This window comes from Microtus pennsylvanicus, chromosome 2 (assembly GCF_037038515.1).
Source record: "Microtus pennsylvanicus isolate mMicPen1 chromosome 2, mMicPen1.hap1, whole genome shotgun sequence".
Lineage (NCBI taxonomy): Eukaryota > Metazoa > Chordata > Mammalia > Rodentia > Cricetidae > Microtus > Microtus pennsylvanicus.
The window spans coordinates 66,223,774-66,367,952 of NC_134580.1; the positions used below are offsets into that span (position 1 = coordinate 66,223,774).

The 144,179-nt window shown below is 39.6% G+C and overlaps 3 protein-coding genes across 5 annotated transcripts; 1 reads left to right on the plus strand and 2 right to left on the minus strand.

Annotated features, from left to right (window-relative positions):
* Positions 1-22,335: 22,335 nt before the first annotated feature.
* On the minus strand, positions 22,336-76,017 carry Ptdss1 (phosphatidylserine synthase 1). 2 transcript variants are annotated; one of them, XM_075961237.1, is made up of 13 exons: positions 75,468-76,017; positions 65,778-65,869; positions 60,704-60,748; positions 56,831-56,955; positions 51,290-51,448; positions 48,653-48,804; positions 45,086-45,227; positions 43,195-43,307; positions 41,110-41,175; positions 35,940-36,039; positions 28,474-28,542; positions 27,398-27,467; positions 22,336-26,159 (listed from the first exon to the last, which is right to left on the minus strand). In XM_075961237.1, the coding sequence occupies exons 1-13, from the start codon at positions 75,644-75,646 to the stop codon at positions 26,050-26,052; spliced, it is 1,422 nt and encodes a 473-aa protein (XP_075817352.1). In that variant the 5' UTR covers positions 75,647-76,017; the 3' UTR covers positions 22,336-26,049. The 2 variants fall into 2 exon arrangements, with proteins under 2 accessions (XP_075817352.1, XP_075817353.1); XM_075961238.1 differs by having other exon boundaries at positions 75,463-75,593.
* Positions 75,927-97,047, plus strand: Mterf3 (mitochondrial transcription termination factor 3). Of its 2 annotated transcripts, none has more exons than XM_075961239.1 (9): positions 75,927-76,233; positions 77,817-77,947; positions 78,632-78,969; positions 80,883-81,035; positions 85,752-85,941; positions 92,225-92,372; positions 92,877-92,948; positions 93,885-94,046; positions 96,507-97,047. In XM_075961239.1, the coding sequence occupies exons 3-9, from the start codon at positions 78,645-78,647 to the stop codon at positions 96,699-96,701; spliced, it is 1,245 nt and encodes a 414-aa protein (XP_075817354.1). In that variant the 5' UTR covers positions 75,927-76,233; positions 77,817-77,947; positions 78,632-78,644; the 3' UTR covers positions 96,702-97,047. The 2 variants fall into 2 exon arrangements, 1 of the variants encoding a protein (XP_075817354.1); XR_012909667.1 differs by having other exon boundaries at positions 76,042-76,233; positions 93,885-96,226; positions 96,507-96,801.
* Positions 97,048-111,224: 14,177 nt separating this feature from the next.
* On the minus strand, positions 111,225-112,154 carry LOC142844832 (olfactory receptor 4K3-like). Its single transcript, XM_075963635.1, has one exon. It carries the CDS (start codon positions 112,149-112,151, stop codon positions 111,225-111,227), a length of 927 nt encoding a protein of 308 aa, XP_075819750.1. The 5' UTR covers positions 112,152-112,154.
* Between the last annotated feature and the right edge of the window lie 32,025 nt (positions 112,155-144,179).

The following is a 144,179-nucleotide window of genomic DNA, read 5'->3' on the forward strand; positions in this document are numbered from 1 at the left end:
GAAAAAGGATGATTGGGATAAAGGAAGGTTGGATAGGGGAGCACGGAAACACAATTCTTAGTTAAGGGAGCCACCTTAGGGTTGGCAAGAGACTTGAACCTAGAGTGGCTCCCAGGAGCCCAAGCCGAGGTCCCCAGTTAGTTCCTTGGGCAGCTGAGGATAGGGAACCTGAAATGACCCTAGCCTATAGCAATACTGACGAATATCTTGCATATCATCATAGAACCTTCATCTGGTGATGGATGGAGATAGAGACAGAGACCCACACTGGAGCACTGGACTGAGCTCCCAAGGTCCCAATGAGGAGCAGAAGGAGGGAGAACATGAGCAAAGAAGTCGGGACCACGAGGGGTGCACCCATCCACTGAGACAGTGGAGCTGATCTACTGGGAGCTCACCAAGGCCAGCTGGACTGTGACTGAAAAAGCATGGGATAAAACTGGACTCTCGGAACATGGCGAACAATGAGGGCTGATGAGACGCCAAGGACAATGACATGGGGTTTTGATCCTACTTCATGTTCTGGCTTTATGGGAGCCTAGCCAGTTTGGATGTTCACCTTCCTAGATATGGACAGAGGGGGGAGGACCTAGGACTTACCACAGGGCAGGGAACCCTTACTGCTCTTTGGACTGGAGAGGGAGGGGAAGAGGAGTGGGAGGAGGGGAAGAAGGGTGGGAGGAGGGGGACGGAAATGGGAGGCTGGGAGGAGGTGGAAACTTGTTTTTTTTTTTCTTCCTTTTCTCAATAAAAAAATAAAAAAAAAGAATGTTCTAGGCTGTGGATTTGGGGTGGATTGACTTCAGACTGGCATTGCTTGAATTTATAAAGTCATATGTTCCTGACATTTAGAAGGTCTCTATAAAGAACTAAGTCTTTCCTCCTGGTAAAAATGCAAATGAGGCAGATACTCACACTTCGTGCTGGCAATAATCCAGATGTGTCCATAAACAGGAATTGAGAAGAGCTTAGAACCTGGCTCAAGGTCAGGTGTGGACAGAAACACCACAACCTCAGGTGCCTTTCCATGGCTGGCAGGTCCTCACACCAGGCAGATGGGAAGACACCAGCATATTGATTTCCCATAGAACAAAAGACAGGCTGTGTGTCTGAAAAAACCAGAGATCCCTTCCTGACAGCACATCCTTCTAAAAAAGAAAGGAAAAACGTAAAAGATCCTGGGCAATAGAGAGACATAAATGCTGTAAGGGAAGGAGGAAGGAAAGGAGGTTTGAAGGGATGAGGAGCTCTTTGTTTTCTCTATGATTTGGTTTGAAGTTTGTATTCCTTGTCCTAGTCACAAGGTTAGAAAGATCTTATGATTAACTTTCCTTGCCATTGTCACAGGGAAAAATTAAAAACAAAGAGGGTTCAGTTGGACAATGACAAAATGCTTTGTGGAGTAATTTAAATTCTTAAATAGAAAATTTATCACTCAGGATCTGAACTTGAAGTGGGGATTAGGATCAATTTTCAGAAAGGATTAACTTTCCCCGGTACTTAGGCTGTGAGACAACAAAAAATATTTCTCAATGTTAATTTTCACTTTGTTACCTTGTTAAAAACTAGACTTTATTTTGAGGATTAGTTTTGATTTCCATAAAAACTGAGCAGAAGTTCAGAGTCCCCATGTATCCTCTGCCTTCAAATATTCATGGCTTCCCTATCTAAGTTACTGTTCTATTGCTGTGAAGAGAGACCATGACCAAAGCAGTTTAGAGATTTAGTCTGTTATCATTGCAGGGAGCATGGTGGCAAACAGGTAGACATGGTGCTGGAGAAGTAGCTCAAAGGGCATCCTGATCTGCAGGCAGCAAGAAAAAAGAGGGCTTCTGGGCCTGGCCTGAGCTTTTGAAATCTCAAAGCCCACCTCCAGTGACACACTTGCTACAACAAGGCCACACCTCCTCATGCTTATAATCTTTCAAAAAGTTCCACTCTTTGGGGACTGAACATTGTTGTAATTAATATAGTTTCTGTTTGATTGTTTGAGTTTGAGCGGCTGGGAAATGAATAAGTAGCCTCCACTCTCAAAGCATGAATCTGTAAGCAGGTCCCAATTAAATGCTTTAATTTATAAGAAATGCGATGGCCATGGTGTCTCTTCACAGCAACAGAACATTGACTAAGACAACAAATTAGACTAGTAAAAATCATGAACACTGAGAATATCAAAATCCAACAAGAATAAAAAAAATCTCACTCATTGTTATGTGGAATACATGATGATACAGTCACTGGGGAGGTAGTTTGACAGTGTGTTAGAGAAATTTCATCACATGAGCACAGCAATCATATTCACTGATTAGCTGCCTAAAGGCAGTAGAAGCATTGCTTTGAAAAAGTCCCCTCATGATGTTTGTAACAATGTTAGTGTAATTGCCCAAACTTAGAAGAAAATATTATATCCTTCTGAGAGTCAGTGAATACATCGACTGTGATTTCTTAGATTATAAAATACGATTCAGCAGTGAAAGGAAACAAGCAATGGAAAGACTCTGAGGAGAGCTAAACAAGTATTACCAAGTGAAAGAAGCCAATCTGAGAAAGTTCCACACTGTACAATTCTAAGTGCATGAAAAGGCAAACTACAGAGGCAGTTAGAGGATTAGTGTTTGCCAGGGTTGGGAAACGGTAGAGTAAGGGTTTTATTTAAGTTAGTAAAGTTCCTCTGCATGGCTATGTAACAGTGACACATGTATATTGAGCCTTGCATTCTCGCCGGCTGATATGTTTTTAGACCAGAAAGATCAGTGCAATATTAAGGATTAAGTAACTAATTTTGTGGCACATACCCACATCTGTGAGACAGGGCATACCTTTATATAAACTTAAAAGCCAAGGCACATTATATTTTTCTTTTACTTCAGCATTCAAGTTGCTTTCTTGCAGTTGTTCACAAATGGAACATGCTGGGCTTGTTTCTGAAAACCAAGAATCCTGAAGTGTAATTCATGACTTCAGAACCAATTTTCAAGGTTAAAGGATTTAGGTGTTTTCAAAGAACATATGGATAACCCTGAGAGAAAGGAAGTTCAAAATGTCTCTGCCCCCTGGAGAGCCACCATCCCTTTCAAAAGTCCCTGCAGAAACTCTAGAGAATCTGAAATGACAGCAATGAGGAGAGAGCATTTGGAAGTCATCATTTGCTAGAAGCTGTTCCTGCCAGCCTGTGCATTTTCCCACATGAATGTGTTCTCCATTATGCTTCCCAAGCATTGCCTGTGGCATCCAGGTTTGTTATCCCCACTCCCTGTCCTTCCCCCTCCTCAGGGAATTATCCAAGATTCATAGTCAGCATTGACTACCACATTTTTCTCTCAGCCCTTATTTACACTCCCAAATATGGAAATTATTACCACATAGCTAGGATACATTTTAGAAAGTGTCTAGTGTATTGTGATGTGTCTAAGCTAAGTCATCCCTAAGGATGAAGTGGAAGCAACAAGCCTGTGTGTGTGTGTGTGTGTGTGTGTGTGTGTGTGCGCGCGCGCGTGTGCATGCATGTGTGAATGTGGCATGTGAGTGTATGCATGACTGTGAATAACTTTTAGAGTTGCACACTTGTTACTTGGCAAATTCAAAGTCATGGGTTTGTCCCTCTCAGTAGTTCTTAGACAGCAAACTAAAGCTCAGCTATTTAGAAAGGAACTTAACCGTCTACAAGGAAAGTTGCAAGTCATGATGGGACATTTTCCCTGCTTAAAAAGAAAGACTCAGTCACAAGAGCGGTGCAGCATGAATAAATGGAAACAAAGACAGTGCTTCAGACTGGTCTTTTAGCAGATGATATGCCTATGCAAGGAATGCCAGAGGACTACAGGAAACCCTAGGGAACGCTTAGATTTCTGCAGACACCTATGGATCAAATAATTGCCCATGTTTTTGTCCTCCTGTAACCTAATGTCTTTTATTAGAGTCCATACTGTGCTTGTCTTTCTGGGTCTGGATTAACTCACTCAGGATGATTATCTTTCTAGTTCCATCCATTTGCCTTCAAATTTCTGATGTCATTGTTTTTTAAACCTGAGTAATACTCCATTGTGTATTAAGTATCACATTTTCTTTATCCATTCTTCAGTTGAGCGGCATCTAGGTTGTTTCCAGGTTCTGGCTATTATGAATAATGTTGCTATGAACATAGTTGAGCAAGTGTCATTGTGGTATGATTGAGCATCCTCTGGGTATCTGCCCAAGAATGGCAATGCTGGTCTTGATTGATTCCCAATTTTCTGAGAAATCGGCATACTGATTTGTTGTTGGGTTTCTATTCTGCCTGGTTCCCACAATTTTTAAGTTCCAAAGAAATCTACATTAGTTATAAACTGATTGGCCCATTAGCTCAGGCTTCTTATTAACTCTTATAACTTATATTAGTCCATTATTCTTGTCTATGCCAGCCACCTGGCTTGGTACCTTATTCAGTGAGGCAGTCACATCTTACTTCTTCTGTGGCTGGGTCAGACTGCAGACCAAGCTTTTCCTCTTTCCAGAATTCTCCTGTTCTTGTCTCCCTGCCTCTACTTCACATCTGGTTGTCCCACCTATACTTCCGGCCTGGCTACTGGCCAACCAGTGTTTTATTAAAATACAATTGACAGGGTACAAACCATTGTCCCACAGCACTGATTGTGCCAGTTTATAGTCCCAACAGCAGTGTAGGAGTGTTCCCCTTATTTTACATCCTCTCCAACATAAGCTATCATCAGTATTTTTGATCACAGGTCTAAGATGATATCTCAGAGTCATTTTGATTTGCATTCCCCTAATGACTAAGGATGCTGAGCAATCCCTTAAATGTCTTTCCGCCATTTGAGATTCTTCTGTAGAATATTCTCTGTTTAGATTAGTACCCAAGTTTTTAATTGGGTTATTTGGTGTTTTAATGTCTTGTTTCTTGAATTCTTTATATATTTTAGAGATCAGCCCTCTGTCAGATATGGTGAAGATCTTTTCCCATTCTGTAGGCTGCTGTTTTGTCTTATTTGCCATGTTCTTTGCCTTACAGAAACTTTTAAATTTTCAGGAGGTCCCATTTATTAATTGTTGCTCTCAGTGCTACTGGTGTTATATTTAGGAAGTGGTCTCCTGTGCCAGTGTGTTCAAGGTTACTTCCCACTTTCTCTTTCATCAGGTTCAGCAACTAAATTATGTTGCAGCCTTGATACACTTGGATTTGAGTTTTGTGCATATGAATCTATTTGCATTCTTCTAAATATTGGCATCCAGCTATGCCAGCACCATTTGTTGAAGATGCTTTCTCTCTTCCATTGTACAATTTTGGTTTCTTTGTCCAAGATCGGGTGCTTATAGGTGTGTAAATTAATGTGAGGGCCTTCAGATTGATTCCATTGTTCCATGTGTTTGTTTGTATGCCAGTACCAAGTTGTATTTATTACTATAGCACTTTGGTAGAAATAGTGATGCCTCTGGAAGTTTGTGTATTGTACAGGATTGTTTGAGCTATCCTGGATCTTCTGTTTTTCCATATGAAATTGTATTATATTGTTCTGTCAGGGTCTGTGAAGAACTTTGTTAAGATTTTGATAGGTATTGCATTGAATCTGTAGACTGCTTTTTTGTAAGATTGCCATTTTTATTAGATTGATCCTACCTCTCCAAGAGCACGGGAGAGATCTTTCTTCATTTTCTTTCTTCAAAGACTTATAGTTCTTATCATATACATCTCTCACTTGTTAGGTTAGAGTTACCCCAAGATACTTTATATTATTTGAGGCTATTATAAAAAGTGTCATGTTTCTTTGAATTTTTTCTTAGCCTGTTTATCATTTGTATATAAGAGTGCTCCTGATTTTTTCTGAGTCAGTCTTGTATCCCAGCACATTACTGAAGGTGTTTATCAGCTGTAGGAATTCCCTGGTAAAATTTTTGGGGTCACTTATGTATACTGTCATATCATCTGCAAATATCAATAGTATGACTTCCTCCTTTTCAATTTGTATCTCCTTGATCTCCTTTTGTTGTCTTATTGTTCTAGCTAGATCGTCAAGTACTATATTGAATAGATACGGTAAGAGTAGACAGCCTTTTTCCCATGATTTTAGTGAAATTGCTTTGAGTTTCTCACCATTTCATTTGATGTTGGCTGTCAGCTTGCTGTCAACTGCCTTTATTATGTTTATGTATGTTTCTTGTATTCCTGACCTTTCCAGGACCTTTATCATGAAGGGATGTTGGATTTTGTCAAAGGTGTTTTCAACATCTAGTGAGATGATCATGTTTCTTTTTTTCTTTCAGTTCATTTATATGATGGATTGATTATATTGACAGATTTCCATATGTTGAACCATCCCTGCATCTCTGGGATGAAGCCTACTTGGTCATGGTGGGAGAATTTTTTATGTGTTCTTGGATTTGGTTTGCCAGTATTTTATTGAATAGTTTTGCATCAATGTTCATGTGGGAGATTGGTCTGTAATTCTCTTTCTTTGTTGCATATTTTTGTGGTTTGGGTATCAGGGTAACTATAACCTTGTAAAGTAGTTTGGCAATATTCCATCTGTTTCTATTGTGTGGAACAATTTGAGGAGAATTGGTATTAGCTCTTCTTTGAAATTCTGATAGAATTCTGTGCTAAAATTATCTTACTCTGAGCTTTTTATTTGGTTGGGAGACTTTTAATGACTACTTCTATTTCCTTAGGGTTTATAGGTCTAGCTAAATTTTTATTTGTTCTTGATTTAACTTTGGTATGTAGTACCTATCTAAAGAAGTTCCCTTTTTTTTTTAAACATTTTCCAATTTTGTGGAGTGCATAGGTTTTTGAAGTATGGCCTATTGATTATCTGGATTTCCTCAGTGTCTGTTGTTATGTCCCCTTTTTCATTTCTGGTTTTTTAAATTTGAATAATCTGTCTCTGCCTTTGGATAGTTTGAATAAAGGTTTGTCTTATATATTGCTGATTTTCTCTAAGAACCAACTCTTTGTTTCATTGATTCTTTACATTATTCTCTTTGTTTCTATTTTATTGATTTCCGCCCTCAATTTGATTATTTTCTGGTGTCTACTCCTGTAGCTCAATTAAAAACCCAGAGACAGACATTGGTGTTCAACTTGAAGGTCAGAATAGCAAAACAGCCACTGGTTTTTACCTCTACCTCAATCTGAAATGGCCATTTTCCCTCCAAGAATCCTCAGAATGAGACTGTACGTGAGATCTGTCTCCTCCATTCTTATATTCTTCTCTAGTGCTGGGATTAAAGGCATGTGCCACATGGTTTCTATGGCAAACTAGTGTGACTACTGGCATTAAAGGTGTGTGCCACATGGTTTCTATGGCAAACTAGTGTGGCTGCTGGGATTAAAGGTGTGTGCCACATGGTTTCTATGGCAAACTAGTGTGACTACTGGGATTAAAGGTGTGTGTCACCACTGCCTGGTCTGTAAGGCTGATGAATGCAGCTGTTTCACTCTCTGAACTTCAGGCAAGCTTTATTTATTAGAATACAAATGAAATGTCACTACATACGCCTCCTGGGTGGGTTTGCATCTTTTTTGCTAGAGCTTTCAGATGTGCTGTTAAATCACTAGTATGAGATGTCTCCAAAATCTTTAGTAGTCACTTAGTACTATAAACTTTCCTCTTAGCACTATTTTCATAGTGTCCCACAAGTTTTGGTATGTTGTGGATTCACTTTCATTGAATTCTAGTAAGTCTTTAATTTCTTCCTTGACCAAGTGGTGATTCAATTGAGCATTATTGTTTTCCATGAATTTGTAGGCTCACTGCAATTTGTGTTTTTATATTATAACTTTAAGCCATGGTGATCTGATAAGATCCAGGGGGTATCTAGTGACACTTGCTTCGTGACTGAATGTGTGGTCAGTTTTAGAAAATGTTCAATGAGGTCCTGAGAAGAATGTATATTCTTTTGTGTTTGGGTGGAATGTTCTATTTGTGTCTGTTAGACCCATTTGAGTCATAACAAGAAATCAATTTTATGAGCAAATGGAATACCTTTGTCTGCTTGGCACTAAAGACAAAAACTAGAAGCAAAAATCACATGAAGGGGATAGACGAAAGGACTCTCAGAAATAAGGAGTTAATGCTATGTGAAGATGCTAAAGGGATTCATGAGAATGACATTCAACTTTACTTTGATGAGGGGAAAGATCAAGGAGGCTTCCTGGAAGAGGTGGTCATCATGCTAAGTTCTGGACCAAGTATGAGTATGAGTTATACAGGCATATGCATGAGAAGGGGATAGGGATATTGTATGCACAGAACAGCTTATACAAAAGTTCTGAATGTGACCAATACTACATGTCATTCATTTTATGAACTTCTACATGGGTCGAGGAATGTGCTTTAGCTTTAATTAGCACCATTAATTAATTAGGAGCAATTCATTAATTTATTAAGTACTCCAATGAGGAACACACACTCCAGAGTGTTTATTCAGGTTTTAAAGGCTCTTATTGGAAGCCCACACTCTAGAACTGGTCCTGCAACAAAGCAATCCTCATCATCTCCTTTCACCAATAGATGGCTTGTTCATTTGTATGATTAGTCTAGAAATTAGTTTTTGTTAGTGACAAAAATGGTATACAAACTATACAGATGCCTAGAAATATGATTTAGACTCTCCACGCTCATTTCAGCGGACTCTAAAAATTCTTTGCATCTAATGGCTTATACCCTTTCTAATGGCCTATTGAGCCTTAGATACCTAGTTGTGCGTGCCACAGCTAACACATGATTCTGTTGCCTGCTTCTGACCAGCAGATCTACTGAATTTCTTTCCTAGAATATTTCCTCATCATGCAAAGTATAAGTCAGACACAGAGGTAAGGTTTGGGGCCTGAATGAAAATCATACTTGATGTTTATTGGTAGTTTTAAGTGTATCAGAATTCAATACTTGGGATGGGGGCAGAAGTAGAGGGGATTTAGTACCTATATCTCCTTTTAACTATGATATCTAGATATCTTGCAGAAGAATTTACTGAGTAAACACAGCCAAATTGGCAGGAGCCCCTTTTCCGCAGCATGGTCCTATGTTTGTTTTTAACAGCGCTAGCCATCCTTCCTTTCCATTCCAGGAGGGAGCAGGCAAAGATGACCAGTTTCACTGAGCAGCAGGAAGAAGCAGATTCCATGGACAAGTGCCCATGTCCTAACAGGAAGTCAATTCCTGTCCTGTCAAATTTGCAGAGTGATTCAAAGACCAAAGATAAAAATAGTTAGCAACTGATCGTACTGGAAACAGGAAGAACCAGGTGTGAGGTACAGGTCAGAGAGAGTGGTCACGACTGAGGCTGTGAGGAGCAGGTGATGGCACAATTTACCCCCAGTCATAGTGTCAGACACACTGTGCTAGCTCTGTGGAGCTACCCCAGCTGGACCAGAGCTGTCTGCAATCAAGCTGAACACCGACTGTTGCCATGTGCAGCCTCGGAGTCTGCTCTGCCACCTGTGCCCTAGTCAGCTGCTGATATCATCATTTATCTCATTTTATTTCTTTTTTTGCTTGTTTGTTTTGAAAACAGGGGTTCGTGTAGCCCAGGCTGGCCTCAAACTTGTCATGTAACCAAGGATGGCCCTTTTACTGCAAATTGGCACTCCAACTAAATCCATTCACTAAATCACATAAAACCTGAGAGAGCTTGAAAAGGAATTCTAGACACGCACACACACACACACACACACACACACACACACACACACAGAGAGAGAGAGAGAGAGAGAGAGAGAGAGAGAGAGAGAGAGAGAGAGAGAGAGAGTTTCACACAGTTTCCTGCTGTTTGTTGGTGGTGTGCCACAACTTCTTTATGAGAGATCAACATAGCGCACTAACCTTCCCCTCTAGAATTTCCTGACGATTTAATTCCATTCTTAACTAACTTTCTCTAATAAGGAGTTCACCAGCTGTGTACTAGCTGTGTACTAGCCACTCCCATGGATCTCTCTCTCTCTCTCTCTCTCTCTCTCTCTCTCTGCGCGCGTGTGTATGTGAAACCCTTATCTAATTTTTCTATGGGGCAAAAGAATTCTGGCCCTGGAACCTGCTAGGGTTTGGGAATTGCTGAATTTAAGGATATATATGACTGGGAACATTTGTAATGGGTAGAATGAGAGACAGTGTAGAATGATATAGAAGAAAGAGCAAGAGAGAGCAAGGGGGAATTGATAGAAATGAGGAAGAAGAGAAGGAAGAATAAAGAAATATGGATGGACGATTCCTATTGTGAGTACATTTCTTACCCCTCAGATCTTTACCCTCAAATTTCTAGCCCCCCTTTAGCTATTCATGGCATCTCTAACTAGAAGGGAGTCTTAAAGGCGAAAACTTTTAAGGCTCTTTGTAGTCCTGGGTCTCCCCTAATGCTAATCAAGAGCCAGAACAAGAGAGCGAGTACGCTTCTTTTCACTTATCAGTCCACATGTAGCACCTCAGACCATTCCATAAGGGCCGGTACCCCAAAAGCTATTGGCTGAATAAACTCCCTCAGCATTGACTAGCAGATCCGCGTTGTGGGAAATGTAAGAGTTGCACTACCGGGGTTAATGGGAAACTCAAGTGCCATTGGAATTCTCGCTGTTGTTTTTATTTTTTGCTCTATTAACCTATAGCATGCCCTGGGTAGTCTGGGGATCACATTTATCTAGTTTCTTCCATCTATTTTTACTGGGTTCAATTTGAAAATTCTCAGGAAAGATCTGTTGTTCTGTCAGGGATAATGTATTTATGTCTATGGGTAGAGTGTGGTCACCATGGCTGAGTACATATACTCAGAGAGGAGTATGAGTATAATGTGCCATAAACACTGGTTGCAACGAATGTCCACATATAAACTACTAAAGTCTTAGACATGCAAACATAGCCCAGTATTTCCTTCCTCACCACTACCCTTGCTAAGATAGCAAAAGAACCAAGCCCTTAGGCTCTGGAGACAACTCTCCCCGTCACTAGTTACATATCCTTGTAAATGCACCTTGGTTTCCTGAACTATAAAATGGGGAGAGAAGTACAGTGATACCAACGTGAAAGCTTCGGGTGACCCTGGGCACTGCAACCTCTTAGAGTCCAACTGGGCTCATGTGTGCAGTATGCACTCATCACCTTCCTCCTCCCAGGTGCTCTGGCATTAGTAGGCAGCTTTTGGAAAGCAGCAGGGCATTGGCTACCGATTGCTGCCAACAGAATGAGATCAGGGTTAATCAGAGGAACAGACTGACCTGATTCCCAGCACTCCAGCAAAGTAACCCAGCTGACACCTCGGGGAAGACAGTGCCAGAAAGAGGAGCTCTTGGCATAGGCTTTTCTCCACTAGGCGGGACTGAGAGGTCTTCAAGTCCCTTGCTCCCTCTGTCAGAGGGTGACAACATCTGGGAGGAAGCATATCACTAGCTCTAAGATTATAATATTGCTAGCCTTGTGGGTCATAGCCTAGAATCATCACTTTATTAAATAATAATAAGGAGGCCTCTGTAAAGGGAATCTGGGTATACTCATATGATTCACTAAGCTGCACAGTTGAAACTGGGAGGTTGTTTTACTCTTGTGGTCCCATTTTCACACTTCTAAAACAAGGAATGTGGCCCAACTTTTGAGGGTAGTTTGGACTCAAGGTCATCTATTTATGTTTATCCATCACTCAGAAAAGCTCCAACCAAACACTACACCACAGGAGCATGCCCTTTCCTTTCCTGGGCAGCAGAATCAAAACAGAGAATACAAGGAAAGGTCAAGGGACCAGTCAAGCAAGGAATCAACTCATTAGGAGCCTCTATGGAAGTGCTGAAATTAAGCAAGTTAAAAGCATATTAGTTTAAATGAAACTTCTCATAAAGAAGGGGAAGCGTTTAGGTAGGAAGCAAATGTAATCATTTTGCAACATGGCATAGTTTGATAATTAATGGGGAAATTGTCAGAATAATCTTGAGGGAGCCCCAGGAAATGAAGAAATCTGTCTTGATTAAGGAATACTCAGGAGAAAAAGTTATTGGAATGTAGGCATTCCACCAGCAAAGTCCTCAAAACAAATCTTATTAGATGTGTGTCAGGACAGGATCTTTCGTTACAGCTGTGTTTTGTTCTGATTCACTAGGACCACTACCTTCCTAATGGAAACATGGAATAGAATAATGCAGGTGTGTGTGCATGCATGCACACGTTTGTATATGTGTGTGTGTGTGTGTGTGTGTGTGTGTGTGTGTGTGTGTGTGTGTGTGTGTAGCAAACACAAGTTTCTTTCTGCTGCTCATAAAACCCATCTAAAGAAACTTCTGGCAATATCCTATGAAGTTCAGACTCCAGATAGTAAGAAAAGCATCCTAGGGAAGAGTTTGACAAAGATTCCCACAGCACAATAGTTAAGGCTAAGCTCTGGATCCAGAATGCATGTGTCCAGCTCTCCACTTCACTGCTGTGTTCTTAACCTCAGACAAGCTCCTCGAGTTTGGGTGTCCTGAGGGTCCTTTGAAGATAAAAAGTCATTCTGTGTAAAGAACTCTCAACAGTGTCTGATGTTTGCTCTGTCAGTGTCGGCTGTTGATGCTTGTTTCACTATCTAATGATGCAGCTGATGATACGGCAGCACTAGGAATGACTGATATGCACTACAAGATGCATAGAGATTCCAGACTTTGTACAAGAAGAAACATAAAATTTCTTGTTGATACTTTTTCCACAAATGTTCTATGACCGAATGTTGCAATAACACCCAATCTAATAATTCATTTAAACAAAACCTTAGATGGTGGTAAAGACTTGACTAGTCCAAGAGAATTAACAAACATCAATTATTCCTCTCTGAGACTCCTTGCTGTTCAGAAAAGGTAGATCCTCCAAGAAGACAACTTGCCTAGTTTTGGTGAATGGGACAGGACAGAATGAGGGAGGCCCTAATGTAGTTTCATGGTATGACCATAATAGGCCAGTACAATTGAATGCAGAGATGTAAAGAGAAAATTACCAGGACAAATAGAGGCCAAAGCTTGACTTAGGAGACCTGGTGAGTATGGAACAGCCTGGGCATATAGCCTAGTTGGCTGAGCACTTTAGTAAATGGTGGGGGGGGGGGGGGCTTTTCTATCTTTAATTCAGGAAGACAAAGTAAAGGCCTAGTGCAATCATAGGGTCTGTAACAGGAAGATCCAGCATGCTAAACTTTTTCGCCAGAAATGGACACCCATTCTCCCTTCTCCTTTTTGTCCTTCACATCCATTTGAAAGCTTTACCTTTAGCACTTGTTTTTCAGTCTTTTCTCTTTTTGAAAATTGCATTTATCAAGTGGGGTGTGTGTGTATGTGCGTGCATATGCCATTCATGCCATGGAGCATGTTGCAGGGTCAGATAACTGAGAATTGGTTTGGTCCTACCATGTGGGTTCTGTCTTGGTGATGTGTGCCTTTACCTGCTGAGCCATCTTGTTGGCCCTCCTTGGAACTTTCTAAATACCACAGGTTGGTGTAGGAAGTCCTTCTGTCTTTGTGTTGCTTTCATTGGTTAATAAAGAAACTGCTTTGGGCCCTTGATAGGGCAGAACTTAGGTAGGTGGAGAAAACAGAACTGAATTCTGGGAGGAAGAAAGAAGAATCCAAGAGAAACCATGGATTCTCAGCCTGAGACAGATACTGCTTAAAATCTCCAATAAGCCACTACCACATGGTGATACACAGATTAATGGAGATGAATTAAACTAATATGTAAGAGTTAGCCAATAAGAAGTTAAAGCTAATGGCCAAGCAGTGTTTTAATTAATACAGTTTCTGTGGGGTTATTTTGGGTGTAAGCTAGTTGGGCAGCTGAGATGAACATGCAGCCTCTCCCTACAACAACAGGTCACCTCATATCTGGCCATCCAAAATGCTTCACTGGAAAGGGGTATCTGCCACTCTTCCGATCGTCAATCTTCATTTTCAATCTGACTGAACTGAGAATCATAAATCATGGAAACACACTTCTGGATGCTACTCTATGAGTTTCCAGAAAGGTTTAAGTGAGGAAGGAAGACTCATCTTAAATGTGGGCAGTACCATTGCATGGGTGGTGACCCAGACTGAATAAAAAGGAGAAAGTGAACTGAGTGCAAGTATTCATTTCTCCCTGACTCCTGACTGAGAGTACAATATGACCAGCCTTTGTAATTTTCTTGCCATGGTATACTGTACTCTCAAACACTGTACCAAAATAACCCCTCTTCTTTACATTGCTTCTTATCAGGACTTTGGTCACAGCAAGAATAAAGTAATTAACATTGTGCCCTCACCTGTGTAAACTTCTTTTTGCATATTACCTTTAAAGTTTGGAACCCTTGATCATAGAAGCCCTGATAGAATGGATCTGGGTCCTGGAGGTGAAAAATTTGCAAGTTGAGGAAGAATTCTGTTAGAAAGGGAGTGGCTCCCAATTCACAAGCAACAGAAGACTTTTGGCAACAGTAGGTAAAAACTACACAGAGGGCAGGAACCCAACGAGTTGGAATGGGAGGGAACCCTGGCTCTGGTAAGGCTAGTTTCAGGCTAGTGTTTTACCTACTTTGAGCCTCAGTGTCTTGACCTAGAAAATTTTGGAGTCCCCTCCTCCCTCAGACTTTTCCAATGGTTCTTCTTTGTTTCTATGCCTTTTTTGCACATGATTTTGCACAACCCAGGCTAACTCCTCCTTGAACTGTTTAGAACCAGAGACTGCACAACAGGCAAAGAAAGCATCTGGGAGCAACTTTCTTTGGGTGGGAAAGGGAGTGAAAATATATGATTCTGTTTTATTTCCTCAGCCTTCTTTTAATACAACCCAACCCTCTGGTTCCTATCAGCATAAGAAACTGGGGGTTGATTACAGGGTAGTAATCTTGCAGAATGAAGGGTTGGCTTCACCCTGATGCCCATGAGTGATTTGTCCTTGGCTCTGTTACTCCAGAGTCAGAGTAGTGTAAGTACTCTCTCATAAATGGATGTTGCATGTGAGAGTGGTTTCCTCTGGTAAACACATTTAAAGAAAAAACAACCCGCATTTTTATTCACATGAAAGCGTTTAATTCAGTGGCCAATTTTTGCTTATCTGGTAAACTTTTGGTAAATGAATGCAAGAAAAAGAACATTTGTGTTCAAAAGCAAAAACAGTTCATTCAACTAAACTGGTCCCAGCAGGAGAGTTAGCAAGATGAAAGATACATCAGTTTGGGTATAACCACCAGTGGAAGTGCCTTTTCTTGTGAGTTCTGTACTCATTAAAGCAATGAGCAGCTTTGCAAGACCAACACCTTTAGATACGTAGCAGATGCAGTCAACCTCCCAGATTCCACAGCTCAGATAGGTTCTAGAACCCCTACTATGGCTCCCATCTGAAGACCAGAGTGGATACTGGTCCCACCAGGAGGGAAGAGACTTCTATGGGAGCAGGGATGCTCCTGTACACTGACAGGTCTGATGGCCTTAGTACTGACAGCTCAAGGACAAGGAACAATAAAACTGGGAACTGGGAGACTTCAGCAGCAGAACACTTCAGTTCTGCTTTGTGTGCCTGGGAAGATACTTGTTAGCCACACTCCCTATCAGCAAGAAGCCCAGAAGGGAAGTAATGGATCTGCAGGCAGACCAATGGGAACAAAGGGACTAAGGGTTATACTTTTTAACTTTGGAAGCAGCACTTATAGGACTTTCTCGGATTGAGTAAATCCTGACAGTGTTGGGTACATATGAAGACCCCAAAGGAAGGTTACTCACAAAGAAAGAAGGTGCTTGGATGGAAGAGTTGGCTCCATAAGCAATAAGGGTTGAGTCTGGTCCAGGAGGAGGAGCAGACCATTTGTCTGATGGCTCCTGCTGTGCCAGCAATAGTAGCACCTCAGAGTGGGACTGTACTGACGGGACTAGACAGTTTGCTGACCTTGAGCAACAGATAATCAGACCCATATTCAGAAATTTTGGGTAGGTTAGAAGGCTCAGAGGTTAAGGGAATACTACATTTCCTGTAAATGATGACATCTTAGGATTTGAACAATTTATGAAACAAAATACAAGATATAACTTGTTTGAACTCTAAGCAGGTGAAATGAGTTATTCTGGTTGCTTAGAGGAGGGTTTTCTGTGATGTTAATGAAACCAATGCTTTCAGGTCCCTTCCTTTGGCAAGGGTTTTTTTTTCCACGACTTCCAGGGGTTGTCTAACAATGAGGCCACATGGCATTACTTTTTGTGAAACATTATGCCTAAGAACTTCTTGTGTTTATTTTTTCAAGGTTGCAAACCCCAAGTAGAGGGCCCACAAAGCCTGAATTTTTTAGTGATATGCATGAACCAGTCACTAAGGGAGAAACTCTGGGCCTTCTTTGGGGTCTGACAAAAATAATCAAACAGTTATGGGGGAAGGAAGTGTGCTCATGGCACGTGCCCTAGTCCAAGTCCTAAAGACTGACCAGTAGTTTTCAGTTATTTTCAAAGAATGGATACTTTGTGATATTTTCTTTTCTTTGATTTTTTTTAAGACAGGGTCTTATCATATAGACATGGCTGGCTTGGAACTTTGAGTTAGCCTCTCGGTTGCTGGGATTAAAGGCATGCGCCATCACACCCAGCTTAAGGTATTTTCTAATTAACACTAAGTAAAAGAAAGGCTTTCCCCCCCCATGGTTAATGTGCCTAGGCCAGAGGACCAAAAGCTTCTGTAGTAACAGGGGGAATGAGATCACTCTCTATTAGTGACTTTTCTTGTTACCTCAACAAAACACCTGACAAAACTACTGAGGAAAGGAAGGCTTATTTTGGCTCCTATTTTGAACATATACGTTGAACATCATGGAAGGGAATGCATGATAGCAGGGGTTCAAGGAATGAAAACAGAGAGAGATGCAGGATGGTGTTCAACTTGTTTTCATTTTCTTCAGTCCATGAACACATACAGCCTACCTCTAGAGTGGGTCTTCTCACTTTAATTAAACCTTTCTGGTAACACCCACATTCAGAGGTCTGTTTCCATTGTGATTCTAAATCCAGTCTGGAATTAGTTACAAGTTCTTCAAATCTAAGTCAGATGACCCACGGGAATCACTATGCATAGCTATTGGTGCATGGTTAGCCTAATGCATGGTTAGCCTAAGTATTAGCTTTAAATTTTTTATTGTTGTAGTACTGGGACTTAAACCCTGAATCTCATGCATGCTAGCTACCGTTGAGCTATATTCCCAGCTCAGCTGTTAGTTTTCATTTTTATTCATGTATTGCACAGTTTTATATAACCCAGGCTAGCCTCAAACTTGCCATGTAGCCAAGAATGGCCTTGAACTTCTGCTTGTCCTTTCAAGTGTTGAGATTGTGGGCATGCAGCACACTGTGAGTTATGTGGTGCAGGGGGGTTGAACCTATGCTTCGTGCATACTAGGCCAGCATTCTACCAACCAGGTCACATGCCTAGCCCAAATGTTAGTTTTTAATATTATTTTGGCAAAAAGCAGCACTTGCTAGTCACTTCAGCAACTCAACAATAAAATCTGACAACTTATTGATGCAACAAAATTTGCTTGGGAAATGGAAATATTCCCTTTCTTTCCCAATCTGACCAGCTAGCTGAACACTGAAGAATTTTCTTCATCTCTGTAACTGTTGGAGGAGGGAACCACTTCTTTGTCCCAGCTGCCCAGAACTGAAATAGCCACACAGAAATTGTATTAATTATATCACTGCTTGGCCCATTAGCTCTAACTTCTTATTGGCTAACTTTTACATCTTAATTTAACCCATTTCTATTAACCTGTGTGTCACCATAAGGTCGTGGCCTACCAGCAAAGTTCCAGCACGTCTATCTCTGATGGCGGATCCATGCCGTCCCTGATTCCGCCCTTCTTTCTCCCAGCATTCAGTTCTGTCTTCCCTGCCTACCTAAGTTCTGCCCTATCACCAGGCCAAGGCAGCTTCTTTATTCACTAATGGTAATGACAGCACACAGAGGGGACTCCCACATCAACTAACTTGGAAACTTTTTTTAAAATAAAAAACTCAAATCAAGGGCTGAAATAGGTGAAGTGGGAAAACAGAAGTAGTGAATGCTGTAGTTTTTTTTTTCCATTCTTGGACTTACTCTGTAACATTCATTTTGGGTAAGTGTCATGATACCAGTTGTGTAGCAGAGTACCAGAAATTATGCTTATGTGGTTGAACAAAACCTAAAAGGCAATTCTGCTGTTCACAGCATCATTATTTGAAAATCCAGGGGCAATGTGAGTTGATTCACATGGCAACACATTTTAAGGCAGTCATTTTCCCAGAAGTCCTGTGTGTGCCTGAAAGTGGAAGCCCAGAGGGCAACATCAAGTGAATTCCTCCATCACTTTCCACCTCTATTTTTTTTTAATTTTTTTTTTAATTTATTTATTTATTAAGGATTTCTGCCTCCTCCCCGCAACCGCCTCCCATTTCCCTCCCCCTCCCCCGATCAAGTCACCCTCCCTCATCTGCTCAAAGAGCAATCAGGGTTCCCTGACCTGTGGGAAGCCCAAGGACCGCCCACCTCTATCCAGGTCTCCTAAGGTGAGCATCCAAACTGCCTAGGCTCCCCCAAAGCCAGTACGTGCAGTAGGATCAAAAACCCACTGCGATTGTTCTTGAGTTCTCAGTATTCCTCATTGTCCTCTATGTTGAGACAAGGTTTCACACTGATCCTGTTGCTTACCAATTCAGTCAGACTGACTTGTGAGCTCCTGTCTCCATCCCTACATTTGCTAATCAAATTCATCACCACACCCAACTTTTACCAAACCTATGTCTTCATATACTTTACTGATAAAGCACTCTACTAACTGAGTTTTCTACCTAGTCCCAGGCCTCTGTTCATATCATTTCCCTCTATATTTTAAAGCTACTTTTAAAATTTTTATGTATATGAGTGTTTTTCCTGCATATTACATGTGCTCCTGGTAGCTAAAGCAGTCAGAAGGCACCTCATCTCCTGCAACTGGAGGTACAGATGGTTGTGAGTCACCATATGGGTGCTGAGTGAACACAGGTCCTCTGTAAGAGTAGCCAGTACTCTTAGCTGCTGAGCTATTATCTCCATGCCTCTCTATCATTTCCCTTTCAAATATGAGACTAACATACACATTCTCTGTTGTTACCATTATTAGACTTATCTCCTCCTCCTGTTGAAATTTTAGATGCACACAAATATAAATTTCTAGCAGAGACAGTACTAAGTAAGGGATCCTCAGCTGAGGTGATTTGAGTGGTCAACACTGACGCTGACATTTTGGGAAACCGCAATGGTCCTTCTCCTTCAAGCCCTATGTGAGTCTGGATACCTCACACTCCAGCCGAGGCTAACATTTTATGAACCAAATGTGGCTCACAGGAAATGTCAGGAAGGCAAAAGGGGTATGTGAGTGAACGGGTGTTTGTGAGGGTATTCTGCGAGTGGATATGCTTGTGATTTTAAGCAACACACACACACTATGCACTCTGCTCTGCTGTCAGAACTGTCCCTGACCACATCAAGAAAAACAGACGCATGTTGACTTTAATAGGTGCTTTGGCAGAGACAGGCTATTACGACAGAAGCCTGGGAAGTTTGAGCTCTGCATGTTTTTTCAGCTTTCACCCACCACTTTGAACTGGGAGGAGACTGGGTTGAATGGGAAAATGCTCAACACCAGGAAAATCAACACCACACAAGCTTCTGCGGTCTGATGATTCTAAAAGAAGGAATATACCCAGCAACAAGTGGCTCTCTCCCTTCTTGGTTGGTCAAGGGCCACTGCTGCCCAGCTTGTGAAAACAAAGCCTGAGCTGACCCACCATGCTTCAGGACAATTTTGTGGCTGTTTTTCCTGCTTACAGTAGCAGTATGAACCCTGAACAGAATCTCCACTGACAAAAGAACAAAGAAAACAAAACTATTCTAACCAAACCTTCTGGGAAATTTGGGAGCTGGGTGGGGGTGGGGTGGGGGAGACGGACACACACACACACACACACACACACACACACACACACACACACACACACACACACACGACGGATACCAGACAACTAATCCTACAAGTATTAGTATGTTGCTGCCACCTACTGTTCCATTCCCATCAGTGTGGAATGGGTACTTTGAAGGATTTAGTGAGTCATCCAAGAAGTGCTATTTTTCATTTTGGAAAAACACTATATCTCAGCAGGACATTGTACTGTTATCTGTTCTTTGTAGAAATATGGTGGGCCCATTAGAAATTAAAGCCATATGCTCCATTATTTAAAAAAATAATCCATCCCAGGCATCCTATTATTGCTGGCCATAGGAATTTGTTATATATAATTTACATTCTTTCCCATACTTACTGTTTTTCAGATGGGAAGGGTTAGATCTTTATGGCCTCTCCAGATTGTAAATCACATTCCTGCAGGCAGAAGGAGCTAGTATCAGGAACAAATTGCCTTGGAGGTTGACAGCATACACCAACCCTCCAGAAAAAGGATTCTAATGGAGAGGCAGAACCCTGTGTCTAGGGATGGCATCTTAGCTCGCTTCAGGTTATAGGTACAAAGGGACGGAAAAGTTGTGGACAGACCCTAATTGCCAGTACCAGTCATTTCCCTTGTGGCCAACATATGGAGAGTGGATTGGAAGATTGGTCACCTCAAATGAAGGCAACCACAGAGGCCCTGAGATCTGAAAGGAGGAGGGATACATAAAGAGTGTGATTCTCCAAAGATCTGACTGTCCACCAAATCTGTGAGCTGATGACGCTGTATAGGAGGGCCGTGGGTAGAGTCCTAAAGGCTCAGTCAGGTGATGGGGAAACAGGACAGAAACATAAGTCGTATGTCCAGACATCTGGAAGAAGAGTCTTGGGGCCCTGAACTGACTGAGAGCTCCTTCTTGGCCCACTGTCTGGGGCAAGTGCTCAACTGCTCCATGCCGTCTCACCGTAGAAAACAGGCAGATACCACTGAACTGACAGGACTCACAGAACACGCCTACATGTGAAGATCTGGGACAGCCTTTCCTCGGAATTGGGCTATTACTCAGGCACCTGGCAAGTGAAGCAAGCCCTGTGTTATAGAGGCTGCTGGGAAGATGGGGGTTCTAAGAGCCACATCCAGAGTTATTTCAGAGGTTCCTAGTGCCTTTGTCTTAAAGACCTGTTCTCTGTGGTGCTACAAAACTTCTCCTGCAGCTGATCTAGGTATTTTGGCCAAATTACAGGCAGGACGACAGAATGCTTCCATACTAGAAATGTGTACTGTACCCAGCTTGGCCCACTGCCTCTAACAAAGGGCGTTGGTCTCACCAATCTGATTGCTCTATGCCACAGGCCGATGAGGTTTTCTTTCTAGACAGGTACTATTGGGAAATACTAAGTTCTCTAGTTTGCCTTCTCTTAGAGTAGAAATACCTAGATCAGCTGCAGGAGCCCCACAGAGAACAAGTCTTCAAGACAAAGGCACTAGTATATTGTGTGTGCTATACATACAGCAATGTAATATTTTTGATTCTTTTGTTTGAGATTTTAAGAAATCGTGTTCTTTTAAAGACACACAAACCTCATTTCTTGTGATTTGTGAAGTCACAGAGACTCCTTTATTTAGCATGCAGGAAAGGGAGGGGGCTCTCTACCCTGGAACAGGAGTGTCTGACTACTAGGAGAGGGAGGGTGTAGCTATCTAGTAGAAAACCTTCCTATTGTCCCAGCATGCTACGTGAGTCCACAATATGCAGACCCTAATAATTTCAATAACATCATAACATTCCAGTACCAAAGAAAATGCAGTAATTAACACATGGTCATATTACAATATCTAAGCATGAGTCCAGATAGGTAGAGACCCCCAAGCTAGTTGACTCTGCTGGACAGCAATGCTCTTTAGCAAATTCCATTTTCTTCATGATGCTCCTGTCCTTATTAGGCTCTCGGGGGAAGGGAAGTGCTAAGACCTTCTCTGCCTTAAGAGAGCAATCACGCTGAGGCCCTGGAAGTCTTTGCTAGGACTGGGAGCAGGAGGCTGGCTCGACACCCACTTTTCTAGCTAGTAAGGGACACTGAACATAAAGACCAGCTTTCAACATGAATACTGAGATACCAGATTACAAAGAGTTGAAAGCTAAGCTGAGCCACATGATGTCTTGATAGGACCTGGACCATAGCAAACCTTTGAATAGTGTGAAAATGTGGCAAAATATGCCACCTCAGACAGCAGGAAGCTTTAAATTTCTACCAAGCTGGGTGAGGTGGTACCTGCCTATAATCACAGCACTCAGGAGGCTGGCATTGGAAGACTTCTGTGAATTCATGGCCAGCTTGGCTATATACAAAACTCGTGGGTTTTCTTTCCAATATAGCCAACCCATTGCAAGAAAAGTAACAGCAGGATAGACAAAGTCACCACTGAAATTTTTAAAGTAGACCAAAGGCATTTTTAGTGGACATCACAGACAAGAAAGATCTTTTACAATTCAGCATGCCTACAAACTAAACAAGACAAGTCCAGATTTTTTCTTCTTCTATTGCAGATAATAGTTCCTTTCAATTATTTAGGAAAAGACTATAGGCCATCTGGACAGGAGGGGAGGCAAAAGAGAGCAATGGGTAATATGATCAAAATACATTGTATACACATATGAAAATGTCATAATGAAACCAAGTATTTTGTACAATCAATATATGCTAACGAATTATGTTCACAGAAGGGCAAAATTAAAAATCCATTTTATTTATTGCATCAAATTCCAAGTCTAACAAAAAAAATATTGCAGCCTTTACCTGTGATCATCTTACCATAAGGTTTAGAATAAAAGTTACAAAAATCTAGTAATTAGGACGCGCAGTAAGATTGCGGCCCGTCAGTACCAGTCATTCCAATACTGACTGCAAAGAATCAGATCTCAAATGTAATCATAGAAACATGCATATGCATAAAGAAAAGAAGTGTTCCACTGGATGATGGGATGCAGGAGCCAGAGGTCTTTTTCCATCACAGAAATAAGAAATATGTAGGCACAAGAGTCTACCTGTGGACTTTCTCAATGCTTAAGTCACACTCACCTGGTAAACACTGTGGTCAGCCCAGTAGTCCTATGAGAGCCACTGAGCACAGCCAATGGATGTGAACACAGTGTTCAGAGGCTTGACTGCAGTGTGCTCCCGAAGGCCCCACTTATTTCCTATCTAGCAGTAAGGCTTCTCTCTGCCCAGCTTCCCTACTAGTCACTCTCGGTGAGGACCTCGAAGTGTACAGTTTACCCCATATATTCTAGAAATCCAATTCCAAATGCAGGCCTTAACAGAGCAGGTAACATTTCTCAAAATGCTCTGAGGCAAGTGCCTTCTGAGTGGGGACCAGGAAGGCAGGACTGATGTAACCAATTTTATTTTCTTGGGTGAGAACTTGAAGTCCAAGTTTACCACAGAGGCAACCCTAGAGAAGACTGTCATTTACCAGATGTTGGGTATCTTCGAAATGCTCAACAGGGCAGTAATATATCTGAGGATGGGTCAAGGCTTCTTTATGAGCGGTGAAAGGAACAAGAGGGAAGGAAGAGAAGTCTGTAGGGATCAAGGATGATAAAAATGAAAGAGGATCTGTCACTCAGTACAATGTTAATTAGGGTGAAAGACACAAAAATTTCCTCAACAGTGGTATCTTTAAAGACAGCAATCTGCCAAGCGGGTCATGAGGTGACGTAACAGTTACCACTCCCTGAAAGATGCCTCTGGAACATGTATTCTACTTTCATCAACCTGGGATCAATTTCCAGAGATGGGTGGAAATGTAGGCTAGGACCAGTGGTATGGTGTAGACAAGTAACAGTAACACAGTCATAGAAAGCGTTGGTTTGGTCAATACAGCAGCTAAGAGCACTTGCTCAAAGAGGAAAAAGAAACTTTGGACTCAATGTGCTTTCCTAGCTGTTTCCTACAAAACCAGAGAGGAAACACTGCCTCATATGTACTTTGGTTCTTGTGCATACCACAGCAATGTCAAATTCACCACCAACTAACTCCAGAGGCACTTGACTGTCTGGTTGTAAAAAAAGGGCATGTTCCCCTTTGGAGAAGCTAAGCCAACTACTAGATGAGTCCTACAATACCAGACCAAACTCTCCTGGAAAATGGACTTGGAAACTCAGATACAAATTTTTGGACTCATCAAAACTGCACAGAAACAAAACAAACTCACCTATTTGCAAAGCAAAGTAATGTTTTAAAGTCACCATGTTTACAAAAGTTTGTTAAACGAAATGCAAGAAAGCCAAAGCTCAGCAACAGAGCTTTTGTCTGGCACACAGGAGGCCCTGGGATCAATTCCAGAACTGTGAAAACAAGGGATGGGGAATGACAGGTAGTATATGCAGCATGCAATGCTTTGTCCCACTTTAAACACATTCATGGGACGCGGTGAGGAAGCTGAGAGTTATGGCCTGCCCTGGACTCCCAGTGTGGACCAGTTGCTGCTGATGCTCTTCTCAGGACATGTTTGGCTGAAGAGGTAAATCTGTGGGTAACTCTAAATCAAGTGGTCACCCAGAGCACTGACTGTGACCCTGCCTGTTCATGATTCATTTAACCCTCTCATCAGGGAATTCTTTTTTAGAAGAAGGAAACTCTCCTGGAAAATGGACTTGGAAACCCTTATAGATTCTATTACATGCCATAGAATCAGTAAGACAGATACAAATTTTTGGACCTGCTCCTCTAGCAGGTTCGCTTTTGTACACTTCGGCTGGACAAACAGTGTTTGGAATGGAACAGAACAGGTTCCAATCCGAAGCTCAGGTTCCAGTGCAAATAGTCTGCCTAACTTTTATAGTTCAAAATTTTCCTTTAAGAGGGGCAAAGACAAAAAAATCATTGTGCTCCAGGAAATAAGGGAAAGGGCTAGCAAGTCTGTATCTGTGCAGGCCACTTGTTGGAGAAAGAAAATCCAACTTAATAAGCATGACCATAGTGACAGACAATGGCTACACTGTGGATCACTCTGGAACATTCAGACTAGGACATATACTTATAAGCCCTTTTAAAATATTGTTTCTTTTTCTTTTCAACCTATAAAACACACACATATTTATTAACCCAAAGTCAACTGTAAAATATGAGGTTGCTTATAAACAGTTCAAAGATCAAAAAGGTATGAAATGTTAAAAGAAATGCCATTTTAACAGACAGATATTTGAGAAGTTTTTCATGTGAATTGATTTATTTAAAACAAGGATCCAGGGTGGGAGAATGTTCTAGGAGAGCATGGCACAGATGAAAGTTAATACTCACTAGCACCTCACATGAGACAGAAAGACAAAGTAGGCAACACACCACAGAAGGAACACCAAGCACATGGGAAAGGCACCTGGCAGGAGAGGAGCCACAATGCCCCAGCTCCTGCAGCAGGGTCGCTTTTGTACACTCGGGCTGGACAAACAGTATTTGGAATGGAACAGAACAGGTTCCAATCCGAAGCTCAGGCTCCAGTGCAAGCAGTCAGCCTCCTTCAAACTTAGACTGCTGGTCATCTGCCATGTGGCTAGGGACTGAGTTTGCTAAGTAGGGACACAAAAGCTCCCCCCACCCTTTCTCTAGAAGGAACCCCAATTTCAGCAGTGGATTCTGGAAGCTTTTAAATATTCTAACTTGAAACATGAAATAAAAGATAAAAAAAAGCAAAGTGAACTTAATAAGTCAAATGGAAAGGCAGATTCATAAAAATAAAACCCAGTGAGCAGTTCATTAACCAGTTGGTTAAGTCAGCATCTGAACGAAGTTATTTATACAGCGTCCACAAGACACATGAGCATGGAGCCATTGCTGGCAACCAGGAGCAAACAGCTCTCCTGTGCTCCCAGCACACTGTATAGAGATCAGCAACCACATGGCATGTGCTGAAGTTAGAAGACACCTCCTGTAGCCAAAATACCCCAAGCCATGGCCAATCTAACATGTGTTCAGGGCAATGGGAGACAAGACTTACACTCTCAAATCACGATCCCCAAAGTCCCTTCTGTTCCTTCTGTAAGTTCTGTACATTTTGATCTCCACATAGGAAGGTCTGAGTGTGTTTTGTTGCCCTCTCATGTCTAGGCACTCTCTGGAACATCTGAGATTAACTAGGTTCCTTCATTTCTTTCCAACTCCATTGGTGACTTTGGACTTGGAATGCCGGTTCCTTCTTCTGGAAGAATGGCTTTCATTGTTGCTTGAATGCTTGGGTGGGCTGTCTTCAGAACCTGTCCAAAGGAAGCCAACACACCATCACTAGGGACTTCTGCGTTTTGCTGCTGGTTCCTGAGATCTGTGGTTCTCCCTTTCTAGCTTTCCCTAGCCTGTTGTCTAGAAGCCAGCTCTTACCCAACACTTGCTCTCCCTCTAGTGGCCTCATCAGTAAATTAACTGCCTCCCCTCCCCCCCCCCACCCCCCCCAGACCTGGGTCCTGAGGAATTTTTATTCTGGCAGTATGTAAAATAGACTGGACACAGCACAGTCATGAGGACCAGAATTGAGAGTACAAATGAAAGCCCAAACAGGGACAATTATAAAAGTTCAGCAACATCAGTATTCATCTTATGCTTACAACAACAGTACAGATTCCCCCAAGTTGTACACATTGAATTGTTAAATAGGCTTTGTAAGCTCTCAGTCGGAAAAGATTCTTGACTTCCTTAAATTAAAATTATTAGCAGAGATATCAACATCTTTACAAGTCAGGTACCTGCTGCTTGTGAGTGACAGCCTGAGGTGACACTGTAACACGGAGTTGACTCTTTCCTCCGATAGAGCCTGTGGCCAGTCCCTACACCAGTGGCTAAGTCTAACTGCCCTTTGCCCTCTCCACCAGAGTTATGGTTTAGTTCCATGAGAAATATTTACCAAAGACTTACTCCATTCCCCAAAGGCCCAGAGTCCTGTCTGCATTTGTCACACTACAAACTTTTCTGAATCTGAACTGTTTTTCTTTTCTTTCTTTTTTCTTTTTAAAAGCCGTTCTTCATAAGCAGAATATCTTCCACTCATGAATTCTTTCTACTGGAGAAACAGACGTGCCCAGGGCTGATGTGTAATTGGATGGAACCAGATAAGGTCAGTCTGAAAGGCCCCCTCTCAGGGGCACATAGCCCTCTCTAAGCATTTTCACTTATTTTGAAAGCTGAGAGAGAGAGAGAGAGAGAGAGAGAGAGAGAGAGAGAGAGAGAGAGCGAGCGAGCTCCCATTATGGAGCTTGAAGTCGCCTGCCTTCCTGCCTGAGGAAAGCAGAACCCAATGTGGAAACTCATCTCACAAAGCAACCATCTGGACAGAGTCTGTGAAAACTGTGTTTCTTAGTAAATGGCAGGTGAGATTTGATAAGTAGATTTGAGACTTCTCACTGAAGTTCAGGAGATGAATACTGACCCCAAATCTCCACAGTAAGTCTGAGGGTATAGATGACTCAACAATGCTTTAAACAATGGGCAAGACAGTTGTTACCTTTTGAGCCTTTCCCATGATGCCAGGAGATCTCCGGACTGTAAGTACCATCTTCACACTCTGAGTAGGTCTAGAGAGAGACACAGGTTTAGTGAGTAAACTTTAGGTCAGTCCTGAGAGGAATGGCAGGATGAAAAAAAGTGAACCCTGGCTGACTGTGACAAAGATTCATCCTGTACTTCTCAGCTAGAAACCCACACAGAAGCAACCTTCTAGAGAGCATGAGCTCCGAGGCTGCGATACAGCACGGGCAAGGCCCTGGGTTTGAGCATGATAACACATACATACACAGATATCCAAGCTCAAAGTTATGAATAAAGAATGACTTTATCTTTATTTAAACAAAGAGAGAGCTGGAAAGATAGCTAAGTCAGGAAAGTGTTTTCTGTAAAAGTCTGACAACTAAGTTCAGTCTCTAGAACACAAATTAAAAAGCCTGGCAGAGTGTTTCATGCTTATTATAACTAGTGAAAGGGACTAAAAAAAGTGGACAAGTGCACAGAGAAAAATGACATCTGATGATGTCTGACGTTAGCCTGTGGCCTCCACAAAACATCTCCCCCACCCACATCCTCCTGGACACATAAATAAACCCACACACCAACAACCAACCAACACACGCACCCCACATACAATAATCCCCAGGACTACTCTAGTGTTAAAACTTACTCAAATCATTCTCTACTTTAACTGTAAGGGGCAGGCAGTGCAGGTGGGGAGCCTGGACTGGGACATATAAAAAGGCCTGAAGCGGCAAAAGAGCCAGAATATAAGACAACCTCGAGAACGGGTTCAGGGGTTTCTCATTTCTACATTTGTTTTAGCTAATTTTTAAAATTTGATTTAAATAACTAAGATTTAAACACCTTGCAATAGGAGGATAAAAAAAATACTGAACAGCCAGGGCAGCTACAAGCAAGCACAGCTGTGTAGCAAGGCCACATTCTGACATGTTAAGTTTCTATATGGCAGAACTGACATCAGTCCCTGAGGCTGCTATGCTATTTATTTCCTCCTGAGTGTCTGGGCCACCCGCTGGGTCTTTTAAATGAAGTCAAGTCTTTTTCCTCCTCTACCTTTTCCCGGTGGCCATAGTGCTCTGCATACCAAACCATGCCGTACAGACACAGGAACGTGGTGAAGGCCTGGAAGAGAGAAAAACGCAATGCCCCTTTATAAATAACAGTGCACATACTTCACTTCCCAGAAATTGGGTTTCTGGAAGAATCCAGAAGATAGCTCAGTGCCTTTCTGCCGTCTGTCTTCAGGTCAAGACTTCAAAATGGTTGGGTGTGGCAGAGATGAGGCTGAGAAGAACATGAACGGGCTTGGTGGCCTGGGGTGGGGCAGGCCGTATCTACTCCATTTGTAAGACGGGCTATGGTGAGACCAGACATGGGGTTCTACCCAGCGAGTCCAGAAACTCAGCTTAAGAAAGAAAACTTCTGGCTGGAAAAGCCTCATTCAGCCTCATCATAACAAGGCCTAGGAAGGCGTCCCTACTGACCGAGCAAGAGCAACAACGCTGCACTTACAGCCCTGGCTTTTGGGTGCCAGTTTCCTCGCTCTGACTCCTGTTGCTTTTGCTTTTGTAGATAGGAAAACAAAGAGACTGCAAATACTTTGAAAGAGCCTGAGTGAGATGAGTGGCTACCCAGAAGCCAGGCATCTCTACCTCAACCTTGACTGTTCACCAAGCCAGTGCTACACCTTAAATAAAACGCCAGTGAAAGAACGAAAGCACAGATAATTAGCCCTCTGCATGCAGAGTTTCCCATCCTCGGAGTCAACAAACTGGTTCAAAAATATTTTGAGAAAAGAAAATGTATTTGTACCAAACATAAACGTTTTTAAATACTCATCATCATTCCCTAAAAAACAAGTTATACAGCATTTATGTTTTATCTACGTATGATTTAAATGCTATAGGAGGACATGCATACACTTTGCAAACATTCAGAATGTAGGAATTAATAGCTACTGGATTTGTGTATCCCAAGGGTGAGGGCATGGAACCCATCTCTCACGGATATTGAGAATCCAAATTTTCAAAATGTGTCAAAAAAAACTAAGTTTAGGAAAAGTCATTGGCTGCCCAGACTGAGTAGCAAAGGGCAAAGGGAACAAGAGGGTCAGCAGAAAATGGGTATGAGGGGGACAAGGAGGGACCAGAAAGAGTAAGTGCAGAAAACAAAAGCAACCAAACAAAAAACAGCCTGCTCTCCAGAACACTTATACTCAGCCATTCCTAATGCCCAGAGAGCTCAAACTATTTCCTATGGACACTCGGGTATGTTGTTAGCTATCACCTCATCTCAACCAAGGGGACAGGTCTGAAATCATGGCAGGACCTTCTCTTCCTAGGAGAATAATTTTAGTTATTTCTGAGAATCAGAGCTTTAGATCTTGAAGGGCACTTCAGAGAGTCTTAATCTTCCCACATTAACAAAAAGGAAAAAAAAGCCCAGAGAGGTGAATGCCTTCCAGGGACTCTGGTGATGTGGGGAAAAGCTGGAGTCAGAACATGGGTTTCTTGATAGACCAAGTCCAAGTTTTAAAGATATAATTGATCTAATAAGATACTGTTTTTATGTTTTACATCTTTCTACTGAGATCCCTCCATAGATCGCCTCCATCCTCTGAGGAAACAAGGCATCAGAGAGTATCAGAAGCCAGCCTCACCCACCCTGAAAAGACACAGAATGGTAGGTGAAAAGCAGACAAGCAAGAGCAGCAGAATTGTAACCCTATCCCCTACCGACTGGAGCCTAAGTTCTAGCCCATTCCTTCATGCCGCAACATTTGCTAAGTCTCTGAAGTCAGTATTCTCCTACAAACCCAAAAGAAAGGCACCTCGGTGCTTCAGCTGGCTATGCGAGGCATGGTGACTGACAGCACAGAACCCAGGCCACATGCAAACTAGCAGATCTCTACATGACGAGTTTTAAAGAGAAGTTCACATTCCCTCACAACAAAAACTATGCCCTGAATACTGCAGTTATAAAATGTAAACGACTTCTAACCTCCAACATATTCTAATACTTGTCCAAATTTTCTAACATATACCAACATTAAATTTGCCATTTCTCATGGAAGGGAAAAAATAGCAACAAGCAGAAATGTACAACCACATGTGAACCTCCATTGTGTTAGGATTTTTTTTTTTAAGGGCACAACAGGATGTCCCAAGCTTCACACTGGGAGAGGGAGTTTAGGCAATTCTTCCCAAAGAACTGGCTGTAGAATGATCCTGGGAGGAGGACTGCAACACCTCCACTGGCCTGCTATTGCACATTCTGACCACCAGAGGGCAGGTGTGCAAGCTCTTGAATTTCTTATCTCCAAGCTTGTGCCTTCAGGCTGTAGCTGGGGCTTTCTCCAACCAGAAACAGCAGACAGAGCTGGTTCTGCAGAAGGACCAGGCAAAACCAGACAAGTGGCAAAGGAAAAGTGCCATTTTCATGGTCATCACACAGAGGGCCTAATGGGGTTGCCAAATCTACCACTTCACCTAGTACAAGAGGCCTATAGTCTACTTGGTTCAGGACACAAAAGCTTATAATTTATGGGTTTGCCTACCTGTAGAAATGTAGGCAAGTACCCTCTTAAAATGTCAAGATCCGGATTTAAAATAGTAATTGCATAGATTTTGTTTAAAGAGGGATGAGGGAGAATAGAAAACTGTGAGTCTGTGCCCATGGATGCAGCATTAGTGAGCATGCAGAATCCATCTTGGCTTTACAATATGGTAATGAACATTAAAATATATGATGATTATTCAACAGCTTCATTAGCCAGCACATGAGTTGCTGGCTTCCACATTAATCTCAAAATCTGTGTGTGGTGCCTTGCCAAGCAGAGGAAAGAATTAGGGCCTTTGTTTCTTGAGTACTATGGTAGCCACAGTGTAACCTACTGCTCTCTTATTGAATAACAATTGTCTCACTTCTGAGAGAAAGAAGTAAAGGCCTTGGTATTTGCGGAACTACAGCTCCCAGCATTCTCCTGGACTATGGACATATTCCCAGAAGCCTTTGAATTCCCCGTTAAAAAGCGAGGGCCGCCAGGAGCCCCCTCTCTTTCTCTTCTTCCCCGCCTCCCCTGTTGTGTTTGCACACCTTTTACCTGCCTGTTACTCCTCCCCCATTAAAGGTGCACCCACGTGGGACCGCCGAGTGTCTGTGTCTTCTTCCTCGCATAATGTCTTTACCCTCTAACCCGCAGACAAGAAAGCCAGCCAGAAATTAAGAACAACAGGTATGAAAAGTCTTGGAATCTTATTTCCATTTTTTTTTTTGGTTGTGAAACATGCAAGGCAGTGGAACTTGCTATGTTTTGGGTCTTGAATGTCCCTAGAGGTCCATGTTAGCCTTGGCTCACAGCTTGTTGAAACTGGGAAGTGGTAGAAACCTCTAAATGGCAGAGCACAGGAGGTCTTAGGTCACAGAGGGCTACTCTTAAAGGTGCTGATGAATCTCTCCTTCACATTCTTCAAAACTCTATCATGCATATGGATTAGGTTTCATATTTCTCTTGCTACCATGCTCTATTGCAACCTCCTTGGTAAAGAAGGGGCAGACGATTGGAGAACTGACTCCCTTATTTGAGATCTCAGAAGGGCACTGGCTTCAGAGGATACTCAGCAAATGTGGCTGACAAAGGAATAGGCCAGAGCCCTTTCTTACACATCTGGCTATGAGGCCAGATTTCTTTTTTCTTTGTTCTTACTGTGCTTACACCATGGGGATAAATGACGTAGATAGAAGCCCCCAAAAGACTAATAAACCTTTCTCTTTGAACTGATCTCAGATATTTGTTACAGGAATGGAAGCTGACTAGCTTATTGGTTGCTTTTCAAGCTGAATCCTCTTATTGCCTGCCATACTTGATCTTGTCAATCAGGGACTCTGCCTGTCTTCAGAGTCTCACTGTCATCTTATGGCTGTCATATAAGCTCTACTTGGCCTCTTAACTCCACCTGCTCCATGGAATCCCATCTTTAGGCAGCATCTCAAGTTCCTGTAGAGTGTCTTCTAACTCTTCCTATAATCTCATGGTGTCTCCTAGTCCTACATAGGTACAGCTTGGCTCAGCCCACCCCTGAGCAAGCCTTTTCCAATGTTACTGAGCAGATGAAAATTTCAGTGAGGCAGACAATGAGATAAGATACTTTCATCTGTAAATTTCACCTCAACTCAGAACTGTTGTTATAGGCTGCTCTCATGTGCCCTGGCCTGTTACTACCCAATCCAGAAACCCCAGGGGTAATTGATGGAGGAAGGTCATTGGTTAAAAAAATAAAGAAACTGCTTGGCTGGCCCTCATAGGTTAAAACAAAGGTGGGAGGAGTAAACAGAACAGAATGTTGGGAGGAAGAGGAAGTGAGCTCAGACTCCACAGCTCTCCTCTCAGGGGCAGACGCCCCAGAGAGACGCCATGATCCCGGCTCCTGGACAGACACACGTGATGAAGCTCTGACCCAGGATGGACGTAGGCTAGAATCTTCCCGGTAAGCGCACCTAGCTGTGCTACATAGAATATTAGAAATGGGCTAGTCCAGGTGCGAGAGTTAGCCTAGAAGAGGCTAGATAGAAATGGGCCAAGCAGTGTTTAAATGAATACAGTTTGTGTGTTGTTATTTCGGGCATAAGCTAGCAGGCGGATGGGGTGTTGGGGACACAGCCCCGCTGCTCCTATTACAACAGGTAATTACAGGGCAAGTGTCCTATGCAATTATCTCCAGGACAATTAACAAACCAACTAGTCCTTTCCTTGCTCTTAATGCCTCTGCTTAGCTTCCACCTGTCACTTTTCAAATAGGACCTAGCAACATACTCTAACATCCTTCCTCAAGACTCCATTCTGCAGTGTTTCTCTGTGACAAAAATCAAATCACATTTTTTTTTTTTTTTGGTTTTTCGAGACAGGGTTTCTCTGTGGCTTTGGAGCCTGTCCTGGAACTAGCTCTGTATACCAGGCTGGTCTCAAACTCACAGCGATCTGCCTGCCTCTGCCTCCCGAGTGCTGGGATTAAAGGTGTGCGCCACCATCGCCCGGCCAATCTTTTCTCATTTATAAATCCTAGAAGACCCAACTACAAGTATGGTGTAGGAGGTCTATATGTTGCTTTCATTGGTTAATGAATAAAGAAAACTGCCTTGGCCTATTTGATAGGGCAGAACTTAGGCAGGTGGAGAAAACAGAACTGAATGCTGGGAGGAAGAAAACCGGGTCAGAGAGAGCTGCCATGGAGCCGCCAGAGACAGACATGCTGAATCTTTCCTGGCAGGTCACTGCCATGTGGAGATATACAGATTAATAGAAATGGGTAAATCAAGATGTGAGAGTTAGCCAATAAGAGGCTAACTAATGGGCCAAGCAATGATTTGATTAATACAATTTCTGTGTGGTTATTTCAGGTGTAAGCTAGCCAGCAGCCGGGATGAGCAAGGCCCTCATCCATCAACACAAGTATGCATAGACCTTCCTATACATGAAACTCCTATCCTCTTCAGTGTTTGATGTGGGATTCCACTCTGTATGCTATGAATAAGTTTTTGTTTTGTTTTTTTTGTTTGTTTTTACCATTGGTTAATAAAGGAGCTGCTTTGGCCCATGGAATGGCAAAATATAGCTAGGCAGGAAAACTAAATTGAATGGAATAAGAAAGAAGGCAGAACCAGGGAGACACCACGTAGTCACCCAAGAAGCAAGATGTGAGGTAACAAACCAAGAGCCTCATGGTAAAATATAAAATAATAGAAATGGGTTAATTTAAGATGTAAGAGCTAGCTAGGAATAAGCCTGAGCCATTGGCCAAACAGTGTTGTAATTAATATAGATTTTGTGTGATTATTTGGTTCTTGGTGGCTGGGAAACGAAAGTGCACTCTTCATTTACAAATGTTCCTTCTTTCCTTTCCCAGTTCCATGTCTACTCAAGCTGATCCCTTGATCTGGATATGCCTAGTCTTTGCCGCTCCAAGTTTACATACTTTATATACTCATTCTTTACACACTAACTGAGATTCCTGAGAAACCTGATACCAGATTTGGTACTCATGACAGTGGTAGCAAAAGAATGATTAAGCTTATTTATACTCACAAAGAAAAATGTTGTGGATGCAGATATAAACAAATCAACTCCAATACATAGGTTAGGACTAGAATAGCCAGATATGACTTGCTGACTGGCTGGCCCCATGCACTGTGGTAAGAAGTATCCTCTACCACCTCTGGGGGGTACTCTGGCTTATCCTTGCTGTGGTCCCAGGGCTTTCCAGTAGAAGTTAAGGTGAGCAGCCCTCTACCCATGCAGGCAGGACATATTCCAATCCAAACCTGAAGCGACCATGTCAGAGAACAATCCAAAAAGATCAGAAACAAAACATTACATACACCTAATATCCCCAACTCACTCTTTCTTCTAATCTTACTAGGATAGAAAAATACAATTAATTCTGTACTTTAATCAATTAATTATTAATTCTGTATTTTAATTAAATTGGAGATACCCACTCCCTGTTACTGCTCAAGATCAAGAAGGGCAGAACAAGACATGCTAGTGTAGTTGGAATTTCTAACCTTCAACCCCAAAAACAGATATAGCGAAAGTAACAAACAAAACAAACAAAAACACCTTACAGAAAATCAAGGATGTATGCTAATTACAGGACAGGATGAAGGTGATAAGACAGTAAGAAATCTATAGGACAGAAGAGCTGCTTTCTCCCTCAAACTGCAAGGGAGGGTGCGCTAAAGACATAAGGAAATGCTACAGAGCAAGAGGCATGACAGGTATGACAGCGACTTGGGATGGGTGGATAACAATGGAAAGAAATTATAAAAATATGAAGTATAGGTCAGGGAAGCCTGGATGAAACAGTATCTTCTAGACACGATGAGACCACTGAACTCATGAATTCATGCCATCTGTGGTTTCTGCACAAGACCTGAATACAATTAAGCCACCTAAATTTCCAACACTTCGATTTCAAAGGTGAGAGTAAAGGACAGAAATAAACAGATGGAGCTCTGGGCTGACGCTCCGCTGGGCTCCTCTCTTCAGAGTGGGTCCCTCTCTGGGGTAGAAATGTGGCCTACAAAGCAGAACACTTGTGGTCTGATTGCTTCCAAAACCACTCTGCGATGCCACGTTGTATAAAACCCAAGTATAATGACATGTATGTTTTAGCCACAGTGACAGGATGAAGGAGAGGGCATGGAAACTGTCCTTATTGCTGCCTCAAAGTCCTCACAGGTTCACTTCATGTAGACACATTCCCAGAAGCAAAGTAATCACATAGGTGGTGTACCTGCTGAGGCATCTATTTGGAAATGGCCAAGGTGACCCACTCCAACTGCTATATGGCTGTATTTTAGTCAAACTTTAGACTAGTGTCCAATCTTAAGTTATTAAGAAAATGTCTATAAACCTCTAAGGAAACCTTGTGTGCAACAAAATCTAATTTTTTTATTTCAGTTTCCTTAGAGACAGCTAGAGAATTTAGTTAACAGTTTGGGATGTGAGAATAATAACTTACCACACAAAGAAGCCAAAATACAACGTAGAGTATCTGGGTCTTAGAGAAGAGATCTTGTCCAAATTTTATGCAAACAATAGCTTCCAAGAAACCAATGACCCTAAGCAGACAAGAAACAAGAAATTCTATGTTAGTTTGCCTTATTAGAACATATCCAGTGCCAGAAACGTGCAACAGATGAGTCACAAAGTCAATGGTCAAGCTTTCTGCTCCAGACACTGGTAGCAGTTACTGTACAAAATGACATAGTTCCTCCCCACCACACGTTTTTCTGAAAATATTTTTCCCCTCTTCTTTTCTCTAAAATCTTGACCCATTAGCTTTTAAAATCTACAAACACCCAGCATCACCTGAGAGGGGACCCTCTGAAGCACAGAAAATCTACTATCTTTGAGAGGGGGTTCAGTTTTTTGTCAGAGTTCAGCAGCTACAGAGTTGGTTGTTGTGGGCTAGAAACTGCCTTCTCTACCCTTCACCTGCTGTCTATACACAGGGAGCATGAGAGCCCTCCAATGGAATCTATTAATATTTGAAGGAATCAACCATATTCTCTCCTAGTCTTTCAAGAGTTTCACGATTAACTGTCCTTTGTTTTACTGACACTATAACCTTTTATCCTCTCTTAACTTAAGCAATTTTGCTAAGAACAAAAAAAAAATGTTAATACACACACTAATAATTCATGGTTTCTATTTAACTAAAACATTAAAGAAAAGTAATAGGCCTTTACTAAGGCTCAGAGGTTGAAGATAAGAATGGATGAGGTGAGAGTCACAAGTTGGGCTAGAAAGACGGCTGAAGAATACAGATGTTGAATAGCGCCACTTTAGAGAGTGTATGCTTGGAACAGAATCCAGACGATCAATTATTGGTGAGTGAGTACCTTGGTCTCCCTGTCCACTGGCAGACAAAAATCAAAGCCATCATCAAATACATGGCTGGTTCTAAGCAGACTGTTTGCAATTAGACTCATTTCAGAAAAGCAGAGAAAATGATACTAACTTCTAAAGTTTGGGACTCTCTCTTTTCCTATCTGTACCCAAAGTTAAATAGTTGCCATCTGGAAATATTGGAGACCACTTCTCCTTAATTACCACCACCATCAAAATCCCAAGCTTAAGAAGCATTTAAACTCATAAATTCTTACAAAATAGTTAGTACGCCCATCTTGAAGTCTTAGGCCATGATCTCACACTGGATGGCAGCTTGAGCCTGCAGTGCTAATAAGAGTCACTCTTTCGCTGGAACAATAAACAAGGCTGAGTCTAGGACCCAAGTATGAGTATCTTCACGTCAGTCATCCAAACTGAGTACAGCAGGAGAGTTCTGATTGTTCACTTAGATTTAAGTTTCTTTTCAAAAAGCACACTGTTATGGTTTATATGTAAAATGTCCCCCCTCAAGAAGCTCATGTTTACATATTAATACTTGGTCTCTAGATGGTAGTGCTGTTTTAGGAGAACATGGAACCATTAGGAGAACCTCACTAGAGGAAGTGGACCTCTAGGAGATAAGCCTTGAGGTTTACAGCTAGTTCCACTTCATGTCCTCTTTCTGCTTCCTGGTCCGCAGAGACATGAGCTCCTGCTGCCTTGATGGGCTCTACTATCTGCCTTTCCCACCATGATAGACTGCACCCTTAAAGTATGAGCCAGAGGAAACCTTTCTCCTTTAAGAAAACCACAGAGAAACACTGTTTCGAAAAACAAACAAAAACAAAAAAACAAAAAAAAAATTTTTTTTTTCGGTCACAGCCAATTAGTGCTGGCAACAAACCACTTCATTTTCACACACACACACACACACACACACACACACACACACACACACACACACTTAAACACAAGTCTCATAAAAATAACTGCAACCCTCATTAAACAAAAATTACAGGAGGCCTTTGTTTTCAACTAAGCTCTTGTCTCAGGTCCCAATAGAGCAGGTTAAAAGTCAGTCAAAGAAGTTTTCTGTAACCATGTAGAAACCAATGTATTTATCTGAGTTAAGAAACTGGAACTAGAGATTACAAAATTGTAAAATGTGCCAAACAGGCCAATTTCATAGGCATAAGGAAGCTCTTTCTACCTAACCATATAAGGAAGGCAAACTGAAGCAACCTAATGTCAACAGTAAATATTTGTTTGATTCTGTTTCCTTATCTTTATCTTAAAGGAGCATAATGCTATGAGATAATCATTCTTTGTTTCTGCTTTCTCCCCACCCTTTAATCTCCATTAAAATGAATCTACACTCCTCAATTTACTGTATTTGTTCTACTTTACAAAGTAAGTATTCCCCAATTCTAGAAAAAAAAAAAGAGCAATTAAGATCTTTAACTAAATTGTAATTTTCCTTTGACACCTACTTTGGTGGTTTTCCATTCTGCTTAATTTTTACTTTATTTTTCCTTCATTCTTATTTTATACATATAGGTGTTTTGCCTGTATGTATACCCATGCCTATGGAGACCAGAAAAGGACATCAAATTCCCCGGGGAATGGAGTTATAGTGGGTGTGGGTGATAAGAATCAAACCCAGGGGCCTAATTCAAAGAAGTCTTAGCCTCACTAATCTTCTATAACTATGATTGCCTTGGGTTTGGGGGAAACTGCCTGTTTCCAGCATGGGCATTCATTTTTCCAGTGATCCATTTCTTTGCAGTAGGCACATTGGTCCTTTTGTAAAGATCTCCTCTTTTTATCGTGGCATGCATGGGTAGAGTTTAAAATGGCTGGGGCTTGTCATGCAGCCACAGTGGGATACCCCATTTTCTTTATTAAAAGAACTTTGCTGTCTTTGCTATCAGACATCTTTAGAGCTATCTCTAATAGTTCTGACCTGTTCTTTCCTGCAAACCCATCCATTTTCTGTATCTTTCTATGCATGTCAGGGACCAACTGAGCAACAAAGGCCAAGATAATTGCCTTGATTTGCCAGGTCCTCTGGGTCTATAGGACTGGATAACTGACAGGTGTTCAGGACATCCAGGAAAGCTGAAAACAATTCATCGGGGTCCTGTTTCACATCTGCTACCCAGAAATATGGGTTTCTGTCTTGGCAGAGCATGGCCAATTGCCTTCCAGGGAGTACTTCAGCTGCTTTTGTGAGAACCTATTCCATTTCTTCAGGAGTGAAAAGGGTGTGGAGAATCTGCTGTTTGTCATCCCACATGGGGAGATCATTGAAAATATAGAATCAATTAGAGAAATTAATTGTAACCTTCACCATTCGAGTAACCTGTAAATTTTCTGATTGGACATGGAGGGTATGCATTCAGTATTATGGGAGCTTCTAGGTCCCCTTACCTACCAAACGACAGAAGTAAAAGGGGCAACAGAGGATACCAAAGAATATAAATGAACCACCAACTGGACTGTTAACCTAGGAGAAGGAACTGCGACTCATTCTTGTATTGTTATTTCTGAGTGTCCCTACCCTTTACAGGGGCAGGATCTCTTGAACAAGTTTCAGACAACAATGTCATTCTTAGGAGACTCTCCTAGATTGCAATTGAGAAACCCTACAGCTTTTAACTATAGCCTACCCGATAAGTGAGGAATATCTGCACCTACAAAATCCAAATCCCCTAGAAGGGAATGGAAAAAGTTGCAGATCCAGGAAATTCCTCCAGTTTGGGCAGAGGACAATCCTCATGGCCTGGCAAAATATGTGCCACCAATCTTAGCACAACTAAAATCTGGGTCAATGCTCATCTGAGTCAAGCAGTACCCCATCTGCTCTTAAATGATGAACTCTCTCTTCCTAATGCTGCAACTCTTTAATATAGTTCCAACCATAAAATTATTGCCACTGTAATTTTGCTACTGTTATGAATGGTAAATATCTGATATGCAGTAATCTGACTGCAAACCCTGTGAAAGGGTCATTTGCTCTTCCTAAAGGGGCTGTGATGGAAAGGTTGAGAACTACTGCTCTAGACCCTGGAACTCAATTTTAATCACCATCCAGTAAGGTACAACTTTCTATCACAGTGCTTTCTGCCATGGTTAGCCTTGTTGACTCTGCTGTTTCTCCTATTCACTTGGACTATATTTCTTGGATATGCAATTGTAAAGAAAATGTCACAGCACCACCTGTCTGACCCATGTCTCCTTTCCAGAACTAAACATGACCACATGACATCAGAGGACATCCTCTGTCGGTACACCAGAATCGTAGAAATGGGAATTCTCCTTCCTCCCACATAGCACTAAACAAAGGAAACTTAATCCGCCTGATCACTCTTGAAGCTGCAATCACCTGGGCAGAAAAATAGGCTTACCCACTGACTCAGAAGAAACGGGTGACAATGGCCCTTTGTCTCCTGGGATTAGGGGGCGGGGTGTGTGTGTGTGTGTAGAAGAACTTACTGAATTCTAACTTGAATATCTACATTTTTATTCTTTAAAACCACAGAGAATCTCCTAGTGCCATGTTTATACACACAAAGGAGAATTCGGCGGGGAGGGCAAAAATCAAAACAATCATCTCTGGATCATCTTCGCATGACAGCTTCTTTTATATTTTGCTCACCTATTTTAACCAAGTGTGCATTGATTTCTAACTCTGCCTGAAGTAATTTATTCTAAACTGTCACACTCAATTTAGAATGCAGATTAGATCTTGAACCTAGGCTACCTCCTACCTCAGGGACTCATCTTCCTATATAGATTTACCCAGATCCCTCTTGAACTCTGGATGTGAAAAAAGATCCTTGGTGTTTAAGCAGCAGAATGACTTACACAGAAAAGAGGCTCAACCATAAGAGGGTTTGAAGGGGAAATAGGAGTATGAAATAGTCAACAGTATATTAACTAACAACATTTGTACCCACAATTTGTAACCAGGTGGCTGTGTTAATTCTTGAAGCAATAAAATTATACTTTGGGATGCATTAAGTTCTTTCACAGAGACCTTCCAAGGTCGAAATAACATGAGGTGTGGCTCAGCCCAGGACAGATGTCCCAAACTCAAATATGTTCAGAGGAATTCAACTGATCCATACTGGATCTAATTCATTTTGTAAAGCAAGGACTATGAGTTCTTCAAGAAATAGTTTCTGAACTTGATCAACATCCTTGATGGGGAATTACACTAGAAGACTCTTAAGAAATATTCTACGAAATTTAGGGGTTCAAATGGTTTTGAGACCCCCACAATCACAGATACTCACCCAAACACCCAGCACTGTGTCCCTACGCGCTTGCACTGCGTGTCAGTGAGGTAAGCATAGTACTGTCTGAAAGAGCAGAGTTGGAATACATGAGAACCTCTATAGGTCAAGGTTCTACACAACAGCAGCACTTTCCAGAGGGGATTAAAAAAAAAAAAAAACCTGCCCTGCCTTGCTTGCCATATTACAGCTGCTTGGTCTAGTTCTACTCAAGTGAACAGCCAGGGCTATTCAAACATTCCTGTAAGAGATTCTAAATACAGGATCACAGTGTTGGCAAAGACAGCACTGGTCCAGCACCATTCCCACAGCCATAAGCAAGTCAGTCTGGGCCTGATCCAGCCTCTCTGGAGAGTGGAGACCACTTCAGAAGGTCAGCTCCAGGCTTCTTCAACTGTCTCTTATGGTATCTTCAGGGTTATGGGTGTTGATTGTACAGGTAAAAACGGAGACATCTTTCCCTTGCTGAAACTGGAAGGACCCTGGCTGCACTTCACTATCTGCATGACAGGGCTCTGAATGTTGCTGACAAGATTAGCAAAGAGTATTCAAGTGCTCGAAGCAGCACTGCTGACAGAACTACATATGGACACCTTTCAGATGTTTCAGGCTGTCACATGAAGATAAAGACAGATAAAAGTCACTTTAATAACTATACCAAAATACCAGAACGAGGTATTTTGTATTGCACTTGAGTTAATCCATGTAAAATGTGTGTTTACATGAACATGGCTGTATTTGGTGAGTGAATGTCAAATAAGGCAGTGTGGTTTGGAGCCTCACAAGTACTCCTGAACTCTGTCCATGCCTGCAGAAGGCAAGCGAACCAGGAACTCACCATTTTTAGGGGGTTCCCTTGAGGATTTGAGAGACTCTGTGGCAAAGAAATAATATATGTACACAAAATTTTACATTTAACTCTGTGGGACTCAAACACTTAATACTCATTAATGAACTATGACCTCATTACCTCAAAGTCCCCAGCAAAAAAATCTGAACATATGTTTTCTCATTTTATCCACATTTTTATTACCTTATTTGCCTTTACTAGATTGACATGGTACCCTCTAGAGAACAGTTTTTCTAATTGAGTTTGTTGATATTGGGGGTCATAAAGATGACCAGAGGCAATGACTGGGATAGTCTCTTTGAGCAAGGTGACTCTATCTCCTCTCCTTGTTAAAGTAGCCCCTCCACTTGTATGGTTCAAATGCAGATTAAAAGTGGTGATGGGCTAACAAGATGGCGCAGCAGGTAAAGATACCTTCCGCCAAGCCTGGCAATCTAGAGTTCCAGGAATCCACATGGTAAAGAAAGAAGACTGCAATCTGTCCTCTGGCCACAGGAGTGCATGGCACTCCACTTCTACCCCAACACAAATTTTAAAATGTGAAAAAGTGGTGGTGGCCTGGATAAGCTAAATAATTCTATTGTTTTTAAAAGTTCTAACTCCTTTAACTGCTTAGTTTCCATGTATGTGTTTCTTCAGCAGCAAAACAGTGTAAATGCGATTTCTAAATAGGAAACTAAGACAAAAGAAAAGGATTAGCTTTAACTGTCCCTTGTGGGTGTCCAAGAAGGACATGAATAATGTGCCTCTTCCAGTCCTATGAATGCAGAATAATATTGGCATAGACACTTACACTCAACATGGCTGTCCTGGAGAATTTTCAGAAGGAAATCAGTTTAACTGAATCTCTACAAAATCTCATTTAAAAAATAAAGTCGCTTGTGACTTCAACTCTATACAAACTTTTCTTCCTACCAATAATCTCATTTTAGGAAATCCAGTGTCACCTTTACTACTTTTAAACAGGATATAAGAAGACCATCAGGGGCAGACTATACAGGGACTGAAAACAAGAGTTCTAGGGGGTGCCACTACGTAATCACTTTCTTTTAAAAACTCTCACTGTTAGTACTGAGGTCTCAAATCAAAACATTTTCTTAATATTCTGGGCAAATATTTAGAATAACATTTTCACAGAAAATCTGTCAGTTGATGTGACGGCCCTTATACGAGGGAAGAAAACACAAAGCAAATATATGTCCTCAGCAAATGGCAGTGGGACTGGACAGAATTACCTCACGGTAGGAGCTGTAATGCAGCCGATGAAGAGAATTCTACACCAGCTTAAAGGATGGCTGGCTTGGAACACAAAGATGTGCTTCAAGAAGAAGGTATTCAACTCAGTCAGCTGAAGAGAAGAGAGATCAGTCACCCTGTGCTGGGCTACATCATGAGCATACATTCCTCAAACAGGTCTTCTAGAGCGAAACATAAGCAGGATGCCCAAAGCACTCTAAGAAAATACATGGGGTCTCCCAGAGATTGATACTTAAAGTAGTAACAGACAGTACATAACCACTGACTAATTAGGAGTAGGTCGCTCTGTGTGTGTGTATGTGTGTACATGTATGACTGAAGGAGTGTATGATCTCTGGCTATCAGCTATTTGAAACATTTTTTGTGCACTTCTGTCACTTGGCTCCTCTGCATGATCTGTTGGGGCAGTCAGGACAGACTTTGAGCCCAGGACAAATCGTGCAAATCAGTACTTCTATAGTCGTATGTAAATCATGCCACTCTAAAAACAGCCTAACTTTAGATAAATCAATATTTTCCTAAAGATGTTTGAGGTTCATCTGCGAGCTAACTACATGAGGCATGTAGTTTGTATGTTCAGAGTTGATGTAACTTTCGTTGGTGGTGTTCTGACACAAGGTCTTGCTACGCAGTGCTGGCTGACCTGGAACTATGTAGCCCAGGTTGGTATTGAACTTGCGTTAATCCTGTTGTCTCACTCTCCTGAATGCTAGGATTATAAGTGTGTGCCACCACTTCCACCTTGTAAGGATTTTTTAAATTATTTTTAATTGCAATTGGTTGAATCTTCAGATATGGATCTTGCAGATATGGAGGCAAACTTCTCCACAGTAATGATTTACTCATTTGCAATTCTGTAAAATAAACTCTATCAAGAAAGGAATTGTGTGAACAAGATTTTTCAGTCTTAAAATTCCCATTTACTTCTATACTTGTGTGTGTAGTTGTACATGTGCAACACAGTGCATGTATGAAAGTCCTGAAATTTTACATTTGATGATTCTGAAAAACCTTTAAAGCAAAATGTAGTTTCCCAGGGTGAGTCTCCAGAAGCTGTGAAAACCTCTAGGGACAGAAAGAAAGAAAAAAAGTCTGTCTCCAAAACGAGAGGCATGAGACTCTTTCCCCACTGGCTACTGAGATTTCTTCCACCTGGAATGTTTCTCTCCCCCAGTTCACTGCAAGATTCACACTATCCAAGTGTCCCATACCTACAGCTGAGACAGCTCTCTGAACATTATACAAACTGGGAAAGGCCGAAATACACTTTTGTACACCAAAGAGTAAATTAGGAATAAAAGAAAGGACTCAATGGTAGTAGGGTGCTTGCCTGGCACATGCAAGACCCCAGAAAAACCAGCTGTGCTTCCTTCTAATAAGGAAAAGACAAAACTTGACACCAATCCAATTACTGTCTCAATTTTTTAAACAACTGCCCCCAGTATCTATCGAGGTGGATTCCAGACATTCCTTGGATACTATGGATTCTATTCCTAGCACTGTAAAAACTAAAATTAACAATTAAATAAAAAAATTTTAAAAACTCTTCTTATAGTATCTTTGGTTTTGAAAATATTCTTCAAAACAGTGTTATACCCAATTCATTGGGTGATGGGTGCTAAATATGATCTTTTCCAGGAAATCAGTTCCTAATTTGTAATTCAGAGACTCCTATTTTTAAATGTCTCCACACTGAAGCAATTCCTCAAACAGTAACCTAGATTTTAATTACTCTATATGCCAGCTACAAAATCTCTTCTAGAGTATCCAGCTAACACAAAATATAATCTGCCATTAGTTATAGCCTCCAGGAAGATTCATGTTTTGTTTTTACACTCCCCCCCTTAGAACGGACATCTATAAGATTACCTGCCAGATGATCATGAATAGGTATATCCCAGCCACTCTCTGAAAAGAAGACTTAGGGTCAAACCACCTGACGTAAGTCCAGCTAGCAGGGGTGAACTGCAATACAGCACGTTTGATCTTCCCTGTGGTGGTATGGATGTCCCTGGAAGAAGAGAATGGAAACCATGAAATAAGAGGGGAAAATGTAAAGCTACACTGATGATATTCTAGTAGCTTCTCAGAACAGAGAGGAAACTTTCTATTTGGAAGGGTCTCAAGCATAGGTCACAGGAACACACTTAATGAGGTGCTTGGGGTTTCGTGGTAAGGGTACAGTGATGTCAACAAGATCAGAGATCTGGGTTCTGCTGAGCTAACTGAGGGTTAAGTTTGTGAAGTATTAACAGGAATTAAAGATACAACCTGGAAACAACCAGGAAGAATGTAGACAGAGAAAAGATACTATTCCCTCCCATTCTGTATTCCAAGGGCCAAGGGGGTGTTATGGTAAGGGGGCTCATGTTTCATGCTCTTGAGATCACCCCTTGTCCGTCCCCAGAGTTTGCAGTGACAATGATTTTTTTTTAACTTTTCATCAGTTTAATCCTGGGAATCTCTCATTCAAATGTCTCATGTTACAAAATGCATCTCACATGCAGGAAGATTTAGGTTTAAAGATTAGGTGGATGGTACAGACCAGCTTTGTTCACACAGAACAGGGTATGCTAACCTTTTGGTTAAGCCAAGAGGAGCCTAATTCAACAGAGGTCTATACTGAGGACTCTTGTGTTTGGACTGTATGCTCAGTGTCAATGACATAAATAACAATGTTCTAGACCTTTCCTTCCAGAGGGAGAGAGATGGAAGACAGGGGGAAAGCAGGTCAGGTTCTTCATCCACCTGCCTTATGTACCTTCCCAGCATAAGGATGTGCTGGGAAGACATCCCAGCACGGATACAGGTACAATAGCAACAAGAACAGAGACTGCCCAACTTAAGAAGGATGGCAAAGGGTCCTTTTCCTTATTTTCAAAATGTCGAACATAACAAAACAAATTGAAATACATTACAATCCAGAAGCAGATTATTTAATGTAATCAAGAGGTTAATTTAATTTAAAATAGTCTATATTCATTATATATTTAATGTGGCTTTCAAAATACTGAGCCTTTGTTTAGTGTGGGCTTATATTCTGGCATCTTGACAAAATGATTCTAAAGTTGAACTTGGGATGATAAATGCATAAATACAGAAGTACCGTGACTGTATTTGAGTCAACCTGGTATAAATTCACACTCAACTGCTTAGTGATCATGTATCTTTAGGAAAATTACTAATCCTGGGCTTCACTATTACCATCCTAAGAAAGGAGCACAGTCTATCCTCAGGAATGATGCAAGGCTTTCAAGTGGCACTTTGCTCCACTTGCTTGGAGCAGTGTCTGGCCCAGATACTGTTTACACAGTAGATCAGCTTTAAATAATTACAAAGGCCTCAAAGTCAATAGTCAAAGAAGGGATTGTTAGGAAGCTAAAGAGCACAAACTAGATAATTAAAAGGCAACAGGTACAAAACTTCTCCTTTGTACTGCATACCAATATAAATCTAACCTAGGCTAAACATTATTGTGTAGGTTTATAATCCCAGCATGCAGGAGGCTAAATCAGGGGGATGGAGTTCAAGGTCAGCCCAAGCTTTGTTAGTAGATTCCATCTAAAACACCAATAAGAAACAAAACAAAACAAAAAACCCAGACAGACAAACAAATAAGCAAAAACTTTTAAGATAGAGCAAATATATTATTTCTAATAAAAAACATATAATCAAAGAACTGAAAGAAGTGGTACTTGATGGACAGACCTATAATCCCAGCTACTAAAAGCTTGAGGCAGGAGGATTACAAATTCAAGATCTGCTTGGGCTACAGAGTAAGTTGAAGGCCACCACAGCAATTTAATGTGACTGGAGATGAAGAGAGGGCTGGGTATGACTTGGTGGCACAGAACTTGCTTAGCACATGCAGGCACTGGGCTCAATCCAAACACTGTGGGGGTGGAGTATATCAAAATGGAAAGCTAAAGTACCATTTATGGCAACATGCAAGAATTCTTGAACTATAAAAGGCAGTGAAAGACAAACTCCAGAAGAATTAGGCAGAAATCCTTTCAATATAATGTGGGATGAATCTGAAAGGTTTAAAAACAGATTCAAGGGAACAGTGAATGAATACATGTACATACTCAGGATGGGTGAGGCTACAAATCAGTGTACTCTAGTTGTAAGAAGCTTACCAGTTAAAAAGAGAGAAAGGACTGGAAATGCATATAGAGATACATAGATACATCATGATTTTCACTGTAGCCTTTAAAACAGCAAAACTTTAGAAACAACTAAATGACCATGGACTATTTTATGCCTTGTTTATATACTGAGATATATATATATATATATATATATATATATATATATATATATATATATATACACATGGAAAAGCCTTTGAAAATCATCTTTTGAAAGAATATTGGCTGATTTGGGGAAATGTTCATATTTTGTGATATAAACTTCCTAATGCAGTGAGAACATCTATTATCATACCTCAGGTCTTCACAAGTTGAGGAGCAATGAATGAAGTAATGGCAGTAACACAAACCGCCCTTCTATAAGCACAGAGTGGAGTGGGGAGGTTACACTCAAACTAGGTTCGGGGCAAACTTTCCTGATGAGATGACAATCAGGGTCAGCAAAGGAAAGTAGGTGTGGTCGTCTTGGAGTAGGTATGGCCTTGTTGGAGGAAGTATATCACTGGGGGGTGGCATTTGAGGTTTCAGAAGCTCCAGGCAGGCCCAGTATCACTTTCTCTTTCTGCTGCCAGCCAACCCAGATGTAGAACCTCTGGGCTCCTTCTCTAGCACTATGTATGCCTGCTCGCCTCCTTATTTTCTACCATGAGGATAATGGACTAAACCTCTGAATTCTGAGGCAGCCCCAATAAAAAGTCTTCATTATAAAAGTTGTGGTAGTCAGGTGTCTCTTTGCAGCAATAAATCCCTAAGACAGGGTGTGTGAAAGGATGAACCTAATGCTTTTTAAGAGCTCCCTCATGCAACAGTCTGATGAAAATTGGAAAGGCTAGCCCCAGGGGCAGACCACTTAATATATGGATGAGAGTTTAGATTCAGGCTGAGGAAATGAATTAAAGGAGTGGCCATGAGAATTACTTTGAACCAAAAGAGCGCTCAAAGATGAAATGGCAAATGATTTCACATTTCCTATACCTGTTTTTCATGTTTTCAGACAGGGTCTCACTATGCACCTCAAGCTGGCATGAAAGTCACTTCATAACCCACAGCTTTGAACTTGCATAATCCTCCTGTCTCAGCTTCCCAAGTGCTAGATGACATATGTAAATCACTATACCCAGCAGCATTTTCTAGATGAATGTTTGAAAATAGATTTATAATTATATGTACTTAAATTGCCAATGTAGCATTCACCTGTTATTGTGAGATTATACTAAAACCCATTTGCAATAAAGCCCAAACCATATACAACACTGTGACCAAGGTTCCAAAGAAGAGAACTCACTTGAAGCTTGCCCAGTGGTAAGTCCTCATCTCCAAAAATCGGCAAACAACCATGCCCAGCCAGATGCCACCACCATTACACAACAAGATGTCCAGAATGACCTGGTCCCACCAGCACTCAGCAAAGTTGGGCAGCAGATGCATGAAGAAAAGCTGAGGAACACAAGAGACAACAGTTGAGTAAATATTGTTAATGGGGCAGGGACCATGAATATAGATTCTTTATAACACATTGTTTCAGAAAATGTGTTTCCCTTTTCCCAAATGTATATAAAAATAACAATAACAAAGTCTGAAACATGCTTCTGCTTCTTTATATTGAAGTGTTTTTTTACAAATAACATTTATTCAAATAGCTCTCCTTTAAAAACAAACAGAAGAAAACAAAAACGTGGATTTCAAGCACTGGCAGCCCTGATGAGCCACACTGGTTGATGGTACACAGAGGTATCTTCAAGAGGAATAAAAAGAGGCTTCAAAGCCGACAACAAAGTGCTGCAAATCCTCAAAATGGGAAGCCTGAGAATGCAAGCTGTGTGTTTGGGGACAGTTCCAGAATGGTGGCCAATTTGTGAGTAGCTGTAAAAGCAGAGGTTGGCTGTTGATGCATAGTGAAGGAAACAGAGGTTCAATGGGACATTTAAAGTATTGGTGCCCAGCCATTCCATTTTCTAGCAGGCACCACTGTACGCATGCTGGCCAGATAACAGGGTGTCTAAAATGAGTATCCAGGGAGGTTGGATCTGAAAATACACCAGACTTGGGCAAGTGCTACAGTGGTGACGTCAATGGACTTTGGGGACAAGATGGGCTCATTCTGAATGAGGGCAACTGGGAATGGTTCCTGGAAGAAAAGAGATGCCTAGAAAAGGTCTAAAATATGAGAGGTATTTAGAGCTGCTTTCTGTGTCTAAACATGGGTCACTGGTGGCAAAAGGGTGAGAAAGACATTCCTTCAAGTACAGCCAGGGAAATAGCAGGCTAGTAGGTAAGGACATAGAAAGAGAAAAGGACTGGGCCTAGGTTCTGATGGAGGTCTTCAAAAATACAAAGACAGTTGCACCATAAGCTTACTGAGGAAGGTTGGGAGTCAGTAGTCAGTAGTCAGCTCCTCTTGGGACTCATAAGCTGATTCTAAACACTAAATCGTTTGTAGGAAGAAGCCTAGATATGATGAAGGACTGGAAAGGAACACTTTCACAACAGCGTAAAGAGAAAGACTGTAGCAAAAGATGAATCAGACGTTGAGCGGGAGAAGAAGAGACTTTAGCGTCTGTACAGGTATTCAGAATAGATTCCAGGACTTTGGGACCAAAGAATGCTGGGGAGCAGCAAAGCAGGGCAGAAGATGTCCCTGCCAGGTGAGGGAAAGCAAAGGAGGCTAAGAAAGGCCAGTTGCCTTATATAGTCACAGAACAACTGGGTAAGGAAGATGGTTACCCAGGCAGAATGTGATATAATGGAAGGGCAGCAGGCTTTACGTCTGCAGTGCAGGTGTGGCTTTCTACAAAGTCAGGCTGAACTCAGTTTCCTCCCTCTACAATGGGAATAGATACATACTGCTTCTCCCTGCTTATCAGGAGGATTCTTGATGGGATGTAAGGCACTGAGCAGTGCTATGGATGAGTGGAAGCCCATTCTCTCCGAATTCCTATATCTGGCCTCCAGTTCCTCAGAAAGCAAACTTACTTGGAACTGGAGTCATTACAAAGGTAGCAACTTAAGCAGAGATCACACTGAGTCAAGTAAGACCTGGTCCATTCATGACATCTGTCCTTATAAAAAGAAGCCCACAAAGGCTCAGACACACAGGGAGAAGGCTACCTGATGATGAGGTCAGAGATCAGGGTGCCGCATCTCTAAGTCAGGGAATGCTAACAACTGTATCAAGTGATACAGGCTTTTAAGCGGGAAGCCGGGAAAGGATGGCCTCAGCAGTGCTCAGAAAGAAGCAACCATGACCATAGCTTGATTACAGACTCTGACCTCTCAAACTGGGAGTACACTAATGAAGTCCACCTAACTGAAAGGCTTCTGTAAGTCAGCAATGGCTGGGATTGAGAAATACGCTATGCACATAGCCAAATACTGTGTACTGGAAATGATTAATAAATACAAAACTAATTAGAATAGCTCTCCAACTTTTGTTTTGTTAATAGTTTCTCAGGGTGTACCTCTCATTAATTAATGAACAGTAACTTTGGATCACAGGTCATCGGGGCTCTATTAGGAAATCATGATCAGAGACAAAATACCTGTTCTTGTAGTACAGCACACTCAATTCTACAGACCTCAAAAAGAAAGCTGGTGTGTGGACAAAGGAACTCACTTCTACACAGATTTCCTCTTTATATTGATTTGTCTCACTTTGGACACCAACTTCATTTGTTAACTTGGTTTCATTTGTCTTTCTTTAAGACTTATTACAAAGGAGCACAAATCCTTAAAGACATAGAGAGCTGTGTTTAGTTTTTGTTTATTAAACAAAAATATACAGAATTGTCATGGGATTGTATAAATCCAGTTTTGCACACCAGGGACTAGAGGATGAAATGTCTGAGTACCACCTGACAACTTATAACTTCCTCTACACACATTATGACTGCATGACCCTGGGGATACCCTGTCCATGGTTTACCTCTGTCAGCTCCCAGGTGATGCTGATTGTCCAGCACAGCCCATAACTACGGATCAACAAGGCCTTCATGGCCCAGCCCCAGAAATGCCCAAATGCAAATATATCAAAGTGACTGACGATCCTCTCCCAGGTGATCACGTGGCAGTTCACAGCATACTCCTGATTAACATAGAGTTCAAACATTATTAACTGTTTGCATAACAAATATAAGATTTAAAATTACTTAGAAATATACAATATATTCAAAGCTAAAATTAGAAGTGGAACCAACATTCTTAAACTCTTGAGAACTTTCATCTTTGAATTTATGTAATATTGAATACATTTTTGGGTGGGGACTCTTCCCTTTGAGCTCTTGTCCAGTAAAGAGTTTAGACTTTCCCTCTTCCTCAGAAGTTCCTCACCTGTATCTTCCAGTATTTTCATCGTCATAGAATATTTACAAATATTCAGCCATAATTTCTTCTTCAGCCCATGATTTTTAGAAAGTGTACTTAAATTACCAAGTCTACTGAATTCCTTATATTTCATTGCTAACTTTTATTCAGCTTCTCAGTGGCCAGGTACATGTGATGTTATCTTTTAAAGATACATTAAACCTTTGCAAAATTATTTTCTTTCTCATTTAGCAGTGTTGCATTGCCATTCAGAAACTACCAATTAGAAAGCCTCCTTACACTAACTCACTTACAAACTGACAAGTTACTGTAAGCCTCTTGCTATAAAAACCTTCCAAACTGAACAGGAAATGCAGTGCTAGAGTCCTATCAATCTCTTCATTCACTGCAGGAATCCTAGAGGCAAGTTCCCAGACCCTGAAACAATGTGATCTCATTATAGGGTATTCCTGGCTGACAGAGAAACAACCTGGGTCTAAAGCCACTTCTCTATTAATTTAAGGAGAGTGACAAGGTGCCATCAGCCTAGAATTCTTCAATCTCTCACCCTATGATTACTCAGGAATAGGTTGCGTAGGGCTCAATAAGGACCTAGGTTGGGCGTGTTTGTTTTCAGGGACCACTCTCAGCACAGTCACAAGCTGGAGGTGCTTCTGGGGGATTTGAATGTACATTTATTTATGCTTTCATTACAGGAAGACATTTAAAAAACTATAAAAGGCCAAGTTGCATATCCTAACACTAGAATTTTAAAGAGTAGATTAACCAATTAATCACCTCCAGAGGCCCCCAAGGTCCTTGCTGCAGGGTAGGCATAGCAGTTTGGCTGCCTCCTCTCTCCCAAGGGATAGGTCCCAGAATACATGGAGGATACCAAAATCCAAATGTTCACATCACTGATACAAAGTAACAGTTTTGCACACTATCTAAGCACATCCTCCTATATACTTTAAGTCATTTCTAAGTTACATGTCCTACCTAACAAAGTATAAATGTTCTGAATGGTTTGGAGAATAATGACAAAAAATAGTTTGTACATGTTTAGTAAAGTGGTAATTTTCCCTTCTGAATATTTTTGATCTAAAGTTAGTTGAAACAATGGATGGTAACAGAGATGGCACTAACTATGATATAGCACCAAAATAAGAATGAAGCAAGAGGGTGGCATCCCATCTGTCTTTGCTAGGGTTTCTACGGTTGTAAAGAGACAACATGACCATGGCAACTCTTACAAAGAACATTTAATTGGGGTGGCTTGCTTACAATTTCAGAAGTTCAGTTCATTATCATCATGGCGGGGAACATTGCAGCATGCAGGCAGATGTGGTGCTGGAGAAATAGCTAATAGTCCTACATCTTGTAGGCTTCTGGAAGCCAACTGAGACACTGGGTGGTATTCTGGCATAGGAAATCTCAAAGCCTGCCTCCAGAGTCACACACTTCCTCCAACAAGGCTTTAGTCACTTCAACAAAGCCATACCTCCAAAGAGTGTCACTCCCTCTAAAATCACATGGGCCAATTGTATTCAAACAACCACACCATTCCAGCCTTGTGCTGGTTAGGTTTTTGTCAGCTTGACACAAACTAGTCACCTGAGACGAGAAGACCTCAACTAAAAAATTGCCTTTATTAGATTGGTCTATGGAATATTTTCTATACTAGGAGGCCTAGTCCACTGTGAGAAGTGCTACTCCTGGACAGGTCCTGGGCAATATAAGAAGCAAGCTGAGCAAGTCAAAGGGAGCTAGCCAGTCAGTAACCAGCATTCCTTCATGGCTCACCTTTGCTGCTTCTTGAGTTCCTGCACTAACTTCCTTCAATGATCAACTGTGATTGGAATATGTAAGTCAAATGAACCCCTTCCTTTCCAAGCTATTTTTGGTCATGGCATTTTATCACAGAATAGAAAGCAAACTGGGACAAGCTCTATCCCTATTTCTAGTGTTTAAGAAATCTGGGCGGGGGTGAGCGGCAGGAAGTCAGATGACAATGTCTTGAAAGCAAGCTACAAAAATCTCTATGTGAGAAACTCTATGAGATAAATAAACTTCAAGGAAAAAGAAAACATGCATGGGGAAACTACTAATCAAGGGTCGCAGAATACCCTAAGATACAACCTAAAGATCTCATGCAACATAGGGACCTCATTATGACTGAAGTATAAAAAACATGTATCAGGCATGTACACTTATATGCTCTTAAAATTCATAAAAATATGCTGAAATTTCTATAAACTATGCTAAAATTGTTTTATGGTGCAATAGCCAACAACTTTTTCTTTAACTTTAGTTACCTGTAACTCTAACTCCCAGAAGACAGGAGGGAGCCTGCTCACCTGTTTCCCCATTACCACCAGCAAGCCCAGGAAAAGCTCAGTCAGTATCAAACAAAAGACAGCTACTTCAGACAGACTAATTTAAAAATGATTGGAAAAATAATTTTTAAAAGGGCTGTGCTCTTCAAATTTGTCTGACACTTAGGACACATATTTAATATTTTTTAAATCTTACTTTGGCCCATGTTGGGTGACATTTTGTATGCTTTCATTTCCCAGCCACTCAGACCAAAAAAATTACACAAAAACTATTATTAATTACAACATTGTTTGGCCAGTGGCTTAGGTGTGTTCCTAGCTAGCTCTTACATAATCTTAAATTAACCCATTTCTATTAATCTATGTATTGCCACAAGGCTGTTGGCTTACCAGTAATGTTCTGGCATCATTCTCCTTCGGTGGATACATGGTGTCTGCCTGACCCTGCTTTCTTTCTCCCTGCATTCAGTTTAGTTTTCCTGTCTAGCTATATTCTGCCCTGCTATAGGCCAAAGCAGTTTCTTTATTAACCAATGGTAATAAAATGTATTCATAGCATACAGAGGGGAATCCCCTATCAGTTTTAGGAACTGAACTCAGGATCTCATGCAATATTATCACTTTACTACTGAACTACAATCCCAGCCTAGAATCAATCACATTAAAAAGCAGCAAACTATCCACTATTAGATTTAAAAAAAAAAAATGACTCTAGGCGGGACCTATTGGTGCAATTCTATGGTACCTCATGGTATTTGGGAGGCAGAAGCAAGACAATCAATTCAAAGCTATCCATAGTTATATAGTAAGTTGGAGACTAACATAGGATATGCAATAGCCTGTCTTAAAAGGAAAACATGAATAAACAAACAAACAGAAAAGAAATTGCCTCTATTACGATTAATAACTCCATCCCTGCCCCCAATTTATAAAAAAATTCCTAAATGAAAATGTGAGTCTGAATTTCAACACACCAAAGTACATCAAGATCAGGAAAGGATGGGAGGAGAAGGCATGGCAAGAACAGTGACCCCAGGACCAGGGTGACTCACAGACCTGATTTACATGCAAGAACAACTTTTCCCCCCAGTACCAGGGCTTGAGGGATGCTGAGTGAGCACTCTCTTGCTCAGTCACATCTCAGTCTTCTTTTTACTTTTAGAGAAAGGGTCTTACTAAACTGTTCAAGTTACCTTGAACTTATCATTCTCTTGTTTCACCCTCCTGAATGGTGGTTTATATCCTCTCACAGCCCTTAAAGGAACTTCTTTCTATAAAATCTCACAAAAAAAAAAAACCACATTTCTCTACAATGAAAGAGTCCTTACAAAAGAGGAAGGTGTTTCTTTATACCCAGCATGATACCCTCAGTATCATGAAAGGCTGACTGAAGAAGTAAACATGATGAGGGATGTAAAAGAGGAAGCCACTTCCACATCACCTAGACCTCTGGAATCTGCAAACAGCTGCATACCTTGTCTGGTTTAGCAATAATTATCAGTTCTAGAAATAAGACTGTAAAAGCTAGTTGGCAGCTATTGTGATGACAGATTTCTAAAGAAGTTAAGGGTCACAAACATTGGATTCAATTTGCTCCCCAAAGCCATGAGGCCTGTGACAGAAACATCAGCACAACTTCCTTTGAGTCAGCTTTCTTTTGCTCAAGTCTAAAAGAGCTGCTTTAGAAAATGTTTTGCCTACAATACCTTTCTCCCTTTTCTAAGACTGCTGTGATCCTTACTATAATCATGCTACACCTGAAGAAAAGTATAGCTAGTTCCAGGACAAGCACCAAAAACTACAGAGAAACCCTGTCTCAAAAATCCAAAAAAAAAGTATAGGTTTTGAAGCAGAAAGAGCTTTGTGTTTTGAGCAAGACAGATAGCGTTAAAGTTTCTCTTTCCTCTACTATAAACTGGTATGAATAGCTATGTGTGAGGATTATATTGAATATAGATAATGTCCAGTATAGTGTCTGACAGAATAAACTACAATTATCGTTTGCATTATTGCTAATAGTAGGGTCTAGAATACTTCCTAAAGGTTCTTATATTAAAGGCTTGGTTCCCAAATTATGCTACTGGAAGGTGGTAGAAACTCTAAGAGGAACAGCCTAGTAAGAGGCTTTAGACCACAGGGGACATGCAACTCAAAGAGGATTATGGAAAGTCAGTCCCTCATTGTTCTCTGGTTACCATGAGCTAAGCAGTTGTCCTGCCATAGTGTTCTGCCTTGTCACACGCCCAAAGCAGCAGGGCCATCCAGCCAGACTGAAACCTCCAAAAGAGCAAAATAAATTATTTCTTCTTTTATACCAATTATTCCAGATGTTTTGGATTTTTTTTCAAGACAAGGTTTTACCACATAGCCCAGACTGTCCTAAGATCAGGCTGGCCTTTAACTCAGAGATCTGTCTGTCTCTGCCTCCTAAATGCTGGGATTAAAGGTTTGAGTCACTACACCCAGCTGTCCCAGATGTTTTGTTACCACAAAGGAGAGTGGTAGCCATCATCATCATTACAAACAAGTTATTATCCTTTATCATTCTTTTCCTTGAGAGTGAGAGATTCTAACTAGGCTTGTAAATAATTTTTGCTCCTGTTTTTCTTTCATTGTGTACCCAAGGAAAGTTAAGATAAACATTTAGAAGTTTTCATCCCAAGAAAGGTCTAGTCATTCTGTGATGGTGATTACTCGCTGATCTTTTAATCTCTTTATTATTTCTCAATTGCCAGAGCAAATATCTGTTCTTTCTCCAGAACACCACCAGCTTTTCCTTCAACCTGCAAAGCATTCAAAACACAACAGGGTCACTAACAAGTACATACCATGATGTCCGCTTCTCTTGTGGCATATCGAAGATTGGGATCTAGCCAATACATTAGGGATTTAACCTGCTCGAAGTTCAGGAAAAGGAGAAATACCAAGAAGAGGAAATACAGCACACTGAGGCCTGATGGAAACAAAACAAGGTCAAGTTTAGGAGAGACACATTAGACCCAGGGGCTTAGAGTTACATGAATATCACAAAACTATCACAAAAGTAGCCTTTTGAGAATCTATCATACCCAGGTATTTTCTTTGGTGAGAGGATCTGACACACAGTCCTAATTCATATTGAGAGGGATTCCTCTCTCTGAGGAAATGCTACTTAAGTTAAGCCTTGAAGGACCAGCAGTCAGATAATGTGTATGGTGGGCTTAGGGAAGCATGAAGTAGAGAAATACCATGAAAATACGTTCCTGAAGAGAGATACCTCATGGTGAGGATAGAGTGATGGGAGAGATGAGAATGGACTAAGGGGTGCTGAAGTGACAAGATTAGGGGACAAGGCAAGGCTTTCTGATTTTCTCCCAAGGTCAATGGGGAAAAAAGATAAACAAAACAGTGTTTTATGATGGTGAATGAGTAGACTACAAGTGGGTCACACATGCCTATTCATCTGAGACTTCTTCCAATTAGCCCTGACAAGTATTATTTTCTTGTCACACCTATCATAACTGCTATTCTAAATAACCAAACCCCACGTCATTTAAAAAAGTAAAGTCAGCTGGGCGATGGTGGTGAATGCCTTTAATCCCAGCTCTTGGGAGGCACAGTCAGGAGGATCTCTGTAAGTTTGAAGCCAGTCTGGTCTACAGAGTTCCAGGACAGCCAGGGCTACAAAGAGAAACACTGTTTTGAAAAAAAAAATCAACCAAACAACAAAAACAAAGCAAATAAACAAAAAAGAAAAACCACTAATACACTGGAAGGCCCCCCTGCATCCCCACCACCAGAGGCGGCTGTCATTTTTTCTGGTGAGCCTGCTGGAATCAGATCATATGTAGGGCATCCAGGCACTGTCATAATTATCGCCTTGAATCACAAACTTGGCTTGGTTCTGATCTCCAAATAGCTATACAGAGAAGAGGATGTGAGTAACGGGAATGAATATATAATGAGGGCTACAGTTCCGGGCCTTCTAGCTCAGCTGCTCTCCATTCACCAAGGGGAACACTGCTTGCAGTGAGGTCCCTTGTAGAGTAGGGCCACCACAGCCACACATCCCTGGACCAAGGAATATTAATTTTCTGATACATGAGAACTACCTTGGGTTTGCATTTATGTAGCAGTCTTATAAATTTTCATCTTTAATGACCACCTTACTATAACCTTTTAAAATCACAATCTTTGTGAAAAAAATTCTTTTGAGACAGAGAGAAATGACCCATGACACAGAAACGTTTAGATTAGAGTTTTGCTGGGGTTTGAGGACTACAAAACCCCAGCTACTAACAGCAAAAATCGTGTTTTTTGTTTTGTGTGGTGTGTGTATGTGTGTCTGCGTGTGTGTCTGCGTGTGTGTCTGTCTGTCTGTCTGTCTGTCTGTCTCTCTCTCTCTCTCTCTCTCTCTCTCTGTGTGTGTGTGTGTGCGCGCGCGCGCATGTGTGTGTCTGTTTCTGTCTGTCTGTCTGTCTGTCTGTCTGTCTCTCTCTCTCTCTCTCTCTCTCTCGTGTGTGTGTGTGTGTGTGTGTGTGTGTGTGTGTGTGTGTGTGTGTGAAGCACGCACGCTGGAGAAGGCTCAGGAATGCACACAGGTCTATAAGCCTGGGAAGCAAGCACTTTATCAACTGAGCTACCTCTGTAGCCCCAGGAATATCTTTTTCAAATAGTAAATAAAATCACGTCATCCTTCTGGAAAAATGCTCCCTACACCGTTTGCACCACACTCCTTCGCCTGCCTGCCCACAAGCCTGAATGTTTCTCTCTATGCTGGCTGTCTGCTCTTTTGCTCAATGTTCTTCCCTGCCCACCTGGGTCACCTCAACAGCCTCTTCAGCTAAGGTCCTACTCCCCGATTGTGTTACATGCACAGTTCCTTAGTTGCATCCAAATTTTAGACTGAGTCACTCCCTCAGCCTTTCCTCACTACCCCAGTGGAAGAAGCCACTCAGTCACCATCACTTCACCCAGTTTTAGCTACCTAATGTTTAGTAAAGGCTCATAATTTTTGACTACTGACTACTTTAAAAGCTCCCTGTTCTCTTGTCCTTGGCTGCAGGAGGGGTTCCCAAGGACAAGGTCCTATTTGTCTTATCTTCCTGGATAGCCTCAGGTCTTCAAATACTCAAATGCTCAGTGAATAAAGCTAGTAAAACTTCCTCAGTGTGTAGAATGGGGTGGGGAGTATGCCTTTAATGCCAGTCTCAGGAGGCAGACTTGGGCAGATCTCTGTGAGTTTGAGGACAGCCTGGTTGACAGCCAAGGCTGTTACGCAGAGAAACCGTCCAAAAAAACAAAAACTTCACCAGCAAACTTAAAAAGATGAAGAGTTGCTGGGTGTGGTGGTACACACCTTTAATCCCAGCACTCAGAGGACTCTCTACAGGTTCAAGGCCAGCCAAAGTAAGGTCCAGGACAGCCACAACTACACAAATCTGCTTAACAACAAAACAAAGTTACCTTTACTGCTGAAGGATATAACAAGAAGGGCAACTTAAGTAAAATATCCCCTTACGTTTCCAAGCATGGTTACATTGCCTTCACCTACAATAATTTATTGTGTGTCTTACTTAGGCATGATAAGGACAAATATTCTAAGAATTAAAAATTTATTTTACACTCATTCAGACCGTTTGACTTTCTGGATGAGAGAATCAAGTAAAAGTAAGACTCATTATTTATATACTTAATAATAAACTTCAACCAAATGAGGGCTATGTCTGCCAGAAGAGGTTTCTCTTTTCCAAATAACTAGAACTGCTGGGCTTCCACAGACACTAACAAGACAAATGTGACCTTAGCATGAACTTGAGCTCGTACTAGTAGGAAAGGAAAACAAGTCAGAAAATAGGGGCATTCCCCAAAGCCAGTGCATGCAGTAGGATCAAAAACCCACTGCCATTGTTCTTGAGTTCTCAGTATTCCTCATTGTCCGCTATGTTCAGCGAGTCCGGATTTATCCTATGCTTTTTCAGACCCAGGCCAGCTGGCCTTGGTGAGTTCCCGATAGAACATCCCCATTGTCTCAGTGTGTGGGTGCACCCCTCGCGGTCCTGAGTTCCTTGCTCATGTTCCTTCTCCTTCTTTGGATGCTCACCTTACTAGACCTGGATAGAGGTCGGCGGTCCTTGGACTTCCCACAGGTCAGGGAACCCTGATTGCTCTTCGAGCAGATGAAGGAGGGGGACTTGATCGGGGGAGGGAAATGGGAGGCGGTGGCGGGGAAGAGGCAGAAAAACTTAATAAATAAATAAATTTAAAAAAAAAAAAAGAAAGAAAATAGGGGCATTTGCTGAAGCCACTAAGAAACAAAAGCACTAGAAGCAGGCACATGGGACAGAAAGGGCACCTATATATGAGAATTTATGCTATCACTAGCCGTTTATTTTTTTGATCAAAGAATCTTAGTAACATTTTTGTATTAGGTAGACTAAAAAGTTGGGTTTTTATTTGTTTGTTTTTAAGCTATGATATAAAACCACTATCATGATACAGAGAAAAACGATGTTTGTTTTATTTCTGATTTTTGAGACAGAGTTTTTCCGTGTAGCCTTGGCTTTTCTGGAACTTGCTCTGTAGACCAAGCTAGCCTTGAACTCAGAGATCCATTTGCCTCTGCCTCCTGAGTGCTAGAACTAAAGGCATATGCCACCACTGCCAGGCAAGATTTTTTTTTTTAAGTAGAAAGAACTTTGTCATCTACCAATAGGACTCACCAAAAACCATTCTCCATAAGGCTGGATGAGGTCGAGTAAATGGACCTGCAAAGAGAGGACATGAAGTTAGAATAAACTGGATTTAGCCAGAAAAGAAAGCTCTGTTGATCTACATACAGCTATCTCTAATGCTAAATTTTATTTTCTCTTTTTTCTTTTCCCACACCTTTTGAAACAGCCTTCTTAATCTTGGAAAGCTGCAGAACTCCCAAATGCCAAGAGGGAGATGTCAGGCAGCCTGTTACAGCATAGGCTTGGTCTTCAGTAGCCCTGTGCCATAACTGACCTCAGGAGCTGGTGACAAAACAAGGAAGGATCACAGCTATCTTCTGTGTTTCTACAACTCCAGTCAGCAGGGGCAGTTAGTGGTCAGTGGCACCATCATCTGGGAACTGAGGGTCATGGCAATGATGGTTCCAGTAGGATTCAATGTAAAAATACCAGAGTACAACCTGGTTTTGTTTGTTTGCTTAATAGCCAATGTTCAAGACAATCATGTCAAGTATGTTTTGTGAGCAGGTTTGGGGAACAAGATGAGAAAACAGGCTTAGAATGATGAAGTAATCTGCCTCCATCCACAGTCTGCCAAAAGTATACTTAGACTCTGAAGCTTCTCAGCCATGCCTAGAGTCACTGAGATGCACAATTTTTCTGTATGCTGTGAATATGTATTTCTCTCATTGGTTAATAATAAAAACTGTTTGACCAGTAGTCAGGCAGGATAAGGTTAGGTGAACAATCAAACTGAGAACCCAGATGAGGAGGGGCAGAGTTGAGAGAGATGCCAGTCTGCTGCAGAACAAGCAGGACATGTAGAAAATGAGGTAACAAGCCATGAGCCTCATAGTAAAATGTAGATTAATAGAAATGGATTAATATAAAATGTAAGAGTTAGCTAGTAATAAGCCTGAGCTGAGGAGTTTGTGCTCTAACAAATAAAGCTTACCTGAAGATGAGAGGGTGGAGCTAGCCACTAGTTAATCCTAGAGGCCAGGCCTTTAATCCCAGCACTTGGGATCTCATGCCTTTGGTCCCAGGATCTGGGAGTCACACACCTTTAATCCCAGCACTAAGGAGGTAGAGACAGGAATATAAGGCAGGAGAAGTCGGGAGCTTAGCACCTTTAGTATGAGGATTAGGTAAAGGTAAGAACTCTCTAGTGACTTGCTCCTTTGTTTCTCTGATTTTACCCCAATATCTGGCTCTGGGTTTTTAGTATTCAGACCAATTAGAATTTGTGCTACACTGAACTATCGGTAGAGCATTAATAATTAATAGTAATATTAAGTCTCTAAGTGATTATTTGGAAGCGGCTGAGGGATGGGGTGGGACAGAGAAACTCCTATTTACACACAGTCATGGGAGGTCAAGGAAAGTCTTTATTATAGAATATACCCAGGGATAACAAAAGCTAGAAGAGCCCTTGGAAGGTCCTCTTCTGAGAAGCCTCATAACTAACTGCAGATTCAAATGGACTCCATCTCACCCCAGTAATGGGTTAAAATTAAACTTACTTAACGATCCTTAGCTATGTTGGAATAAAGGTAGAATTTAAAAGCTTCAAGATTTTTGTTGTTGTTTGTTTGTTAAAGGAAACAGAAGAATGAATAGTAAAGAAGGAGATAGCAAGGGATGTGAAATAGACATCATATCCGCTCCTTCTCTGGTCTCCCAAGGGCTCTTATACTCTACACCTCTTTATAGAACAATGCCTCCCCTTATAGGACTAGGAAGAAGCCTAAGAATGGAATCCTGCAACACCAACCCACTGACAGTCAAAGGGATTATGGTGAGGCCCACCCCTCTCCCGTTTAACTTGGGTATACTCTAAATCTCCAGAGGTAATCTAGTCCCCTGAAACTTTTCAGTCAGTATACACCTATTGGCATCTATATACACAATGGACTCTGGGTATTATAAATCCCTGTCCTCAGGACTGGGCAGGAGAAGAAGTACATGCCCCAATTCGAGCCTAAAAGACTTAAGAACTTAAGCATATTAAAGAGCTTCCAGCAATAAAAAAAAAAGAAAAAAGAAAAAGAAAAGAGCTTCCAGGAAACAAATTTTCAAGTTCAGTGTCATGGCACAAGACTACAGTCTAAAAGCACAGGAAGCTGAGGCAAGAGAATTAAGCCAACCTGGGCTACATAACTAGACCATGTGTCAAAAATCAAAAGCAGGAGGCTAGGGATGTGGCTCAGTAGGTAACCGTCTGTTAGGCAGATGTGAGAACCTAAGTTCAAATGTATCAGGGTTCCAATGCTGAGATGGGAGGCAGAGAGAAGAAGCTCCAGAAGTTCACAAGCCATATACCCTGACATATGTAGTGCAAAAAACAAAGAGCCAAGGTTATCACTGACCTCCACACGTGTCTTATGGCACATGTGCCTGCACCCACCCACATTAACAGGTTCACCTTCCCAAATCAAAACAAAAGCACAGTCTTATGCTGAGAGAGAGCATGATTGGAGGGCTTCGCTGGAAAATGGAGGAAAACCCAGAAGTCACACCAAATGTTACTTCAGATAGATTTAATCCCTTGACCTCCATGCCATTGGCATCTGTGAAAGAAACTGCAGGGCCCAGTTACTGAAGAAGCACCAGGAAAGATATACTTTCAAATCAGGGTGACTGAGACTCACCTCAAATTTTCAAAAAGCTCTGAACTCAAAATAATCAGAAAACAAATATGCCTTCAAGTCATGAAAAAGTGACCACTGGACAAGGCGCTGTATAATGAACAAAAGCTCCTTCTAAGCTTAAAATCTGAAGACCCTGAATGATGTTTATATGGAGGAAAAGGAAAGCACGTAAAGCCAAAAAGATATTTGACAGTGGGAGCTGTTATTAGCAAATTTTACAGCAAGGTCAATAATGTACATCTTGTCTTCCTATCCTACTAACTGTGAATAATGAAAACCATCAATCACTCTGACTGTTCTTTGGACTGGAGAGGGAGGGGGAGGAGTATGGGGGGGAGGGAAATGGGAGGTGGGAAGGAGACGTAAATTTTTAATTAAAAAATTAATAAAAATAAATAAATAAATAAAACCATCAATCATCAAGGAAAAGAAAATTTATTATATCTCTGTAATTTTTGTAGGTTTTTAAATAGTGCAAGATTTCCACTAAAGGTAAATTTAATTTAAAAACTCAAGTTGGGGCTTGAGAGATGGTTCAGGATATAATTAAGTTATCCGCACAGTGTGAGTTCTAATTCCCAACATCCATAACACTGCCTGGCAGGTACGATGGTCCATGTGTAATCCATCAGTGGTAGAGTAAGGGCATCTGTGGAAGAACTGGTGACCTCTGGGTTCAGTTAAGAGACCTGCCTCAATATATAAGATGAAAAGTGATCCTGGAAAACACCTGGTGTTGACCTCTGGCCTCCACTCCACACACATACAATTGTGAATGCATACACACAAGCACACAAAGCACACAAATGAAAACAAATACAGGCTAAAATGCTAGGGAAGTTAAACTCAGCTTCCAAATAACAAGGCCACTTAAAATTCCTTCTTGAAGAAACTCAGAGTTGTGGGTCTACTGTCTTGACTTCTATGCTACCAGCAAAAACTACTATATTTTTATAAACACAATGCTACACAGGAGAAGCAAAACAACAAAACAAAACTGAACTGCCAGCAGTTTGGGAAACCTGAGGCCTTTGCCATGGATCATCTCCAACAGATTCAGTAACATTCAGAGTGAGATTGCTATGCCATACATAGCAATCTACTGAAGCATGGGAGCCTACATGATGAATACATCTTAAAGGATGTCATTTAAAATTTGAGAAGATCCCTAGAACATAACCCATAAGAAAGACTGCAAAAAAATCTGAGGTGTGAGAAAAATAAAATATACTGAGCATTTAGAAATGGGTACAGAGAACAAGCACTGAATAATCTAGAAAGAAGACATAAAAGGGATTAAAGATATAGCAACTTATAAGGAACACTTCAGAGGAAAGGTATGAGTTAATTAGAAGCATGCAAGAAAGGTTTTTCTTCTTCCTTTCTCTAATCCTGACAGAGCGGGTCCATAATCATCAAATTTCTAATAGATACAAATATACAACAGCAAAGACAATTGTGATAGCAGATAGCAAATTGTTTTAAGTAAACACTCATTGGAGCTAGTTCTGTCTTTAGCAAAAAAAAAAAAAGTAACAGTAACTCAGTACTGTACAGCTGTTAATAATAAAAACATCCAGGGAAAAAACAGCTGAGCAGGGCATGACAGTATATGCCTGTAATCACTTGTGTGATCCCAGCACTCAGGAATCCAAGGCAGGAAGATCAAGCACTCAAGTATAGCCAATTCCAGACAGCCATGGAATATATATATAGGTAGAGCTTGTCGTCCCCTCCCCGCACGCCCAAAAAATTACTAACAAAAAAACAAAAAGAACAGTTACAGAGAGCTTAGCATTTGTCATAGTTTGCATGTGGTTTGACTCCTAAGGGCTCATATGTCAGGAACTTGATCCCAGTGTTGGGAAAAGGTAGTAGAAGCTGTCAGAGGCAGGATCTAGTGGGAGGTCACTGAGTGCTGCCCTTAAAATGAATACTGCAGTTCTCTAAGGACCCTGGTTTTCATCAAAGGGTTATTATAAAATATCAAATCCAGTCTTCCCAGGTGAGGCTCCCCACCCCATCCACCTCTTGTGCATAATTCCTTCATGAGACAATGCACCATGATGAAAAGATAACCCTCACCTAAAGGTCAATAATAAGTAGAATGGACTTTCAGGTTCCAAACTGAGTTTCAAAACCTCCATTTTTTATAAGGTATATAGCCCCATGTGTTTTGCTATAGCAATAAAAGAACAAGTCAAAACATGGGTTTAACATTATTAATTTAGTTAGCCCTCACAATTATCTTCCTGTTATCTCCATCACATAGTAAAAAAACGAACACATTTAAGGACGAGAAGGGGGACACGGAGCTGAGAGGAGGAGTCTGTGCCCACCTGCTACACAAAACCCATCTTGTAATCTGCACCTCAAAGAGTCAGAAGGATGTGATGCACAGGAGAACTACAACAGCTCAGGATATCACTCACCATTGGGGAACGCTAACACGCTGATGATGAGAAAGAAGAAAATAACCGAGAGGATGCCTCTCCAGATGTTGTCCTCTGGAACAGAGTCATCCCTGAAAATAGAAAACATTGAGAATTCATTCTCAGATCGAAACAGGAAACCAAAACGCAGGACACTTTCCATAATCTAACACCCAAAGACTGCAGATTTTCTTTTGCTGAGCAAAGTCGCTACACACAGTTTACTGCTTAGTATCACTTCCTAAAACCAACACTCTCCTAATACAGCTCAGCTCTTACAGGAAAGGCAGCCGGGGGCTAAAGGCACAGCTCAGTACGTTAGCACACACAATGCTCATCTCCACCACCAATATATAAAATAATATATAAATAAAACTGGTCATCTTAAACACTACCATTCTACTCAGGCATGCATTTGAGACCCACTGTTCTTAAACACACATATACAGAAAAAAAACCAACTTATCAAAACACAAGATTCATTTGTGAGAAATCTCTTTCGGTGATAAAATAACAAAAGATGTACTTGGTTGATACAGCAAGTGGTAAGAAAATGTCAGGAGCCAATTTCCTCCTAAAATCATTACAGGAACCATCACCCTGGGGAGTCTGCAGAGAACCCCACACCCCTAATTGTGTTAGGAATCAAAGCCTACCCCACACCCAAATTGGCTGTTAATGAGAGCTATCTGTTAACGGAACCCATCCCACATTCCAAACTATCTCGAGAACTAGGTGTGTCATCTCCTAGTTGCGACTTCTTGGCCTACAGTGACCTGACTGAAGGTAACCTGGCTACGTGATCAACGAGAACCATGTGACCAACGTGAACCACGCGGCAAGAGCCCAGAACCCTGTGCCCATCCCCCAACTCCTTACCCTATAAAAAGCTGTATCTCGTCCCTAATAAACAGAGGCTCTGACAAACTTTGCATGGCCTTCTTCCTGTCTCCTAGTCCATATCTTCCAGGTAGTGCCTCTCCGTGACCCTGGAATAACTGAACTGCCAGGCGGGCTACTAACCCTAGACTAAGTAGCCTGTCAAGGCAATCAACAAGAAAATTTTCAAAAAGTCAGAATGAAGAGATCACAGGAAGAGAGCAATGTAACAAGGTTACATCAGCCACTCTTGAAAATGGAAAGCTGGGGACCTAGAAGATGCAGGAAGAAGCATAGAAACAGGTAACAAGAAAGCAATCAGGAAAAAAAAATCAAGAGGGGAAAAATTATAAGATTTAAACTCAGAGCAGAAACAGAATAACTTTCCTCCCATGCATGGCTTGTCTATTGCCTCACCATTCCAGTAAACTGGACTAGTCCCTTTGTTGGCCGATGTGTTCCCTGTCTACCTTGCCAGAGCCTATTTCTGAAGTAGGGACTCATTCCCTTCTGTTCTTGGGGCCTGACACATGCTACACACTCAACAGGTATTGCGGACTGACAGTTTATAAGGAAGAGCTACTATGCAAACACTATGTTGGACACTTTATGTTGAAAGAGCGTGACAGTCTGATAGACACTGACTGATAACATGTGGGACTCAAGAAAAGCAAATGCAAATGGGGAAATAGAGGTTAATACTAAGGATATAAAATCAAAACTGGGTGTAGTAATCATACTAGTGAGCTCAGCACTTAGGAAACTGATGCAGGATGATTGGAAGTTTGAGGCCAACTTGGGTTACAGATCAGTTTCAAGTCAGTCTGAGCAACAAAGCAAGACAGACTATCTCAAAGGAATAATAATAATAGATCATAACCCTTGTAATTATTGTTATTAATAATTATGATGATGATTAATAATAAAAACAATCTGTAACCTCTAATTTTTGAGCGACATTATTAAGCAAAACCAAAAATGGTCTATTTAATGTCTGAGAGGGAAAAAAAAGAGTGATGAAACAATATTAGCTATGGAAGTTTTGTATTTGCCCAGTGAGAAAAAAATATATAAGGACTTTAATAAACTGGAAAAATACTGAACAGGAGAATCAAACCCAGTAGTGAGTTTGAGTAAGGGGACAGGTGAAGTTAGTAATCCAAGTCCTATCAGAACACAGTCCTACCTTCACAGTCTGGCATGCCCTGGGCACAGAGAGAATGTAGTGTCTATTGCACTTAGCATAGGTGTGCGTGCACAAAAGGAACGAAACACACTGCAGGGCTGCCCAGCTAGCCTCATGACAACATGAGCACACAAGGTCGCACACTTCAAAGACTGCTGTGAGTCCATCTTCTCTAAACTCCAAATCATTGAGAGATTTAGGTGCATAGACAGTTTCCAGTTATTCATAACAAGGAACTTGGCAGAAAGAGTCATGTAATGCCCACAATCCCACTCAGAGGCAAGAACCTGACTCTTATCTACTGCTATCAACTGTGTTCTGGGCTTCACTGAGCAAACTTCCTGCTCTGAGTAAACTACCTCCTCAGTCTTCCTCACACTCAAGGTGTGAGGTGATCATAGCTGTACCTCAGGACTGGTTCTAAGCTGTCTCCTGTGTAGGAGCCACACAGGGCAGTAATCAAGGATGTAGCCTCTAGCTGAAATGCCAGCTATAAGATCTTAGGCAGATTATTTAACTTCTCTGTGCCTGTTTCCTCCTCCATTAATAAAGACTAGACATAAACTCTACTTCATGAGATCCTTCTAAGGATTAAATGAACTTAGCAGCTACTTAGAAAAGGGCCCACACACGTCTCAACATTCTTCTGTTGTTTCCATTTGCTCCTTCATCCAATTCATGCTGTGTTGGGGGACTTTGGAATGCAGGTTCTAGGTCAAGGTTTCTCATCCACTGATATACAGGCTTGGGGACACAAAGTCCTCTTCTTTCTCTGCTAATCTTGACCTGTGCTGAAGAGTATTGGCCAGACAATGACAATGCAAAGATGCCAGCTGTGAACAAGATTTTCATTAAGTTCCCCAAGGCGCAGGTCCCATCTGGTTCTGTTAAGGGTCCTTCAGTGCTCACAGCAAGCATCTGCAATACAGTGGGAGTGGGGTAGGAGTGGTGGCAAGAATGCTCCAGACGATATGACAGAGTGGGTGGGATTTGGATAACATGAAGGGGATCCCAGCCTAACAGAAAGAGTCCACTGACAGACTTTCCTGTCCCCTGCAAAAGGTCACATGCAGGGGCCTGCTGAGATCACACAAGATATTAACAGCCTACTCAGGCTTCCAAACACCACTTGGTGAACATGGATCCAATAATGTAGAAACCACCCAGAAAGAGCACAACCAGAGTAGGGAAAGGAGAAGTCAGGAGAGCTTTGGGACTCAGATTCTGTGTCAGTTCCATTTCTGACATCTATGGGCAACTGGGTTATAGTCTTCAGGAGATTAGGCAACACCACTTATTCATGATCTTTAGACAGGGCTATTCTCTATGGAACCAGAAAGATGACAAGATCTACTCTTCACCATGACACAAAGGTCTCTAGGCTATGTGTCCCTACTCTCCTCTCGTTTCCTTTAATTTGAGTTCTTGAATTAGATAAACCATGTCACAACCAAGGATTTTTTCTCCCAGTGAAAAATGTAATCCTAAATTACAAGGTAGACCTATGTCATCCAGATGTCATAGTTTTAACAATGCACTCATTCAATCTTAAAGGAATTTGGGAGCTTGGTCAAGAATTATTTGCTTAAAAACCCATTCACTAAAGAACTTCTTTCAAGTTTGCATAGGACATCCTTCATCTTTTCAATGATAGAAGATGTTGGGCCTTCCAAAGATGAAAGATATTAGGCCTCAACAATTTGACAGGAAACACAACTATTGCAATGAGAAAAGCTATAATAAGAGGCATTGAGAACTATATTCACAAGTCATCCTTTGTGCTTCTTAGAACATCAAGAAAGGTGCTCATGAAAAGAACCATCCAAACGAGCTGTGAAGGATACTGGGAGCTTGAGAGGGCAAGAGGAGTCAGGAGAGAGAGACAGCAGCAGTACCAGGGTGAGCCAAGGAGTTGCCTGAGTCTAAAGGGTATGCTGTGTGCAGACACTGAGAAGCAAAAGTGGAAAAGACAACCGACACCACGAGATAGAGCCTCCATACCCAGTCTGCACTTTCTGCAGGTGGTAGGCACACAGCTACCCAACCAGCAGGGGGCAGGCAGGATCACAATTTGGGTTTAACAGGAAATAAGCCTGAAAGATAGGCCTGAGGGTATGCCATTCCAAGGGGTTGGTGATTTGCTGGGTTAAAGCTTAAAATAGTCAAAGAATAGTTAAGGCCCAAAAGATCTATTAAGGTTAAGCCAGGTGAACTCCAAGAAAGCAAAGAGCTAGGCTGAATGGAATAGGGATTGTTCAGCTGTTGAGTAGCACTGAACACAAGGCCAGAACCAGGAAAGCAGACCAAGCTGATTAGACCAGTCCTGGTTTTTTAACTAGCTGAAATTTAAAAACTGACTCCTGAACATAAATCTAGAGATACAAGAATACTATCAGAAGATAAACTGTGCTATGATTAAAACAACAAACAAGTATTTGAAAGTTCTGTTTACTTAAGAGGAACCCAAAAGGTAGTAACTCCTTGATGTATAATCTCTTTAGGGTAGGGCACCATCGAAACCAAATAAACATCTGAGTCACTAAGGGTCTATACAGATGACCTCAAAGAAACATAGCTTGTCCCTTTAATAAGTTTATGGTCTTATTAGGGGAAAAGAAAAAGAAAAAAAAAAGAGATAAGTTTTGAAAAATATAAAAAGATGTTTACTTAATTTAATTTAAAAATGATTCAAATAACTAGGAAAGAGAAGTGATGAGGATTAATGGTAACTGACCTTCAAATGCAACCTAACACAATGAGGCCTAACAGTACTGTCTACCTCTTGGGTTGGTCTGGCCTCAGTTATGTGCTTCTTGAGCTATTACTACAAACCATCAATTAACACTGCTGGTGCCAGAGACATCAAGGTTTCTCTTACATAGAGAAAAAAAGATATGATATAGAAAAGCAGGACCAAGACAACCGCGTTGGTAGTATTGGGAGGCATTTTCTATCGGGTCTTCATATGGTCTTGAGGGAAAAATCAGAAAGTCCGGGAGAAACTCCTAGAGAAGCATTGAGAGCCAGAAATAATGCTCCAAGTTAAAATGAAAAAGATGTAATTTCCAAATCTGGTAAGGGAAATTAAGTAAAAACCATTACTTAAAAACAAATCAAATATCTGTTCACCCCTTTGCCCCTTATCTATCCTCTATCTTCTTAGTTCCATATCCAGAGAAAACAAGAACAAATGAATTGATAATCACATAGGAATAGCCTCATCTAGACAGGGAATAATTCCTGTTGGCAAGGGCTAACAGGGCTACCAATTCCCTGCATCCCTTCAGATCATGGATAACAATGGCAGAATTGCGTGATTGCAATCTGGGGGTGGGGGGGGGGGTGTATGTGTTTTGTTTTTGAGACAGGATCTTACTATGTAGTCTTGGCTGCTGAAAAGTCACTATGTCAAATGACTGCATTTAAAGTAGTGGACCAGAGAACAGGGTTCCTCCATTTATAAGACTTTTCTAGTGAAGTTTTGGAATGGGGTATATTTAAAAGCAACCTTCCAAGAAAACGCCCTCAGTGACCATAAGAATCTATCAACAGGCACTATCTCTGAATATCTCCCAATATCAAACCCTGTACTTAACCTCCCATCAATAAGGATCTTTGAATGATTCTCAACCCAAAAGCACTCTTTAAAAGAACTGCTGGACAAACCCAACCTTACCACAGACTTTTGTTTGAGGTATCAAGTCCTTCCCATTCCAAAATTCTTGCAGGGTATCCATAGCACATTATCTCACCAGGCACTATTCTTATGTGCGGTAATACAAAACCCCCAAAGTATTCAATACTTTAGATAACTAGTCTTTGCAAAACAAACATTAAGCCATATTTTAAAAGTTTGATTGAGCCGGGTGGTGGTGGTGCACGCCTTTAATCCCAGCACTTGGGAGGCAGAGGCAGGCGGATCTCTGTGAGTTCGAGACCAGCCTGGTCTACAAGAGCTAGTTCCAGGACAGGCTCCAAAACCACAGAGAAACCCTGTCTCGAAAAAACAAAAAACAACAACAAAAAAAAGTTTGATTGAAAGAACTGCACTGAACATTACCTAACTGAAAGTTTATACAAGGTACTACAGTCATTACAAAAGGGCATACATGAAAATTTTTCATTTTAGAAGCCATTGCATTTGGGGCTGGAGATATGGCTCAGCAATTAAGAACACTCACTGGTCTTCCAGAGAACCTGGGTTCGATTCAGCACCCACATGGAAGCCCACAACTGTCTGTAACTCCAGTTTCAGAGCATCCGACACTCTCACACAGACACATGCAGGAAAAATACCAAAGGAAGAATAAAAATTTAAAAAAAAAATTACTTTCAATCTTCATGGAGTAAAATTGAGCTATCTCTATAATATCTCACTTATATGGATCATAAATTACTACAAAAAGACACTGATAACTCCTAATTCTATTAATTTTGCTTCTGAGTTTATGTTAAGGTAAAATGTGTGAGTAATTAGTTCCTTTATGTGTGATTTCTTTATGAAACAGAAGAAATAAAATTGTTATAACTTCTGGAAAGATCCATAACCTAAGGTTCAGATTGTTTTTTAAATTGTTTTTGACAAGCTGCTAAAATTCATACTCATTTTTCATACTTCACTGCCTGTAGGGATAAGTCCCGCCCCTTAGGGGGCGTGTTCGCCTCGGGCTAATGTCTGCCTATAAATTTGGCGAGCGTGCTCCGAGCTGTCTCTTCTACTTTCCTGGTCTCCGCGGGAACGGTGGCATGGCATCTCTGCTGAGGCGTCTGCTCCCGAGAAGGGAGCTGTGGAGTCTGACCTCACTTCCTCTTCCTCCCAGCGTTCTGTTCTGTTTACTCCACCCACCTAAGGGTGGGCCTATCCAATGGGCCTAGCAGTTTCTTTATTGCTTAGCCAATGAAATCAACAGATTGATATATGACACTCCCACATCAACTGCCTCAATGCATCAACTAGACAGAATATGGCATTAAAAAATCCAGAACATTACTTTCTGCCTTAGAAAAGAGAAAGATCTATTTTGAAAAGGCCTATAATAATATTAAGGACATATGGTTGATTCTGGCTTTTCACCATCTAATATAAAATAGTGTAATTGCTTTTCTCATTTCAAAAGAAGCCCCTCATCATTTAATCATTTATTTATTTATTTGTTTGTTTTTTGAGACAGGGTTTCTCTGTAGCTTTGGAGCTTGTCCTGGAACTAGCTCTTGTAGACCAGGCTGGTCTCGAACTCACAAAGATCCTCCTGCTTCTGCCTTCTGGGATTAAGGCATGTGCCACCACCGCCCACCTCATTCTATCACTTAAACCCACCTATTAGATGAAGTTGTGAAACAAGCAGGTATGTCATACTAAGTCCATATTCCAATGCCTCTACATTTTTCTCAATTCCAGAACAAACTATATTCAGTAACAAATATAACTTAGAAAATATTATCAAACAATGAAATCATGCTTTTTAACCACTTAACGCAATGTCATGCACTGAGCTAAACTATCAAAAAAGATTAATTCTCATGACAAGCCTATGATATGTTAATAGTGATATTTTCATTTTGTTTATAGATGAGGAAACTGGGGTTTAAAAAATTATGTGGGTGGGGCTGGAGAGATGACTCAGAGGTTAAGAGCATTGCCTGTTCTTCCAAAGGTCCTGAGTTCAATTCCCAGCAACCACATGGTGGCTCACAACCATCTGTAATGGGATCTGGTGTCCTCTTCTGGCCTGCAATCATACACACAGATAGAATGTTGTATACATAATAAATAAATAATATTTTTTAAAAAAATTATGTGGGCATATATATTTTATGTGGTAAAATCAGATGGCAAGATGAGTAGTTGAAGGTAACCATAATCAGTCTCAAAGTGACTTCTCTCGGAAGCTAGAACTATAGGAAGGCAGGTCTGATCTGCAAGATATTAGCAGACTTTACAATGATGGTCGTGGCACTCCTAAGAAAGAATAACTATTACCTACTATTTCTATCTTTGAAGTGATTCATAAAATAAACATTTGCAATTTTGTCTGCGTTGTACAATGCTGTCCTGTATGTAGCATTACATGCCTCTGTCTTCCCTTCTACTAGATACCAGAAGTTTCTTCAATACTTGTGACTGGTCAATTTACCTCTGCATATTTCCCCAGGCTTTGAATGACCATTGGAAAATATATCAGGAGAAGCAGGATATGGTGGCACAAGCTTATACTCACAACACCAGAATAAGGCAGGATTGAGAGAGGGGTCAAGGCTAGCCTAGGCTATACTGTCTAATCCTATCACAAAGAAAAAGAAGGGGTGGAAACTCAAGAAAGCTGCTATTAACAGGTATCATATATCAGGTACTCTATTCAAAAGGTGTGCACATTTTCATTTAGTCTTCATACCCTGAGGTGAATATAAAAATTTTATTCATTCTGCAGGCATGGACTCTCCTACTCAGAACAAAGTTAAGTAACTTCACTAAAAGCACAGCCAATTTTGAAACCAACAGTCTCTCGCAGTCATTCTTGGAAGTCATAATGGTCTGGTGGATAGGTTATGACTCTCCTCTCTTTAAAATATGTAATTCGGATAATACAAATCTAAATAAAAATGGGGTATGTGTGCTGTGGGATCCATTAGCTCCTTGGCTGTGGTCAAGAAGCCAGAGGAGCAGTACCCATGAAAAGTATGAATACGTGCACCTATTAGAAGTGCTTTGAACATATGCATATATTTTAGGGGAATAAGAGAGCTGTGTTGTGTTGTATACATTTTATGTGTTTTGTTTAGTATTGTTAGAGGTTAGTAATCTCCAGGTACTACACAATTGCTTGAAATGTCTCCTTTCAGCATGTCTATCAGGAGATGGATGACAGGGCAGGGTCTACCCCGTGTGATGTGTGATTAGCTGTAGCCTATGCAGTACAATGCATTAGAACTGCTGGATATTGGGCTGTGCTTGATGGGAGGTGTCCACTGGGATGTGTGTCAACAGCAACTGTTGATGCTGTGGCATAGAAGTGGTGTTTGAGACTGGGGGAAAGCTTATGTTAGATGACCGTATGCAATGCGTAAAAGAGGTGCTGTATTGGAAAAACAGTGTGGTGCACCTCACATATGCATGCGCACTTGCACTCCTGGCAATACTGCATACCAGAAGAGTTCCTTGGGAATCTAGTTGTATACCAGGCCTCCGTATGTGTTTTGTGTGTAGTTTGTTCTAAAAGCGGTGCAGTCATGAAATGATTCATGCGGTGTGCTAGGGACAGACCACGGATAAAGTGGTTGCGGAGCAGAACGTCCCGGTAGTGACGTGTGAGGAATGATGAAAAGCAAGGGATGTGGGTGACCAGGCTAGGTGACCTGCATGAGCTCCTGGTGTGGCGCGAGGCACCGAATGTGAGAGACGGGGTTTAGAGGTGAGGGGTAGCAGGTGGAAGAGTAGGCGGAGTGGACTGTAAGCCACGCGGTGGGCGGAGGAGCTGCGTGGGCCCAGTGTCTGCGAGCCTGCACGCGTGGAGCAGCTACTCGGTTTCTTGCCACCAGTCACACAGGGCCATCCTCCCCGCCACAGCTTCCCTGTCGCCTCTACCCTCTGGCCTCGGGCGCCCCGCGCGCGATCAGGCCTACCTCACCTGGTGAAGGCGAAGTACATGAGGCTGATGATGGTGAAGCTGAGCAGGGTGATAGTGTGCGGCCGATAGAAGAAGTCTATGGTGATGTCCTCCACTTGCTGCTCGTTGATCATGCGGAAATGCATCCTGTAGTTCACATCATCCTTGCTCAGAGTACGGCTCCCCACGCAGGACGCCATGGTCCTTCTCCCCGTCCTGCCGGGGCGGCGGAGGCCCCGGCCCGCGAAGGCTGGGACCTCCGCAGTGACAGACCACAGCGGTGTAGCTGCCTGACGCCGGGACCCGGTCTGGCGCCCCGCGAAGGGTGCTAGCTGAGGGAAGGGCCGACGCGCGAGGGCGTGGTCGCGGCGCCACCACTGCTGTACGGGGTGGGGGGACCTCGAGGCGGCGGGCCCTGGCAGGGAGACAATACGGAGAGCTCACCCTAACCCTAACCCTCCCCCGCAGAGCCGTGGAGTCAGTGAATTGGGGAATGTGTTGATCGGTAGCAGGGCCTCCAAGACTCCGGCAGGCCACCGAGTCCCCCTCCCAATCCGCCGCCGATGGTCTCGCCCACTCGGAGCGCTGCTCACGTAGGTGGCGGCGCGGGGCCCCGCACCGCGAATCGCTGGCTGGTTTGCTGGGCGACCGGGCAGTGCAGCCGGGCTCGTTCTGCGCCGCCGCGGACCTGGCCCAGGTGAATTGGGAGAGCAGGAGGCCTGGCGGTGTTGGAGCCCGATCTGCCTGCACTCAGCAAGAGCAGCAACTGGGAGCCTCGCGAGGGCTGGTAGGTTCTCAGTGACCCGGAGAGGGGGTTCGGGCTTGTTCTGTAGGTGGCAAAGCTGCCGGGCTTGTTTATCAGCACTAGAAGGGGGCCCGAGAGTGTAGCGGCTGCCTGCCGAAGTTCTGTTAGGGACTCTAAGGCATCCTACACTACGCAAGGTTAAAGAGTGTTGGTTAAATGACCTTAGGGAGGGAGGCTGCGCTGCCTAGAGGCCCTTTATTACGAAGTGTGCCTTTCATCTCTAGAGTGCCAGGGTTAGTTAAAAAGCAGAGATCTTGAACCTAGAAAAATCTGTTCACGCTCTTTTTCCTGTTCCTAACAAAATAGTGCAGGATACAGCTTGAGAGATGTTAAGAATTCTTTTTTCTTCTTAAATCTTCCTAATGTACACACCGCAGGGCATTATACACGAGTGCAAGTCTTTACTCGTTTCTGAGAGCTGTGTGTGTGTGTGCACTTGTCCTGTAATCGCTCCCACAAAACAAATCCGAACCCCCTGAGGTTCAAGGTCCTAACTTGGTGCAGGAGAGTTCCTGGGAAGGTGGGTTCAGGGAGGGGGCCGGCTTTTTTCTTCTGCATAGTGGGTTGTTCTGATGGCTTAGACTTTGAAGCGGTTTTGTGAGGGGAGTGTAGTTGCAAGTAAAAGTGGAAGGTAAAAATGAATGTTTAGCACTCAGATCTTTGAGTGGAAAAAGAATTTAACAGTGAGCCCACTAGATGTAGGAAGGTTTCCGGACAGACTCTGGGAATTGGTTTGGAAGTATCACAAAGTGCTGATACAAATCGTTCTGTTGTGTTCTCCACCTTTATAAAAAACATATGTTGGAGCTGAGAATGTAGCCCAGGATAAATTTTCACCAGCACAGCACACATAAAAGCATTATGTGGAGTTTTTGAGCCTCCATCACCATGAGCTAGAATAGCATGTCCAGTCTTGACATTGCCGCGAGTTCACATCAAGAACCTGGTTGTCACCAGGCGGTGGTGGTGCAGGCCTTTAATCCCAACACTTGGGAGGCAGAGGCTGGCAGATCTCAGTGAGTTCAAAGTTAGCCTGGTCCACAGAGCAAAGAGAAACCTTGTCTTGAAAAACAAAAAACAAACAAAAAAAGTTACAACCACCATGGGGAAAAAGTTTTAAGAAAGCTTATGATTTTGTGTTGAGTAACATTGTTCATACCTGTCCTTGACCATTTGTGGCTAGGACCATTCTGGCTGTGTGGAAGCTTCACTGAAAGTTTGGTCTTGTTTAGGTGACATAACTCAGTTTCCACTTTGATGTCACTATTATGAAGAACATAAGAAGTTTGAGGGAAATTTTGACAGGTTTGGAAGTTCCTAAAATTTAACAAAAGTTACCTATCCCACAAGGTTATTGCAAGCACACCCTTCCTCAGGTCACTTAAGAAGGAAAGAGATTTGCTCTTAGCCAACATCCCCAAACTACAGACCTTCAAGTGTTTGTGAGACTAGACCCTTGATTCAGGGCCTAAAACAAGCTGAATTCCACTGTGTAGAAAAACAAAATACAAAGGCATAAACAAGAGTTAATTGATAATTAACATTTTTTGTCTGTCTGTGTTAAGGTTTAAATACAAACGCTGCAGGTCCCTGAGTGGCGGCAAGAAACAGGTTTCAAGACCACGGCAGGCCACGAAGGCAGCCAGGTCCCAGGAAGGGAGCCCCCGAGTAGATGAAGGCTGTTTGCCTGGTATAGGTGAGTTATAACTACTCTGACTGGAGGGCTGAGTCTGAGCTTGACTGTACTGGCTCTCAACAGGTAGGGCAGCGTTGGATTAAATATATAGTATTTTATGTAAGAGACTTAAAAGTGCATACCAATTTAAAACATGAGACATTGCTTTGTAGTCTGGAATGAGATACAATGAACAGACAATTATAACATTTATGACTCATTTAAAACAGTGGGTTTCTTTTTTTAACTTTTGACTAATTTATAGGCATAAAATATATTTTAGTAACTCAGCATTATAATCACAATATATTTCCTAAACACACTTCAAACCAAGTTCTAAGAGCATTTCATTGCATTACTGTTATTCTTTCCTTTTGAAGATAAAATTAATAGTTGGTTTGGATCTGTTGTAATTTGAGCAATTACAGACTTTTTTGGTTTAAAGTCATTCTTTGTCTTGTTTTTAAATTGTAAGGCATATCTTTATTTTTCCAGTTCTGAAATTCCTGTTTTGGTTGGTAGCTGAGACTGCCTTTGTTTGTGGCTTTTCATATATAAGAAACATTTGACTACCCTGGACATATTTGTTTAAATCTTTTATTTTAGGAAGAAATTTATTATTATTTATTTGCTGTTTCACTACTGGTTTAAACATTTGAGTAAGTTAATCTATCTTCTTTTGATGGTTGTGTTTTTCCTTTGTAGACTGAGAAAAAAAATGGCCCTGTTAGTTGAGCAGATACCCAGATGGTTCAACTCAATTAAATTGAGTAATTTCATTAAAGCTGCGCAGCTCACAAAACGCTCTACAAGACCAGGAAAAACATTGTCAAATGGCTTCTCGTCTCAGACTCTGTTGTCCTCTGACAATTGTTTTCGCCTCTGGGGAATTAAGACTTACAAGACATCCTCCTTGTGGAATAGTTTCCAGACTGCCAACCCTAATGGGCAAGAGAACAGTTCTGAGCAAAACACTCTGTTCCCTTCAGTGAGTGAAAAGCCGGAGAGGATACCCAGCCTTGAATCTGAGCTGTTTCTTGAAGGTAATTCTGAACACTGAGAAGAGTCCCCTTTTCAGGGGTTGTTTTGATCATGCAACATTGAAGCATTAATCTAATTAATCTTAATAAAAAGCCAGGAGTCAGATATCAGGGTAAAAACCTAGGCGATCAGAGAAGCAGCCACTAGTGCTTCCTACCTGCTCCTTCAGTCCAGCCCCACAGTCACTTTCTCTCTCCACCTCCCTAGTGCTGTGATTAAAGGTGGAGCCATCACCACCAGGCTTCTATGGTTAACTAGTGGCTAGCTCCATCCTCTGATCTCAGGGCAAGCTTTATTTGTCATAACACAAACAGTATCACACAACACTACATATTTAGACAATCCTCGTCCATTCCATGTCCTGTTTCGTAGCAGGCAGGAAAAGGAACAGTATCGGTTCTATTCATTTAGTTTTATTAAACTGTTATTTTAGTAAGTTCCCAGGTTAATTTGTGGTTTTTTGTAGCTAAATATGTAATACATTTGCTTTTTAAATATTTGATTTTATAGCTTCTCTTGAAAAGTGTCTTTTTGGCATGTCTTTTTGGCATTTGTTAGACTTATTAGGGTTTAATTGATATTTATCTTTGGGGTATACAGTTTTGACATATATTTATAATTATATTTATTTTTAATTATTTATATATTTATATGTATATATGTTTGACATATGTATTGTATAATAGTTACCAAGTGGGAACAGTGAGTTTACACTTCAGGTTTCCCTTGAATTGCTTTATAGTCAACCCTCCCCTCTACATGCCTCTTGATATAGGAATATATTATTATGCCACAGGTAAAATATGTTCCATTAGTAGAATGTGAGTGAATTTAAAAGGGGAGGCAAGAAAGAGAAGCTGGCTGTGAAAAAAATGAGGATAGTTAAGAGAGTAAAACAGTAAGAGACCATAGTCTGGATTCCTTAAAGTCACAGCTTCAAATTTCTTTCATACCAAATCATATTAAAACAATAGCAAAGAATCCATATCAGGGCAAATTAGAGGACTGGCAAAGGTTTACAGATGGTAGAACATAGACATTCTCTTAAGAGAATTTAGAGAGGAGGGCACTGGATCAAAATGAATAAATTCAGAATAGCATAACTTTAGAATGTGAATTTGGGGTATTAAAAAAAGCCATACTTTTGACCAAGTTCACAAGCCATGTCTCTCAAAATGTTGCTGAAGAGCAGTTGATCTTTAACATTTTTACATGTTGATGAAAAGTGAAGAGAAATAGTTTTGTGTCTTACCCAGAGAAGATGACTCATACCTGTAATCCTAGCGTTTAAGAAGACGAGGCAGGATGATTGCCTGGGTTGTGTTCACTGTCTCAAAAATAGATTGAATGTCTTGAACTTTACCAGCAAACTTCATACCTTGAAGGGAGAATAGTTGGTCTCTTTGGGTACTCTTAAATCTTAGGATATTTTTGGACCTTTGTGACATGGAGGTCACCACTCTTAGGCCATGCTGGCTTCAGACTTGCTATAATTCTCCTGTCTCAGCATGCCCAGTGGAATGCTGGGATTACAGGTATGGACCATCACTTTAAACTTGCACTTCATAAACATCTAATTCTGAAATGATCTCAGTACTTAACCAATGAAAGACACAAACTAGGGAAGATAGACTATTTATAGAAGTAGATTTGGGGTTGTTTTCTTTTTTAAGGTGAATTTTATTTTTAATTATGCATATGTGTATGTGTGTGCACATATGAGTATAGATGCCCATGAAGCCCACAAGATGGTATTGGAGTTATAAGATTGTGAGCTTTCTGATGTAGGGATCCAAACTGCAAGAGCAGTACATACTCTTGACCACTGAACCATTTCTGTAGCCCCTTTATAGAATGTTCCGTATGTACATGACAGCTGACTGGCTTCTCTCTTCCCTCATGACTTGCTGCAAAGAATTGGATGACTTACCTTCGCTGTCTCCGATACAACCAATTTCAGAGGAGGAGGCTATTCAGATTGTTGCACACCCTCTGTTGCCCTTGTCCTCCTTCACACTTGGAGACTACGTAGATCATTCCGAGACTCTGCAGCAGCTAGTGCAGCTTGGTAAGTGTCTAACCTACAGTCAGCCTGTCGTGTGTTAGTTTGTTGACCCATGGGGAACTGTTTTCTGCATTGTTTTCCCCTGACCTTCCTCCTGGAGCCTACTGCCCTCATCTGGATTGTTCTTTCAGCCTGTACCATAACTTTCTTAATATGCTGGCTAGTAGGTTATCCTTGAATTAAAGGCAGCTAGAGCTATTCATTGCACACTTTCTTTTGGTCCTGTCTGAAATGTAGCAACCTTGTTGAATCTGTTTTCCTTGAGTCTGGTTTGATTTCTTGATTTCTCAGTAATGACCCTAAGGAGTTGAGAGGAATTGGATATTTAAGAGATTGAGGAATCAATGTTCCCACATAGTATCATGTTTTTACTTGGACCTCTTATTCTCTAAAGTCTCCAATTTCTGGTTGTTGTTGTTGTTGTTTAATGGGTGTTGAGTATTGTCTTAGGGTTTCTATTGCTGTGAAGAGACACCATCACCACTGCAATACTTATACAGGAAGACATTTAATTAGGGTGGACTAGAAGCATAGTGGCATGCAGGCAGACATGGTGCTGGAGAGGAGCTGAGAGTGCTGCATGATTCTGCAGGCATCAGGAAGAGTCACACAAGGCCTGGCTTAAACGTCAAACCTCAAAGTTCTCTGCTAGTGACTCACTTCCTTCAACAAGGCCACGCCTCCTAAGAGTGCCACTCCCTATCAGCCAATGGGGTCATTTTCATTCAAACAACCGCAAGTATTCCTTACCCAAAATGCCAAGAACCGAGAGTGTTTGAAATTTGAGGCTTTTTCATATTTTTTTGAATATCTGCATAGACTTTACCAATTGATCATCTAAAATCCAAAAAGTACAAATTCTAAAACTTTTAGTGTTTCACATACTGGCATCTTCCATTAGAATTCTTATTTGTGGGCCTTTCTGTGTCTTATTTTGATAATTCTGTTTTCATATGTTGTGTTTGGGGGATATAGATAAATCTTGTTTCACCAAAGAAGCTCCCTTTTTGTTTCTCATTCACCGTATCTTGGAGAGCTGTTTTGTTTATCAGAAATAGGAAAAAAAAAATACCTGCGCCAATGTAGGAGACTCTTAGGGATTGTCCTTGTTTCTTTCTTTTCTCCCTCCCTCCTTAACATCTTTTTAGAACCTAATCCTCCATATTCTATCTCTCTCAAGTTTGCTCTTATTCTGTAGTTACTATGTATGAGTTTGTGTGTGTGTGTGTGTGTGTGTGTGTGTGTGTGTGTGTGTGTGTGTATACATGTGGCCAAAAGATAGTTTTTATTTTCTTTTGATTGATTCCTTTTGTTTTGTTTTGTTTTGATTTGGGCCAGCTTCTTTCCTTGGTCTGGACTTGCAAATAGGCTGAACTGACTGGCCAATGAGCCTCAGGGATTTGTCTGTCTCCACTTACCCAGTGCTGGAATTAAAAGTGCACAGCACCCTGCCAGACTTTTTTTTTTTTAACATGGCTTCTGGAGAGCAAACTCAAGTCCTCATGTTTATAAGGCAAGCACTATACCTACTGAGCCAAACTCACAGACCCTAACTTGATAACTTCCTATTCAGCTATTTTGACCCTGAAAAATCTCTATGGTGTTAGTGTTCCTTCTAAATTGCTAATTGAAAGCACTGGTTAACTGCTTCAAATCTTTTTTTAAATTTTATTTTTTTTTAATTTATTTATTATGTACCAGATCTCATTATAGATGGGTGTGAGTCATCATGTGGTTGCTGGGAATTGAACTCAGGACCTCTGAAACGCCATCTCTCCAGCCCTGCTTCAGATCTGTGAAGCTTTCGAAGGTCTTCCTTCGAGTTCTCCCTGCTTCCCTCCTGCTCATCTTGTCAGTCTCTCCTCTTGCCTACATCACTCCTTTAGTTGGCTGGCAGTTGGAGAACTTATCTCAAGTTCAAATAGCTTCTGAAATGTGTTCTCTGGCCCTGGTATCTGAGTGACCCTTCTGGGTTCCACTTTGCCTGCTTTTATACATATTTTGTACTAATGACAAAATATGGTAATGTTTCACTCCTGTTTAGGACCTAGTTCGCCAGATGTTACCCAAATATGTAGGTACCTAAGGAATCTATGTTCTCAAAAAGCTTCATGTGAGGCTAGGCTTGGAATCTCTTTGTGAAGCAAGAGGTAGGTGGATCTCTGAGATCAAGGCTAGCCTGGTCTACATAGTGAGTTCTAGGCTAGTCAGGATAACAAATACCTATTTGAGAAGAACTGGAAGATGAAGATGGAAGTAAAATGAGAAGTCCAAAATTAGAAATACAAATAAAGCCTCTTTTATTAACCTATGTATCCATAAATTACTGAATTGTTAAAAGAAATGCGTTGCACAAATACACAATGGAATACTGGTCATCAATAGCAGACAGTGACGTGCCGTCATTTCCAACAAGACTTGGAGGACTTGCATGCAAAGACATGTCTCAGTAGAAGCAGGGAAAGAGAAGAATGGTGATTTGGGATAGGGGGCTATCGGGAGATGTTGGTGGGAGGGTACAAAGTTCCCATACTTAGTAAGTTCTGGAAATCTGTGATGTACTAAGTATGTTTTAAATATCCACAGAAAGATGTAGATATACCTAAAATATCTATTGAATTTCGGAATGTTCACAGCTTAAAAGATGTTCTGAAGTAAGTTCAAAGGTGAGAGATGACATCTGACACCTGCTACAAGTATGCAGGAGAGTAAGTTACCTTTTCTTGCAGAACAGCTTCCCTAGCCTACAGCAGGTACTCAGGGTGACGAAGGATCACCATGGTCCAGACCTATAAATAATTTGCAGTATACTTAGAGCTTTCAGATATGTTTCAGTCATTCTTTTTGTATATGCTAAGAAGCTCAGTAGCATGTCTTAGAAGTAACTGTAAATGGCAGTAACTTGGAGGATCCATTGTTGTTTGTCAGTATTTTTAGTGGTAAATTGTAGTACTCTTCTGTTTGTTTTCCTCCTTTCTCTGCTTGTTCGAGATCCTAGGCGGCCAGTCCTGTGCACAGGGCTCCTGTGCCAGCTGACTTCTAGGCAACTGCTGCCAGAGCAACATAAAGGCCGGAAGGTCCAGGTCAGGTCACTCTTCTTCAGGCCCTTTAACTGTTCGTCCCATGGCAACAGCTTCTGTCTTGCAACACTTCACTAATAGCTTACATTTCTCTCTGTGCTCTGGAAAAGGCTTGGCCTCCTTATCTCACTGCTAGATAGACATTGTGTGTCCATTTACTCTGCTCATGCCACTGTATTATATTTCTTTGTGTTTGAGCTCTGTAGGATAATGTTTCTTCTTTCCAGATCTGACTGATGACTAAATATATGTGACAGTAAGAGATGCAATGTCCACATCTTTTAGAGCATGTATTGCTCATTTTCATCCCAGTGCTTAGCAGAAGTGTCTGGTCCACAATAGGCAGTGTCCAGCTTTTCATTTTAGTAGAATTCTGAGTGAGCTGAGGACTTAAGCTCTCCTGATGGGATTCTGCACTCCCACTACTACTAAAAGCAGGTTTCCATTTCCTCACAGCCAGGGTGTGACAACTCAAACTGCGCAAGGCCCTCCAACCTGTGTAAAATCACTTGGAGTTCAAGTCTTTTAGGTTACTTTTAAAGCTTTGTTTCCCCATTTATCACAGATTTTTGAAACTGGCTTCCATCTCCTTTTTTTATTCATTCATTGATTAGACTTGATTTTGTGTGATTTTTAAGTTACAAAAGAATTATATGTAGTTGATAGAAGTTCAGCTATTCCAAGAGGTACCCTTGCTCCCAAGTATAAACACTATTATCAGTTTATTGGGTAGCTTTCCAAACCTTTCTCTTACAAAGTAAGTGGAAAGCTAGCCATGGACTTTTTTGTTTTTCCATAATTAATATTTGCTTACGTTCTTTGTTTTCTATGTGTAAAACTAGCATATATTTAGATTATCAATCAATCTGCAAATAAGACACAGAAACATTTTAGTGTAACTAGTGATCTCATTGTACTTTAATGACTAGTATTATCTTTCTTATTGAATTAAAATGCCATCACTAGTGTGTGATAAATTGCTTATGTTCATTCTGCGTCTGCTTCTGGTCTGTGTTCGGTGTGTGGTATGGGTGGGTGTGCACATACTCATAGCAAGAAATTTAGATTTGGAATTACATGTGTTTCTAAATTTGGTGAGTGAATATGATGATATTTTTGATTGTGGATGCTACTAGGGGATGTTATTTCATTGCTTTGTATAAAGGTGCCTCTAAAATCACTTTAGGAAATGGGTTTTGTTTTGTCCTATTGAGGATTGATCTTGTGGTCTTATGTATACTAAGCAAGCATTATATCACTGAACTATCTCTCTAGCCTTTGTGGATTTTATTTTATTTTTGTACTTTAAAGTATTCTCTTCAAGTTTCACCATTGACCATGAGTTCACTGTGTAACCCAAGCAGGCCTCAAACGTATGATTCTCCTGACTTAGCCTCCCAAGAAGCTGAGTGATTTAGTGACTTTCTCTTTGGGGAAAATTTACCTCTATGTTGACCTTGGATATAAACACTATAATTAATTTTAATCTATTTCTACAACCAGTTTCATTTAAAAATACTTTGTTACCATTTGTCATTTCTCCCTTAAATAGATTATTCGTCATCAGTAATTTTTCCTGTATGAAATTAATGACTGAATAAGAAATTGACTTTAAACCAATCCTTTCCTTTTGTTACAGGAGTGGATTTGTCAAAGATAGAAAGACATCTTGATGTAGCCAACTTCCTTCTAAGACTGGATTTTGAAAAAGACATTAAGCAAATACTCCTATTTCTTAAAGATTTGGGTTTAGAAGATAGCCACCTGGGACCATTCCTGACAAAAAATTATGCTATTTTCTCTGAAGATCTTGAAAATCTTAAGACAAGGTAAAGTTTGAAATGATTTCCACGTAACCTAGGAAGTGCTTATGGAAGAATTCCTTATGTATGTGTGAGAAATTTTCTAGTCTGCTATTCAAGGATCTGTTGAGTGAGTATGAGTGGTTCTTTCAGTTACGCACTTTTAATGTAAATAGAGTAAAACAGTTGTTTTGTCAACTGTCAGCTGTTTTTCTTTTTAACGTATTAATCAATTAGTATTGAGATACTTCTCTTCAGAACCTGGAAATGTCTCTCTAAAATCTCTATTAACAAATAGTAAATTATCTAAGTACACTTACAAGTTCATAGATTGTGGCTGTTGTGATTGTTTTCTTTACTTTTTCTTGTTTGGAGACATGGTCTCATTATGTACCCCTGACTGACCTTGAACTCATAACCCTCCTACTTTGGCCTTCTAAGTACTGGAGTTATAGATGTGTGCTGTCATATCTAGCATTTCTAATTTTTTTTTTGGTTTTTTGAGACAGGGTTTCTCTGTGGCTTTGGAGCCTGTCCTGGAACTCCCTTGGTAGACCAGGCTGGTCTCGAACTCACAGAGATCCGCCTGTCTCTGCCTCCCAAGTGCTGGGATTACAGGCGTGCGCCACCACCGCCCGGCTCTAATTTTTGATAGCAGATGTTTAGTATTCTTTGAGCAATTTGTTTATAATATAAATATAATATAATTTAATATATTTTTTTTTTTTTCTTTTATTCAGGGGGTTATGGAGGAGGAAGGGTGAAGGGGGGTACAGAGAGAGAGGGAGAGAGAGAGAGAGAGAGAGAGAGAGAGAGAGAGAGAGAGAGAGAAGAGGAGAAAGAGACAGAGAAGGGGGAAGCAGAGAAGTGGGGAGGGAGGCAGAAGCGAAGCTGCCTCTCCAAGAGGAAGATGGAAAAGAGACTATAATTTAATATATTATATAATATAATATAATAAAAGTTAAAACTTTTCCATAAGTTGAAAGGTTATTCCCTTTATCATAGTCATGGCTCTCTAAATAAGGAAACTGGTAGCCTTTTAATATATATTTATTAGAATGGATTACAGGCTGTGACTCACTAGTCCAACAATGACTGTCTCATGACCAAAAGGCCAAGGATGCTCTAGTTGTTTAGTCCATGAAGTTGGACATCTCAGCAGACCTAGACAGCTGCTGAATCATGAAGAATTCCTGGTGTGTAGGTGGAATCCCAAAGAAGTTGGTACTGATACCATCAAAGGAATGCCAAAAGCAACCAGATAAATTAATTTCCTGCTTGTCAGGTAGAGTGAGGGCAACACACAAAAAAGCAAAACCTTCCTCCTTCCACGCCTTTTTATGTGGGCTGCCATCAGATGGTGTGGCCAAATTTAAGGTTGGTCTTCCCCTATCAAATAACCTGATTAAGAAAAATCCCTCAAGTCTAGAAAGATGACTCAGAGGTTAGAAGCACTGGCTGTTCTTTCAGAGGTCCTGAGTACAATTCTCAGGACCACATTAGTGTGGGAAGCCCTTCTGTATATGTATTGGTTTTACTGGTTAATGAATAAAGCTGTTTTGACCAGTGGTTTAGCAGAACAGAGTAAGGTGGGAATTCAGAGGAAAAAATAGGCAGAGTCAGTGGGACACTGTGTAGCTGCTGGAGGAGACAGATGCCAGTACTGGTAAACCACGAGCCTTGTGGTAAAATATAAAATAATAGAAATGGGTTAATTTAAGATATAAGAGCTCTAGCTAGAAATACATTTAAGCTATTGGCCAAACAATATTCCAAGTAATATAGTTTCTGTGTCTGGGTGGCCTGGAAATGAACGATCAGTCTCCGCCTACAAATTGGGGTACCAGTGTGGTCTGAAACGTTTGGGGCTAGTGCCCACCACTCACTTCAGGTCCAAATGCTTATATGCCCATTTGGGGTCAGGAGAAAAGTAGCTGAGACCATTCCTGTGGCTCAGCACTCCCCACCTGGGCAGTTGGCAGGGTCGGGTCTGCTAGGAGTGTACAGGCAGGAGAACATGGCGGATTCCCACCACCACACACAGAGATATTTCCAGGTCACAAAGTACACTGCCTCACTGCCTGGCAGATTTAGTTGTTACTCAGATAATAAGTTTTTATGTGCTTCATGCTTCTTCTCAGAGTTAAGCTGGTGAACGTAGCTCCTACCCGGTGCTAATGGTACCTTCATATTGAGAGGCAGAGAGAGGCAGAGCCGCATCTAGAGCTGCTGCAATCAAGCTGCTTATCATTTTAAAAGTGTTCCTGGTCAGAAAAGGATTACAGATATGCAATAAAGACAAATTCAGATGGGAAAGACCTCTAAATGGGTCACAGTGTTGAATAACTGTACATAGACTTGAGAGAGAAGAAAAAGAATATAAAAAAATAAAGTCTTTAAAAAGATAGAATATAGGCAGTCATAGATTAAAAGAGTAAAGGTAATAAAATCAATATTAAACTTGTAGAAAAAGTAATAGAGTAAAGAAAACTAAGCCATGTAAAAATGAAATATACACAGAGAGTCTGGATTATGTATATTATTGTGTTTTCTTTAAATTTTTGGCTGTGAATGAGCTAAGTACAGAGAGACATTTCATTGTACAAGCTGCTAAGCTAAACCAATGTATATTAAAGGTATCTTGACTTCAAAATTTGAGTCTAAGGATATATCGTTTTGGAAGAGATTCTTCTTTTGTCTCTACAGAGGATAAGAACCTGTAGATTTCTTCCAGACTAATGTGGTTTGATGGATCAAGACCCTCTGAAAGATCTCCATAATCCACCCCCCCCCAATAAAATACTTTACCCAACAAAAAGCAGGAAGCATTTGGAGAGAACTACACCCAAATTCCCAAATATTGTTTATAGATGTTTATTTACATTTAAAGGAGGCTATGCTCTAGAGATAAATACAATGCATTGGTATGGATCTTGGTCTATTGATACAAATTTAAGGTCAATTTTGTTATATATATATATATATATATATATATTTCTGCTCTTGATTAAGGTATTGTGTTTGTGCAGCTCATTTAAAAATGTGACGTATAATTAAGAAATACAAGTTAATAGTCATCTATAATAGTCAGACTTGTAGTCATGTCAGTTAGGTTTTCTTGATATATAGAAATATATTTCAGTTAGATAGATAATCTTTCAATTTTTCATAAAGAATATGACATTTTAAATGCTTTAAGAACTTATGACTTTTCATGACAAAATGAGACGCATCTGCTCCTGTTGGCATTGAAAAGGCTTCTTATGGAGCTGTTCTTGCCTGGACTACTTAATGGTGTGCTGTATGAACTAGACATGCAGAAATAGAGGAAAACGTAGGTGGAGTCAGTGAGAAACCACGTAGCCACCAGAGGAGACAAATGCTGGTATCGGTAAATCATGAGCCTCGTGGTAAAATATAAAATAATAGAAATCGGTTAACTTAAGATGTAAGAGCTAGTTAGAAATTTGCTTAAGCTATCGGCCAAACAGTATTGTAAGTAATGTAGTTGCTGTTTGATTATTTGGGGTCTGGAAACGAATGAGCAGTCCTCTACCTACACCACATGGTGGCTCAACCATCTATAATGAGATCTGGTGCCCTCTTCTGGCATGCAGGCATATATGGAGGCAGAATACTGTATATATAATAAATAAATCTTAAAAAAAAAGAAGAAAAAGAAAAATCCCTCATAGGTATACCCAGCAACTTGGGGTTAGTTGATTCGGGTGTAGTCAGGTTGACAACCAAGATTAGTTGATGACCGTTAGAGCATTTATAAACAGTTTTGCACTTCATTCATCAGAGAGTTATTAATCTGTGAAAACATCTACAGTAAGTTGTTGATGTATTACACATTAATATACATAATACCACTCAGAACATGGCCCTGTTCTTAAGTTAACTCTGACTTCATCATGGAGTGTGTTCTCAGACACATTGAGTGGAAATACTATTCTGTTTGCCTTATTACCCAAATCACAACTATCACTCCTAACTTTTGGCATTCACCTCAGTGAAATGCCAGGACCCCTCAGTTCCACCTCAGCCATCTCTCACATCAGTTGGACATTTCTCTCAGTCTCTGCCTAGGGTAATTTTCCTCTGGTCCTGCCAAGATCACATTATCTCCTCTTGCTGCTCAGTAACAATCCCTGTAGATCAGTGGTTTTCAACCTTCCTAATGCCTTGACCATTTAGTACAGTTCCTTATGCTGTGGTCATCCCAACCATAAAATTATTTTCATTGCTACTTCATAACTATAATTGTGCTACTGTTAAGATTTGGAATGTAAGCATCTGATATGCCACCCCTGTGAAAGGGTTGGTTAACCCTCCCCTAAAGGGGTTTCCACTCACAGGTTGAAAACAAGTGCTCTAGATGGTTCTCCACATTGAGATTGAGCCAGTAAGGGTTTAGCAGTTTCTTGAGTTAATAATAAACTAATTCCTTTTCTGTGAGGTAAGAAAAAAATGAAACTCAAAACATCTGCATTTCTTACATTGAACATATTACATAGTTAAGGCACTGAACTAGGCATCAGACTTAAAAGACTGAGTCTTTCTTGTTATGGGACTTATCGGCTCCTGTGATACAAACTTTCATGTGGCGCAGGCAAAGGGTGGTTCTAAGAACTTCACACTCAGTATCCTGTCTTCAGGTAGAGATTCCTTCACCATTCAAAAGTCATTTTGCCTCATTGCTCCAGATTTATTCCAGGAAAGCATGAATATCAGGCAGTGGGAATCACTTGAGAGGTTTCACATAATTATTACATGAGGTATAGAAAGTTTAAGTAATTTTCCCAAGATTACACACATAGTATAGATGGCAGAGCTAGTATTCCAACCAAGATGGCCAAATTCCAGAATCTTGACTGCTTACTGTATAAAGCATCTCCCTACATTTAATTCTGTGAAAGAAACCTGTGTTAAGGAAGCAAGTTTCTTGCTCAAGTTGCCTGTCACATGTTCCTGACTGGGTAGAGAAATGTTTATTTGAATTTTTGTAGTATTTCATCTGTATATACTCAAAAATATGAATGATAAACAGTAAGTTTCTACTGAGTTGGCAGGGATATAAAATATTTAATTAAAACTTGATTTTTGGCTTTGCTAGATATAGCAGGCTTATTTTCTATACTATCCATAATAGCACCAATTTTATGTGCTTATTTTCTTTTCAGTGAAAATAATTTAGTGTCTAAAATTGCAGGTCCTTTGTAGAATTTCCAAATGAATCAACTGTATGTAGTTTATATAAATATATATTGTTTTATGTGAGGCATGTAATGCATGCTTGTAATCCCAGCACTTGGGAAACTAATTCCAGAAAATGAAAAGATCAAGGCTAACCTGGGCTAAGTAATAAGACTCTGTCTCAAAGCTAAAAATTTTGGCTGGAAATAGATGGCTCAGTGGATAAAGTGTTTGCCATCCAAGTGTGAGAGCCAGAATCCACAAAAAGCCAGGTGCTTTGCCACATATTTGTAATCTCGGCCAGCTTTTGGTGGTGGGAGGCAGGAAATAGAATCTTCTGGAGCTCACACCATAGCTAACCTGGCTTATGTGGCTGTGAGCAATGGGAGACCTTGTCTCAAAATAAGGTGGAAGGCTAAGGCCAACCCCTAAGATTGCCCTCTGACTTCCACTTGTGTCCCAAGGCATGTGTGTGCGCCCCTCCCCCATCATACACATATAATAATGGTTTGTTTAATTTAAAGATCTACCTGAAGTATATTAGAATTATTTTCTCATTTAAAGTAAATGAAACTAATAAAAAAATTGTCAGTGCTTCTCCTGAAAATGTGTCCATATTTGGGATATTACAGAGGGTTTTATTGGGGAGAAGGTGGTTTTCAAGACAGGGCTTCTCTGTGTAGCCCTGACTGTCCTGGAACTTGCTCTGTAGACTAGGCTGGCCTCAAACTTAGAGATCCACCTGTCTCTACTGGGATAAAGGAGTGTACCACCACCACACAGCTTACAGAGTACTTTTATTCATCTTTTTTTATGAGAAGTTATAGGGTCCTTAAAAAAAGAACCAATTTTGCGTTGAGTAGACTCAGAAGTTTCTATTTATATATACATATGTGTGAGTATATATATATATATATATATGTATATGTAAAAATAACTCATTAAAAAGATGAGGATGGGACAGAGGAGAGGTGGGGTAGAAATTATGTACAGTACTCCTGTTTGTACTCAAGGTCTCAAAACAAGTTTAGATATTACCTTAGAAATTAGCATAATTTATTTTTATAGGAAATGTTTATCATGCATATGTTTTTTATTATTATTTCTCCAGAGTAGCTTATCTACAGTCAAAACATTTCAGTAAGACAGATATTGCGCGGATGGTCAGAAATGCACCATTTCTGTTGAGCTTCTCCGTGGAAAGACTGGATAACAGACTGGGGTTTTTTCAGAAAGAGCTTGAACTGAGTGTGAAGAAGGTAAATAAATAATAAAGTAAATGGGTGGGTGGGTGGGTGGGTGGGTGGATGGATGGATGGATGGATGGATGGATGGATGGATGGATGGATAGATAGATAGATAGATAGATAGATAGATAGATAGATAGATAGATAGATAGATAGATAGATAGAGGAAATGTATTTTCTCTTTTAGTAACCTTTAAATGTCATGTTTCTAAGTGCCTGACCTACATAGATCTTATAAATGCATTATACTTTCTGTACAAAAGTGTGTTAGCCTGATAGATTAAAAAGGAGGCTCCATCACTTTATAGTATACCATCAATAGCTTCTTAAATTCTGATTCCATGTTAGATTTCTCATCTAATAATGTTAGGTTGATACATATTTCCAAACTTTTTGTCATTTCTTTGATTGGATCATATTTTAAATTTTAGCTTGACATTCCTTGTAATGTCTTAGTTTTCCAAACTAGTTAGATATTCATGTAAAGTGATGATAATTACTTTGTTTTAACTGTAGACTAGAGATCTGGTTGTTCGTCTTCCAAGGCTACTAACAGGAAGTCTGGAGCCTGTGAAAGAAAATATGAAGGTAACATCTTCAAGCTATGAGAAGCTAATTTCTTTACATTCCTGTTTTGTTTTATTATTGATATTTATTGAGCTCTACATTTTTCTCTGCTTCCCTCCCTGCCTCTCCCCTTCCCCTTTAATCCTTCCCCAAGGTCCCAATTTACTCAGGAGATCTAGTCTTTTTCTACTTTCTACTTCCCATATAGATTAGATCTATGTAAATCTCTCTTAGTGTCTGCATTGTTGTTAAATTCTCTGGGATTGTGGTTTGTAGGCTGGTTTTCACTCACACTGAGGCTGTTTCAGATTGGATCACTGTCTCACTGTTGTTCCCCAAAGTCAAGCCTCCAGTGTACCTCGGTTTCAAATAACATGTTATCTTTCAAGATTGCAGAGAATCTCCGCATACCAGAGTGCAAATGGACAATGTGAGATTCCTGTCCACCACTGGCCCAGGAATCACTGTCTCACCAAAACCTGTAGTGGGTTTTGAGGGCTATGTAGGCTGTAGGTGTGTCTTGAGGGTAGGAGTCTGGCTGTCTTGGTAATTGTTCATTTCCTCTCAGTCTCTTTGCAGTCAAGTCTGTTTTTTCTTCTTATGACTCTTCTCCATAACCTCACACGGGGGCTTCTAATCCAGTACCTTGTCTGGAAACCTAACACTAATGGCTTGTGCCAGTCCATACGGGCCTCCTTTCTTTATGTGTTATTCCATCTCATGTTTCTTTTTATATGGACCTCATGGCCATCAATGTAGAGGAGCTTTTGCTTGGGTGAGGGGTTTGAAATTTGGGTGACCCCAACCAGTGAGCTATAATCCCGTAAGGGGCAGTGATACAAATGCCCCCAAATTTTGAAAGGTCATTATTTTAACTTTAGAAGAATCAGTTTGCACTACAGCATAGTACCAAAAGACTATTTCTTCTCATGACTCCAAGTATTTACTTTCTTGCAGGTTTATCGCCTTGAACTTGGTTTTAAACATAATGAAATTCAACATATGGTCACCAGAGTCCCAAAGATGCTAACTGCAAACAAAAGGAAACTTACGGAAACTTTTGATTATGTACACAATGTGATGAATATTCCCCACCACATCATTGTCAAGTTCCCGCAGGTAACATATCTCCCAGCTCTCTCAGACAGCTGCCCTTGTTCTGCACTCAGGCTTCAGGTGTGGTGCTGTGTATTTGTAGCAGGTTCACAGCTGCTGGGGTCCTAAGAAGGCTCAATTTGTCTCTTCCCTTGTAACTTTTACCTACTCTTCCCTTTGCCTGTTGGAATCAGGAGAAAACTCAAGCATAGTCTCTTGGACTTTTCTCCATTAAATTAAAAAAAATATTGTTTTATTTGTTCATGATATAGAGATGTGAAAAGATATATAACCTTAATAACTCTCAGAACTAGATTGTATTTAGTCCACTTCCTTCACATAGAGGGATGTTTAATTGCCCATCTGAGTAGCCCTTAATATAGGATGATGTTGGCACATTATAAAAAAGTATAGGAGGCCTAGAATTGTTTGACTCCAGCTTATGGAATAATTATAAGTAATCTATGAAAAAGCAGTGACAGTTTCTTGTCTCCTGGGGCAATAGATTATTGAGAGTGGGTTATATGGAAACCTGACCTTGTCCTACCCAGTGGGTGTAACTATCTTTCTCATTAGACTTTCCTTGGGGCCACCAACTCCCTGATATTGACAGAGACTTATTATGAATTATAAAAGCTTGGCCTTTAGTAGCTTAGGCTTCTTCCCAACTAGTTCTTATAACTTAAATTAACCTATTTTTATTAATCTATGTTCTGCCACATGGCTTTTACTTATCCCCCATTCTGTACACCCAACTTGTTCTACATCTCACTGGCCTCTCATCTCTGCTTCTCTCTCTTCCCCAGTTCCTCTCTCTCCCCAGAAGTCCCTCCTATTCTCTCCTGACTAGCTGTTGGGTATTCAGCCCTTTATTAAATCAATCAAAAGTTACGTTAGCTAGAAACATATCTTTAGAGTGTACAGAAAGATCATCCCACAAGTGGGGTCCAGTCATTCATTATAGAATGGACCATCTGCCCTGGGCTAGAATGTGTGTGAGCACTAAGACTAAAGAACTCAATCATATGTGGCTTGTAAGAGAGGCAGAGATTTAAAATAAGCTTACACAGTAGTAGAGGGCTCATGGGGCAATTAATTCAGTAAATAGGAGAGAGAAAACCATAGAAATAATACCTATTGAGTTCATACTGCTTTGTGTGTATGGACTCTTAATAGTTACTCTTCCAGAAATCAACCCTATTTGACAAAAAAAGGAAAACAAAGGGACAATGTGAGATTCCTGTCCACCACTGGCCCAGGAATCACTGTCTCACCAAAACCTGTAGTGGGTTTTGAGGGCTGTGTAGGCTGTAGGTGTGTCTTGAGGGTAGAAGTCTGCCTGTCTTGGTAATTGTTCGTTTCCTCTCAGTCTCTTTGCAGTCAAGTCTGTTTTTTCTTCTTATGACTCTTCTCCATAACCTCACACGGGGGCTTCTAATCCAGTACCTTGTCTGCAAATCCACTGATGGCTTGTGCCAGTCCATACAGGTCTCCTTTTTCTATGTGTTATTCTATCTCATGTTTCTTTTTCTGTGAACCTCATGACCATCAATGCAGAAACACAAAGGGATGTTTTATTCTAGAAGCATACCAATGTCACATCATAGCAGCATATACTTTCTGTGGTCACTGTTCTCAAGTTAATTTTCAACACTTGTTTTCCTTCATGTCTCTCCTTGTGCACAATTATCACTTTGTACACTGGGAAAGAAATCTAAAAGTGTGTTCCCCATGGAGTGTCCCACAGCCAAAAATGTGCTTGAGACCACCCCTTAAGGAGCCCCAGTTCCTTATGCTGCAGACTGTCACTCCAGTGTGAGCCCTTCTCTTGTCCTCCCTTCACCTCTGTAGCAGCAGGCTTTAGGCACTTAGCTGTCTCATGATTCCTTTGTCAAATGGCTGTGCTTTCCTTAGTCCTTGGGGATTTTAACAGGAGAGGCATGCTTTCCCTCTTCGCCTCCCAAAGGGGCAGCGTCATTTTATTTTGATTCTTTTGGGGGGTAACAGAATTTAAAGATCAAAACAGAGACAATTCCCTTTTGCTGACAGAGATCTTGCTCTCTAATGTTGGTTCTAAAAAACTTGTTAAAACAGATTTCTGGGCCTTATTCCCAAGTTACAGATGAGATAGTTTTGGGGTAAAGCCTGAGGATTTGCTCTTCTGATGCTCTCCTGCCTTAGCTTACCAAGTGCTGTGATTGCAGGTGGGTATCACTATACTCAACTCCTAATTTCTTACCTAATAATACGTGTGTGCTGGGAATCAAACTCAGACCCTCTCCCATCCTACACATTTATCTTTAAACTGATCTACTCCCTTAGCCTCTTTAACTATAATTCTGAGCAGAAACCATATAACTTAAATCCTATAGCATTAATCATATTTATTGAACATACAGTCATCATAACTAACTTATTAAAGTAGGTAACCAAGAAAATTTGTTAGTATTTCAGCTTTTTATTGTAAATTTCTTTCTTTTCCAGGTATTTAATACAAGAATATTTAAAATTAAAGAAAGACATTTGTTTCTTGTTTACTTGGGAAAAGCACAGTATGATCCAGCAAAACCTAACTATGTCTCTTTGGACAAGGTCGTATCTATTCCTGATGAAGTATTCTGCAAAGAGATTGCCAAAACTTCAGTAAATGATTTTGAGAAATTCTTAAAAACACTTTAGTTTTTGATGAAAACTTAAATATATTGTTGTAAAGTAAATGTATACATGAATGAATCACTGTATTTTAAAAAATAAATGTCTCGGGTTTCAATATTGAAAACATTTTTTTCATAATTCTGATTTTTGGTACTTGTTTGGTTTGGTTGGCTTTTTGTATTTATTATTTATTTTATTAGAAGAATTACATCACTTTTTTGTTCCTTTTCCTCCCTCCAGACTCTTTCAGGTACCCTTTCTCCTACCCTTTTATACCCTCCCTCAATTTGATAACTTCTTTTTATTACTGCTAAATGCATATATACATGTATATATGTGCATGCACAAATATATAAGCACAGTCTTCTGAGTCTTTTGTTGCTTTTGTGTATATGGTTTCAGGGCTCATCATTCTGCATTGGCCAACTGCATTAGTCATTTTTCTGTTGCTGTAAAGAGACATCAGGACCAAGGCAACTTTTATAAAACAAAGCATTTCATTGGGTGGTGGTTTACAGTTTCAGAGGTTAGTCCTTACAATCATGGCAGGGAGCATGGCCGTACCCAGGCAGATATGGTGCTGGAGAAATAGCTGAGACCTCTACATCCTGATCCATAGGCAGAGAGGAAGAGATTGCGCCTGGCATGGATCAAAGCCCACTCCTGGTGACATACTTCCTCCAAAACATTCACACCTCCTAATCCTTCTCAAATAGTGCCACACCCTGGTAACTAATACTTAAACCACTACACTAATCAATACACAGGCTAATCCCAGAGTCATTAGTTACCTATAATTATTTGTCTAGGGATGGGACCCCTCGAAAGTTTCCCCTTCCATGTTGGCATATCTATTGATCCTGCCATTCATACCAGTCGTTTATGCTGCCATTTCTAGGAGATGCTCTATCATATGACAAAAGCATTTGTTCAACTATGTTCATAGCAGTATTATTTGTAATAGCCAGAACCTGGAAAAAACCTAGATGCCCTTCAATAGAAGAATGGATGAATAAAGTATGGAATTTATACACACTAGAGAACTACGCTGCGGTAAAAAAACAATGACTTCTCGAATTTTGCATGCAAATGGATGGAAATAGAAAACAGTATCCTAAGTGAGGTATCCCAGACCCAAAAAGATGATCATGGGATGTACTCACTCATAATTGGTTTCTAGCCATAAATAGGGGTCACGGAGTCTACAATAGGTGAACCTAAAGAAGGTAAGTAAGAAGGTGAACCCAAGGAAAAACATAATAGTTATCCTCTTGGCTAAGGGAAGTAGACAAAATTGCCGGGGAGAAAATTGAGATCTTGGGGGTGGGGTGGGATGGGGGTAAGGGGAGATGGGGATAAAAAAGGTAGAAGGGAAGGAGGGGGGGACTTGGGGAAACAGGAGGATCGGGATAAAGGAAGGTTGGATAGGGGAGTATGGAAGCACAATTCTTAGTTAAGGGAGCCACTTTAGGGTGGGCAAGAGACTTGACCCTAGAGGGGCGCCCAGGTGCCCAAGCTGAGGTCCCCAGTTAGTTCCTTGGGCAGCTGAGGATAGGGAACCTGAAATGACCCTATCCTAGAGCAATACTGACGAATATCTTGCATATCATCACAGAACCTTCATCTGGTGATGGATGGAGATAGAGACAGAGACCCACACTGGAGCAATGGACTGAGATCCCAAGGTCCCAATGAGGAGCAGAAGGAAGGAGAACATGAGCAAAGAAGTCGGGACCACGAGGGGTGCACCCACCCACTGAGACAGTGGAGCTGATCTACTGGGAGCTCACCAAGGCCAGCTGGACTATTACCAAAAAAAGCATGGGATAAAACTGGACTCTCTGAACATGGCGAACAATGAGGGCTGATGAGACGCCAAGGACAATGGCATGGGGTTTTGATCCTACTTAATGTGCTGGCTTGGTTGGAGCCTAGCCAGTTTGGATGTTCACCTTCCTTGATATGGGCGGTGGGGGGAGGACCTAGGACTTACCACTGGGCAGGGAACCCTGACTGCTCTTTGGACTGGAGAGGGAGGGGGAGAGGAGTGGGGGAGGGGGAGAAGGGTGGGAGGAGGGGGATAAGAGTGGGAGGAGGAGGAGGGAAAGGGGAGGCTCGGAGGAGATGGAAATTTTTTTTATTCTCCTTTTATCAATAAAAAAAAGAAAAAAGAATATATATATATATATATATATATATATATATATATATATATATATGTAGGCTTGAGAGAGAAAATTAAAAAAAAATAGAGAAAGTCCTCTTATAAAGCAATAAAGTAGCTGGGCATGGTGGTGCATGTCTTTAAGTCCATCTTTCAGGAGGCAGAGGCAGGTTGAACTCTATGAATTCAAAGCCAGCTTGCTATACAAAAACTAGCTCCAGGAGAGGCTCCAAAACAATAGAGAAATCATGTCTCTTAAAAATAATCTTTGATTTATACTCTGTATTGGTTGCAAAAATGTGCTTAAGCAATGGTGCCATAAAACTTATGGAAGTAGGGGCCGGAGAGATGACTCAGATGTTAAGAGCATTGCCTGCTCTTCCAAAGGTCCTGAGTTCAATTCTCAGCAACCACATGGTGGCTCACAACCATCTGTAATGAGGTTTGGTGCCCTCTTCTGGCCTGCAGGCATACACACACACAGAATATTGTATACATAATAAACAAATATTTTTTAAAAAACTTATGGAAGAAAACTATGAATATCTAATTTGACTTAAAGTTCTCTCCACAAGATGAAACTTATAATCAACAAAGAATTAAAGACCAGGAAACCAAGAGACCAAGACAAAACTAAGTGCAGATTAAAAAATGATAAAATGGTTGAATCCTAATGATATTCCTCTATTCTCAAAGATCATTGCCTTATTCAAACATAACTGGAAAAGCTTCATCATGCAGTAGATGGAACCAAATACAGGGACCCACAATCAGATGCTATACAAAGAGAGAGATTGTGAAATATACAGCTCTAAATGGAATATCTTCTTCATATCTTTTCCCTCAAAGCTCAAAAACTATAGAAAAATAAATGGAGAAATTGTGTAACAACCAGAGGGAACAGAGGATACTAGGGAAAAAAAGATTTTCTAAATCAACCAAGAAAAATCTTATATGAACTCACAAAGACTAAAACAGCAAGCACAAGGGTTTCATGAGTTTGTGCCAAGTCCGCTGCATATAAATATAGCTTTCAGCTCAGAAGTTTTATAGGACTCCTGAGTATGTGAATGAGAGGATCTCTGATTGTAGTGCCTTCTCTTAGGTCCCTTTTTCTTCTGTTGCTTTGCCGTGCACAACTTCAATGTAATGAATTTCATTTTATCTTATATTTTATTCTATTCTATTTTATTTTGTTGTTATTACTTAAAACTTGCTCTTTTCTAATGAGAGACAGAAAGACAGGAGATCCAGATAGGCAAGAAGTGAGAGAAAAACACAAGTAAAGAGAAAGAAAACTGTAATAAGTATATATTTGATATTTTCCAGCTAAGGAGAAGTAATTAAATATTACAAGAGCAAATATTTTAGGAAAATTCAAGTTCACCATTAGAAGTTATGATCATGAAAATAGAAAAACAATTAGTGAGCATGTGGTATAATACAGAATCATATTTAGGTAACAGTTACTAAGATTTTATTCCTAAGATAACAAATATATGGGCTTGATGAAAAATATTAAGCAAAAATTTTTGAAAACATAAAAGAATAATTTGATGGCATTACTATGTGAAAAATTTTCATATTTAGAATTTAAGATAAGGAATTCATAAAGTTCTGCTGATTGATGAATAAATTTCATACTTTTAAAAATGTTAATTTATAACTATATTTAAATGTTGGTATAAATTTTTAATATAAACCATATTTGTTGGTTTTAAATATATCTCATAGAGTCAATCTCATGGTGTTAAGCAATTAAAACAGGTTTCTAAATATTATGAAGATATTTTAGGAATATGCCTATGAAACTTTTTATAGCATTTTTTTGTCTCTTTATTTCTCAATGTATAAATGGCTGAGTTTAGCAGAAGTGTAAAAGCAGAGTAAAACAAAGCAAAATACTTGTCCAACCAGGTAATACCTAGAGGCCATACATGGATGAAGATGCAAGACAAAAGAAGATCATCACCACCATGATGTGGGCACTGCATGTGGACAGAGCCTTAGATGCACCAGATTTAGAGCTCTGACCAACAGAGATTAGGATATATGTGTAGGAAATGAACAACAGAGTGAAGCAGGTTACAGCCCTAACCCCACATTCAGCATTCATTAAAGTGTTTAAATCATGGTAATCCATGCAGGCTAGCTTGATAACCAATGGCATATTACAAAAGAAACTGTCTACTTCCTTGGGGCCACACAAAGGCATCCAAAACATCAAAAAGAGTGTGACCTGAAGATTCTTAGAGTTGGTAAGTCCCAAAAGCATAAATTCTCACATCACAGATTGATTGCCCCCATTCATTCACTCAATGCATCCTCACAAGTGGCCTACAAATTTAGAAAGATTAAATTTAGTCATAATAGGAAGATTACTTCTTTTGTAGAACTGTTTATTAACTTTGAAACTTACCTGGATGGAAAGACATAAATGTAAAGAGGAATCTAAGGCAAACAGGGGTGACACTGCTGCCCAAGAGAAAGCAAATGAGCCAAGAGCAACTCCCCACGAAGAGAAGCATCAGGTGCGACAGTTATCCACATGCTCAATCGGGAAATCCCTCTACGAGAGAGCAGCAAAAAGGCAGGACACCATGTAAAAAATAAAAGTGTGTGGTCTGAATTTATTACTAGCAATCATGATATTTTTTTAACAGAAATGGGGTTTAAATACAGAAATTGCATTCATGATCATTAAAAATGGTCAGACCCGATGTTACCATTTTTGGAAGCATGTATAATGATTTCACTGAGAATTTGTCATATAATATCAGTGACTTAAATAAATTAAAATTTCTGCTTAAAAGTCTGAAGTAGATAATTGGAAAGTCTCAGGACCTAAGGGAGGAAGCATACAGAATGCCATTTAAGATATACACAAATATCAGATAGAAATATTAAACCAGGTTCACATTTATTAATAAATTTATATCTTTGGTTTTAGTTATTCAACTAATCTGATAAACAAAATATCACTGAAAAATCCATAGGAGTGAAGTTACCAAAGAACAAGGCAACATGTACTCAAATCTGAACTCTGAAAGTCACGTTTAGTTCATTCTTAGCACTAGAGAAAAATGTTGATCTGAAGTTGCATCAACAGATACTATTTTAGTTTCTTTATATGAATAATAAGTCATATATTATCAATCTATCAACAATATATTTTCTCAATATATCACATATCTACCAATTATCTTTGTTGTTTTAAAGAAAAGAATAAATTACATAAACATATAAGCAGAGCTGTTCTTTGTCAGCCTTAGATGATTGTGACATTATACTTTCAGTGACCATCAATTTTCATCTCAAATCACAAACAGGGTGCTTATGCTGATGTAAGATAGTACTAAGCTGGATGATGGATTAAATTTCTTCCTTTTCTCCCACATTTAGTGATTCTCAACACGTGGGTGTTATCATCCTTTATCCTTTGAAATCTCTAGGAGGGAGGAATACATCAGGTGAACAATGCTATCATCAGAACTATTTGACAGTCCTGTTTTTTAAGGACCAGAAATGTGGAGTAAACATAAAAAACAACAAAATTTAGAAGACATGGGTAACAACTCATCTATTGTTATAGCAGCATGATAGCATAAAAGTAAACACATGTGCCTTGCAAAGATTTACCAAATATCTAAGGAAAATACACTGATATACAGCAAAGTGTTTCTGTTTCTTGATAATTTTGATTTTTTACATGGAAGCTTCTGATTAACCTGAAAATTTCCAGGAAAACTTTTTGTTTTATTTTATTTTAATTATTTCTTTGTTTTTTCAGATTATAATTCGGTTCCATTATTACCTCTTTCCTACTATTTCAGAAAAAAAAAATATAATAGACTATTTCATGCTCTCTTTCAAATTCATAGCCTCTGTTTTCAGTAGTTACTACTTTCTGAATATATGCATATACCTAAATATAACCTGCTTAGTCTGAACACTGTTACATATATATATATATATATATATATATATATATATATATATATATATATATATATATAAATATATTGTAAGAGTTGACCATTTGGTATTAGATAATATACTATGTGCTCCTCCGTGAGGAAGACACCATCTTCAGCTCTTAACATTTCTTAGTTCTGTTTTATCTTTGTATATGCTTGATTCAGCCTGGAGTCCCCTGTCTTCTTTAACATGATCTCACTTATTTTTTTTTTTTTGTTTCGTATACGTTCAGGAAGTCATGATAGAACTCTGCCACAAATGAAAGGAATTGACTTCTCAGAGAGCAAGGGCATTGCTCTTCAGAGCCGTTTCAGACTATCACTTTGACCTCTACTCCAAAATAGAACCAAGTATCATGTTGCAAGCAGGCCACTTGGTTGTTTCTGGCTGCCCTGCAGCTCTGAAATAATCACACAAAAATTGTGTTATTTAAATCGATGCTTGGCTCATTAGCTCAAGTTTCTTATTGCCTAACTCTTACATATTAATTTAACCCATCTCTATTAATCTGTGTATTGCCATAAGGCTGTGCCTTACCTGCCAAAGTTCTGCCATCTGTCTCTAGTGGGGTTACATGGATTCTCTCTCTCTCTCTCTCTCTCTCTCTCTCTCTCTCTCTCTCTCTCTCTCTCTCTTTCTCTCTCTCTCTCCCTGCCTTCCTTCTCCCAGCATTCATTTTAGTTTTTCCTGCCTACCTATGTTCTGCCCTATCAACAGCATTTTTTATTCACCAATGGTACTCACAGCATACAGAGGGGAATCCCACATCACCACCCCTTTTCTGTTTAAATAAAAAGGAAGGTTTAAACATTAACGTAGTAAAATAACATATTGCATATTACAGGTAACAAATAAAAATTATAGTTACAATATTAATATCTACTTTATCTTTTATCATAACTAAGGAAAACTATATTATTACTATCTATTCTTCAACTCCATCAAAGACTCCAGAAGGATATAATATTACTTAAATAAAAATGAAGTACATTGTAAGCAACTTCCAAAACTCTGGAATTGGCAGAAACATCTCACTTCCTGAACAGTCACCCAAAGTTCCTCTGTACCATTGGGGCATCCATCTTTACCCTACAGGCTCATAGTATCCAGCAGACTTCTCCATGAAGCAGAAAATTTCAAAGACAGTTCCAGCCTATATTGGCAGTTTGTCAGCCACATTTTTTCTGTATCCTGAAGAATGTCTAGCACACTCTTTCATGAAACAGGATATCCAAAGGACCATCTCACCTTTACACAAGTTCAGCAGTTATTTCTGTGTGGGTCCTTCATGTCTAGTTCACACAGTGTACCACCAAGCCGTCCAGACAAGAGTAGTTTTTTGCCTAAATGGCTAACAGATGAAGATCCTCTTTGATGCCCATCTTCCTCTTGATGTAATTGGTGCTGCCAGGAACAGATGTGTCTCACTGTCATAAAAGTCCTAACTTCTTGAAATATTCGTATGCTATATTCTGTGGGGCTTTGAAAGGTTTGAAGAACACCAATCTAATTGAAACAATTCTCTATATACCTAGAAAACCTAACAAGCATGACTAGAAGGTTGACTATTATAGATGATTACCTATCAACCTAATTTCTTAATTATACATTACATTTTTAAATGAGCTGGACAAACATAATTTAATCACAATCAGAAATACACATACACAGTACAACAAAATTAACCTTAAATTTGTATCAATAAATCAAGATCCATACCAATGCAAATCTCTATATCATGTCCCCCTTAAATGTAAACAAACATTTATATACAATATTTGGGAAGTGGGCATTTGTCTGTCCAAACTGCCTCCTGCCATTTGTTGTGTGAATTATTTTCTTTTGGAGGTGTTCACGGCAACCTTTCAGGGGGTCTTGGTCCAACAAACCACATTATCCTGAAATTAATCCACAGGTTCTCATCCTCTGTAGAAACAAAAGAAGAACCTCATTTCCAAAACAACATATCCTTAGATCCATATTCTGAAATTAAGATACCTTTATAATATACATGCTGGCTTAGCTTAGCAGCCCATACAATGAACTGTCTCTCTGTACTTAGCTCCTTCACATTCAAAAATTCAAAGAAAATACAATAATATACATAATCCAGACTCTATGTATATTCTATCTTTATATGGCTTTTCTTACTCTATTGCTTTTAATATTTATTTTATTGTCTTTACTCTAATTTATGAATTCTGTACTCTGTCTCTTTAAAAACTTTATTTTAATTTTTAAAATTATTTACTTCTTTTAAAATCTCTATACTCTTTTTCTTCTCTTTCTCAAACCTACATATATTTATCCAACACTACCGCACAATTAAAGGTCTTTTCCATCTGAATTTGTCTTGTTCTGTATTTGTAATTCATTACTGTCAAGGAGTACTTCTTAAAATGCTAAGTGCTTCTTAAAAACATAAGCTGTATTATTGCTAGGTCAAATTCAGTACTTCCAGCTTGCTCTGCAGTCTAGAATGGTTGAGCTCTTTGCTGTCTCTGAGAGCCATGTGCATTGCAGCATTTTTAGGCACACAGCCAGTCTATGTTGTCATTAAGCAAGTTGTAGCACAATTCTTTTAAATGCTCAGCCTCCTGAAAGTATCAGAGTTTGTGCTAATAGCACAGCCCACAGCCAGGAAGCCACTATTTTAAAATCGTGGCTTTTTTCTGCTACCACTGAATCAGAAAGACCTCTCTTGAAAGAGTTACAGCACAACTCCAGCAAGGTAGGCCCATTAGAGACAAAAAAAAAATGTAGCTAAACTCTGGTTTTTTGTGTGTGTGTGTCTAAAATTCCATTCCCAGGCCTCTCAGGTTTTATGTGGATTTTAGTTTGCCACATTGGCATCAATTTGTTGAAGGGGGGGCGGTGCTAGTTTGTTTCCCGTCATCTCAGACTCCCAAAACAGTCACACAGAAGTGTATTATTTAAATCACAGCTTTTCCCATTAGCTCTAGCTTTTTATTGGCTAACACTTACATATTAATTTAACCCATCTCTATTTATCTGTGTATTGCCATGAGGCTGTGGCTTACCAGCTAAAGTTCCAGCATCTGTCTCCAATGGGGCTACTTGGTTTCTCTCTCTCCACATTCCTTCTCCCAGCATTTGGTTTAGTTTCCCTGCCTACCTATCTTCCCTATCAACAGGCCAAGGCAATTTCTTTATTCACCAATGATATTCACAGCATCAAGAGGGGACTACCACATCATTAAGTAAGGTCATTTAAATTAACTTTTCTAGTATTACAGATGTATGACACTAATACATTATATATCTGTGGGTGTAAAATATCTTATATCTGATTTATGATACATTCTGCGGTGATGGTTCATCAAAACTCTTTTTAGATGTTACTCAGTATATTTTATTTCTAGATGATATATGAGATATTAGTAAAAATGCTGTCAGACACTACAATAACTTAAAAATACTACACACTCAATGTAACCTGTAGCCAACATGTAGAAGAAAATATACACATGGGAATCATTAAATATTTCTAGTCTGCAGAGTATGATGATACATGAATTGCCTCCCTTTATCATATTTTCTAGTGTATTTTTAAACAGCATCATTCATAAAGTTATTTCTTCATGAATTCTTTATTCAGTTCAGCTCTTTGTATAAAATATTCAAGCATACAAACATAAAATATATGTGTGACAAATATATATACATATTTATATATTACTTTAGGTAATACATACCTTTGCTATGAAATATGTGTGTATATGTGTGACTTTATTTAAGATACTTGCTACTTATACTTTCCTAAGGTCAAACAGACCTGTTCATTAACTATGAGATAAGCAGATATAAAAGACATTTGACAGGCTAATTTCCTTTCAGGAACATAACAACCATTTCACAATTCTCTTCTCTTGCCCAGGACCAATTAGTATTTTAGAAGACCCAATGACATACATTATTCTATTAAAGTGTAACTATAATTTTTTGTTTAACTCAAAGTCAATTCTAATGTTGGCTATTACATGAACAATATTTAATGAAGGGAGACAATCTTAATTATATTTTTTAGAGACCAGCAACAAGATATTTATTTTCTTCTATGTGCAAAGTTTTTCTATACTAATTGCCCTTCTATCAAAGTGCTAAACTTTGCAATAATCTCAATATTTATACTTCTTTAAGTATTATTGGATATAGTCATATTTATAGAACTTAATAGACACCAAGTGATAGATAATAAGGATTTAAAGGGTGATAATTTAGTAGCTTTAAGTTAGTTTTCCTAGCAGATTGTGTGCAATTGTGTTATTGTATGTCTGTTTTGTTTGTTAGTGTATAAGGTTAATTTTAATTTTTAATGCAAATACATAATATCACTTCCTTTCCTCCCTCAAATTTCTCCCAAATACCCTCACTAAACCCTTCCAGTACCACCGCTACAGTTGATAGCATTTTTTTGGTAATTTTATATATATATATATATATATATATATATATATATATATATATATATATACTTGTGTACACAAATATATACACATGACCTGCCCAATTTTATTATTGCATCCTAATATAGGGCTGAACACTCTACATTTGAAAACAAATTAAGGAGCTCATCTCTGGAAGCAGCTAACTCTCCTTCTTGGGGTCATTAATTTTCAGTATTTTGTTTTTCAATTTGGGTTCTCTAATGACCATGTATTACCTCTATTCTCATTTGATTTGTTGTCATCTTTACTATTTCTATGCTGAAAGTTATATATTCACTCTGATTTTAAAATGTTTGGTCTTGTTAAGTTGAAGGGAATAATCATACAATGGTAGTTGGATAAAGCTCTTATGGATTATCTGATAAAGAATGATGATCTTATGATGTAGACATAAATAGGAGAAAAACATGAGAGATGGGAAAAATCATATTAACTGGCCTCCAAAGATAACATAGAACAAAGAAACAGTTCTCAGTAAACACATTGGGTATTGGTAAAAAGGGATAACTAGAAGTAGATGGAGAACTTCGTAACAGAAGACTATCAGAGAGATGACTTACCAAAATTATAGTTTTCTCTTTGGTCACACTTTCTTCCCATCTGATGTGTGCTTATGAACACATTCATGTTGTGTAAAAACAGTCTTCCTTTGAGCCTGACCAATCTTCACTTCCTGACATTGTCCCATGGGTGAACCATGTCAGCTGTTTTGTATTCTGGATATAATGAGAACCTTGGAAATAATTATCTTGGACATCTCTGAGGGATTTCTCTGTTAATAGTAATACTTAGTGCAGAAAATTTGTGAAAATATAAAGACAAGGAAAACCCTTTGTTCGTTAGCCCAGCATTGATAGTGTTAGTCAACTTTTCAAAATTATTCACTTCACCAAAGAGAATGAAGAAGAAGCATGCTGTTGCCTAGTTTGTTATTGTCTTAATATAAACAAAGTAACTCAAATGCATAGTTAGGAGACAATTTGTAAATGTGTGAGATATGACTAGAACAAAATCCATGCTGGGAACATAATTTCCCAATGTATGAAAAATCTATTTCATTTCTTCATCACATAATTCATGGATTTCATTGTCCTCCATACTTGCATGTGATATTGCTACGTTTGAAATATCTGGCAACATACTTAGTCCCCATTATGTTTTTAAAAATAATTTAGCTATACTTATCTATGCTTGTGAGTTAGTGTGTGCTATGGTGGTATATGTGCATGTATAAATGTACATATATACATATATGTGTGTGCTCATGTGTGTACACATATGCAGCTCAGAGGGTCTCTCTGTCAATTCTGTTCTACCTTTATCAATTTTTTTAGGTGTTTTTCTCAGGGTGTTAGATTTGTAGTGGCATTTAAATTGTATTTTAATAACTAAATCTTGCCTGAGGATCAGAAAAGTAAAACAGCCACACTGGTCAGCATTACAGACTAGGCTGCAGTTACACACATTTTTAATCCCAGTAGTCACACTAAGTTGCCATAAAAAGCAGGTGGTAGTGGTATATGCCCTTAATCCTAGAACTAGAGAGGATTATAAATCAGGAGGAGATAGCTCTCAGTCTTAGTCTCATTCTGAGGTTTCTTGGAGGTAGGAAAACCAATTTTATACTGAGATAGAAGAAAAAGCCAGTGACTGGCTACTTTGCTGTTTTGGTCTTCATATTGAACACCATAATCAGTGTCTACATTTTTATTAATTGTGCTCCATTTGGCAATCAACATGAGGATCAAATCCATGATCCTGGGAACAGGAGTCCAATGTCCTACCAGATGAATTAGGTGGGTTCCTGCCAGTACCTTCACCATGAAGCTATACTCTTAAAATGTTAAGGAATGGAGCAAAGCCAGCCACTAAAGCCTCACTGTTATCCTAGCTATATATATCACTTAGCAATTTAAGACTCATGCAGTCAAGAAACCATGGAGATATATAGTAAAATCAGATTCAGAAGAAGAAGTTTCTAAACATTTTACAGTGTGTTTAAAAATATATGAAGGCTTGATAGAGAAAAGAATAAGTATAGGGAAAGTCCTTTTAAAAAGCAATAAAGTAGCTAGGCATGGTGATACATGTCTTTAGCTCATCTTTCAGGAAATAGAGGCAGGTAGAACTCTGTGAGTTTGAAGCCAGCCTGGTATACAACTAGTTCCAGAACAGGCTCCAAAGCTACAGAGAAACCCTGGCTTAAAACAAACAAACATGGAAATAAATAAATAAATAAATAAACTTTGTTTTATACTGTCTACTGTTTGCCAAATTATGCTAATGGTATGGTGCCACAAAACTTGTGGGAGAAAACAATGAATGTCTAAATTGACTTAAAGTTCTCCCCACAAGATGAAAACTCATATCTATAAAAGAACCAGAGACCAGACAGCTTAGAGAACAACACAAAAATGTGCATATTCAAAAAAAATTATAAAATGATTGAATCCTAATGACATTCCTCTAGTCTCATAGATTATTGCCTCATTCAAATATTACTGGGAAAGCTTCATCATGCATTAGATGGGAACAAATACAGAGACCCACAATCAGACATTATACAAAGAGATATTTTGAAATATAAAGCTCTAAATGGAATATCTCTATCAAACTTTTTCCCTCAGAGATCAAATATAAAAAAATGAGTGGTGAAACATTGTAGAACCAGAGGGAATGAAGGACACTAGGAGCACAAGGTCCTCTAAATAAATCGAGAAAAAACTTACATGAACTAACAAAGACTAAAGCAGCAAGCACAGGGCTTTCATGATTTAGTGCCATACCCTCTTCATATAAATGTAGCTTTCAGCTTAGAAGTTTTATGGGACTCCTGAGTGTGTGAATGAGGGGATCTCTGATGTTACTGCTTTCTCTTAGGTCTCTTTTTCTTCTGTTGCTTTGCAGTGTCCATCTTCAATATAATGAATTTTTTTATCTTCTATTTTATTTTATGTTATTGTTATCACTTAAAACCTGCTCTTTTCTAATGAAAGACAGACAGTGAGGGGAATCCCAATAGGCAAGAAGGTGAGAGGAACCAGAAGTAAAGAGAAAGGAAACTGTAATAAGTATATATTGCATGAGAAAATAATCAATTTTAATATGTAGCTTAAGTAAATATATAATCATCTCCCAGCTTATAAGTATATTTAAGTCTATAGAAAACTGACAACATGTTACTTTTAAATAATAATAATAAAATAAAGACTTTTCCTTTAAAAAATATTGTCCAGGGTGAGACTCACTAAGGTAATAATGACCATAATAAGTTGAAACATTACTACATTTAAACATTCACAAAATGGTTAAAATTTAAAAATGACACTTTCTTCTCTTTGGGTGGAAATACTAAACTTATTAACTATCTTAAAACTTCTTGTTTTTTTTCTACAAAATAACAAAACCAAAATATTATGTAATGTGATTATTAAAAAGGAAGACAGTATCAAGTATATATTCTTTGATATTTCCCGGCTAAGGAGAAATAGTTACATATTACAGGCGAAATATTTTAGGAAAATTCAAGTTCACCATTAGAATTTATAATCATGAAATTAGAAAAACATTTAACGGGCATATGGTGTTATACAGAATTATATTCAAGTAACATTTATTAAGATTTTATTTGTTTAGATAAATATATGGGGTTGCTCAAAAATGTTAAGCTAAAATTTATTAAAACCATAGAAGAATACTTTGATGGCTTTCCTGTGTGGAAAAGGTTTATATTTATAATTTAAGAAAAAGAATTAACAGTGTTCTGCTGATTGATGAATAAATGTCATATATTTTAAAATGTTAAATTGTATCCATATTAAAAGATTGGTATAAAATGTCAATATAAACTGTATTTGTTGGTTTTAAATATATTTCATAGAGTCAATCTCATGGTGTGAAGCAATTAGTGCATGTTTCTGAATATTGTGAATATCCTTAGAGTCCCAAGAATTTGCCTATGAATCTTTTCATAGCATTTTTCATCTCTTTATTTCTCAATGTATAAATGGCTGGGTTTAGTAGTGGTGTAAAAAAGGAGTAAAACACAGCAAGAAATTTGTCCAACCAGGTAATACTGAGGGGCCACACATAGATGAAGATGCAAGGCAGAAAGAAGATCATTACCACCGTGATGTGGGCACTGCATGTGGACAGAGCCTTAGATACACCAGATTTAGAGCTCTGGCCAACAGTGATTAGGATATATGTATATGAAATCAGCAATAGAATGAAGCAGGTTACAGCCACAATCCCACAGTCAGCATGCATTAAAGTATTTAAATCATGATAATCTATGCAGGCTAGCTTGATCACCAATGGCATATCACAAAAGAAACTGTCTACTTCCTTGGGACCACAAAAAGGTAGCTGCAAAACCACTGCCAAGTAACTTATGCCATGTATAAGGCCAGTAGTCCAAGAAATCAACACCAACCCAGTGCATCTTTTCAGGTTCATAATGGTGAAGTAGTGGAGTGGTTTACAGATGGCCACATAGCGGTCATAAGCCATTACCACCAACAGCACCATCTCCACTGCACCAACACAATGAGAAAAGAAAATCTGGAAAATGCAGCCTGCAAAGGAGATGGTCTTGTATTCTCTGAGAAAATCTGATATCATTTTAAGAGTGGTGTTTGAAGAAAGACATAAGTCAACAAAGGACAGGTTGGCCAAGAAGAAGTACATGGGAGAATGGAGATGGGGGTCAGTGGTGATTAAAACAAGGATGACGATATTTCCAAACAAGATGAGCAGATAAAGTATGAAAAATAGCACAAAGAGTATGACCTGAAGATTCTTAGAGTTGGTAAGTCCCAAAAGCATAAATTCTGACACCACAGACTGATTGCCCCCATCCATTTCACTCAGTGAGTCCTCAGAAGCGGCCTACAATTTAAGAAAAATTAAGATTTCGTCATAATAGGAAGATTACTTCTTTTGTAGAACTGTTTATTAACTTTGAAACTTACCTGGATGGAAAGACATAAATGTAAAGAGGAATCTAAGGCAAACAGGGGTGACACTGCTGCCCAAGAGAAAGCAAATGAGCCAAGAGCAACTCCCCACGAAGAGAAGCATCAGGTGCGACAGTTATCCACATGCTCAATCGGGAAATCCCTCTACGAGAGAGCAGCAAAAAGGCAGGATGACAATGTGAAGAAAAAGTGCGTGCTCTGAATTTATCACTAACAATCATGATATTCTATAACATAAATGGGGTTTAAACATAGAAACTGCATTTATGTTCAATACAAATGGTTAGACAGGATGTTACCGTTTTTGGAAGCATTATGATGATTGCTTTGAGCATTCAGAAGATAATATTAGTGACATAAATAAATTAAAATTTTGAGCTCAAACTCAGAAGTAGAGAATTGGAAACCTTCAAAATCTCAGAGAGGAAGCATTCAGAATGCCATATGACATATACACATTGATAGAAACACTGAACCAGATCCAGTGTTATTTATTATTAAATATATATCTTTGACTTTTGTTGTTGTTGTTGTTGTTGAAAAAAAATTCCGCCTCCTCCCCGTTTCCCATTTCCCTCCCCCTCCTCCCACACATTGCCCTCCCTCCCCACTCCTCCCTCCTTCTCCCCACTCCATTCCCCCTCCCTCTCAATACTGAAGAGCAGTCCAGGTTCCCTGCCCTGAGGGAAGTCCAAGGTCCTCCCGCTTCTATCCAGGTCCAGGAAGGTGAGCATTCCAACAGCCTAGGCTCCCACAAAGCCAGTTCATGCATTAGGAAACTGATTAACAAAATATCATTGCAAAATCCATCGGAGGTGATTTACCAAAGCACATGGCAACGTGCATTCAAATCTTAGCTCTGAAAGTCACATTTAGTTCAGTCTTAGCACTAGGAAAAAAATATTGATCTTAATTGCATCAAAAGATATTGAGAATTCTTATACGTTAAATATTATATTTTATTGATATCAAATAAGTTATCTACCATCAATCTAAAACGGTATATTTTCTCATTATGTCACATATCTACCAATTAACTTTGCTTTTTTAAAAGAAGAGAATAAATTACATAAACATGTAAGCATAGCTATTCTTTGTCAGCCTGGATGAGTGTGACATTACACTTTCAGTGACCATCAATTTTCATCTCAAATCACAGAAGGGTGCTTATACTGATCTAATAAATAATATTAAGCTGAATGATGGATAATATTTCTCCCTTTTCTCCCACATTTAGTGATTCTCAACATATGGGTCTTATCATCCTTTATCCTTTGAAGTCTCTAGGTGGGAGGAATCCAGCAGGTGAACAATGAGATCCCTGATGTTATCATCAGAACTATTTGACAGTCCTGTTTTCTGAGGACTCAGAAAGGTGGAGGAGTAAGAATAAAACAAACAAAAAAAATTGAAGACATGGGTAACAACACATCAATGAGCTATAGCACCATGATAGCATAAAAGTAAACACATGTGCCTTGCAAAGATTTATCAAGTATATAAGGAAAATACACTAATACACAGCATAGAGTTGGTGTTTCTTGATAATTTTGATTTTTCATAAGGAAGCTTCTGGTCAACCTAAATATTTCAGGACAACATTTTTGTTTTGCTTTATTCTAATTATTTCTTGAATTTTTAGATTATAATGTAGTTAAATCATTTTCCCCTTCCCTCTCTTTCCTATAAATCATATAATAGACCCACTCCATGCTCTTTCAAATTTATGGTTTCTTTTTTCAGTACCTACTACTTCGTGAATATATGCTTATACCTAAATATAACCTGCTCAGTCTGAATAGTGTTACTTGTATATATAAGCCGCAAGAGGTGACCATTTGGTATTAGATAATCTATAGATATGCTCCTCCCTGAGGATGATTGTTTCTCCAGATCTTAATATTTCTTAGTTGCCTTTTTTTCTTCGTGTGTGGTTGAGTCATTCTGGAGTTCCCTGTCCTCTTTAACATAGTCTCTGGTATTGTCTTTGTTCTGCACAAGTTCATGCAGCCATGATAACTTTGCCACAAATGAATTACCATCTAAGAGAGCAAGCACATTTCAGAGCTTTGTGAGATTTTCCTTTTGACCTCTACTACCAAATAGAACCAAGTATCAAGTAATGCCTTTTAAATTAACTCTTCTAGTATTATAAATGTACGACACTAGTACATAATATCTCTGTAGATATAAAATATCTTATATCTGATTTATGATACATTCTGGTGACCATGATTCATCAAAACTCTTTTAATGATATTATTCAGTTTGTTTTATTTCTAGATGATGAATGAGACATTAGTAAAAATGGTGCCTGATACTACAATAGCTTAAAAATATTACATACTCAATATAACTTGTTGCAAATATGTAGAAGGAAATATACACATGGGAATCATTAAGTCTTTCTAGTCTCCAGAGTATAATGATACACGAGTTGCTTCCCTTTATCATATTATCTAGTGTATTTTTAAACAGCATAGTTCTTAATGTTATAGACAATTATTTCTTTGTTCAAATGAGCTCTTTTTGTAAAATATGTAAGCATAGACACATATATACATATATATATATATACACATATTTATTCATTTAGTTCAGGTAACACTTACCTTTACTATGAAACGCATGTGTATGTGTGTGACCTTTCTTTAAAATACTTGCTACTTATACTTTCCTTAGGTCATGCATACCTGTTTAGTAACTATGAGATAAGCAGATACAAAAGACATTTGACATGTTAATTTTCTTTCGAGAACATAACAACCATTTCACCATTTTCTGTTCTTTCCCACAACATTTCAGTATTTTAAAAGAACCAATGACACGCAAAAGTCTATAAAAGTTTTGATGTAATTTTATGTTTAACTTAGTGACAGTTCTAACGTTGGCTTTTACATTAACAATCTTTAATGAAGGGAGACACACTTAATTATATTTTTAGAGTCTAGAAACAAGTTATTTATTTTCTTCTATGTGTAATGTTGTTCTGTATTGATTGCTCTTCTATCAAAGTGCTAAACTTAGTATCAATATTTATACTCATTTGAGTATTTTTGGATATCAACTTATTTACAGAACTTAATAGATATCAAATGACAGATAATAGAGATGTAAAGGATTATATTTTAGTAGCTTCTAAGTTTGTTTTGCTAGCAGATTTTTTTGCTATTGGTTTTTTGTCTCCTCTCTGTTTATTTTCTGTTTAGGGGTTGTAGGTTTATTTTAATTTTAAACATACTTTTAATTGAAATACAATTATATAACATCCTTACCTCCCTTTCTACCATCATATTCCTCCCTAAACACTTCCAGTACTACCACTATAGTTAATAGCCTTTTTCTTTGGTAATTATTCATATATATTTTTATTGATACACATATATATACACATAATCTGTTCAGTCCAAATTTATTATTGCATACTAATTCAAGGCTGACCACTCTGCAGCATTTGAGAACAAATTAAGGAGCTCATCTCTGGGAGCAGCTAACTCTCCTTCTCCTTGGAGTCACTAATTTTCAGAATTTTTTTTTCAATTTGGGTTCTATAAGGACCATATATTATCTCTAGTCTCATTTGATTTTTTGTCATCTTTACTATTTCTATGCTGAAAGTTATATATTCATTCTGAATTTAAAATGCTTGATATTGTTCAGTTGAAGGGAATAATCATACAATGGTAGTTGGATAAAGCTCTTATGGATTATCTGATAAAGAATGATGATCTTATGATGTAGACATGAATAGGAAAGAAATATGACAAATGAAAAAAATCACATTAACTGACCTCCAAGGATGACATAGAACAAAGAAACAGTTCTCAGTAAACACACTGGGTATTGGTAAAAAGGGATAACTAGAAGTAGATGGAGAACTTCGTAACAGAAGACTATCAGAGAGATGACTTACCAAAATTATAGTTTTCTCTTTGGTCACACTTTCTTCCCATCTGATGTGTGCTTATGAACACATTCATGTTGTGTAAAAACAGTCTTCCTTTGAGACTGACCAATCTTCACTTCCTGACATTGTCCCATGGGTGAACCATGTCAGTTGTTTTGTATTCTGGATATAATGAGAACCTTGGAAATAATTATCTTGGACATATCTGAGGGATTTCTCTGTTAAGAGTAATACTTAGTGCAGAAAATGTGTAAAAATAGAAAGACAAGGAAAACCCTTTGTTCATTAGCCCAGCATTGATAGTGTTAGTCAAAATTATTTACTTCACCAAAGAGGATGAAGAAGAAGCATGCTGGTGCCTAGTCTATTACTGTATCAGTATAAACAAAGTGCCTCAAAAATTTATAGTTATAAGAACGTTTGCTAAACGTGTAAGATATGACTAGAACAAAACCCATGCTGTGAACAAAATTTCTTAATGTATTGAAATCTGTTTCAAGTCTTTGTCACACACCTGATATATTTTTTGTGTTCTATATTTGTACCTGGTATTGCTAGGTTTGAAATGGCTGGCAAGTTATTTAGGCCCCATTATGATATTTAAATACCTGTGTGTGTATTTGTGCCATTATTCATTGTGTGTATATGTTGTGTGAATGTGTATGTGTTTGTGTGTGTGTGTGTATACACACACACACACACACACACACACATATATATATATATATATCAGAGTGTCACTCTATCAACTTAATTCTCTTCTTCTACGTTTCCAATTTTTCTAGGGATTGATCTCAGACTGTCAGACTTGGACAACAAACATCTTTATTCTTGGAGACTTCTTGGCTCCTCTTCTTTCAATATGTTTTAGAGAAAAGACATAGATGTACATTTCAAACATACTTATTTTCATCTTAGATTTAAAGAATCTAATCAATACAGCTAAAAGATTAGCCTGCATAGAGTGAGGTAAGTGGCAGAGCTCCAGTTCAAAGATTCCCAACATCATCCAATGTAATGATTTGCAAGAGAATGTCTCCCACGGTTTCATGTATTTGAATACTTCCTTCTTAGCTGGTGGAATTGTTTGCAAAGTTTATGGGAAGGTATGGATTTGCAGGAGGATGTATATCACTTGGAGTGGGTTTTAAGAGTTGAAAGCTGGAGTCACTACAAGTTCATTCTCTTGGCTTCATGCTGATTTTGAAGAACTAAGCTCTTCAATTTCCTGCTTCTGCTACATGAAGTCATGTTTCCTGCTATTAAGGGTTCTTATTTTTCTGGAACAGTGAGCTCAAATAAACCCTTCCTTCTAAACAATAAATAAATGAAGTATCTCTTCAATTCAATAGATAAGAAAAATCTGAAATTTAAAATGTAAAATTTAAGAAGTGTTGATACATGCATTTAACCATGAAGAAGTACCATCATAGCATAGACAGTGAATTAGCTCCTTAACCTGTGATGCTTCTTTTGTATTTTAATGAGGTGTATACATATGTACACATGTTACAAGCATGTGCATCTATCTAGCATGTAAGCTAAAAAAAGGTCAATGTTGTATATCTCCCTATATTATCCTCCACCTTATTTTAAAAATACTTATGTGCATATTATTATAGTGATTATATGATGAAAATATTTATAACAATTTAATTTCTTTTTCAAACTTTTAACACACAATCCCCTAACTACGCCCCCTCCTATATTTTTCCACCCATCTTTGACATTGCCTTTTTTCCTTCTTTCTCCACTGAAACCAGTTTACATTGCCTAGTTATTCTTGGGAATAAGGACTGCCCTGGGGTATGGGATGCCTACAATGATCATATCACTGAAGAAAAATGGCTGTACTATTCTACTGCTATCAAATGCCTATAACTCCTCAGGGAGTGATGGGATTTTGTAGCCACCTTCCCACCTATAAATGTACCTTATGAAAGCTTCATTGGTATGGGAGGTCCTTCTGTCTATGTGTTGCTTTTATTGGTTATTAAATAAAGAAACTGCCTTGGCCTGTTGATAGATTAGAACTTAGGTAAGTGGGGAAGATGGAACTGAAGGCTGGGAGAAAAAAGAGCAGAGTTGGGGAAAAGCCACCGAGCCACTGGAGACAGAAGCTGGGAATTTTACCCAGTAAACCACAGCCTGGTGGCAATACACAGATTAAAAGATATGGGTTAAATTAATATGTAAGAGTTAGTCAATAAAAAGCTAGGACTAATGGGCTAAGCAGTGATTTAATGAATAGAGTTTCTGTGTAATTATTTTGGAGCTGAGTTAGCCAGGTGGCCGGGCAGCCAGGAAGAGCAAGCAACCCATCTCCAACACTTCATGTATGCTGTAACAATTGCTCTGAGTTCCTATTGTATATGTCCTGTTGTGTTTGGAGAACAGTTCCTTCAATATTATCAACCACTTTGAACTTTATGCACTTATCCATGAATGATTAAATTGACAACTTTACTATGAGAAGTCATACTATAAAAAATAATCAACACCTTAATTTCAAAAACTTCGGATATATACTCAGAAACAACATAACTGGTTTACCTATTAGTTCTGTTTTTAAGGTGTGTGAAATCTACATATTATTTTCCATACTGGTTCTACTACTTTACATTCCCACCAGTGATGTAACGTCTATGTTTTTGCAACAGGCAAATATAATGTGGCATGAGAACTAAGATTTGGCTTTTCAAAGACAAAATTAAAAAGCTCTCAGCTAAGAAAAAAAAAAGTGAAGGGATTCAGATATGTGTAACCCAAAGGGAAGATGAGGCATTATGGCACTTAGAAATTCTAATCACTAGATTTCTATATATGCCTGTCAATAGACTGGGTGATATACAGGAAATTTGAAGCTCAAATCATGAAAGAATGTTTCTTTCTCAAAAAAACACAAAAGGGGGAAAAAGAAACTTATCAAAGGATATAAGAAAAATTATAAGCTGTACAGGAAATATAAGTAAACATTATTTGGTGTTGATTTTATTACGTTAATAAAAATAAGATGGTTGCATAAACAAATACAATGTTTTCTCATATCAATTATATGAGCTTCAATAACTAAAGCTATCCCTTAAACTGTTTGTTATTTCAATAAAATCATGAACTATGGTTTTTCCATATGTGTATCAGTCCTAGCATATCTATAAAGCCTTATTTGTGTTTTCTGTCTCAACTGGTGTCTATAATCTTTATGCCTCCGCTTCCTCATTGCCCTCTGAGTTATGAGGGGAGAGATTATATGGAGACATCTAGGACGGAATGTTCCTAGGTTTCTTGCTCTCCACACATTGTCCACTTCTGAACTTCTGTATTTGTTTCTGTCTGCTGTAGGAAGAAGCTTCTCTCGTGATGAATAAGCAAGACACTGATCTATGAGCATAGCATGTCATTAGGTGTCATTTTATCACTATATTCTTTTAGTTTTGGTTTTTCCCTAGGTCCTTGCTTTGTCTAGTCTCAGGTTCTTGGCTACATGAACAGTGCCCAACAGGGGTTCTATCTCAAAAAAAATAAGAAATGCAAGTGATAGTAACATACATCAAGAGAAACTTCAGCAATTATTTAATATTAGGCAAACTATCGTTTAGATGGAAGAATATTGCTGAAGAAAAAAAGATCATTTCAAACAGAAAAGTAGGTCAATTATTTATAATACAGCAGTTTCTAAGCTACATGTTTTAGCATGTTCTGAACTACAAAGTTTCAAATGTGTGACTATTGTGGTAGAATTGCAAGAATAAGTAATCACATACAGGAAAAGGTATAATGAAACAGTCAAAACCCTATAAGTATTGACATAAGTAGATACATTTATCAAAGGTGAACTGATTAAATAAATTTATATTTACATACAATTTTCACCAAAACATCACAATTCTGCTACCTCAAATACATATAATATATAATAATATGTTACACAATGATCAGGGTTATGAAACAAGTATCAATTTTCTTAAATTTTATTTTTAAAAGGTTCATATATGTATCTGAATCACATCCATTCATATTACCTCCTTCCAATTCCCACAAGGTTTCCTCTAATACATGTCTCTTCTAAGTCCATGTTCTCTTTTTAGTAGCCCAGTGAGTCCAATTAGTACTGCCCATGGGCACATAAGTGTTGGGTTATACACTGGACCATGGGAAAGCTACAAGTAGCCACGGCAGCTGCTACCCACTTTAAATAATTGCCTGACTGGAGATGAGCCCTTAGAAGTTCCTCTTCTCTACATGTTAGAATTTGTAGCTAATTTGATCTTGCTCTTGATTGCTCAACATAGTAAGATAGATAGAACCTCTATCAACAGGAACAAGCTAGAATCTTATACCAGACAAAAAAGGAATACAGTAAGTCCACAAGCTCAGATGAAACATCAAGATGATGAGAGTGTCCCACCATGATTACCAGTTCTGTAAAACAGGTCTTGAATGAAAAATACCCATAAGAATCTCAATGCTTAGCTAGGGAGCAGTGACAAATGCCTTTAATTCCAGCATTTAGGAGGCAGAAGCCAGAGGATCTCTGTTAGTTCGAGGCCAGCCTGGTCTACAAGAGCTAGTTCCAGAACAGGCACCAAAATTACACAGAGTAACCCTGTCTCAAAAAAAGAAAAAGAAAGAAAGAAAGAAAAAAGAATCTAAGTGATTGGAATTTAAAAGAACAATTATAAATATGATGAAAGAATAAAAGCACTTAAAGAGAACAAAAATAAACACATGAAATAATTTAGAAAATAAATTAAAGTAAAAAAATACACAACAAAGTTGAATGATAAAGTTAATTTAGGATTTGAAAAATAAATTTAGCAAAGAGAAAACATGAAAAATAACTCAACTTGAAATTGAGATGGAATTGAAATTTCAACATCCCAATTAGAAAACTCAGGAAGAAACATTACAAGTAGAATAGATTGAATAGAGGATATAGTATCAAGCTGGGCGGTGGTGGCATATACCTTTAATCCCAGCACAAGGGAGGCAAGTGGATCTTTGTGAGTTCAAGGCCAACCTGGTCTACAAGAGCTAGTTCCAGGACAGAGAAACCTTGTCTCGAAAAACAAAAAACAAACAAACAAAAAATAAAATGAAACAAAAAAGATGGAGTATCAAAATTGAAGATAAAATAGATAAATCTGACCACCAAACAAAGATCAAATTAAACACACACATATCCAAACACACAAATACACAGACAGACAGACAGACACAAACACAAAGAAAATATAGGAACGTTGGGACCCCATGAAAAGCCCAAATTTACAAATTACAGTCATAGAAGGAGAAAGATCCTTGGTCAAGAACACAGAATATATCTTCAATAGGATTATAGAAAAAACTTGCCCAAATTAAAGAATACAGATACAAGAAGCACATGGACCACCACGTAAGAACAGAGAAGAAACTCCCCATGTCATAAAATAGTTAAAACACTAAATATTCAGATCAAAAAAAGATATTAAAAGCTACAAAAGAAAATCAACAAATCATATATAAAGGCAAACCTATCAGAATAACATCTGCATTCTCACTGGAAGCCTTAAAAACCAGAACACCACAAAGCAATAGACTCCAAGTTCTATAAAAGTACAGATGATAGCCTAGAGCCCTTTATCTATCAAAACTGTCTACCATAGATAAAGGAAAAATTAAAAAAATCTAACATTGTAATATTAAAAAAAGGCTGAAAGAAATTCAAAACAACAACAACAAAAAAAACCAGGCGATGGTGGCTAATGCCTTTAATCCCAGTACACAGGAGGCAGAAGCAGGAGGATCTCTATGAGTTTGAGGCCAGCCTCATCTACAGAGCAACTTCTAGAACAAGCACCCAATCTATACAGAAACCTTGTCTCAAAAAACCAAAGAAAAAAATATAGGCTAAAAGAATTTTTGTCTCTCAAACTAGTCTAACAGAAAATATAAGAAGTAATAATTTGAACTGAGGTGAGGAATAAGCATACCCACAAAGCTACAATAAGAAAACAAATGAGGATATAATTGCTGAAGTACAAAATAGGGCTAATATTATGGACAGGAAAAAAATGGTTTGAAATCCACATAGACACTGCATGGTAGCTTTAAATATTAATGCTCTAAATGCCAAATCAAAAGATACAAATTAATAGATTAAGAAGAAAAGTAGAGAAAAGTCTTGATTTTGTTGTGTACAAGAAATTCATCGTACCTTCAAAAATAGGCATTAACTTAGAGGGAAAGGATAAGAATAATATATTTTAAAGGAAGTGAGACCTCCAAGTATACATGTGTGCCAATAGCTAACTGAAAAAAAGGGCTCATCCCTAAACTAATCATAAAGAAATACATACATACATACATACATACAGAAGTAAATTTCACTCTAATTAAAGAAATAATTGACCAAGAACATATTTCAATAATGTATGTGAATACAATTAATGAAAAGAGAGGGCATGTATTTGAAAAAGTACAAGAAGGAGTATATGAGATATTTGGGAGAAAGAAAAGGAAAGTGGGAAATGATTGAAATATAAAATAATATCAAAATTCATGTTCCTAGAGAAGCTAAATAAGAAGGTGAATCCAAAGACAAACACATAGGCATCCTCCTGAATATTAACCTTCATCAGGCGATGAAAGGAGACAGAGACCCACATTGGAGCACCGGACAGAAATCTCAAGGTCCAAATCAGGAGCAGAAGGAGACGGAGCACGAGCAAGGAACTCAGGACAGCGAGGGGTGCACCCACACACTGAGACAATGGGGATGTTCTATCGGGAACTCACCAAGGACAGCTGGCCTGGGTCTGAAAAAAGCCTGGGATAAAAACCGGACTCTCTGAACATAGCGGACAATGAGGAATACTGAGAACTCAAGAACAATCGCAGTGGGTTTTTGATCCTACTGCACATACTGGCTTTGGGGGAGCCTAGGCAGTTTGGATGCTCACCTTACTATACCTGGATGGAGGTGGGGGTTCCTTGGGCTTCCCACAGGTCAGGGAACCCTGATTGCTCTTTGAGCAGATGAAGGAGGGGGACTTGATCAGGGGAGGGGGAGGGAAATGGGAGGCGGTTGCGGGGAGGAGGCAGAAATCCTTAATAAATAAATAAATTTAAAAAAAACAAAAACAAAAACAAAAAATATCAAAATGAAGAGAAAAATTAAAATAGCACACATAAAACTGGACTACAGGACCCCATCTAACCACAACTCAGTAATAATAGGTAATTTCAACATCCCCTATGATTTAATAATCATGTCATAAAGACATAGAGAAATATCAAAATTGAATGACATCATACATCAAATAAACCTAACATATCTACAGAATATTCTACCCAATTCCTGAAGAATACATATTCTATTCAGTTGTTCATGGAAGTTTCTGTAAAATGTACCACATATTGGGACACAAAACAAATATGAACAAATACAGAAAAATTAAAATAGTTTTATATAACCTATCAAGTAAGAATGCAATAAAATTTGAAATCAATAAATAGCAGAAGGATCGCTGGAAAAAATGCATAAAGTCATGGCATTTAAACAATGTACTACTGGTTTAAGAGTGGGCTAAGAAGAAATAAAGAAGACAAATTAACTTCCAGGAACTAAATAAAATAAAAGTACAATATACTAAATGCTCTTGGACACATTTTAAGATTACTCCTAAGAGGAAATAAGTCACTAAGGATCAAAGAAACTGGCTATGCTTTCTCCAACCTCAGGCATTAGACAGAAAACCCCAACTGCTGGTGAGCAGGACAAAAAAGTTATAATAGCATTGCCTTGGAACTTATTACAAGGCTCTCTTTAGTGACATTTAACACCAGGGAAAAATCAAAGACCAAAATTGATTGTGGAGCCTCTAGACTTTTCCAAGCACGATGAGTAAGTTCACGCAGTAGTAGGAAGCTTCATACAGCAGTGGGTTTTGCTCCATTCAAGTGTTGGGTCATTATTTATGGATACAGGGGATTAAGGTAAATAAAGCGCAAATATTAAGAAAGATTTCTCCAAAACTGTATCTCCTGATAAGTGCTAGGATTAATGGCCTGCGCCACCACCACCCCGCCCCACCCCCTTCACCTCCGCGAAAATAGATTTTTTTGTTTTGTTTTTTCGAGCCAGGGTTTCTCTGTGGCTTTCGAGCCTGTCCTGGAACTAGCTCTGTAGACCAGGCTGGTCTCGAACTCACAGAGATCCGCCTGCCTCTGCCTCCCGAGTGCTGGGATTAGAGGCGTGCACCACCATGGCCCGGCGAAAATAGATTTTTGAACTGCGATCCAGGAGAGAACTCCAGGAACAGTTCCACCCCATGCCATGAGGCCAAATGTAGCAGGGGTTTCTAGCCCTGGCCAGCAAGAGGACTACAGCAACAGCTGGGTACAAATCAGGTGGGCAAGTGGGAGAGGAGGCCCCTGGCAATTCTGGAGAGCTCATCATGGTGGTGAGGATGAGGAAGAACTGGTGGGCTGAACAACCCTCAGCTACCCAGGCCCAGAATTGCTACACCCCAACATCACATCTTCTCTGATCTATGAGCGCAAATGAAGAGGCCTGTTCTGAAGCCCCAAAGCTGTAGAATCTCCACAACACAGGATAATCACAGGATATTCAGGAGGTGTCTCAGTGAGGGCCCACCGTGGATAGGATAGTAGAAACCAGAGGCCTCGAACCAGATCAATGATTATTTACAAGGAACACTTGCAAGTAAAGAAATATGGACAAACGGGTTTAGTGTGTGACTCACTGTTTCTTACTACAGCTCCCATGACCAGATTTTTCCTTTTCTTTTTTCTTTTGCTTCTTAAATGTTATTTTAATTGGGAGGAGAGGATTGGAAGGGCAGAGGGTAAATACAAAAAAGACGGGGAAATGAGTAAGATCAATATGCATGATGTAAAGGGCAGAAAGAATAAATGAAAAGAAAGTTAAAAAGAAGAGAATAGAGTCTTTTCTCGTGCAATATATCTTGATAATAGTTTCCTCTCCTTATACTCATCCCAGTTATTCCTTACTTCCCCCCTCCAGATCTACTCCTTTTAAGTCATTAGAAAACAAGCTTCTAAGAGATAACCAAACATAACAAAATAAAATATAATAATATGAAGCAAAAAGTGTCTATGCAAGTTGGACACAGCAACCCAACAGGAGGAAAAGAGTTTCAAAATTCAGGCACAAGAGTCAGAGACCCACTAGTGAGCACATCTTCCAACACTAAGATAAATGAACTTGAGACCAAGAGGTATTTGACCTCCTACCTGGCAATATGCCCTACTCTCTAGACCCACTATACAAGGGCAAAACCCTGTCTCCCACATGCCTCAGTTTCTTTAGCCAGGCAGCAGGTGAGTTTCCTGCAGGTAGGCTCCTCCAACACCCCCATCCCATCAATAGTACCTTGCAAGCTACAAGTCCCACTCTAACGCCAAACACCCTTACACCTCCACCCCTGGGGAACCTAGATGGAACCCTGAAACACAACCTGCTAATACACATAGAGGACCAAGAGGTATGTGACCCAGTAGGACAACCCACTCTCTAGGCCCTCTAAACTGGGGCAAAATCCCAGGCCCCAACCACCCCTGCATCAACTACTCTATCCAGCCAGCAGGTGAGTTTCCTACAGGTAGACTTCTCCAACACCCCACCCCATTCATCAGACTCTACAAGCTACACATCCTACTCTGCCCCCAAACCCTCCTATACCCCCCAGGAACCTCAGAGGAATGCTGAAACACAAGCTGCAACTACACAGATAGGACCAAAAGAGAGGACCATGAGAGGAACTCTGAAGCACAGTCTGTGACTCTACAGAATGGACCAAAAGAGCAAACCAAGAGATCAGGCCAAGAGAGACTTCAGTGGCTTTCTAAGACACAGACAGTGGCAGTACAGAGCAGACCATGAACAGTTCCCAAAGACACAAACAGCCACTACAAGGATTGGACAAAGAGACAAAGACACTGTTGGCACCAATTGATGGAAGAGATGGACAAGAATTCATCCATCAATCTGAAAAGCAACACGGTAACACCAAAACCCAGAGGTCACACAAGACATGATCATTCTAACTCAGAAGAAGCAGAAGAAAACAATTTTAAATGTGATTTTTGAGGATGATCTCCATAATTTCCTTTAAGGAGGAAATGAAAAATTCCCTTAAAAATGGAGGAGAAAACACAAAAATTGGAAGAAATAAATCCTTCAAAGTAAACCAAGAAAAATCAAACAGGTGAAGCAAACAGTTCAAGATTTGAAGACTGAAATAGACGTAAAAAAGGAAAGACAAACCAAGGGAATTCTGTATATGGAAAATCTGGGTAAGCAAAAAAGAACTACAGAGTAAATCATAACCAATAGAATGCAAGAGACAAGAGAGAGAATCTCATATGTGGAAGATACTATAGAGGAAAAAGAGTCATTGGTCAAAGAAAACATTATTTTCAACAAAGTCTTAACACAAAACATCTAGGAAATCTGTGACACCATGAAAAGACCAAACCTAAGAATAAGGACAGAAGAAGAGGAACTCCAGCTCAAAGGCATAGAAAATATATTCATCAAAATCTAGAAGAAAACTTCTCCAACCTAAAGAAGAACATGAAAGTATAAGAAGCTTACAGAACATCAAATGGACTGGACCAAAGAAATAGCAATTAATATATGCATATAATAATCAAAATGCAAAACATACAGAATAAAGAAAGAATATTAAGAGCTGTGAAGGTAAAAGATCAAATAACATATAAAGATAGACCTTTCAGAAATACACCTGACTTCTCAAAGGAAACCACGAAAGCCAGAAGGTCCTGGACAAACGTGATGCAAACACTAAAAGAACCTGGATACAAGTTCAGAGTACTATACCCAGCATAGCTTTTAATCACAACTGGTGGAGAAAACAAAATATTACACGACGGAACCAGATTTAATCAATAACTATCCACAAATTCATCTCTACAGAACATACTAGAAGAAAAACCCCAATCCAAGGAAGTTAACTGCACCAAAAAAAAAAAAAAAACCCACCAGCAACAGATAATCTCACATCAGCAAACCCCAGAGAAGGGAAACACACAAACACTACCACCAAATATAATAGAAATTAACAATCACTAGTCATTAATATTTCTTAATATCAATAGACTCAATTCACCTATAAAATGACACAGGTAATAGAATGGATATAAAAGCAGGATCCATCCTTCTTCTGTATACAAGAAACACACCTCAACCTCAAAGACAGACATTACCTCAATAAAAGGTTGAGAAAAGGTTTTCCAATATAATGGACCTAAGAAACAAACAGGTGTAGCTATGCAAATATCTGAAATAAATAGACCAAACTAAAATCAACCAGAAAAGATGGAGAAAGACCCTTTATACTCATCACAGGAACAATCCATTAAGATGAAATCTCAGTCTTGAACATCTATGCCTCAAGTACAAGAGCACCCACAAATGTAAAAAAAATATTACTAAAACTTAAATCGCACATCTAACCCCACACACTAATAGGAGACTTCAAGAACCTACTCTCCCCAATGGACAAGTCAACCAAACAGAAAATTGACAGAGAAATAAGAGAACTAATAGACATCATGACATAACTGGACTTAACAAACATCTACAGAACACTACACCCAAACAAAACAGAATGTACCTTCTTCTCAGCACCTCATGGAAGCTTCTCTAAAATTGAACGCATGCTCAGTTTAAAAAAAATTTCAACAAATACAAAAAAAATTAGTTGAACAAATGCTTTTGTCATATGATAGGGCATCTCTTGGGTATATTCCCAAGAGTGGTATTGCTGGGTCCATGGGTAGATTGATCCCGAATTTCCTGAAACACCGAAACACTGACTTCCACAGTGGTTGCACAAGATTGCATTCCCACCAGCAATGGATGAGTGTACCCCTTCCTCCACAGCCTCTCCAGCAAAGGCTATCCTTGGTGTTTTTGACTTTAGTCATTCTGACAGGTGTAAGATGATATCTCAAAGTTGTTTTAATTTGCATTTCCCTGATTGCTAAGGAGGTTGAGCATGACCTTAAGTGTCTTTTGGCCATTTGAACTTCTTCTGTTGAGAATTCTCTGTTCAGATCAGTGCCCCATTTTTAATTGGGTTAATTAGGATTTTAAAGTCTAGTTTCTTGAGTTCTCTATATATTTTGGAGATCAGACCTTTGTCTGTTGCAGGGTTGGTGAAGATCTTCTCCCAGTCAGTAGGTTGCCTTTGTGTCTTAGTGACAGTGTCCTTTGCTTTACAGAAGCTTCTCAGTTTTAGTAGGTCTCATTTATTCAATGTTGCCCTTAATGTCTGTGCTTCTGGGGTTATACCTAAGAAGCGATCGCCTGTGCCCATCTGTTGTAGGGTATTTCCCACTTTCTCTTCTATCAGATTCAGTGTTTTCAGGCTGATATTGAGGTCTTTAATCCATTTGGACTTGAGTTTTGTGCACGGTGATAGATATGGGTCTATTTTCATTCTTCTACAGGTTGACATCCAGTTGTGCCAGCACCATTTGTTGAAGATGCTTTCCTTCTTCCATTGTATACTTTTACCTCCTTTATCAAAAATGAGGTGTTCATAGGTTTGTGGGTTAAAATCCGGGTCTTCTATATGATTCCATTGGTCGACTTCTCTGTTTTTATGCCAGTACCACACTGTTTTCATTACTGTAGCTCTGTAATAGAGTTTGAAGTCAGGGATGGTCATAGCAGTATTATTTGTAATAGCCAGAACCTGGAAACAACCTAGATGCCCTTCAATGGAAGAATGGATGAAGAAAGTATGGAATATATTCACACTAGAGTACTACGCTGCGGTAAAAAACAATGACTTCTCGAATTTTGCATGCAAATGGATGGAAATAGAAAACACTATCCTGAGTGAGGTATCCCAGACCCAAAAAGATGAACATGGGATGTACTCACTCATAATTGGTTTGTAGCCATAAATAAGGGTCACGGAGTCTACAATAGGTGAATCTAAAGAAGTTAAGTAAGAAGGTGAACCCAAGGAAAAACATATAGTTATCCTCTTGGCTAAGGAAAGTAGACAAAATTGCCGGGGAGAAAATTGTGATCTTGGGGGTGGGGTGGGATGGGGGTAAGGGGAGATGGGGAGAGAAAAGTTAGAAGGGAAGGAGGGGTGGCCTTGGGGAAACAGGAGGATTGGGATAAAGGAAGGTTGGACAGGGGAGCACGGAAGCACAATTCTTAGTTAAGGGTGCCACCTTAGGGTTGGCAAGAGACCTGACCCTAGAGGGGCTCCCAGGTGCCCAAGCTGTGGTCCCCAGTTAGTTCCTTGGGCAGCTGAGGATAGGGAACCTGAAATGACCCTATCCTAGAGCAATACTGACGAATATCTTGCATATCATCATAGAACCTTCATCTGGATGGAGATAGAGACAGAAACCCACACTGGAGCACTGGACTGAGCTCCCAAGGTCCCAATGAGGAGCAGAAGGAGAACATGAGCAAAGAAGTCGGGACCATGAGGGGTGCACCCACCGACTGAGACAGTGGGGCTGATCTATTGGGAGCTCACCAAGGCCAGCTGGACTGTGACTGAAAAAGCATGGGAAAAAACTGGACTCTCTGAACATGGCAAACAATGAGGGCTGATGAGATGCAAAGGACAATGGCACGGGGTTTTGATCCTACGTAATATGCTGGCTTTGTGGGAGCCTAGCCAGTTTGGATGTTCACCTTTCTAGATATGGACGGAGGGGGGAGGACCTAGGACTTACCACAGGGCAGAAAACCCTGACTGCTCTTTGGACTGGAGAGGGAGGGGAAAAGGAGTGGGGGGAGGGGGAGAAGGGTGGGAGGAGGGGGAGAAGGGTGGGAGGAGGGGGAGGGAAATGGGAGGCTGGGAGGAGGTGGAAACTTGTTTTTTTTTCTCCTTTTCTCAATAAAATAAAAAAAATAGTGTAACCCTTTTTATTTTATTGATTACCATTGTTTAAAGCTAGAATTTAACAATAACACTAATTGCAGAAAGCTACAAACTCATTGAAATTGAACAGTGCTCAATTGAACCACCCCTGGATCAAGGAGGAAAAAAAGAAAGAAATTAAAGACTTCATGGAATTCAACAAAAATGAAAAGAATTCATAACCAAACCTATGGGACACTGTGAATGCAGTGCTAAGAGAAAAGTTCATGGCGCTAAGTGCCATCATAAAGAAAGTGGAGAAATCTCACAACAGTGACTTAATAGCACACCTGAAAGCTCTAGAACAAAAGATGCAGACTCACCCAGGAGGAGTAGATGAAAAGAAATAATCAAATGAAGGGCTGAACAAATAAAATAGAAATAAAGAAAACAATTCAAAGAATCCATAAAACAAAAAGCTTGTTCTTTGGAAAATCAACAAGATAGATAAACCCTTATCAAAACTAATCAAAAGACAGAGAGAGATCATCCAAATTAACAAAATCAGAAATAAAAAGGCAGACATAACACTAGACACTGAGGAAATCCAGAGAATCATTAGGTTATACGATAAAAACCTGTACGCCACAAATCGGAAAATGTAAAAGAAACAAATAATTTTCTGGATGGTACCACACACCAAAGTTAAATCAAGACCAGATAGATGAACAATTTTTTTTTGAGACAGGGTTTCCCTGTGGCTTTGGAGCCTGTCCTGGAACTAGCTCTGTAGACCAGGCTGGTCTCGAACTCACAGAGGTCCAGATGAACAATTTAAATAGACCTATAACCTGCAAGGAAATAGAAGTAGTCATCAAAAGCATCCCAAACAAAAGTGCCCAGGGACGAATGGTTTCAGTGCAGAATTCTACAAAAACTTCAAAGAAGAATTAATACCCATACTCCTCAATGTGTTCCACATAATAGAAACAAAAGGAACATTGCCAAATTCTTTTTATGAGGCTAAAATTACCCTGATACCAAAACCACACAAAGTCTCAACCAAGAGAGAGAATTACAGACCAATGAACATAGATGGAAAAAAGTTCAATAAAATACTGACAAACCGAATCCAAGAAGACATCAAAAGAATCATCCACGATGATCAAGTTGACTTCATTCCAGAGATGCAGGGATAGTTCAGCATATGAAAACCTATCAATGTAATCCACCAATAAGTCAACTGAGAGAAAAAAAATATGATCATCTCATTAGATCCTGAAAAAGCATTTGACAAAATCCAACACCACTTCATGATATACGTCTTGGAGAGATCAGGACTACAAACAACATATCTAAATGTATTAAAAGTAACACACAACAAGCCAACAGCCAACACCAATTAAATGGAGAGAAATTCAAAGTTCTCCCACTAAAACCAGAAACAAGACAATGCTCTCCACTCTCTCCATATATATTCCCATCTTTTAAAGTTCAGACAAGAACAAATGACAACAAAAGGAGCCCAGGGGATTCAAATTGGAAAGAAAAATGTTAAAATAACTATTTGCAGATGATACAACAGTATACATAAGTAACCCCAAAAACTTTAGCAGGGAACTCCTACAGCTGATAAATACCTTCAGTAATGTGTCAGGATACAAGATCAACAAAAAATCAATAGCCCTCCTATATACAAATGATAAAGAATTTGAAAAAGAAATCATAGAAACATCATCTTTTGTAATAGCTACAAATAAAATAAAATATCATGGGGTAACAGTAACCAAAGAAATAAAAGACGTGTTTGACAAAATCTCTGACTAACAAAGTCTTTGAAAAAAGAAATTGAAAAAGATACCTGAAAATGGAAGATCTCCCATGTTCTTGGATAGGTAGGATCAAATTAATAAAAATGTGATTCTACCAAAAGCAACATATAGATTCAGTGCAATCTATAGATTCAATGCAATCCCTATATAAATCCCAACACAATTATTCACAGACCTTGAAAGAACAATATTCATACAGAAAAACAAGCAATCCAGGTCAACTAAAACAATACACAGTAAAGGAACCTACAGAGGCATCACCATCTCTGACCTCAATCTCTATTATAGAGCTCCAGTAATGAAAACAGCTTGGTATTGGCATAAAAACAGATAGGTTGCCCAATAGAATTGAAACAAAGACCAGGATGTTAATTGACACACCAACCAACACCTGATTTTTGACAAAGTAGTTAAAATTATATAATGGAAAATGAAAGCATCTTCAACAAATGGTGCTGGCATAACTGGATGTCAACATATAGAAGAATGCAGATAGATCCATATCTATCCCCATGCACAAAACTCAAGTCCAAATGGATTAAAGACCTCAACATTAAGCTGACCACACTGAACCTGATAGAAGAGAAAGTGGGAAGTAGTCTACAACACATGGGCACAGGAAACCACTTCCTACGAAGAACCCTTGTAGCACAGACAATAAGAGCAACCATGAATAAACGGGACCTCCTGAAACTGAGAAGCTTCTGTAAAGCAGAGGACCTGCAATTTAGAGTGTCCACATAATGTCCACATGTAGGTCTATGCTCCTGCGCCCATCCGCTGCCAGAGTAAGCCTCTCTGATGATGACAATACACTGATCTAAAGGTATAGCAGAATATCATCAGGAATAATTCCATCGATTTTATTTTGCCAGTTGTATTTGGTTCTACCCTAGGTCTCTGGAAAATCCAGTCTCCAGTTCTTGGTCATGCAGACAGTCTAGGACACAGACTCCCTCTTTTGGCATGAGCCTCAAGTTAAACCAAACCTTGTTTGACCACGCCCTCAAATTTTGTACCTCATAGCCCCAGAACAACTTGCAAGAAGGAAGGATTATAAATCAAGTGTTTTGCACCTGCATTGCTGTACAGATTTCTCCGTTAGTAGCTTGCACTCTCCTCTGACTCTCTAGCACCGTGTCTGCCTGCATGCTACCTTGCTTCCTGACATAATGATAAAGTATTAATGACAGTCCCAATTAAATGTTTCCCTATATAAGAGTTTCCTTATATAGGGAACTTATTTCCTTAGGGGATGGGAACCTGAAGGATCAGGGTGGATGAGTTGGGGGCAGAAGTAAGTGGGAGAGTAATGAAAGAGATACCTTGATAGAGGAGACCATTTTGGGATGATGGAGAAACCAGGTGCCAGGGAACTCCAAGGAATCCACAAGGATGACTCCAGTTAAGACTCCTAGCAGTAGTGGAGAAGGTTCCTGAACTGGCCTTCCTTGTAATCAGATTGGTGACTACCCTAATTGTCAGTAGAGAGTCTCCATCCAATAGCTAATGGAAGCAGATGCAAATATGAAACAGCACTACACTACAACAACCCACAAGCTGACAGATTATTAGTACTGGGACACAGAGATGATGTGACAAAAAACTGCAAGAAAAATATTTTTGTTTCCAATACTATTCACACTAACTATTCAGCTCATCTAAGTGTCTGTGAACAAAGGATTTGATAAAGGAGTTGTGGGGTGTGCAAAACAGATCACTAAAACACAACTATTATCTGCCAAAAATGGAATCAAGCATGAGGTAATCAATCTTCTAGATTCAGGTGTCATTTCAATAAAATACAAAAGTGAATATAAATATTATGTTTAACTGAGTGTGCAAGGGCAAAAATTAGACTGGAAAGTGGGGGGAATATTCAACAAAGAACAAAGGCAGGAAGAAAATATATGTACTAGAAGAAGTTGTAAAATCATGACAAATAAACATATCAAGTAAGAATAAGTCATAGTGCTTTGGAATACACACTGGAGATGGAAAACTAACACAATCAAATATTTGGATACCAATACAGATCACATTTGTGTTTATGTTGAAAGGAGGATTTTCTGGACGTCTGGTAATTTCAATATCTTGACTTGGATAATGATTACTAGGGTGATCTGTAGTAATATGAGCAGCGGCAGGGCTGTGTCCCCAATATCCCAGCCACCCGGCTCGGCTAGCTTATGCCCCGAAATAATTACACAGACACTGTATTCATTTAAACACTGCTTGGCCCTTAGCTCTAGCCCTTACTGGCTAATTCTGATATCCCAATCAACCCATCTCTAACAATCTGTGAGCACCGGTCTTACCGGGAAGATTCTAGCCTAAGTCCATCCTGGGTCAGAGCTTCATAGCGTGCGTCTTCTCCGGAGCAGACGCAGGAGAGACGCCATGCTACCTGCTCCAGGGAAGACGCACGCTATGAAGCTCTGACCCAGGATGGACTTAGGCTAGAATCTTCCCGGTAAGACCGGTGCTCACAGATTGTTAGAGATGGGTTGATTGGGATATCAGAATTAGCCAGTAAGGGCTAGAGCTAAGGGCCAAGCAGTGTTTAAATGAATACAGTGTCTGTGTAATTATTTCGGGGCATAAGCTAGCCGAGCCGGGCGGCTGGGGTATTGGGGACACAGCCCTGCCGTTGCTCATATTACTACAAATGGCGCCCAACGTGGGGCTCGAACCCACGACCCTGAGATTAAGAGTCTCATGCTCTACCGACTGAGCTAGCCGGGCAGGGCAGGCGGCTGGGGTGTTTGGGGACGCAGCCCCGCCGCCGCCCCATATTACTACAGTGATCATTTTATAAAAATATTTTTTCTGGCAGTTGTACTGGCTAATTTTTTGTCAACCTAATACTAACTGGAGTCACTTTGAAAGAGGGAACCTCGATTGATAAAGTTGCTGCACCAACTTTGCAGATAGACATGCCTGTGGGATATTTTCCTTACTGATGACTGAGTTGGCAAGACCATGTTCACTGTGGGAGGTAGCATCCGGGCAAGTGGTCTAGGATTACAAAAAAAGCAGGATTGTACCTAGTCTTACTGTTGGTTGATATCTTGGGGAGACCTGCTGTTTTCTGAAGAGAATGGAGGAGTGGATCTGGGGGACAGAGGAATTAAAAGGGGGTCTGGGAGCAATGGAGAGAAGGGAAACTGATGTCAGAATGTAATGTATCAGAGAATAATCTTTTTTTTTCTTTTCTACAGTGTTTTTTTATATTTAAATTTATTTATTTATTAATGATTTCTGTCTCTTCCCCGCCACCGCCTCCCATTTCCCTCTCCCTCCCCCAATCAAGTCCCCCTCTCTCGTCACCCCAAAGAGCAATCAGGGTTCCCTGCCCTGTGGGAAGTCCAAGGAACCCCCACCTCCATCCAGGTCTAGTAAGGTGAGCATCCAAACTGCCTAGGCTCCCACAAAGCCAGTAAGTGCAGTAGGATCAGAAACCCATTGCCATTGTTCTTGAGTTCTCAGTAGTCCTCATTGTCTGCTATGTTCAGCTAGTCCGGATTTATCCCATGCTTTTTCAGACCCAGGCCAGCTGGCCTTGGTGAGTTCCCGATAGAACATCCCCATTGTCTCAATGTGTGGGTGCACCCCTCGCTGTCCTGAGTTCCTTGTTCATGCTCTCTCTCCTTCTGCTCCTGATTTGGACCTTGAGATTTTTGTCTGGTGCTCCAATGTGGGTCTCTGTCTCTGTCTCCTTTCATCGCCTGATGAAGGTTAATATTCAGGAGGATGCCTATATGTTTTTCTTTGGGTTCTTCTTATTTAGCTTCTCTAGGATCATTGTTTGTAATAGCCAGAACCTGGAAACAACCTAGATGCCCTTCAATGGAAGAATGGATGGAGAAAGTATGGAATATATACATATTAGAGTACTACTCAGCAGTAAAATCAAGGACTTCTTGAATTTTGCATGCAAATGGATGGAAATAGAAAACACTATCCTGAGTGTGGTAAGCAAGACCCAAAAAGAGGAGCATGGGATGTACTCACTCATAATTGGTTTCTAGCCATTAACAAAGGACATTGAGCCTATAGTTAGTGATCCTAGAGAATAATCTTTTTAAAAAGGTAACTAAGTGAGCCATGAGGAAGAAGCCTGTAGCACTCCTCAAAGTCTTTGTCCCAGTGCCCCACAGCCTTTCCCTAGGTCTCTACAATGAGCTCCTATCTTGACTTCTCTCAGTAATGGATTGTAATCTTCAGTGTGAAATAAGCCTTTTTCTCCCCAAGTTGATCATGGTATTTTGTCACAGAAAATTAAATCTTAACAAAGACAACCCTCTTTTATGTACTATAATTTATTTATAAATTTAATTTAAAAATAAAACTCAGTGCTTGGTGAATGAGTTGATACATATACCTCCATTCTGTAATCTCCCATATCTGCGAACAACATTTAACTATCCCTGCCAAAGGCAAATCCCATCAGTCCCTGTATTATTGTTATAAACAGAAGAAACTTTGGTTCTGTGACTACAGGGCATACGCAACTGCATCTTCGGGGAATCACAACAACACAGAAAGTTTCTGTCTGCTGCATGAGTCCCCTGTGTAAAGAGTGCTACAAAACCCTGCCATACTGAAAGCAGTTCATTAAGAGCCCTAATTGTGCTTGTGTAGTGACCAAGAGGACCTTCAGAGACCAGACATTGCCTGCCAAGATTATGTCTTGGGAGCTGTCTTCTGGAATCATATTAATTTTCCCAATGTTGTAAGAGGGAAAGTGGTTATAAAAGGGAAAATGATTAATGGGTCACTTGGGGATTGCATCTATTCCTGTAAATTGATGTTTATTTCTCCTTGTAATAAGTTATTGTCCAGGAAGCCAACTAACAAGCAAATTTAATTGAATGAAAAATAACAGAAGGAAAAATTGAAAGAACAATTTGTTCTTTAAAACTGGTTTTGTAAATGAGATCTTGATTAAGAATAGTAATATTGTTGTCAGAGACACTAAACCTTAAGTGAATGGGAAATATTTTCCTTTGTCTTATCTACTGATTAACATTTTTAAGGGAATTGGAAGCAAACCAATAGGATAATGATGTCTTAAGTCACAAATTCAAGATGGCAAAAACATTCATGGCTCATTTGTCCGTAAAAACCTTTAATTAAAATAGTGTAATGTATAAACACAGTGATTGCATCATTACATGTTTTATAAGTGTTTATTTATTCTGACTATAGTTATCCATAGCTTAAATTCCTATGAAAACAGTTTTAAAGAAAAATCTGAAATTCTAAAATACTCTAAAATTGTCCCTGAGAATAAAATGTGTGAAATATATTAGGAGTAAATAAGTATTAAAATGGAATTTCTAATATTCACACATACCATAGAGCAGAAGACACCTCCAAATTCACTGAAATCCATGATTAAAATAAATTCAAACATTTAGGATAGTCTTAATTAACTATGCCAAACTGCATGCGTTTTGTCTTTAGAACTGGTGGAGCTTTTATTGGAAAGCCTGAAATCTAGTCCAAGATTTGCTGATCCCTTATGTTTGTTCCATATGTGGTTTTTGGATGTTGTTTTATTATGTACATAAGTACCACACACACACACACACACACACACACATTCACACACACACTAATGCACACACAAGGACATGTGTACATGTTATGGTTAGAGTAAGGGTTAGGCAAATGAAAGTCTCAGATTCACATGTGAAAGGAAGAGTGTAGTATTTGTTTTCTTTGAGTTTGATGACTTCTTTGAGTCTAACAAATTCTATTTCCACCACCTGGAAGTGATGCCACACAACCTTTTTCCAAGAATGAGGAAAATGCCAGTGTTCATCAATACATTTATCTGCTGATGAACGTCTAGACTGATTCCATTTCCTGCGGGCTGAGAAAAGTGCTGCAATAGATGATGTTAAGGACTCCTTTGCAGTAAGAACTGATCCAGAAAAGAGGTACCTGAGTAACATGATAGTCATGCATGTCCTTAAATTTTTGAGACCCCTCCATACTGATTTCCATCGTGACTGTTCCAGCTTGCATTCCCACAAGCAGTGAATAAAGGTCACTCTTCTTCCTTTTCCTCACCAGCATTTATAGCCAAAAGCTTCCTTGTGATAGTCATCAGACTGGAGTGAGCTTGAACCTCGTAGCTGTTACTGCTGGCACTCAGATTATTATGACATCTACTTCTGTTGACATGTGTCTTCATGGCACAGAAGTCCTTATTACAAGATAGATTTGTACAAAGGAATTGAACAAATTGCAATGAATAATTTCTTTCTTTTACTGAGAGTTAACTTGAAAATTTATCTCTTCAATCCAGTCAATAGAGCAATATTCCTTGCATATCTATTTCTTCAGATAGCTTTAACTCAACATTGTTTTCAATTTTCTTTTGGGTGTGTTTAGCAAATCCTGAAGCAACATAGGACTATGCCAGAACTAGTTGACTCCTTACTCTTCCTGATTCTAAATCATAATGTAAGCTACAGGCAGTTAGAAAAAAATATTTCTATTTATCACAGAAGAGACTTTCCCAGAATTCATTTCCATTTCATTCCTCATCTTGCTCATACTCCTAAAGGTGAAAGCAGGTATTGCTCACTTCAATAGACTCACCACTTTTTCAAGATTGTCAATGTGAACATTTTTCTGTATTTTACCTTTATATGTTTAGTTTGACCATGTTCTAGTGAGTATATGGACAGAACAATTTTAAATTGGTACTTTTTTCTCTATTTTCTTCATCTTTTGTTTTGGGAGAAGTCATGAGGTGGAGTGGACCTGGGAGGACTGGGCCATGAATGTGATTGGGCTGCTTTATGTTGTAGTAATATGGAGTGGCAGGGCTGTGTCCCCAAAACCCCAGCCGCCTGCCCGGCTCGGCTAGCTTATGCCCCGAAATAATTACACGGAAACTGTATTCATTTAAACACTGCTCTGGCCCATTTCTAATCATCTGTGTAGCGCCCCTAGGTGCGCTTACCGGGAAGATTCTAGCCTAAGTCCATCCTGGGTCGGAGCTTCATAGCGTGCGTCTTCCCTGGAGCAGGTAGCATGGTGTCTCTCTTGCGTCTGCTCCGGAGAGGAGAGCTGTGGAGTCTGACCTCACTTCCTCTTCCTCCCGGCATTCTGTTCTGTTTACTCCACCCACCTAAGGGTGGGCCTATCCAATGGGCCTAGCAGTTTCTTTATTGCTTAGCCAATGAAATTGATATATGACACTCCCACATCACTTCCCCTTTTTCTGTTTAAACAAAAAAGTAAGGCTTTAACCTTAACATAGCAAAATTACATATAACAAAACAGTTATCAAGTAAAAGTTACATCAGAGACATTTATACATATAACAAAATTGACCTTAAATCTCTATCAATGCAAATTATTCATACCTATATCATTTCCCCCTTTAAATGTAAAAGAACATTTATAAATAATATTTGGGAACATGGGCGCAGTTTTTTCTCTCCAAACTGCTTCCTGCTGAATGGGGGCGTCGTTAATTAGGTCTTTCTTGGTATAACCTGTGTGCTAGTTTCATCTCAGTTGGCAGTTGAGCGAAGCAATTTTCTGAAGATGTTCACAGCAACCCTTCAGGAGGACGTGGTCCATCATACCAAATCGGAATTGAAGAAATCCATAGAGTCTCATCCTCTGTGAAAACAAAAGAAGACTCTCTCCAAAGCATCATATCCTTAGACCCAAATTCTGAAATCGTAATACCCTTATATCCATTCTGGTTTAGCTTGGCAGCCCATGTAATGAAATGTCTCTCTGTACTTAGCTCCTTCACAGTCAAAAATTTTAAAGAAAACACAATGTACATAATCCAGACTCTCTGTGAATTTTCCATCTTTACGCGGCTTATTTTTATTTATATCTATAACTATCTGTACTCTGTCTCTTTAAAGACTTTACTTTTACTTTTTTCTTTTTAAACCATTAACTTTATTCTCTATATTCTTTTTCTTCTCTATCCCAAGCCTACGTATATTCATCCAACAGTGTGATTCATTTAGTGGTCTGAATCTGTCCTATTGTGAATCTGCAATTTTTTACTATCCAGGAGCACTTTTGATTTGCACCTTTAAATCACTAGGCGCTTAAGAATCTAAGCTGTGACATTCCTAAGTTAACTTTTTGCTTTTTGAGTGTACATCTGTAGACCAGGCTGTCTTTGAACTCTCGGAGATCCGCCCGTCTCTGCCTCCCAGGCATTGGGATTAAAGGCGTACACTACTACACCTTGAACTCACAGAGATCTGTTTGTCTCTGCCTTCTAAGCACTGGGATTAAAGGCGTGTGCTACCACACCTTGAAGTCACAGAGGTTTACTTTAAGAATTTTAACTTTTAGTCTGCATATATTTTTAACACACTTTAAACCATTCAGAAATTTTCTTTGTCTTTGAATCTCTCTTTTTACTGTATCTCTCTCTCTTTTTCTGACCACATGAGGCTTTAATTTACCAAGCAATATCAGTAGGACTGGCGTGGCTTTGCCAGCTAGATCCAGTCCATTCCTTAGCTTTCCAGCCTCATGGCGGATATACAGGCTGCAGCCATGTTTATAGCCACAACTGGCATTTCAAGGTACCTGCCAGCCAGAGAGCTACAACAGACAACACTCAAAATCTCTCTCGGTAGCCGGCCCTCCTGCCTCAAACAGTCAGTTTGCCCTGGCAGGATGGCCCAGAAAGCCGGCATTTTAAAACGGCACAGCTTTTTTCCTGCTACGGCTGAAAACCGAAAAGCATGCGTTCAGCTTTTCGTCAACACCGTTTAAGTGTTTTGTGGCAGGACCTCTTAATGAGCCGCAGGGTTTTGCAGCTAAAGCTGAGTCAGGAAGCCTCTTGGGGCTACCAGGTAGGAGCGGCACTCAGCACTTTAATTCTGAGACTGAGCATGCAGCACAGAAATTCTTTTCATCCAAATTACATCCAAATCTGACACGCAGAGCACTGCGCAGTCTGAAAACACGTCCCTGTATGGCAGCAGGAATCCGCCATGCTCTTCCGCCTGCCTAAGCCTGATTCTGCCTTCTGCCCAGGAGCAGGCGGGGAGCTCTGAATCATCTTCACGGTCTCAGAGCACTCTCCTTCTGATCCCAAGCGGGAACACAAACATAAAGCCAGAGTTTGCACTGGCGGCACAGCCCCAGGAAGCCGCGCTTTAAAATGACACAGCGTTTTTTCTGCTGCTGTTGCTGAATCAGGAAATTTCTCTACAGCACGCCACCAACAAACAGCAAAAATCTGTGTTAAACGCTCTCTCCCTTATTTTTAAGCCTTCTCAGGCTTTCTGTGGACTCAGTTAGCCCCACGTCTGGGCGTCATCTGTAGTAATAGGGGGCGGCGGGGCTGTGTCCCCAAAACCCCAGCCGCCTGCCCGGCTCGGCTAGCTTATGCCCCGAAATAATTACACGGAAACTGTATTCATTTAAACACTGCTCTGGCCCATTTCTAATCATCTGTGTAGCGCCCCTAGGTGCGCTTACCGGGAAGATTCTAGCCTAAGTCCATCCTGGGTCGGAGCTTCATAGCGTGCGTCTTCCCTGGAGCAGGTAGCATGGCATCTCTCTTGCGTCTGCTCCGGAGAGGAGAGCTGTGGAGTCTGACCTCACTTCCTCTTCCTCCCGGCATTCTGTTCTGTTTACTCCACCCACGTAAGGGTGGGCCTATCCAATGGGCCTAGCAGTTTCTTTATTGCTTAGCCAATGAAATTGATATATGACACTCCAACATCATTATGTGAAATTTCCAAGTAATCAACAAAAGTATTATACTTAAAAAGCATCAAATATATAACATTAATCTGATTCTCCAAAAAAATTTAAACTCCATTTTGTGATTTTCCTTTTAGTAGGAATAATAACATTTGATTCTAAAAGAAAAAATTACAAACTAATAGTAGCAAAAGTAGTCTTTCTTTTATATTGAATTCATGTTTAAATAATTCACAAGATATAATCAATAAGTTATAATTTATTAAGACTTGTGATCTGGCTTAATATATGTATATATATATATATATATATAGTTTTTTGATAAATTTCACACATTTGCTTCAAAACCATATATTCCATAATATTAATTTAATCCCTAGACGAATGTTATTCTCATAAATGAATAGATAATAAATAGAAAGATCTATGTGGCAATATGCTATATATGGAGATATAGTTATTTAAGATATAGTTATTTAATCTCTTGCTTTTACATGTTTATTCTCATACAAAATCCCAATATATACCCTAGCTATGACTTGAATTCATATTCCTGCTGATAAACTTCATAGGTGTTCAGATTCTAGATATGTGCCATCATGCCTTGCTCATCAATATTTGCGAATTTTCTGCTTTATTTCTTATCACTTCCTATTATGTTTCCTATTGATCTACTATGTATATTTTTGTGAATAAATATTTTATATGTTTTGAAACAATGGTCTTGTATGCAATCCAAACTAATTTTATGTAAAGGTTTATTTATAGGACAGTTTGCCATACTTATGGATGATAGAATTCATGGGAAAGAGAAATAAAGTTAGTTCTCTGTTGATGATCTCCTGAGATAGAAAAGTTTACTGGACTTGAAAGAAGTAAATGTTTTGGGGAGTAAAGAATGATTTTGATGAAGTGTGGAAGTACACTCTGATTATATTTATATATACATAATATGCATATAACTATATATGTAGAGGTGTAACATTAAAAATTAAAGATAAAGAAGTCATTAATTGGAGTCAGAGGAATAAGACAGAAAGAGTTGGAAGGATGCAGGAAGGTGTGAAAATGATGGGGAAAGAGTCTGATGAAGGAAATTTTTAAAAAGTAATTTTAACAAATGAAACATAACTCATACATGGCACTGTTAATTAGGACAAGATCTTGATGCTAGATGGGCCATGCGCCTAGGGAAAACCTGTTACTATTATTCTACTAAATGAACAAAACAATAAAATGGCTCATAGTTACATAATCTGCAGCATAAATTAGTACATCACTCATCACTTATCACAGAATTTTTCTTGCAAGGAATGGTAATAAATGCAGAATCCACACTTGGACAACGTGCATAGAGTGAGATTTTGGAGCACTCAGCCCTAGTTGAGATACCTTCATCACACCCCTGCTCCCAGTACACAAATATTTATGCTGAAGAAAAGATGGAAAGATCGTAAGAGCCAGAGGTGGTTGATGACTTCAAGAAAATCATGTTTTCCAGGAGCAAGAAAAACACATATGAATTTACTTGTGAATGTGGCAGCATTCACAAGACCTGCATAAACTCGAATCAGACAAAATTCCAACACTGAGAAGCAAAATGAGGACAACGCCTACTCCTATCCAAAAATCTATTTGCAATTGATACCTACTGAGAAATGGAAAATCAGTTTTCTTCAATGAGTAACACTGGGCCTTTCAACTCAAATCAGGACACAGCTCATTCTCACAGTTGACCAGCACAAAACAGACTCCCTGTTTTTTGTGTACTTTTTTGTTACTGTTGTTTTGGCATTTTTTATTGAAAACAGTTTTTTATGCAAATTCCTGATTATAGTTCCCCCTACCTCTATTCCTCCCAGCTCCTTCCCAGCTCCCCATCCAGCCAGATCCACATCTACTCTGTTTCTCATTAAAAAACAAGTAAGCACCTAAGGGATAATAAAATAAGATAGAAAAATATAAGATAAAGCAAACAGAAACAAATTGAAATAAGACAAAATAAACAAACAGAAGTAAAAGAACCCAAGAAAAGGAACAAGAAACAGATATAGATATAGAAACCTATGTGATCATACTCTTGGGAATCTCACAAAAACACAAAGCTAGAAACCATAATATGTACATGAGATCTGTAGGATTTAAAAAAATAAATTAAATTAAGTAAAAATTAAAATTTATAAATAAAGGCTGATAGAACATTATGAAACAAGAAACCTCCAAAGATGCATTTGAGTTCATTTCTTCTTGGCCATCTACTGTTGGGAATAGGATCTACCCTTAAGAATAGTTTGTTTCTCCAGCAAGACTTCCTTGGACAAAACTAATTTTATATTTGCAAGTAGCTGAAATTGGAGATAGCTTCTGGGTTAGGGTTGTGGGCATGTGACAACTTTGCTTTTCAGCTCTAAGACTCCATCTGGTGTAAACTCATGCAGGCCCTGTGCATACTGCCACACCTTCTGTGAGTCCATATGTAAGTCAATCCTGCTGTGTTTAGGTCTTGTTTCTTTGGTGTCCTTCATCCTCTCTCATTCTTACACTCTTTCTGCATCCTCTTCCTCTGG

Bases quoted from the DNA above. Each gene is read 5' to 3' on its own strand.
- Ptdss1 (XM_075961237.1), bottom strand. From the start codon at position 75,646: ATGGCGTCCTGCGTGGGGAGCCGTACTCTGAGCAAGGATGATGTGAAC. The intron at 65,870-75,467 runs GTGAGGTAGGCC...TTCTATTTTCAG, and splicing joins ATGTACTTCGCCTTCACCAG to GGATGACTCTGTTCCAGAGG. The intron at 60,749-65,777 runs GTGAGTGATATC...CTCTCTTTGCAG, and splicing joins CGTGTTAGCGTTCCCCAATG to GTCCATTTACTCGACCTCAT.
- Mterf3 (XM_075961239.1), top strand. From the start codon at position 78,645: ATGGCCCTGTTAGTTGAGCAGATACCCAGATGGTTCAACTCAATTAAA. The intron at 85,942-92,224 runs GTAAAGTTTGAA...TTATTTCTCCAG, and splicing joins CTTGAAAATCTTAAGACAAG to AGTAGCTTATCTACAGTCAA. The intron at 92,373-92,876 runs GTAAATAAATAA...TTTTAACTGTAG, and splicing joins TTGAACTGAGTGTGAAGAAG to ACTAGAGATCTGGTTGTTCG.
- LOC142844832 (XM_075963635.1), bottom strand. From the start codon at position 112,151: ATGGATGGGGGCAATCAGTCTGTGGTGTCAGAATTTATGCTTTTGGGA.